Genomic DNA, 144,179 nt, shown 5'->3' with positions numbered 1-144,179 from the left:
ATCTTTTGTTTCTTCTAGGATGATTCTCTCTTTTTAGGTCCCTCCTTTCTCTTCGACCCCTTAGAATGAGAAGTGTTCTCTCTTGCACTCGCCTCCCTTCTTTCGTTCTTGTTTCTAAGATTAGTGTCATAGCTATGTTTTTTTCCTTCAACTTTTGATGTTGGACATCCACCCATCTGCGAGTACAACTCAAGATTGGATCCATAAATTCTCTCAAGTCTGCGACCTCTTGCCCATCCCAATCAGTCTTCACTTCTTTGTCTTCTTTCTCATAGGAAGATTGAAGATATTTGCCAGTCTTGTTCTTGATCTGCTACTCTATAAACTTTGCATCTCCTGATAAGATCCAAGGGCAATCGAGAGTGCATCCTCTTCTTTATTTCCAAATCATCTTGAGCATTTATCCAAAACTCTTCTACTTGGGACACATGCTTGTGTTTCTTCCCGACTGTTTCTTCAGTAGTATTACTCTATCTGTCGAATACCTTGGCAACATATAACGAGATGAAAGACATCCATGAATTCTGATGTAGGTGAATTTAGTAAATTGAATGAACCATGCACCATGTTTCTTCAAGAGCTCTTGTGCTTCTGGAGACAATCATTGGTGAATTCATCCTTGTAGTGTCCTGGTGAGATGCATTGTAAAAGTATCATTTACTAACTTGTAGTACTTCTTAGGTGGATGATGGAATTGGGCATAAGAATCACATACTCTTATCTCTTTGGGCCCTCTCACAAAAAATCCTATGTGTGGTAGTCTCACATACTCATAACATCTGGCTAGAGAATATATAACATATGAGCTCATGTGGAATGACTTAGTAGGGACTAACCTCCTCAACTGCACATCTAGGTTGTTACTAATAATCCTGGCCCAATTGAAACTCCCTTTCCCTTGAACGATCACTTGTATAAAGAAGAACATCCACCTTTTGAAAAAGAAGGCTTGAGAGGAACCTATAATTCAATTAAGCATGGTTATCAAGTCTCTGAATTCTTCTTGCAAATTATTTCTGTGAGGTGTATTGGGTATCTTATTTAGGTGAGGCCTACTTTTTAGAAACCAATTCTTATTATCGAAATTCAAACAAGTATCAGGATCATCTTCATAGATAGACTTGGCTCCTTCTAGGCTCTTGTATATCATATCTCTCTGCTCTGGAAGATGAAAAGCTTCACTTATAGCTCCCTCTAGGAGATAGGTGAGGTCAGTCCCATCCTTGGCTACAATTGTCCTTGAATGCGAATCATAATGCCTGGTACATTCGATCATTAGCTCCTAACACCTAACTATGGGAGGGAAACATGTTGCCTTGATGATTCCACTCTCAATTATCTTCTTGGCTATGGGTGATGGCTTGCCTATGTAGGATGCTTCTCGAAACTTCTTCACATTCAAGTTTCCTAAGTTGGTGTCTCCAACATAGCTCCACTTGGACGTGATCCTCGTCTCCAACTCGTCACTCCTTTGATCTTCCTTAATGAGGGCTTGTTGAGTAGAGGATCCGCTTGCCTTGGGGTTTGTCATTTATCACCTATATAGATACTTTTAGTTAGGGTTTTAAAGAGATAGGTCACAAAGATGATTAAATCAAGACATAAAAATAGCAGCTATGCATATACTATGAACTTCAATTTGAAAATGAAAATGATAAGCCTTTAAAATTACAAGTTTTCAAATTGACATCACATATGAATCGAGCTAAATCATGAAGACCTAACTACAAAAATAATTAATATTAAACTAAATCAGATCTTCATCCAAATTTAGACATTGAACATACCTTAAACTTGATCTTGAGCTTTGAAAGAAATGAACCTGAAAAGAGAGGTAAATAATGTCTTGATATTGAGTTTACCTCCTTCCTAAATGATGTTCAAAGAAGTTCACTCTCCTAAAAGATTTAGGTCTACACCTTAAGTAAATCAAATTCACCTTCAAAGGATTGTTGATCTTCAAGTTTGTCCTTTAGAGAGTGAGGCCTGAGATTAAAAGTGTTGAATCTCCTTGACCTGCCTTTATATGATCTGTCTTTTGCCTTCTGAATCACCAATCTGACCAATGAGATCTGTGTTTGAAATTTGTCTTGATGAGTTTAGCTAATGTTGTTTTCTCTCCCTTTTGATTTTGCCCTTTAGAGATTCTGGTTTTGCACTTGTCAAACCTGAAATTCGCCTTTAATAGCTGGAATTGGCTTCTTCAAATCTACTCTTATGTTCAATTTGGAAAAGGATTTGTTTAAATGAATGATGAATGCTTTAGGATCAACTCTCCTTTATAGGTGCCTTCACCCCTCCCTTGAAAAGATGACTTTGTTATACATCAAAAAAAAAAATTATACCTTCTCCAAGATGGCCGACTTTTCATTAAAATTTGAAAATTGTTTTTGGCACCAAAGGGTGAAACCGGTTTGTTAACTCATTAATGCTCCTTTAGCCAACTTGCATTGCCTTTTATCCATTTAATCTTGACCATACGCTTTTTCCCTTTTTCCTTAAGAGGTATAAGTGTTTGACAATAATATCACTTGTGTACCTTAGAGAGGGACATGAGCGAAATTCCCTTCTTCAATGCATTTCGCTCTGGACCCTTTGGAAGGGTCGGGAGCAAATTTGCTCCTTTAGGCTCAATTTTTCTTCTATTTCTCATGATTTCATCCTAGACTTGACCTTTCATCCTTTTCTTTCCATACTCAATCCAATTTGCTCTCACTATTGCTCAAAATGACAACCATTCAACTACTTCGGTGAAGAATTAGGTTTCCTAAAGGATTTCGCTCTAGACCCTTTGGAAGGGTCAGGAGCGAAATTGAGGCATTAGGCTTGGATGTCACTCAAATACTCATTCTTTCACCTCTATCCACATTTCCCTAGCTTTAGCTCATGCTAGGAAATCACTCTAAGGGGTTTTCTTGTTCAAATGCTAAGGTCAAACATCAAGTTTTACAAATTCACTTGTGTCCCTTAGAGAGGTACATGGCCTTCTAATGAAATTCGCTATGGACCCTTTAGAAGGATCAGGAGTGATTTTTGTTTTTAGTCTCAAATTTAAAATTTCCTTTGCTTCAAAAGACTTCTCAAGGCAAGTATACATCAATCTTCTCTCAACCATGCCTTAGGAACCAAGATTTTGACCCCAAACAAGGAGCAAATAGAGGTTTAGGAAATTTTGCTCTGGACCCTTTGAAAGGGTCAGGAGCTTAGATAAATTTCGCCCTGGACCCTTTGAGAGGGTCAGGAGAGAATTTGCTCCTTTAGACTCAAATGCTTCACGTTCTCACCCTTAAATTGCGTCCAAGGCATGATAACATCCTAGTTAAGGCTCAAAGCCATAAACTTAGTCCAAATTTGAAGCAAAAGGGAGGATCCTATGAAAATTCACTATGGACCGTTTGGAAGGGTCAGGAGAGAATTTTGTGATTTAGCCTCAAATTCATCATTTCCTTCACTTCAATTCGCTTCTTAAGGCAAGTATACATCAATCCTCCCTCAACCATGCCCTAGGAACAAAAATTTTGATTTAAACAAGGAACAAGTATATTGTTTAGGAGAATTCGCTCTGGACCCTTTTAGGAGCAAAATTCTTCCTAGGCTCAATTCATCTTCCATTCATCCTTTCTTTGCCTTGAATTTAACTTATCAAACATCCTCTTATCATGATCAAGTCAACTCACCATTAATTTAACTTAAACTAAGGTTATTTTAGTGCATTGGGCAAAATAGAGAGTCCATCTAAGGATTTCACTCTGGATCCTTTGAGAGGGTCAGGAGCTTAGGTGAATTTCGCCCTGCACCCTCTGAGAGGGTCAGGAGCAAATTTTGCTTTTCTAGAATCAATTCACAATCAACTTGCCTTGGACTTGTCTTTTTACCCTTACCTTATAAAGATCAGGTCATTTGTCTTCAAAAATGCTTGGGAGTGAGTTAGTTCAAAGGTTTGAGAAAGGCATAATGCTTCTTGAAGAAATTCGCTCTGGACCCTTTGGAAGGGTTAGGAGCGAAATCTAGGGATTAGTCTTGGACATCAATCAAACATTCAAACTTCATCCTCATTCACATTGTTCTCACCTTAGGACATGCTAACAAATTATCTCAAGGAGGTGCCCAGTTCAAAATGCTAGATTACAAGTATATCTTAACAATTTTGTCTAGGTACCTTTGGAATGTACATGACCTCAAAAGGAATTTCGCTCTGGATCCTTTGGAAGGGTCAGGAGTGAAATTTTCTTCTTAGCTCAAATTCCTAACATTTTGGTCTTCAAGTTTGTTTCTATTCATTTATAAGGCCTGGATAGATCCTTCTTCGTTCAATTAAAGCCTAGAAGCAAGGGTTGTAGCCCAAGTTAGGACCAAGAGAGGTTCTTAGGAGGATTCTCTCTAGACCCTTTGCAAGGGTCAAGAGCGAAATTCTACCTTACGCTCAAATTCTCAACTCTCTCTCAAATTTTCAAATCTATCTCTCACAATTACATTCCTCCAAACTTGCCCTTGCTAGCCTTCATCGTTTGTGCCTACATTTCAGTTACTTGCTTCATCACATCCACTCAAACTCCACAGAAGACATAACTTTGGCTTAACAACTTACAACTTTGCCCACACCCATAACTCATCAAGACTTAAACTCTCAAGACTTCCTCTACAAAATATACATTCTCCAACTTTCTAAGGCAAGGTCTTGTTAAAATTCACATCATGATTCTACGCATAGAACAATGACTTCCCCAAGCTGAGGCCAGACTTGGCCCTAAAAAGAACCCTAGGCAAGCTCTACGGAGGAAACCCCAACATACCTAACCCAGGCCATCACTAACTCACTCAAAACACCTAACAAGCAAAGAAAATCCAAGCAAAGAGAAAGAAAGACCCAAAAAACAGAGGGGTCCCCATTTTGAAGGGTCGATGTATGAGATGGTCACAACATCTGGTGACACCACTAAAAAATGCTTGTGAACATTTAAAATTCAATCCATCTTCCGGAACTTTCAGAGAATCTTCCATAGTAAATCAAGAAGTTAGAAAGCATTTACAAGAAGAGATTTTCAAATTGAGATAAAGTACTAAGTCCATGATTATCCATGTGTGTGCAATGCGTTAATTCCCCTCAACAAGATGATCATGACCTCCAGGTTCCCTTGTGATTAGCTACATAGATTATCTGAACTTCATAAGCATCCTAGATAGAGCCTCGCTACCAGTCAAACGTCTATAGTCTCGATGAGGTTATCACTGCAATCTCACAAGAATTGCTCCATTGTCAGTCGGGGGTCCATAGCCCCGATGGAATTACTCACATTTTCCCACCAGCCAATTTTTTGGTATTTCCTTTTCAGATTTTCTTTTTCTTCCTTTTTCTCATTTTTCTCTTTTTGATATTGCTTTCTTTGCTTTTCATATTCCATCAATTCCTTTGGATTGTAAGCAATGAAGCTTACTAGGGTTTGAGGATCACGGTGGCGTTGAAGCGTATATTCATATTTGCATATTTGCTTTTACCGGCAAATAGATCTAGGGTTACACCGGCAGGTTTATCTTTTCTATATCAGCATTGCACACTATGGAGATGATTAATTATTGTTGTAATGCATTAAGCCAACATGTTCAATTGATTATTGCATCGGATATTATATCGTTTGTAAAATGTTTTTTATTGTAATATCTTGTAGACCCAACCTACTAAAATTGGTCTTAGGTTATGGTATAAATGTAAGATCTTATTTGTAAGATCAAGTGTGGAATGCGAAAAATAATTGTGTGAAGGTATATGCGAGATTAAGCAGTGCAATACACGCAGACATCATTTGAAGGTGAAGCTAGGTTTTTGTGAAATCATATTAGCATTACACCGGTATTGAATCCAGCATATGAAGATTCTATTTTGTGCAGTACATTCTTATTGGATTTAACCATCCAATTGTAGTTAGTGTGACTCTCATTTTGTGATTGAGCAGTGAGCTCTAGGCTGTTGGCCTTTCTACATGTGCAAACCCCATTTATGTACACTTACTATCTGCAGTAGTATCATCTGATTATGGGTAAGGTTTCCCACAGTGGTTTTTCCCCTTACAGGGTTTCCATGTACAAATATTGGTGTTATGTATTGCGGATGACTTTGTGTTTATGTTTCATGCATTAATCTTTACCGGTATAGCAATTAACTATTCAAACTGTCTACCAGCATACTTAACTGGTTTACCGGTATTAAGCATTAAGTTGGTTAAGTTGTTTTTGGTTTGAATTTATTAGACAACTGATTCACCCCCCCCCCCCACCCTCTCAGTTGTCTCCGGGACCTAACAAATAAGTCCAAAAGGCATCCTTTTATATGCAAATGTTCCCCACTCGGTGGTGAAAGCAGTCTTCAATGTATCTTCTGGTCCTACTAGTACTTTATTATAACCTGAATATCCATCAAGAAATGACATCATTTGTGATCCATTAACAATTTGTAAAACCTCATCTAGTGATGGCAGTGGATAATTGTCCTTCTCTGATGCTCGATTGAGATTTTTGAAGTCAACACACAATCTGATTTCTCCATTCTTTTTCCTAACAAGGACCAGGTTAGCGACCCATGTTGAATGTCTTACTGGAAAGATGATTTTGGCTGAAAGCAGCTTCTTGGCTTCTTGGTATATCAAGGGTTCCAATAAGGGGTTGACCGGTCTTTTCCTTTGCCTAAATGGTTTAATTCCTAGTTTTAAAGGGATTGTATGAGTGATGATTGCAGTGTCATAAGTTTTGAGATCTTCATAGCTCCATACAATGACATCTAGGAAGTCTCTCATATTCTTCAATATACCTTCTCTTTCTTGTGAAGTACAAGTCTTTCTGATGAACACATTTTTAATTTCTTTGTCATCACCAACATTCATAGTGTCACATGTATTTCCCTCCATATTGTGGCTTTTAATCTCTCTCAATTTGTCGGGATCAAAGATTCTCTCCAATTCCACCATTCCCTTTGGAATAGTATTTGTCTTTAAATTTAGGATTCCTTCTGCATCCAGTTCTACTCCTTCCACTTCTTCTTCATCAATGTTTTGAGTCAAGAAGACATCTGTGTTGCTCAAGAAATCCAATATGTGCTTATCATCTTCGAAGACCTAGAAATTGGTAATATTGTCAGGAACTGATGGTACTAGGGTCAATTATACTGTGCACTTCTTCAATCCTTCCATGGCGAATGGAACCAAAGAGCTAGCGGCTTGAGCAAGAGAGTTAGTCACCTGACTCTGATGTCTGTATATCAACTTGATATTGAAGGCATTGAAACTTTCAATGAGATCCCAAACTTGGTTTCAGTATCTTGTCATCCTTTTGTCGTGGCACACATATTGCTTCTGGATTTGCCTTATTACTATTTTTGAATCTCCATATACATGTAAAATTTTGGCTTTCTTTCTGATGGCTAACAATAACCCATGAATTAAATATTCATATTCAGCAACATTATTGGTGCATGGGAATTGTAGTCTATGGGTGGAAAGGTAGGTTTCCCCTGATGGACTGATTAGCTCAAAGTTGGCTCCTGATCCTTGTTTGGATTAAGATCCATCAAATCTTAGTGTCCAAATTTGATTCTCCTGGTTTTGCGAGATAGGATGATTTGTGAATGAGGAAAATTTATAGGATAAGGTCAGTTTTGTTGGGATGGGTGTAAATTGTTCGTTTTTGTGTCTGCTATCATGGTTTTGATAGTTTGTCCAATATGAGTGCTGATATAACTTGGTTTGAGTTGTGATTTTTCAAGTTATTTATAGATATTAATGTGGAAATGATATGAACTTGATTTGATTTGCATTGTTTCAAGTTGATATATGTGGAGCTTGAATTGTGTTACAAGCTGATATGATTGTGGAATTTGATTTGTTTGACAAGTTGATATGGGTTGGAAACTTGAGTTGTGTTACAAGTTGATGTGATGTGGAAACTTGAGTTGTGTTACAAGTTTGATATGATTTTTGAAAACTTGAGTTGTGTTACAAGTTGATATGAATGAATATGATGTAGAACTTGAATAGATTTTCAAAGTTTTCAAGTTTTTGATGTGATTTTGATTTTGATATCTATGTTTTGATGAGGAAACTGATATTGGACTTGTTTTTCTTTTCGACAGGAGCGATTGGGAGTGGTTCAGTCATGTGAGCCATTCCCTAGACCATGGGCATTGATACCACGGTTGTCACAGGCTGATCTAGAGATTATTGATAGATGCGGCCTGTCTTCCCTACTAGATATGCCTCGATTTACTGTGAACCAAGGTTTACTTACAGCACTGGCAGAGAGATGGCATAGTGACACGAATACTTTCCACTTTGCCATAGGTGAGATTACGGTGACCCCAGAGGACTGTTACCGGATCCTACGTATATCTATAGTAGGTGCACTATTACCTTATGAGTAGTCAGAGAAGGGCGGGACAGAGGCACTTCGTCGGATAGTTCATGATGACACAGTTTGCGGATATGAGATCCCTTGGCAGGAGTTTTTGGATTTGGACTATGCGTCTCTTCCATCCGTACTGGCAGGCTTTATAGGTGGTTTCCTATGTCCCGACCGTAGGTCGAAGGGACTATCTATAGGATGGGGATTGGTGTTGGAGGAGATGGTGACACAGGGTAGCAGGTTCGCATGGGGATCAGCTATGCTAGCCCACTTGTACAGGGACTTGCATAAGGCAGTATACCTAGGTTACAGCAATTTGTCAGCTGGCGTGACACTTCTACAAGTATGGTGTTGGGAGCACATTCTCGCAGCTAGGCCACTGGTGAATAGAGATAGGCATGTTGGGTGTGCATACACATATGGATACAGGGGGTTAGTTGTCCAGCGGAAGCTGGGAAAACTTGAGCATTGGAGGAGGATATTGGATGACATTGATACGGTCATCTAGCGACCTTATACAGATTACGAGGTATGGGCTGGAGATGCCATATGTCTTCATGACCCAATTTTTGATAGGGTGGACCTCGTTTGTGATTGAGAGATTTTTGGTTACTAGAGTTATGCGGCAGTATGGTCGTCAGCAGGGGATACCATAGAGGACCTATTTGTATGCATGATGGAGGTAGGATATACCGGATTGGGGTCCGACTATTGATAGTGCGGCGGTCGTAGAAGATTTTCTGCAATTAGCGGGCTAGATATGGGACTACGCCCCTGAGATACTAGATGTTGGTATGACAAATGAGTTTACTCGATTGTTCGGAGTTTGTGTCATGGTGAGGATATCAGATCTAGCGGAGATGTGGCCCACTTTCGATGATGATGAGGATGAGGGAGGTGGAGATGGGGATGAGGGAGATGTTGGAGGAGGTGGAGGAGGACGACGAGGGAGAGGAGATCGAGGGAGGAGAGGAGATAGAGGTAGAGATGGTGGTGATAGAGGGGTGCGGGTGGAGAGAGCAGTTCGACGAGCTGTGATGGATAGAGGGAGAGGAGGTTTGGCGATTGGAGCAGGGGGTGAGGGAAGAGTAGGAGAGGTGATAGCAGCGATGGGAGGGACGGATGAGTTGAGATGACCAGCTCAGAGGAGGAGGACTGATGTGTTATCTCCACCAGCACTGAAGACAAGGGGAAGGACGTGGAGTGCATCTTCCCAGGTACCCCTTCAGATCCGGGTTCTGACTCTTCGAGAGGATGCTCAGATTAGGACCCTACAGTTGACAGTGCAGCAACTGCAGGCACAGTTATTGGCATAGTAGCGTCAAATTACACAGCTGACCACAGAGTGGGATACTGTTTTGGAGCAGGTAGGTCGAGCTGAGGAGCTGGCAGGGAGCTTGCAGAGAGTGGTAGCAGGTGGTCCGATGAGAGACACCTTGAGAGAGTTGGCCTTGAGAGCCAAGGAGGCAGAGTACTACCGGCACCATTATGAGGATGTGGTGCCCAGGGAGCACCGAGTGCAGAGTTTCATAGCGTCTAGATCCAGTAGATCCAAAGAGACTGGGTCGAGGATAGAGAGAAGAGGCGTGACAGGGCCTATTCGTCAGGATCCACCTGGGAATCCTGGTGCTGGTACATCTACGGCGAGACCATCACCCTCGGGAGATAGTCATACTTGAGAGACGTTGTCTCGATTATATTTTTAGCATTTTTGTTGTGGTGGGCACAGACATGACATATTTTGTACATTTTGATCATTTTTGATATATACGACACCATTTGCTTTGATCCTCATGTGATGTGTTATGGATAATGCTTTCTATATGATGTTAATGCTTCTATTGATGATGCAATGCTTAGATAGATTGATTCAGATGTGATGAACATGATTTATGATGTTTGATTTATGAGATGTATCTTGAAAATGAGATGTATGATATGATAATGATATGCAACTAATTGTAAATGATATGTAACTAATTGTAAAATGATATGCAACTAATTGTTTTTTAGCATTCTCATTCTGTATTTGTCATCCCGATATAGCCACATGTTTTTTCTTTCTTTTGTAGGTATCATCATTGAGCATTGGTTTGTTGGGATATGTTGAAAATTTATACAAGAATAATGGTATAATTGAACCATGATAACCTGAGAAAAATTTACATGATTTTTTATTTTGCAAGATAGCATAAGCGTCAAGGTATAATTGAACCAGGATGACCTGAATGGTACTTGTAGATTAACAGACAAGAGTAAACCATTTGTATGTGCAAAGTGGAATCATGTCTTCAGTGATATTCGTTGAATCACATCTCAAGACAAGTCTTCGTACAGTACAAGTGATCGCCTCACAGAGAGAAAACTAACAAAATATTGGAGTTTCTTGATGTATCTCTAGCTTTGAAGCATTGTGGAGAAAATATAGAGAATCCAATAATTCAAAAAGTTTAAATGCAAGAATGGTCAAAACTTTATGCAAAATGCAACATGTGATACTTCAGAAAATCATCCATTGTATTTCTTTTGTGAATCTTTGTTTAATCGATCAATGTTTTGCTTTGTGATTTAAGTGAGCCTTTGGTTGTTGGATATGAGTTTTGCAAATAGTTTTGACGGTTTGAACATGCTGCAAGTTTTAGACGGTTATTGCCCCTAGCTAAGTGTACCTCTTGATGCGGGTATGTACAGTGATTACCAAGCCATGGTGAGATGTGGTGAAAGGCTAGATGGATAAATCAGGATAGTGACTACGCTAAGTATGTCTTGAATAGATATTTGTGATAAAATGTCGGGCGATGGCCGATAGTGCTTTACTGCGGAGATAAGGATATAGATATAGATAGAGGAGTTGTTCTTTCACAATAGCGCCTGTTACCAGGTTTTCACCAGTTGCTTTTATTGTACCTTTTTATTTGCTTTTTCCTGATTTTTTGATTTTTTTGACTTTTTCCGTGTATTAGACTACTCAAGTGTAGTATTTCTTCAGATGGATATTGTTAGTTGGTTCGTCGAGCACATCTCCTTCTGAATTTGTTAGTTGATAAGCACCTGATCCATAGACTGATATGATGACATAGGGACCTAACTAGTTAGGTTCAAATTTCCCTTCTTTTCTTGATCTTGTTCATTTCTAGGATTTTCCTTGAGTACTAGGTCACCAACTTTAAAAATTCGGGGAATGACTTTGTGGTTGTAACTTCTGCACATGCGTTGCTGATATGTTTTGAGATGAGTATAAGCACACTAGCGTCTTTCATCTAGAAGTTTGAGTTCTTGCAGTCGGTTAACTCAATACTCTTCATCTGGGATTAAACCTTTCAAAGAGACTCTGAGAGATGGAATTTCTACCTCTAGGGGTAAAATTGCTTCTAATCCATATACCAATGAATATGGTGTAGCTCCTGTAGGTGTGCGGATGCTAGTTCGGTATGCCCAAAGTGCTGGATTGAGTTGCACATGCCAATCTTTGCCTGCATCATTCACTGTTTTCTTTAAGATTTTCAATATTGTCTTGTTGGATGCTTCTACCTGACCATTCCCCTGTGGGTAGTATGGTGTAGAGAAACGATGTTGGATTTTGAATTTTTCACATAGTTCACATACATCTTGGTTTTTGTAAGGTCGTCTATTATCTGTGATGATCGAACTTGGGATGCCATATCTGCAGATCAGATAGTTAAAGATAAAAGAGACAATTTGTTTCCCAGTTACTGTGGTCATGGGGACTGCTTCGATCCATTTGGTAAAGTATTCTCTTGCAGTGATAATGAACTTGTGTCCATTTGAAGATGAAAGATGAATTTTGCCAACTAAGTCTAGTCCCCACTGACAAAAGGGCCAGGATGTTGTAAATGGCTACAGTTCCTGTGCTGGTGCATGTATCAGATTGCCATGAATCTGGCATTTAGGACACTTTTTTGCAAAGTGATAAGAATCTTTTTCCATTGTAGGCCAGTAGTATCCTATCCTTAGAAGCTTTTTAGCAAGAGTAGTACCACTGGAATGTGTGCCACAAATACCTTCGTGAAGCTCATGTAAAGCGGAGTCAGATTCATTACAATCAAGGCAACGAAGAAGAGTACCATCTAGACCTCGATGGTACAAAGTATCGGCAGTAAGGGTATAACGGGCAGCTTGTCGGATAAAATTATGTTTTTGGTTTCGGGACAAGTCAATGGGTAGGATATTGGTCTTAAGATACTCATATATCGTTCCATATAAGGGGGAGTCTGAACCAGTTAAAGCGTAGATTACCTAGGATTCCGAGTGGTCATAGGCTGGGGAGAGCAGTTGCTCTACCAGAAACTCATAACGACTCTGTTGTTCTAGAATTTGTAGTAATGAAGCGATAGTAGCCATTGCATCGGTTGCTTTGTTGTTCAATCTTGGTATTTGCTCGAAGGTGATGTGTGCAAAATATTGCTTGAAGTCATCCACCATTCGCTTATAGGGTAGCAGCTTGTCATCCTTTGTTTGATAGTCGTTGTTGATTTGATTGACGACTAATTGTGAGTCTCCGTAGACCTTTAACTCTATGATTTTTCATTCTATGGCCATTTTGATGCCTATAACCAATGCCTCATATTCAGCCACATTATTTGTGCATGGGAACATAAGCCTATATGATCTTGGTATAGTGTGTCCTTTAGGAGTGATGAATAGAATGCCAGCACCTGAAAAATGTTGTGTGTAGGATCCATCAAAGTATAGGGTCCATTGTTTGGTACAGATAGAAAGAACATCCCTGTCTGGGAATTCAATCTCCATAGTTTGTTTTTCCGGTAGTGGTGCTTCTGCTAGTTGATCTGCTATTACTTGTCCCTTGATAGCTCTTTGCTCTGTATAGTGGATATCAAATTCACTGAGAATCGTGACCTATTTAGCCAATTGACTTGTAAGAGCTTCTTTGCTGAGTAAATATTTGAGAGGATCAATTTTTGTGACTAGCTTGATTGTGTGAGCTAGCATGTAATGTCGGAACTTTTGGGAGGCGAAGACTACAGCCAAGCAGGCTTTCTCAATAAATGTGTAATTGAGCTCATATCCATTCAAAGTCCTGCTGATGTAGTATATTGCTCATTCCTTGCCTTGTTGATCTTCTTGTGCCAATAGTGCCCCTAGTGATATATTTGTTGTGGACATGTAGAGAATAAGTGGCTTTCCTGCTATCGGTGGTACCAGAACTGGTGGGTTCATCAGATATTGCTTGATTTGATAGAAGGATTCGGCACACTTGGCTTCCCATCTGAATGGTACATTTTTATGTAACAAATGATTAAATGGGAGACTTTTATCTACTAATTGAGCGATGAATCGCCTGATTGATTCGAGTCGTCCTTGTAGCGACCTGAGCTGGCTGATGTTCTTTGGTGGTGGCATCTCCATAATGGCTTGTACCTTTGCTAGATCCACTTCAATTCCCTTTTCTGAGACTATGTAGCCCAACAATTTGTCTTATGTAACCTCAAAGACACACTTCTTAGGGTTGAGCCTGACTTGGAATTTTTTCAATCGTTCAAAAATCTTTTCTAAGATGCTTAGATGTTCTGCTCTGGTGAAGGATTTAGCTAGTAAATCATCCACATAGTCTTCCATGAAGGTATGAATCATATCATGAATGATTGTTGTCATTGCTCATTGATAAGTTGCCCCTGCATTCTTTAAGCCAAAAGGCATGACATTCCAACAGTACGTTCCCCACGGACAGGTAAATGTTGTTCTATCTTGATCCTCTGGAGCGATCTTGATTTGATTATAGCCTGAAAAACCGTCCATTAGTGATAGCATTGCATGGCCTACTGCGAGGTCTACAATTATGTCGATACTGGGAAAACGAAAGTCATCCTTTGGACAGGCGTTGTTGACATCTCTAAAATCTGTGCATATTCTGATACTGCCAATCTGGTTTTGAAACTGGTATGATGTTGGAAATCCATTTTGCATAGTCGATGGGTTGGATGAATCCGACATCTAATAGTTTCTTTAGTTCAGCTTTGACCATGAGTGCCACATGTGGATTCATCTTTCTTAGTTTTTGCTTAACCGGTTTAGCTCCTGGAGCCATAGACAAAGGATGCATGATTAATTGTGGATCAATCCCGGGCATATTTGCGTATGCCCAAGCAAAGTTGATTTGCTTTTCTTTAAAAAATTTGATAAATTCTGATCTTTCTGCTTCTGTCAAAGATTTTGCAAGGTGTATATTATTGGCTGCTTCTGTAGTACCAATGTTGATTGATTGAGTGGGCTCAATCAATATGGGTGATCGCTCATGAAAATGTTCAAGAAGAGTGTCAAGTCTCCCATCTTTAGGTGCCTTAAAAAGGTTTTCACCCTCAAATGCGTCCTTTATTTTTACTTTTTTGTGATCTAGAGCTGTCATTGACTGGTTTTCAGCATCAAATCCTTTATTTGGTTTATTTTTGCGCCTGAGAGACTTGGCACTCCCTTGGTTGCAGACATCGTTACTTTGTTCACTGGTAGAGCATGTTTCCGGATTAACGGTACATAGGTAGTGAATAATAGATTCATCGTTTGGGAAAATTGGTATATAATGTATTTCAGGTTCGTCCCAGTCGATGAGGTCAGGAAAGACAAGTGGTAAGGAATCATTTGGTGGATCAAATTCTGCTGCGGTAAGTGTCAGGATAGAGGTTTCATTGTGATTGGTTCAGGTGTTAAAGAAGTCCAAAATTCCGTCGAGGTCTTCGATGGTATCATCCTTCGTATAGACTCGTTCATAATGTTTCTGCTCGCTTTCCTTAGCGTCATAGATATTCGGTGGTCCAAATTCAAGTAGTCTAATTTCTGTGCTAAGTTCTTCTTGAGAAAGGGATATAGAACTAGTATTTTTAGTAGCATTTGAGCAGCTACCCCATTCATATTCATTGGAATTAGTCTCAGAGTTATCATCCCAGGTTTTTTCAGTGCTGTAAATAGGTATGTTGAATGGCGAAAAATAGATCTTTGATAATTGATACTATTCTGCTGGCTTTTTCTGATTCTGCGTCAGATCTTGCTTCTATTTTTTTGCATTTGTTTGTAGACTGTTTTTTCTCGAGGAGGAATGATGTTGCCCTGAGGTGATTCTGCTTTGTTGGATATTTGTTCATGAATATGAGCTACTGCTATAGATGTTGCCTTCTTGTGAATGATGGGCTTCTCCTGATGTTTCTTTTTTTCTTGATATTCACGTTCCTTACGGATTGTCTCTGCTGACTCAAATAGTGCTTCTTGCCAGGATTCTTCTTTGTACTTCTTCTTTGCTTTCCACTGAGGTTTTGATATTTCTGTGGTATTTTCTTTGGTAGTAGAGTGAATTCAAAGCCCAATCATTTTTTGTCTTTACTAAATTGTGAAGGAGGATCCAATGGTTCTGTGACACCTTCCTGACGCTTACCAATAGGTCCTTTGCCATTGTATCCCATTTGTTGCATGATTGAGTAGCCTTTTCCATATAGGTGTGTAGGTAGAGCTCCTTCCATAGTAGTTGCTCTGTCTTCTTCCTCATCTTTGTATAGCCAACTAAGGATATCATTTTCCTCGGATTCATGTGCTAAAGTGCCGAGTTGAATGAATGTACCATCGAACTTGGTGATGGGCTGAGTTGCTTGATGTGTTGATGTTGTAGGTAATCCATGAGATCTAGGTAATGTGGGTAAGCTGGTCAAACACATGGGTTCCAAAGAGTATTCCCCCATGCCTTGTTCTTTGATTTTCATTTTTTGCTTGAAATCTCCAGCTAATGATTTAGACTTCTCTTGTTGAAGATCTGATGCTAAGGGATTTTGTTTCTCTCTATTATGCGGAACCAAACTGTCCTAGGCTGCCCCCATTGCATTACAATGTTGAAATGGATTGTGATCAGTAGATATAGAAACCTCCTGCCCATTGTAGGGGAATTTGACACACTGATGATATGTACAAGGCACTGCTTGCATTTCATGTATCCAAGGTTGACCCAATAAGATATTGTATGTGAGGTCTATGTCTAAGACCTGGCACATAGTATCTCTTTGTATTGGTCTGACTTGAATCGGCAACACCACTGTTCCTTTAGAGGATCTTTCTTCATCATCATATGCCTTTATGGTAATCTTTTTGCGTGGATCAATAGACTCCTCTGAGAAGCCTAATGTACGGATAATTTTTAAGGTACATATATTAAGCCCAGCTCCTCCATCTATCAATACTCGTTTTACTATGTGTTTATAGACGATGACTGCAATATGGAGAGGAGTGTTATGTGGATGACTTAGTGAGATATTATCATGCTCCGAAAAAGTGAGATTATGAGGCCCTGTCATATGAGCGACCATGGCTTGGAATTTGTCAGCATCCAGATCTTGAGTTACATTTGTTTCTAATAAGGCTTGTTCCAATATGTCTTTGTGTTTTGGCGAAAGTTTTAGCAATTCCAGTATAGATATTTGAGCAGGAATTTTGCGCAGTTGGTTGGCTCGATCATATTGAATTTTGGCTATAGCATTTGTTGTTTACATATGTCCCTTCAAGACATTTTTGAGCTCTTGTTATTACGTTGACAAATTCATGATCACGTTGATCTCGGATTGTGATGGCATTGACTTGATTGTCTTCAGTTGATATATGATTGATGGTGTTATTGTAGATGTGATTGATACGAACTCCACGTGTATCGTTCGAGGTGGAAGCTCCATCCTTGTTGTAGTTTGGAAGAGGATTCTTAAAGGCTCCATGGTCACTGTTTGTCTTGAGACCATCCAATGTTAGATCGCCTCTATCAATCATGTCTTGAACAATGTTTTTCAATCTCATGCAATCATTTGTTTGATGACCTTTGTTACGATGAAAATCACAAAAGTATGAGTCATTTCACCAGGGTGGTTTGATTTGTGGTTCATAGTTGCTGATTGTTGGTAAAGAGATAATTTTGTTTGCCAGGAGTTTTCTGAATGCTGACTCCAGTGATTGTCCCAAAGGTGTGTAGACGCATTTTTGGAAATTGTTGGTGCTACCTCGTGAATTGTTATTAGGTCCTCGATTTGCGTGATTGTTTTGAGTATTGTTGGTGTTGTTTGTGTTGGGTTGACCTTGATTGGTATTTGGTGCATATGTGTTAGTATCTGGGTTAGCACCTTTGGGGTTCTTTGTAGCTTGAGGATTTCCTGATAAGGTAAGCACGAGTTGTTTAGATTTTGGATCATGTGGTTCATTGCCTCCTTCATTTCCATTGTTCTTATTTCTGGTCTAGAATCTAGATTTGTCTAAGTTGTTGTTGTTTTGGTTATAGTTTGATGAACCTGTTCCTGTATGTGGTAAAAATGGATTAATAAAACTAAATATGTGAAAAATTATGAGAAATACCAATCCACACACACACACAGGACTTCTTGATGCAAGCTATGGAGTAACGTAGTGTTACTCAGCTTCCCAAGGAGGGTCCCATGGTTCTCTATCTCACAATGTCCCTCAAACCAATGTTTTGCTCTCAGGTTACTGAGCAAAATGGTTTAGGGATGGCAAATATGAGAACGAGAGAGATTTTTAACTGATTTTAGTATGAGATGTGTTATAAGCTAGATGAGATGCTAGAAATGCAACAAACTAAATGGTAAGATGACGAGGTTAGTATGAATACTATCCTATCATACTATATTTAATCTATAATTGAACTAAAATGATAATGAACTTATTCTAAATATGCATATTCATGATTAATTCTTGATCTAAAAGAGGCTAAATGATGAGCATATATGAAATGAAAGCTTGAAAGAATTTGAGCATAAGTGTGATGCTACAAATTTGAAAGATGATTGTTAAAAATGGAGGAATGAGAGCTCTATTTATAGCACAAACAGGGCAATGGATGGTCAGGATTGAAAGGTTTAATCAAGGGCCAAGTTTGAAAGTTGAGGATCCATGTGCACAATTGGCACCAATGACATGGTGACAAATGTCCACACAGGATTGGGTTGAAAGAAGAGGTTGGAGGTATTAAAGGCCTGAGAAGACCTCATGGTTATCTAAAGGCTAAGGGTCAAGTCTAAGTTAGGTTTACCCAATGAATTAGGATCTAATCCAAAAATAAACCTATGTGCAAATGACTAAGAGATAATCATGGTCAAAGTATTAATGACCTGATGAGACCCTTGGGTTGGGTAGAGATTGAGTCAAAACAAATGTTTTAACCATTAATGGTTATTGGAGACTTTGGGGATTAAGTGGTTGAAGGTTGGAAGCCTTCAATGGTTTTCAAAGACTTTGGGGGTTTTGGTGGTTGAAGGTTGAAAACCTTCAATGGTTATCCAAGACTTTGGGCCATTTGAGAAGTGACCTCCCTTTGCTTAGGGATGTGACAAAATTTAGAGGAGGGTTAGGTTAATTAGAATCGATTAGAAGATTCTAGAAGGGATTAGGAAGGGGTTTGGGATTTTGCAAGTGGATGGAGGGATAATAGGATTTAATTGAATTATTTGATTTTCATTCAATTTGGTTGTAATTAAATAAATTTGATTTATTCAATTTAGGATAACTATTTAATTAAATTTGAATTTAATTAAAAGTGGCTAGGGGGATTTAATTGAATAAAATGATTTATTCATTAAATGGGTATAGTGAATTTAATTTAAATAAATTGAGTAACTTATTTAATTAAATAGAAGAATGTGGATAATTTAATTAAATTGGATTTAATTAAATAGAGAAATGAACATAAAATATTCATTTAGGAATGTGGTCGTTTTTATACGTCTACATTTTGCCCCTCTTTGAAGTGACGTGTGTGCACATGTTAATTCAAAGAAAATGATGTGTTTTTGTATTTTTATGATCAAATGCAATTTTTGTTGTGTCACTTTTTTGATTTGCCAATCGTGCCCCAGATTTGATGTGATGCCCCAGATTCGAGATTTGATGGTGATGCCCCCTCGGGAGATGAATCAATATTTTTTGTTTGGAAAATTTCTTATTTAAATTGATGACGTTCGTATGATGTGTAGGATTTCATGCATGTAGTAAGTGTGTAAATTGATTCATCTCCCGATAAATTACAAATGTTTTGGCATAAGGGAGACCGCGACCATATTACAGGCCCAGTTAGCTAACCCTAATTTCATTTTTCTCCTATAAAAGGGGAAAAGGGCTTGATTTAAAGTCATTTGTGCTTTGTTGACTTTGAAGAAAAGAGAATTTGCTCTGGAGAGAAAATGCCTATTCCCTATCACAGACATCGTTTCAAGCGCGTTCGGAGATACCGGAGACCAATAGCGCGTGGACCACCAGTAAGTCAACTCTTTTGACCTCTTTTTGATTTTTGGTTTGGTCGTTTTTAGCTGTTTTTTGAATTTCCAAGTTTGGACAAATCGTTTTAGCGCGTCTAGGATGTAGATTAGCGCATACGAAGTATACATTAGCGCATAGAAATCAATTTAGGGGTTGCGTCCGAAAGTATTTTGTTAGCGCATAGGAAACCTAGGTTAGCGCGTCCACGTAGAATAGCGCAGGTATCTCGTCTAGTAGCGCGTGGGAGGAACAGGGTAGCGCGTAGGCATAACCTAGCGCATAGGAGTCGCAGAAGGTCGCATGAAACAGGGAGTTTAGCGCGTAGGTATAACCTAGCGCATAGGGCAGAAAGGGTAGCGCCTAGGCAAAGGGGTTTAGCGCGTAGGATGAACCTAGCGCATAGGATGAAAAGAAGAGCGCTTAGGGAGGATAGACTAGCGCGTAGACAGAGTCTAGCACATAGGGCAGTTTGGGTAGCGCAAGGGAGGAAAAAATTAGCGCGTAGACAGAGTCTAGCGCATAGGCCATTTTAGATAGCGCATAGGTAGAAAAGGGTAGCGCATAGATCAAATCTAGCGCAGAAGGCAAATAGACTAGCGCGTAGGACAAGAAGCCTAGCGCGTGGGTCTGTTTTAGCGCATTTTAGGTCTGTTTTAGCGCATCCATAAAAAATTTGTGTTTTGGGCAGATTTTGAAAAGTTGTGTTTTTGCGTGCCTGTCGTGTTTTTGATGTATGTATCCAAGATGAGTATTTGTATAACTTGTTTTGATGTGCAATTTTCCAAGTTATGTATAGATATCAAGCTGTTTGTGGTGATCAGAACATGATTTATTTGTGTTATCTGTGTTTAAGTTCAAATGTGTATGAAAGCTTGAGTTGTTTTACAAGCTGATATGGGTTGGAAACTTGAGTTGTTTTACAAGTTTTGATATGGGTGGGAAACTTGAGTTGTTTTTCAAGTTTATGTGATTGTGGTACTTGAGTTGTTTTACAAGTTTTGATATGATTTTTGAGAACTTGAGTTGTTTTACAAGTTGATATGAAATGATAGGATGTTGAACTTGATGTAGAGGAGCAAATTTTTGTCATGTTTTTGATGTAAGTTTTATTTTGATATCTTTGTATTGATGTGGAAACTGATATTGGATATGTTTTGTTGGTTGACAGGAGCGATTGGGTATCGTGCAGTCGAGGGAGAGATTCCCGAGACCATAGACGCTGATACCACGTTTGTCACAGGCAGACTTGGACATTATTGAGCGATGCGGATTGACCTCACTTCTGGATATGCCGCGGTTCACTGTGAACCGGGGACTATTGACAGCTTTGGCGGAGAGGTGGCACAGCGATACGAACACCTTCCATTTTGCTACGGGAGAGATGACCGTGACACCAGAGGACTGCTATCGCATTCTGCGCATTTCTGTGGTAGGAGCCATATTGCCCTATGAGCAGACGGAGGAGGGCGGCACAGAGGCACTGCGCCGGATATTCCATGATGAGAGTGTCTGCAGCTATGAGATACCGTGGCAGGAGTTCCTAGATCTGGATTATGCACCGCTGCCATCTGTATTGGCAGGATTCATTGGAGGATTCATTTGTCCTGATCGCAGGTCAAAGGGATTTTCAGTGGGATGGGGGTTGGTTCTGGAGCAGATGGTCACACAGGGCCGGAGATTTGCATGGGGGTCAGCGATGTTGGCCCACCTTTACAGGAGCCTACACGAGGTAGTATACCTTGGATATGGGAGTTTATCAGCAGGGGTGACCCTATTATAGGTATGGTGCTGGGAGCACATTCCAGCAGCGAGGCCACTAGCAGACAGGGACAGGCCCGTAGGGGCGGCTTATGCTTATGGTTATAGAGGCCTAGTTGTCCAGCGTAAGCTGGGCAAACTAGAGCACTGGAGGAGGGTGTTCGACGATATAGATACGGTCACCTGGAGACCGTATACAGACTGTGAGGTGTGGGCAGAGGATGGGATGGAGATGCCTTTCATTTTTATGACGAGGTATCTGATCGGGAGGACTCCATTCGTTATTGAGCGGTTTCTGGTTACCCGAGTTTTGCGGCAGTTCGGGAGGCAGCAGGGGATTCCGCAGGGAGCGTGCTTGTAGCCACAGCGGCAGCAGGATGTGGTCGATTGGGGGCCGACCATTGATAGTGCCATTGCTATTGAGGAGTTTACAGGGTTGGCCGGACAGATCAGGAACTATGCCCCAGAGATACAGGATGCTGGCATGACTGACGAGTTCGCTCGTTTATTTGCTGCTCGGGCTGTGGCTAGGATCTCAGATCCAGAGGAGATGAGGCCAGCTTTTGATTCAAATGGAGAGGAGGGAGACGGGGGAGATGAGGGGGATGATGGGGATGATGGTGGAGATAGAGGGAGGAGGAGAGGCAGAGGTGTGCAGAGGGTGGTACGGCAGGGCCGGATTGAGAGGGGGAGAGGAGGATTGGCCATTGGGGCCGGGAGAGAGGGTAGAGTGACGGAGGTGCTGGCTGCAGTGGGAGGAGAGGAGGAGGTGGGGAGGCCAGTACAGAGGAGGAGGATAGATATACTCCCACCTCCTGTACCCAGGACAGGCCGAGTGGGGGGAGTGGCACCAGCACAGGTACCACTGCGGGTTCGTGTGCCGGGACACGTAGAGGATGCGCAGATCCGGACGCTACAGATCACTGTGCAGCAGCTGCAGGCACAGATTTTGACGTATCAGCGGCAGATATCTCAGTTGACCACTGAGAGAGATACCGAGATGGAGCGACGGGGTCGAGCAGAGGAGGCCCTAGCGACCGTACAGAGAGCAGCGGTGGGTGGTCCCTTGAGAGACACCCTGAGAGAGCTGACCTGGAGGGTACAGGAGGTCGAGTATTATCGGCGGCATTATGAGGATGCAGTACCCAGAGAGCGACGTGTAGCGAGTTTTGCACAGTCGAGATCGAGTCGATCTCGAACTGTCGGGACACAATCGGAGAGCCGAGGAGTGATAGGGCCAGTGAGACAGGACCCTCCTGCAGATCCGGGGGCGAGTGTATCTGGAGCCAGGCAGGATCCTCCTGGGGATCCAGGAGCAGGTGCCTCCGGAGCGAGACCATCTCCATCAGGGGATAGTCACACTTGAGAGACATGGTCTCCATTGTATTTTTGGATTTTTGCATTCTTTGTACTGGACATATGGCTGAGACACATTTTGTAGAGTTTGATCATTTTTTGAGAGATATATATATACGGAGCACCATTTTTGATCGATGTGATGTGTTTATGGATGCATTTTATGTGTGCTACTTCCTTTCATATGATGATGTAATGCTTGTGTTTATGCTATGAGATGTATCTTGAAAATGAGATGTATGATTTAATATGCTGTTACATGTAATATGAAATGATGTAATAATGATGTAATAATGATATGAGATAATAGTGTAAAATGATGTGCGACTAATTTGTAAAATGCAACTAATTGTAAAATGAAATGCAACTAATTGTAAAATGAAATGCAACTAATTGTTTTTGGAGCATCTCTCATTCTGTATTTGCCATCCGATATAACCATTTATTTGCTTTCTTTGTAAATATCATCATTGAGCATTGATTTGTTTAGGATATGTTGAAAATTTATACAAGCATAATGGTATAATTGAACCATAATGACCTGAGTAAAATTTACATGATTTTTAATTTTGCAAGATAGCACAAGCATCAAGGTATAATTGAACAAGGACGACCTGAGTGCGTATTGCGTAAACATACAAGATTAGATCATTTATATGCGTGAAATGGAATCAGGCCTTCAGTGATATGGATCACGTCTCGAGGCAAATATTCACACAATACAAGTGATCGTCTCCCAGACAGAAGACTAAGAAAATGTTGGAAGTTCTTCATTATCTCTGGCTGTTAAGCTTTTGATGAGATAAGGAAAAGATTCCAATTTTTAAAAAAAGTCCAAAATGCAAAATAATCAAGACTTTAATGTGATAATGCAACATTTAGTACTTCAGAAAATCATCCATCCTTAAGTTTCTTGCATATTGTTCGTGTTTTGGTTGTTGTGATGTAGTGTAGTTGTGTTTATCGGATGTCATATGTCTGAGTTTTGCAATAGTTGGCATGCCTTGAATGTTTGCAAGTTTTTGAACAGTCTAATGTCCCTAGATGAGTGTTCTTCTGGATATGAGTATGTACAGTGATTTCCAAGCCATGGTAAAATGTGGTAGATGAATAACCCAGGATAGTGACTACGCTAAGTATGTCCTGGATAGATATATGCTAAGTGTCAGGCGATGGCCGAGAGTGTTTTGACGGATAAAATGGCATGGATATAGATAAAGGAGCCGGTCTTTCACAAGGGCGCCTGTTTACCAGGTTTTCACCATTTATTTTTATTGTACTTTGTATTTTTGCTTTTTTTTGAATTTTTTGATTTGTTTGTTTGTTTTTGGCTTTTTCCGTGCACTAGGCTACCTTAAGTATAGTACTTCTTCAGATGAATGTTGTTAGTTGGATCATCGAGCACATCTCCTTCAGAATTTGTTAGCTGATAGGCACCTGATCCATAAACGGAAATGATGACATAGGGACCCAACCAGTTAGGTTCAAATTTCCCTTTCTTTTCTCTATCTTGCTGGTTTCTTGGATTTTCTTTGAGGACTAGATCACCAACCTTGAAGTTGCGAGGAATGACCTTATGATTGTAGCTCCTACACATGCGTTGCTGATATGCTTTGAGATGGGTATAAGCATGGTGGCGTCTTTCATCTAATAGTTCCAGTTCTTGCAATCGGTTGACTCGATACTCTTCATCTGGAATCAAACCTTTCAAAGAGACTCTAAGAGATGGAATTTCTACCTCCAAGGGTAAAATAGCCTCTAATCTATATACCAATGAATATGGTGTTGCCCCTGTAGGTGTGTGAATGCTGGTCCTGTAGGCCCAAAGTGCTGGATTGAGTTGTACGTGCCAATCTTTGCATGCATCATTTACTGTTTTCTTGAGGATTTTTAGGATCGTTTTGTTAGATGCTTCTGCCTGACCATTTCCCTGGGGATAGTATGGTGTAGAAAACCGATGTTGGATTTTGAATTTTTCACATAATTCCTGCACATCTTGGTTTTTAAACGGTCATCCATTATCTGTGACGATTGAACTTGGAATACCATATCTGCAGATCAGATAATTCAGGATAAAAGAGGCAATTTGTTTCCCAGTCACTGTGGTCATGGGAACTGCTTCAATCCATTTGGTAAAGTATTCTGTGGCAGTTATGATGAACTTGTGTCCATTTGAAGATGAAGGATGTATTTTGCCTACCAGGTCCAATCCCCACTGACAAAATGGCCAGGATGTGGTAAATGGTTGCAGTTCCTGTGCTGGTGCATGTATCAGATTGCCATGGATTTGGCATTTAGGACATTTCTTGGCGAAATGATATGAGTCTTTCTCCATTGTAGGCCAGTAGTATCCCATTCGTAGAAGCTTTTTGGCAAGAGTAGTGCCACTCGAATGTGTGCCACAAATACCTTCGTGAAGCTCGTGTAAAGCTGAATCAGAATCATTATGATCAAGACAACGAAGAAGAGTACCATCTAAACCTCGACGATATAAGGTATCAGCGGTAAGGATGTAACGGGCAGCTTGTCGGATAAAGTTACGTTTTTGGTTACGGGATTGGTCAATGGGTAAGATATTATGCTTGAGGTAGTCGTATATCGGTCCATATAGCGGAGAATCTGAACCGGTTAAGGCATATATAACATGGGATTCAGAGTGGTCATAGGCGGGGGAGAACAGTTGCTCTACCAGGAACTCATAACGACTATGTTGCTCAGGAATTTGTAGTAGTGAAGCGATTGTAGCCATTGCATCGGCTGCTTTGTTGTTTAACCTTGGTATTTGCTCAAAGGTGATGTGCACAAAATACTGTTTGAAGTCATCCACCATGCGTTCGTAAGGAAGTAGCTTGTCGTCCTTTGTCTGATAGTTGTTGTTGATTTGATTGATGACCAATTGTGAGTCTCCATAGACTTTTAATTCTGTGATTTTCCATTCGACGGCCATTTTGATGTCGATGACCAGTGCTTCATATTCAGCCACATTATTTGTGCATGGAAACATAAGTCTGTATGATTTTGGCATAGTGTGTCCTTCGGGAGTGATGAACAGAATGCCGGCACCTGAACCATGTTGAGTATAGGATCCGTCAAAGTATAGGGTCCATTGTTTGGAGGAAAGAGCAAAAACGTCCTTGTTTGGAAATTCAATGTCCATGGTTTGTTTTCTTGGTAGTGGTGCTTCAGCCAGCTGATCTGCAATTGCTTGCCCTTTGATGGCTCGTCTTTCTGTGTAGTGGATGTCGAATTCACTGAGAATCATAACCCATTTAGCCAATCGGCCTGTGAGAGCTGTCTTGCTGAGTAGATACTTGAGAGGATCAATTTTGGCTACTAGCTTGATAGTGTGTGCTAGCATATAATGTCGGAACTTTTGAGATGCAAAAACAACTGTTAGACAAGCCTTTTCAATGAATGTATAATTGAGCTCATAGCCATTCAACGTTCTACTGATGTAATATATGGCGCGTTCCTTTCCGTTGATCTTCTTGTGCCAATAATGCCCCCAGTGAAACATCTGTCGTTGATATATACAATATAAGAGGCTTTCCTGCAATTGGTGGTACTAGGACTGGTGGATTCATCAGGTACTGTTTAATTTGGTAAAAAGATTCTGCACATGTAGTCTCCCATTTGAATGGCACATTTTTGTGTAGCAAGTGGTTAAATGGCAGACTTTTATCTACTAGTTGAGCGATGAATCGCCTGATTGATTGAAGTCGTCCTTGGAGAGATCGAAGTTGACTGATATTCTTTGGTGGTGGCATATCCATGATGGCTTGTACCTTTGCTGGATCAACTTCAATACCTTTAGCTGAGACGATGTAACCTAGTAACTTGCCTGATGTAACCTCGAAGACACACTTCTTAGGGTTGAGTCGGACCTTGAATTTCTGCAACCGATCAAAGATTTTTGTTAGGATGCCAAGATGTTCATCTCTGGTAAAAGATTTTGCTAGTAAATCATCCACATAGTCTTCCATAAATGTGTGCATCATATCATGAAATATTGTTGTCATTGCCCTTTGATAAGTGGCTCCTGCATTCTTTAAGCCAAAAGGCATGACATTCCAACAGTACGTCCCCCAAGGACAGGTGAATGTTGTTTTATCTTGATCTTCTGGAGCTATCTTAATTTGGTTATAACCTGAGAAACCATCCATTATTGAGAGCATTGCATGGCCTGCTGTGAGATCTACAATTATATCAATACTTGGCAAAGGAAAGTCATCCTTTGGGCAAGCTTTATTAACATCTCTGAAGTCAGTACATATTCTTATACTACCATCTGGTTTTGAGACTGGAACAATGTTGGAAATCCATTCTGCATAGTCAATAGGTCGAATGAATCCGACATCTAATAATTTCTTTAATTCTGTTTTGACCATGAGTGCTATCTGTGGATTCATCTTTCGTAGTTTCTGCTTGACGGGCTTGACTCCTGCAGAGATGGACAAGTGATGCATGATTAAGTGTGGATCTACTCCGGGCATATCAGCATATGACCAAGCAAAGTTGATTTGTTGTTTTTTAAAGAAGATGATGAATGCCAATCTTTCTTCTTTTGTTAGAGATTCTGCAAGATGTATATTTCTGGCTGCTTCTGTAGTACCAATGTTGATTGATTGAGTGGGCTCAATCAATATGGGCGATCGCTCATGAAAGTGCTCAGGAAGAGTGTCAAGTCGCCCATCGTTAGATGCCTTAAAAAGGTTTTCACCCTCCGATACGTCCTTTATTTTTACTTTTTTATGATCTAGAGCTGCCATTGACTGGTTTTCAGCATTAGATCCATCATTTGATGTATTTTTGTGACTGAGAGACTTGACACTCCCTGATTGACAGATATCATTATTTCGTTCACTGGTAGAGCCTGTTTCCGGATTTACGGTACATAGGAAATGGACAATAGATGCATCATCTGGGAAAATAGGTATATCAATTGTTTCAGGTTCGTTCCAGTTGATTAGGTCAGGAAAGACAAGTGGTAAGGAATCATGGGGTGGGTCAAGTTCGGCTACTGTGAGTGTTAGGATAGAGTTATCATCGTGATGGGTCTTGTTTTTAAAGAAGTCTAAGGTTTTCTCGAGGTCTTCGATGGTATCATCTTCTACGTAGACTTGTTCGTAATATTTCTGTTCGCTTTCCTGAACGTCATAGATATGTTGTGGTCCAAATTCAAGAGGTCTATCTTCTGCGTTATGTTCTTCTTGAGAAACGGATATGAAATCAGCATCATCTGGGATATTTGTAGTAGTATCTGAGCAAGCACCCCATTCATATTCATTTGAATCTGTCTCATAGGCATCATCCCAGATTCTATCTGTGCTATAAACAGGGGTGTTGTATGGTGAAAACAAATCTTTGATGATGGATACTATTTTGATATTCTGTGTTGATTCGGTATCCGATCCATCTTCTATAGTCTGGATTTGCTCATAAATTGTGCTTCCTCGGGGAGGAATGATGGTTTCTTGTGATGATATGATTTGTTCTGGAGCCATTGGTGTGTGAATATGAGCCACTGCTGCAGATATGGCCTTTTTATGATTCAAAAGCTTTCCCTGATGTATCTTCTGATCTTGACGTTCTCTTGCCTTGCGGATTGTTTCTGCTGATTCAAAGAGAGCTTCCTGCCAGGATTCTTCCTTGTATTTCTTCTTTTCCTTCCATTGAGGTTTTGCATTTTTGTGTGGTGGCCTTTTTAATAGAAAAGTGAATTTAGAACCTAATCCTGCTTTATTTCTACTAGGTTGTGAAGGAAGATCTATAGGTTCCGTAACTCCTTCTTGGCGTTTTCCAATAGGTCCTTTGCCGCCATATCCCATTTGTTTCATGATCAAGTAGCCTTTTCCATATAGGTGTGTCGGTAGAACAATGTCTAGAGCGGCCGCTCTATTAGCTTCTTCTTCATCTTTGTATAGCCAGTTAAGAACATCCTTATCTTCTAATTCATGTGCTAGAGTCCCTAATTGGATGAAGGTACCATCAAATTTAGTTATGGGCTGAGTTGCCAGATGTGTTGATATAGTAGGTAAACCATGGGATCTAGGTGATGTTGGCAATCTAGTCAAACATAAAGGCTCCATAGAGTATTCGCCCATGCCTTGATCTTTGATTTGCATTTTCTGTTTGAAATCTCCCCATAAGGAGTTGGATTTTACTGTTGGTGGATCAGATGTTGAAGACCGCTGCTTTTCTCTGTTATAAGGAACCAAACTGTCTTGGGCTGCCTCCATTGCATTGCAATGTTGAAATGGATTGTGATCAGCTGATACGGAGATTTCCTGTCCATCATAAGGAAACTTGACACACTGGTGGTATGTAGAAGGTACTGCTTGCATTTCATGTATCTAGGGTCGGCCTAATAAGATATTGTAGGTGAGATCAATATCTAAAACTTGACATACAGTATCCTTTTGTACTAGTCCTACCTGAATGGGCAATATCATTGTTCCTTTAGAGGACCTTTCCTCATCATCATATGCTTTTATGGTAATCTTTTTACAAGGATCAATAGATTCTTCTGAGAAGCCTATTGCACGGATAAGTTTTAAAGTACATATATTAAGTCCGGCTCCTCCATCTATTAAGACTCTTTTGACATGGTGTTTGCAAACAATGACTTCAATATGTAGAGGAGTATTATGCGGATGACTCAATGAAGTATTATCATGCTCTGAGAAGGTGAGGTTATGAGATTCTGTCATGTGGGCAACCATAGCTTGGAATCTGTCTGTATCCAGATTTTGAGGTACATTTGTTTCTAATAGCGCTTGCCCCAAGATGTCTTTGTGTTTTGGAGATAGTTTCAACAATTCCAAGATAGATATCTGAGCCGGAGTTTTGCGTAGTTGATTAACTAAGTCGTATTGGATTTTTGGTGTAGTAGTTGGAGGTGCAGTATGTCCCTTCAAGACATATTTCTGAGTCCGGGTTGTTACATTGACAGATTCATGATCACGTTTATCTCGAATGGTTATAACATTGACTTGATGGTCTTCGGCTGATATGTGATTGATTGTGTTGTTGTAGATGTGATTAATACGAGCTCCGCGGGTATCATTTGAAGTTGATGCTCCATCTTTGTTATAATTTGGAAGAGGATCTTTGAAGGCTTCGTGATCATTGTTTGTTTTGAGACCATCCACTGTTAAGTCACCTCGATCAATTATGTCTTGGATTATGTGTTTCAATCTCATGCATTCGTTTGTTCTATGACCTTTGTTGCGATGAAAATCACAATAGTGTGAATCATTCCACCAAGGTGGTTTGATTGGGGGTTCATAATTGTTGATTGGAGGTAAAGAAAGAACCTTGTTTGCCAACAACTCTCTGAATGCGGACTCTAATGATTGGCCCAATGGTGTGAATATACGCTTATGGAAATTGTTGGTGTTGTTGCGTGAATTGTTGTTGAGCCCTGGATTCAGGTTTTTGTTTTGATTATCGTTGGAGTTGTTGGTATTGAGTTGTCCTTGAGCATTGTTTGGTGCATATGTGTTGGCACTGGGAGTAACATTTTTAGGATGTTTCGTATTTTGAGTATTTCCTGATAAGGCAAGCACTGGCTGTTTAGATTTAGGATCATATGATTCATTGTTGCCTTCGTTTTTGTTTCGAGTCCAAAATCGAGTTTTGTCTAGATTGGTATTGTTTTGGTTATTGTAGTTTGATGAGTTTGTTCCTTCTTTGTAGAACTTGAGTGTTCCCTTTTTGACACAAGCTTCCTCTACTTGGATGCCATTTTCGATCAATTTGTCAAAAGATGATATGCATTGAAGTTTGAGTCTGTAACTCATCTCACCATTCAAGTTATCAATGAAGATTTCCATTTTCTCTTTTTCAGGAATATCTCGAGGGTATCTTGATACCATGCGTCGCCAACGTTGAAGGAATATCATGAATGCTTCATTGTTCTTTTGTTTGGTGTTACAAATATCTAGCATGGTTATGGCATGTTGGATGTTGTAGGAATAATGGGTGATGAACTTGTTAACCAATTCGTCAAATGATCTAACAGGTGGTGTAATCTTGGATAACCATTCCATTGTTTGTCCTCCCAGGCTTCTTGGGAATAACCTCATCAGATAAGTGTCATTATGAGCAAATTCAAGACTCATAGTACAAAATTCTCGAACATGATCTCGAGGATCACCTTTTCCATCATATTTATCAAATTTGGGAATGTCTGAGTTTGGAGGAAAAGGTATCATGTTTAAGCTTCTGTCAAATGGATAAGGACAGATTTCGTTTATAGAATACCGCACTGTTGTCCCTTGTTGCATATCGTGTATTTGTCTTTGCAACATTTGCATTTGTTGAGTAAGAGCAACCAAGGGCGCATTATCTTGCCGAGGGAAGAGTTCTTCCCTCGTATTTGTTCTCAATTGAAAAGGTGTAGTAAATGGTATGTGTTGTTCGGGGGTTTCGAACACAGGTACTCGCATTTCTGGTATATGTTGTTCTGGAATATGTTGTTCAGGTATGCGAGTCTCTTCTTCCCTTTGTTGTTCTTGATATGTATATTGTTGAGATCCTGTTTGAAAGGCGTTTGCGTCAAAATCTTCAGGAAGTTTGACACCTTTGCTTGTAAGCATGAGTAAATATTTTTCCTTGTCATTTTCCATGAGTTTTTCGATGAGTTTTTGAAATGAAGGATTTTCTTGGCATTCCTGAAGAATTGCGTCAGTAATTTCATGATCTTCTGATGGCGGAACTTCAAAAGGATTTGATAATCGACGATTCATACTTGATTCCGCGGGTGTCTCGCTTTGTTTGTTTCGTTGAGAGCGAGTGATAGGCATTTTAATAGAAACTTTCAGTGATGAAGGGAACAAAGTCTTCGTTGATATTTTGTTCTGGCGTTGGTGGTTCTAGTCTAGATGTGTTATATGTGATGCAATCGTCGGGTAGGAATGCTGGATTGATCTTTCCTCCGCGGTTTATCTTTTGATTAAAAGCAGACTTTTGACAGTATGCTCTTGTTTTCAGGGGTTCTTTGTCAAATTCACTGGATTTGTTTTGGATATAACGTTTGACGTGATGAAGAAATACCCGATGGGATTTGAAGAGTTGACGATTGATGTATAAAAATTTATTTCTCTCGATGAATTTGGAAAAGCTAGGTTGTTGTTTCTTCAACGTGATGTTGCGATAGAGGTTCTTTCTTCTCAGAATGAGGGGATTAGTCATGCATGAGTGATCAATAATTTCCTTTGAGTTGTTTGGATTTAGTTGATTCTTGTTTTGAAAATTTCAAATTTTACTTTATCAGAGTGAAGGTTTAGCTGTCCCTTCACAATAAAGTGTGTCAAATGATATGGATAAGAGTTTCCCGATCTGGAAACTGGATTTGACAATTTGGAAATTTTTAGACAAGTGTTTTTGGAGATAAAATCCGTAAGATGTTTTAAGGATTGGATTGATACTGATGATGAAAAGTTTCCGGATTATGATAGGAAAGACGTCCTCTATTGCTTGATTCGTTTAGGATTCAGACAACTTTGTTTGACACAAATTTGGCTCGAGAAATAGTTTTAATGATTTGTTTTTGTCACTCTGGTTTGATAAAAGATGTGTTTTGATGAAAAACTGTTTTAAAATATTTTTGAGATTTTCAAAATTTTTGGTTTTTCAACTCTCTATTTTTCTCCTTTTTCTCACGCGCTAAAACAGACGTTCAATGCGCTACTGAATTTTATCTATGCGCTAAAATTATGTCTCCACGCGCTACTCTGCCCCGGGTTACGCGCTAAAAGATTGATGCTGGAAAAATTTTTGTTTTTGACTGTGAAATATGCACGCGCTAGACTGGGTTTTACACGTGCTAACTGATTTGGCTAATGCGCTAAAACATGATTTCGACGCGCTAAGCTGTTTGTTTTAAGCGCTAAAACAAGCTCTTTTGAAATTTGCTGTGAAGTTTTCTGGGAGAAGTACACGCCACACTGTGACTTCTACGCGCTATCTTTTTCTGTTAATGCGCTAACTTTTGATATCTACGTGCTAATGTTTTGCTTCCACGCGCTAGAATATGTGTTGTATACGCTAAAAGATGCCTCTCTGTTTTGTTTTGCAGTTGAAACGCTACTGTTTTTGTTTTACGCGCTATTTAGTTCTGTAGATGCGCTAAAATAACTGTTTTACGCGCTAAGATGTTGCTCTTACGCGCTAAACTGCCCTGATTTTTCCTTTTGTTGTTTTTGCAATGTTTTTGACTTTTGTTGAGTGAATTTTTTAAGTAGGATGTATGATTTTCGGAAATACCAAATGAAAGCACGGCACACAAAGTACAATCATTTCACTTAATCTAACAGAAAGTGTATGTTCTGTCGAGGATGTGTTCAAATCCCCAATGTTTTAACAGGTTGGATACAAGATAAACACTTCAGAAAGACTCTTTATTCAAGGGTCATAAGCAACATCATAGCCCACTAGTCTCGATACTCCATCAGCTCAAACAGCCGTGTCACCCTCTAGAGGGCGCCCGTTTTTTTGCCTTTTGCCAGAAGTTAACCCAAAGTGAATTGCTTCACAGTTGAGTAGTTATCTTGGAAGATATATGGTGAGCAATCTTGGGGGCGGATTCTTCCCCACCCTTGCACTATGATGTTACAAATGTTTGGATACTGACTCAGCTCAAAGTTTCTAATGCTAAGGTTCTTAATCAGGCTTCCCGTTCGGCCGTCAGTGATAAACTCCCTCAGGAGGCTTCCCAACCTTTAGAACAAAGGCTTTACGTATCTCAAGGATATTGGGGGAAGGCTAATCGCTGCTCGCAACCGTTGAAAAGGACTTTCGTCACTTTCCACATTTGATTATAGTGGGTTAGAATTCTTGGCGTCAAAGTCGTTCCCCACTTAGGCCGTTCCCTTCACACCGGCCATAAACGGCTTTAAGAGTTGATTGCAACTCCTCGGGAAGGCAGGCCTGCTAAATGATTTATTGCTTGAAATACTGAAAGCATAAGAGTGGTTTGGCTTTTTGGTCACCCAATTAAGGGGAGAGCATATACCTTCCACTTTCGAGACAAGGCAAACAAGTTTGTTCTTTTTAACCTCCAAGACAATAATTTGCTAACTTCTAATTGGAGATGTTGCTCCAACAAGCATGGTGTTCTTTTTAATCCTTCATAGCAATAATTATCTAATCTATTGAAAATAGATCGTCAACAAAGCAAATTTCGACTTTCGGAGGTCAACAAAAGAAATACGTTTTGCTTTAAAAGCAAACTTCTTCGCTTTACCTGCAAGAAACTTGTTAAAAATCTTGCAAAATAACAAGAAGGTTGTTAGTGTGTTTTCGGGGGACTTCCACAAGTCTAAATTTTTGGAATTCGGTTACAAAATCTTTTTGTTAGTTCTATCTGTGATGCACTACAGAAATAACTGCACGCGCTACAATATTCGGCGGATGCGCTACTTTTTCTTTTCTGTGCGCTATTCTGTTTTCCGAATGCGCTACTCTGTCGTTCAGACGCGCTAATCTATGGTTTGGTTTTCCCGCGGTCTATTGTTTAGGGGAATTTTGAATTTGATGCGCTAACTGTCTGTTGAAACGCGCTGGAATATGTAGTTTAAGCGCTAAAAGGTTTATTGGATGCGCTAATCTGTCCGGTACATGCGCTAATCTGTGTTTCGCCGGCGTCGACACCTACAGGAAAATGTGTCAAATACTTTTATGCGCTAGGGAACAGCTTCGACGCGCTAAGATAGTAAGCACACGCGCTAAACAGTAGGCTAGAAGCGCTAAACTGTTTGGCGGATGCGCTAAAATATATCTTAGACGCGCTAATCCTGGTTTCCCGCGTACCTGCAAAAGTCTTCAAATTCAAAAAACGATAGTTTATCGTGGGTTCGAGCCCACGGTGGGCGCCAGAAATGTATGTGGTAAAAATGGATTAATAAAACTAAATATGTGAAAAATTATGAGAAATACCAATCCACACACACACACAGGACTTCTTGATGCAAGCTATGGAGTAACGTAGTGTTACTCAGCTTCCCAAGGAGGGTCCCATGGTTCTCTATCTCACAATGTCCCTCAAACCAATGTTTTGCTCTCAGGTTACTGAGCAAAATGGTTTAGGGATGGCAAATATGAGAACGAGAGAGATTTTTAACTGATTTTAGTATGAGATGTGTTATAAGCTAGATGAGATGCTAGAAATGCAACAAACTAAATGGTAAGATGACGAGGTTAGTATGAATACTATCCTAGCATACTATATTTAATCTATAATTGAACTAAAATGATAATGAACTTATTCTAAACATGCATATTCATGATTAATTCTTGATCTAAAAGAGGCTAAATGATGAGCATATATGAAATGAAAGCTTGAAAGAATTTGAGCATAAGTGTGATGCTACAAATTTGAAAGATGATTGTTAAAAATGGAGGAATGAGAGCTCTATTTATAGCACAAACAGGGCAATGGATGGTCAGGATTGAAAGGTTTAATCAAGGGCCAAGTTTGAAAGTTGAGGATCCATGTGCACAATTGGCACCAATGACATGGTGACAAATGTCCACACAGGATTGGGTTGAAAGAAGAGGTTGGAGGTATTAAAGGCCTGAGAAGACCTCATGGTTATCTAAAGGCTAAGGGTCAAGTCTAAGTTAGGTTTACCCAATGAATTAGGATCTAATCCAAAAATAAACCTTTGTGCAAATGATTAAGAGATAATCATGGTCAAAGTATTAATGACCTGATGAGACCCTTGGGTTGGGTAGAGGTTGAGTCAAAACAAATGTTTTAACCATTAATGGTTATTGGAGACTTTGCGGATTAAGTGGTTGAAGGTTGGAAGCCTTCAATGGTTTTCAAAGACTTTGGGGGTTTTGGTGGTTGAAGGTTGAAAACCTTCAATGGTTATCCAAGACTTTGGGCCATTTGAGAAGTGACCTCCCTTTGCTTAGGGATGTGACAAAATTTAGAGGAGGGTTAGGTTAATTAGAATCGATTAGAAGATTCTAGAAGGGATTAGGAAGGGGTTTGGGATTTTGCAAGTGGATGGAGGGATAATAGGATTTAATTGAATTATTTGATTTTCATTCAATTTGGTTGTAATTAAATAAATTTGATTTATTCAATTTAGGATAACTATTTAATTAAATTTGAATTTAATTAAAAGTGGCTAGGGGGATTTAATTGAATAAAATGATTTATTCATTAAATGGGTATAGTGAATTTAATTTAAATAAATTGAGTAACTTATTTAATTAAATAGAAGAATGTGGATAATTTAATTAAATTGGATTTAATTAAATAGAGAAATGAACATAAAATATTCATTTAGGAATGTGGTCATTTTTATACATCTACAGTTCTTTCTTTGAAGAATTTGAGCGTTCCTTTCTTGACACATGCTTCTTCTACTTGAATGTTGTTTTCAATTAGTTTAGCGAAAGACGGTATGCATTGGAGCTTGAGCCTGTAACTCATCTCACTATTCAAGTTATCAATGAAAATTTCCATTTTCTCCTTTTCAAGAATATCTCGAGGATATCGTGAAACCATACGCCACCAACGTTGAAGGAATACCATGAATGTTTCATTGTTTTAATGTTTGGTGTTACAAACGTCTAGCATGGTGATAGCATGTTGAATTTTATAGGAATATTGAGTTATGAATTTGTTGACTAATTCATCAAATGATCTGACAGGAGGTGTGATTTTGGATAACCATTCCATTGTTTGTCCTCCCAAACTTCGTGGGAATAACCTCATCAGATAGGTGTCATCGTGAGCAAATTCAAGACTCATGGTGCAGAATTCTCGAACATGATCACGAGGATCGCTTTTCCCATCGTATTTGTCAAATTTTGGAACGTCTGAATTTGGAGGAAAAGGGACCATGTGCAATCTTCTATCAAAAGGATAAAGACAAATTTCATTTAGTGAATATCGTATTGTTGTCCCTTGTTGCATGTCTTGCATTTGTCTTTGTAACATTTGCATTTGTTGAGTAAGGGCAACCAAAGGCGCATTGTTTTGCCGAGGGAAGACTTCTTCCCTTGCATTAATCCTGGGTTGAAATGGTGTATGGAAGAGTATGTTTTGCTCGGGGATGCGTTGTTCAAGGATGTTTTGCCCTGGTGTATTTTGTTCTGGTATGTTTTGTTCAGGAATATCTTGCTCAGGGTCGTGTGCTTCCCCTTCTCGTTGTCGTTCTTGATACTCGTAATTTTGAGATCTTGTTCTAAACATGTCTGTGTCAAAGTCTTCAGGAAGTTTAACCCCTTTGCTTGTAAGCATGAGTAGGTATTTTTCCTTGTCATTTTCCATGAGTCTTTCCACAAGTTTTTTGAAATGAAGCACTCTCTTGACATTCTTGAAGAAGTTCCTCAGAAATTTCGGCATCCTCTAGACTCGGATGCTCGAAAGGATTTGATAATCTCTGATTCATGCTGGATTCTGATTGTATTTCGCTTTGTTTGTTTTGTTGAGAGCGAGTAACAACAGGCATCTAGTAGAAGTTTTATGTGATAAAGGGGATAAAATCCTCTTCGATGTGTTGCTCGGGGGTTGGCGGTTCAAATCGGGGTATGTTGTAAGTGATGCACTCAGGAAAGAATGCAGGATTGATCTTTCCTCCATGGTTTATGATTTGACTGAATGCGGATTTTTGACAATATGCTCTAGTCTTTAAAGGTTCCTTGTCAAACTCGTTTGATTTGTTCTGAATATAAAGTTTAACGTGACGAAGGAATGTACTATGAGATTTGAAGAGTTGACAATTGATGTATAAAAATTTATTTCTTTTGACAAATTTGGAAAAACTTGGTTGTTGTTTCTTCAACGTGGTGTTACGATAAATATTCTTTCTTCTCAGAATATGAGGATTAGTCATGCATAAGTGATTAATGGTTTCCTTTTGAATTGTTTTGGATTCAGATTATCTTGTTTTGAAGACTTCAAGTTTTACTTTATCAAAGTGAAGGTTTAGATGCCCCCTCACGACAAAGTGTGCCAAATGATATGGATAAAGTTTCCCGATATGGAAACTTGATTTGACAACTTGAGGCTTTGAACAAGTGTGTTTTGGATAAAATTTGTGAGATAATAAAGGACCTATTTGTCACTCGTGATGATGTTTCATGATTTTGATATGATAGATATGTTTATCGTGCAACCAGTTTTGGATACTGGACAACTTTTTTTTGACTAGAAATTTGTCTTAGAAATAGTTTTTAATGTTCTCTTTCTGATACTCTGTTTTGACGAAAATGAAGCTGATGAAAGGAGGTTTCCAAAAAAAATTTCAATTTTTTTCAAATTTATCTCTGTTCTACCCCCTGTTTTTCTGTTTTTTATTACGCGCTAAAGCAGAGACGGGATGCGCTACAGAAAGTTTTCAATGCGCTAAGGAAAAGACCACACGTGCTAGGCTGCCCCCGGCTACGCGCTAACTGGTTTAGACTGTTTATTTTTGCTTCCAATTTTACTCAAAAAGTCATGCGCTAGTATGAGCCTGCTAAGCGCTAACTGATCAACTCTATGTGCTAGTTTTTTACTCCTGCGCGCTAAGTTGATGCTTCCACGTGCTAGACTGTTCTTAAAATGCGCTAAGTTACGACTGTGGGTTTTGGATTCTTGGTAAAGCGTTACTGTTAAGACTTGACGCGCTAAAGTTCAGTTTTAATGCGCTAAAAGATAATTTATATGCGCTAAGAGGTTGTTCTTATGCGCTAGACTGCCCTGATGTATTGATTTGGTTGTTTTTTGCGATTTTTGGATCTTTGTTTTGAATTTTTCAGTGTTGACAGATGATTTTCTGAAGTAACAAATGAAAGCACGGTACCAAAGAGACAACCATTTTGCTTAATCTAACAATAAGTGTATGTTCTACGAGGATGTGTCAAATCCCCAATGTTTTAACAGGTTTGGATACAAATAATACACTAGTCTCGATACTCCGTCAACTCAAACAGTCGTGTCACCCCCTAGGGGGCACCCGTTTTTTTGTTTTTTGTCAGAAATTAACTCAAAGTGAATTGTTTCACAATTGAGTAGTTATCTTGGGAGATATATGGTGAGTGATCTTGGGGGCAGATTTTTTCCCACCCTTGCACTATGATATTACAAATGTTTGGTTACTGACTCGGCTCAAAGTTTCTATTTCTAAGGTTCGTAATCAGGCTTCATGTTCGGTCATCAGTGATAAACTCCCTCAGGAGGCTTCCCACCCTTTAGAACAAAGGTTTTACATATCTCAAGGATACTGGAGGAAGGCTAATCGCTGCGTGCAACCATTGAAAAGGACTTTTGTCACTTTCCACTTTTGATTATAGTGGGTTGGAACACTTGGCGTCAAAGTTGTTTCCCACTTAGGTCGTTCCCTTCACACCGGCCACGATTGGCTTTAAGAGTTTTTCAAACCCTCAGAAAGGCAGGCCTGCTAAAGGATGTAAAAGCTTTAAATGACTGAAAGCGTAATAGTATGGCTTTTTTATCACCCAGTTAAGGGGAGAGCATATATCTTCTACTTTCGAGACAAGGCAATCAAGTTGTTCCTTTTATCCTTTCAATTCAGTGATTTTTTTAAAAACTATATAGAGATGTTGCTCCACAAAAACATGGTGTTCTTTTTATTTCTTCAAAGCAGTGATTATCTAATCTAGAAAAGAACCTGGTCAACAAAGCAAAACTTTGATTGGGTCAACAAAAGAAAATCGGAAAAAGGGGAAGAACTTCCCTCTTTGATTGTAAACAAAACTTTTTAAGTGTGGTTCTTTTTCCTTGCGAAAATTTAAAATGGATCATTTTATGCACCAAAGGATGGTGAGGTTCTTTTTAAAGTTATTTTTGCAAAAAATAAAGGTTGTTTTGTTCTTTTTAGAGCCCAAAAAGGAAAGTTTTTCTCTTATGAAAGCAAGAAAGATTTTTTGATTGTGGTTCTTTTTACAACCCAAAATAAGGTGAGTTCAATTTTATCCAGCCAGAAGTAAAAGAATTCCAAATTTTAACTAACTTAACTAAGTTAGTAAAAAAAAAAAAAAATTCTTTGTAATTCTGTAAATAGAACTAAGCTCCCTCTGCAAGAAAATGTCAAAACCCTACAAAATGTCAACCAAACCGTTAGAAAATTTTTGGATCTTGTGGACTTCTATGAGTCTAAATTTAAGTTCGGTTACGATTTTTGGTTTTTGTATCAGTTTGTGATGCGCTACAGAACAAACTGCACGTGCTACAATATGACAGTGATGCACTAGGTTGTCTTTCGGACGCGCTAAGATGGTTTCTGGATGCGCTGCTTTGTTTTTCTCCCACGCTGAGACTTACAGAAAAATATTAGTGGGGTAATGCGTTATAGTAAAGACTGGACGCGCTACGAGATGGACCCAACGCGCTGAACAGTAAGCGGGATGCGCTAGACAATTAACCAGATGTGCTAGGGAATGTTTCCCACGCGTTGTTTCTTGTTTCCCGCCTACCTGCAAAAAGGGTTAAATGCAAAAACCGATTTGATATATGGGCGCCAGAAATGTATGCGAGAAAAGCGAGTTAATAAAACTTAAAATGTGAAAAATGAAGCCTAAGGAGCCTTGTCCACACATCCACAGGACTTCTTGGAGCAAGCTATGAAGTCACGAAGGATGACTCAGCTTCCCAAGGTTGGTTCCATGGTTCTCTATCTCACAAAATCCCTCAAGCCAATGTCTTTGCTCTCAGATCACTAAGCAAAGTGGTTTAGGGATGACAAATGCAAGAACGAGGGATGCTTTGGTTGATTTTATTATGAAATGCATCCTAAGCTATGCATGATCTTACAAATGCAATAAACTAGATTATAAGATGACAAGATTATAAGATGACAAGATTAGTAGGAAGACTATCCTAGCATGATATACTAGTCTATGATTAAGCTAAATGATAAGGAAAATACTCTAAACATGCATATTTAGATTAATTCCTATTTAAAAGAAAGGCTAAATGATGAGCATAAATGAGATGTTAAAGCTTGCATAGATTTGAGTATAAGTATGATGTTAAAGACTTGGATGATTAAAATGGAGGATGGAGAGCTCTATTTATAGCAAAAATAGGGCAATAGATGGTCAGGATTGAAAGAGTTAATCAAGGGTTGAGTTTGAAAGTTGTTCAATCCATGTTTGCAATTTGCACCAATAAAATGGTGACAATTGTTAACATAAGACTGGTTGAGAGAAGGGGTTGGAGACATTAAATGTCTGAGAAGACCTCATGGTTACCTTAGGGGGTAAGGGTTAAGATTAGGTTAAGATTATCCATTGGATAAAGCTTTTACCCAAAGGATAAACTCTTGTGCAAGGTTTAAGGGATAACCATGGTCAAATCAATGAATGCTTGATAAGACCCTTGGGTTAGATTGAGGGTTGAGTTTAGAAAAAGTCTCTAATCATACAAGAGGGTTGAGTTAACCATTAATGGTTTGGAAGAGAAAGTTGTTGGAGACTTGAAGCCTTTAATGGTTATCAAAGACTTTGAGGATTTGAGAAGTGACTTCCTCTTGCTTAGGGATGTGACAATATTTAGGAAATGGGTTAGGCTAATTTAGAAGTGATTAGAAGAATCTAGAAGAGGGTTTAGGATGCAAGTGGGAGATGTAAGAAAATGCAAGTGGGTGAGGGATAATAAGTTTAATTAAAATAAATTGTTTTATTTTAATTTGGTTGCAAATGGAGGTTTTTAAATAAATTAGATTTGTTTAATTGGGATTCCCTACTTAATTAAATGTAAATTTAATTAAAAGGTTTAGAAGAATAGATTTAATTAAATAAAATGATTTATTCAAGTAAATGACCTAAAAGGGGTTAATTGAATTTAATTAAATAAATTGAATAATTTACTTAATTAAATAGAGGAATGTGGATAATTTAATTAAATTAGATTTAATTAAATAGAAAAATGAACATAAAATATTCATTTAAGAATATCGTCATTTTTATATGTCTACATTCTCAACTCTCTCAAATTTTAAAATCTATCTCTCATAATTACATTCCTCCAAACTTGCCCTTGCTAGACTTCGTCGTTCGTGCTTGCACTTTGATTACTTGCTTCATCACATCAACTCAGACTCCACAAAAGACATAACTCTGGCTTAACAACTTACAACTTGGTCCACACCCCTAACTCATCTGGACTTAAACTCTCAAGGCTTCCTCTACAAAATATACATTCTCCGACTTTCTAAGGCAAGGTCTTGTTAAAATTCACATCAGGATTCTAGGCATAGAACAATGACTTCCGCAAGCTTAGGCCAGACTTGGCCCTAAAAAGAACCCTGGGCAAGCTCTACGGAGGAAACCCTAACATACCTAACCCAGGCCATCACTAACTCACTCAAAACACCTAACAAGCAGAGAAAAGTCAAGCAAAGAGAAAGCAAGACCCAAAAAAGAGAGGGGTCCTCATTTTGATGGGGCGATGTGTGAGATGGTCACAACACTTTGCTAGCTAGGTCGGTAAATAAAATATCATAGTACCTTACCAAAAAAGTACATAGTAAGTTCGCAACCTATGCCTTACAGATTTTTGAGTGCAATGTTGTCTTTAAATTCAATGGAACTTGTATTAAAACAAATTATTATATATTCCAAATATCTTGGACAAGACAAAGTTCTAATATTGCATTGAATTGATCACTACTTATTTCCTTGCTCTTCGTAAGAGAATGGGAGTTCCTATTTCCATTTCATGAACATAATGAGCTAAGAAACAATCATAAAAAAACAAATCGAACATAATCAGCTATTCCTAAAAGCACACACATAGAAATTCAGAAGTGCTCCTGTGCATTCCTAAAGTAGAAAGTAGTAGAGAACATATAAATTAAACAGCGAATAATAAGATTGACTTGAGAAAAAGTATAAATTTCAGTTAAATTGAGGAGAGCTGACCATCCTTCTCTATGCCATTCAAGCATAAAGAAAATATTGAATGACGTGAGATATGCCATCATTCAGTTTGTAGTTAAAAGATTCGCATAAATTTTCACTAACCGTAGTCATAATGATATACTCAGATCTCACATTTCAAAAAGTTTATAAAAGATCTAGATCCTGACAGTTCTACAACATAAAATTGCAAGGAAAAAGATGAAAAAGGGCCAATTTAGCACCACTCTCGTACATGTATAATGGTACAATATTTAGCTTCTATGCTTCAATCTACTTCTTTGCTCAAAATTTTGTCATGACTAGAAACAAGGACTTGAACTCTATAATGGCAAAGATTGAGTTCTTTAGATCATCTCAAGATGGAACACCTTTTGACTTCAAAACTATATGTAAAAATCTTTTTCACACGAATTCAGGCCTCAATTGCATTCTTCTGTTTGGTCTCAGCAGTTTTGTTGCGCATATCATTAATATATCTCCACACACGTTTGTTTACACCACTAATCTTCTGGGGGGCTTTTGGCTTTGGCATACCTGCTCAAAACAGAAATCTGTCCATGAAAAAAAAAAGATAGCTCTAACCATGGAAAAAGTTCAAAAGAAATTTTTAAAATGGTCAGTTAAGTCAAAATTGAGCCCTTACATTGTGGATTCGGATGAAATTTTTAAAGTTCAACAATCTGTTTAGATCACTGATACTTCAGTATAATTTTTTCATCATAAACTGCACTGTGCCTCAGGCAATTGAAATGAAAGATAAAGCCCAAAAACAAAAATAAGGGAACTACAGAGCACATTTCACAGACTAAATTTGCAAACAGGATAGGAAAAGGGCAAAGAGTATAAGTTGCGTTATTTCCCTGCCAGTCATTGCAAAAGTCAGCTGATGACACAGAAAAAGTTTAAACGAAGATACTAAGCATCAACCCAATATAGAGTATGTGAGATATTTTGCCAAGGTATGGATTGGTATCATCAAACACCATGACATAATTTACAATTTTAAACCTTACATTTTCAGTTCAAGCTGCAAGCTTCAAATCTGTCTAAACAAACAAAAAGACCATGTTACATATAGATATTTGTATCAAATACAAATCGTTGATTTTAGAGTGTCTCAGATACAGCAAAACAGGGATATGCACAAAAAAACTGCCATCAAACATTTCAGATTAATAATAATATTCATCATCTTTTTTTAAATTGAAATGCATTTATTACTCCACTGAATAAAAGGATTATATAATTCTAAAAAACGGGTTACAAGGAAAAAATCTCCCTATAAAAGCTGAAAAACTGACTGTGTGCAAAGCATTTTGATTTCCACAAGAATCCAATGGCAGTCAAACAACTTAAACCAAGTGAATCCATCAATTCTGAATACCTCGGCAAAGATGATACACATTACTATAAGACATGAAAATTAATTACAACATACAAAAGCGGTAGTTCATCACTCTGCTTCTTTAAAGTACAAAGCAGTTAAAAACTCCTGATTGCTCCACAAACAGCCAGCAGCTCAAAAGATAAAAAAATCTTCCAAATATCAGCTTACACATGAATTGTATGCATTGGAAGAGAAGAAGCATGTAATTTCTATTCTCTTCTTGCACGCTTTTAAATAAATATCAGTGTAATAGAAGTTTTATGTACCACCATCATTCTGCATACAAATGCGCCAGAAGAAGCAGCTAGTGTTTCCCCTGCTCCCAAGGCAAAATAGACAGATTGCTATACTACAACCAAAGTCTGACATGGCACCACCTTTTCAATTACTTGAAGAAGAAGAATCATCTCATCTTCAATGACATCTCCCAACACTATGTGGAATGACGAGGTACATATCCTATGTCTCTTTTCAGGAATTTGCCATGTACATATTTAATAAATTACTCTAATTCTGATTAAAATTATCAATAGCTATATTCTTCTCTGTGTCTACATGAAAATTTATGTTTCATCTACATTAAAATAATTGTTTAAATTTGCTTCTTTGGAGAAGTTTGCCCCCATGCTTGCTACTAGAATCCAAATAATACAGATGCACATGAAAATTGTGCTCAACACCTTGTCCATTTCAAACACATTTGAACCATCAAGAGAAAAAAGAGAACCCCAATTGCATGCCAAAATGTTCGAAACAAATTTGTCCCCAATAGATTGCTTTTTAAAAAGGTGGGTTTTGGGCCAACTGCCTTAAAGGCTGGTGTTTCTAATATCCCCAAAAGTTGTGTCCGTTCCCATAAAAAGCGTGTGATGGACACACTACCCAACAATGGCATTATTAGTATTGGGTACCCTCATCGAATTGTTTTGTCCCAGGGCAATAGGAGCACTGGATGTTGAACTGTCTAAGACCCTCTCAACAACAAGAAACTTCAGATCCTGGTGACATTACCTCTTGACAACAACCATCCAATAGATTTTTTAGAAAAAAGTGTAGTTATGAAAAAATTGTGTGAAGATCTGAGAGATATGAAATTTTCTATCCAAGTTCTTTTGCCACATAGATGAGAAGACAAAATTCTCAGACGTTGAACTCCCAAGGAAAGATATTACTACACTATCAACCATTGCAATTATGCATCATAATTTTTCTCCAATGGTACCCCATTACATACCTGCATTTGTAATCTAGGAGTTGAGTGTCATTTCATAAATTGTTGTTGGACTTGAAATGTCACTCAAGGATGTAGCCATAATTTCGAAACTGAAATCCATAATTGCATGTTTTCCCTCCTCGTCATGCAAATAAGATACTTGATCAGAGGCATTTGAGGCATTTATTTTGAGATTGCTCATAGCCTTCATATCCTTTTTCCCTTTCTTTGCAGAAGCCTCTTTCCCTAAGGTGTCTAGCAAAAGCAACTGTAAGAGGATTGGGACCGCAACAATTTAAGCAAACTTTCAGCCAGATGCTCATAGACTGGCCCAAGTCCAGACCTTCATTAAATACTTTCATGCACTCAGCAATTTTCGTCTTTTCCCATGGCCTACTACACAATTCTCCAAGTTCCACACACATTCACACCAACTTCTTTGATCTCTTTAAGAAGATTGGCTCTTCACTAAAACATAATGCTCATCAATGCTTGTAAACTGATGCTTTCTCATGCCATTTACATCATTCCTCCAGATACAACCATGTTTTGACCTCCAAATTGTATTGCATTACTGTTTAATGGGTAATAATACTTAGTAATGATTGTTGCTTCCATTACAGGAAGCTTTGAATGTATGCTTCAGACATTTTCAAATGTTCTTCCCATAATATTCCTGTCCACCCACAAGACCAAGAAAGTACCATGATACCACCATTATGATCCTAAATGTTCTGATAGATCCAATATGGAGCTTACTGTAGTTCTAAAAAATTATGAAACTTACTGTAAACCTAGCTCTGAAACTTCAATCCATACATAACAAAAATCTGAAAAAAGAGTTACTAAATTGAAATGTGAAACTACTAGAAAGTAAATCTGAAATTTCTGGAGAACAAATATTTTAACTGTTTGAAAGAAATTTAACTCTCTAAATTCTCACAAAACCTGAATGGCCCTTTCAAATAACTGGAAAAGAATACAATAAATGGCCAAATTTGATTAGAAATAGATGTAGATTACCTAAAGTAGAAGCAATTATTTAAAGTTCTAAGTTGCTGGGCTAGGGTTCTCATAGTGATGGCACAACAGTGACAGCAGCAGATTAAGAACTGTGCACAGCAGAAAGATCAGCACGAAGAGAAGATAGTTACATAAGAGAATAAGGCCCAGCTATTTAGGGAGTCTTCTTTGAGATTAGCACCCAGATAACTATTTCAGACTTGAGTGATTTGTGGATGCACCTGAGTCTTCATTACTTTGATTAGGAGCTATTTGTTGTTAGACTAGATTGATTAGTCAGACCAGTTGATTGATCAGTCAATCTAAATGCCACTCCAATAAGTTGTAAGCTTAACTTGGAGCTTTACTTGGCACCTTCTTTAGTTTCTCTTAGATTCCTACTGCACGTGCCAATTTAAAGGGCACATATTCTAATTTTAGTTATGATGCATACAGGGTCTCTTTTCCAAAATTCCATTCCAATCCATTCTATTTCTTTTCAGATTTAATAAGAAAATAGTTGCAGGTTTGAGAGTTCAATAGTGTGTGTTTTCTGTTCACATTTTCAGTACTGTGTATTTTTAGATTACCATAGGCAAAGATTATTGTTTTGATTGAAATTTGTGTGTTCTAAGTACCCAGTTTTAAGACTCAATTTCTGAGTGCAGAATCTGTTTACCTAAGTTTTAAGACTCAATTTCTGAGTGCAAAAAAGTAATATAGCATCAAAGCAGTAATCTGAAATCTTCCAAGGTTTGCATAGATGGAAAGGACAGCTACCTATGAGAGGGAGTTTGGGGTTGCAACAGGTATAATGCACTAGCGATAATGATTGAAGCAGAGCCATGGCATTAAGAGGCACAAGAACCTCTTATAAGTTGTTGGGTGTGATACCCAGAATCTTCCAGTGATTGGAGAGTTGATTTTAACCTAAGACAGGTGGCTCATTTTTGTCATTGGGTGTGAATCCAAAGGGTATTCAGTGATTGAAGAGATCCAGACCTCAGAGAGTGTTGTGACGTTTTCACACATCGCCCCATTGCAAATGGGGACCCCACTTTTTGCTTAGGCATAGATGTTTAGTTAGGTCGTCTTAGCTTGGTAAGTTTAGTGGTTGTTAGCCCTTGCTTACGAGAGGTGAATATGTCTAGTCAAGTCAGGATTGAGGTTGTGTTGCCAACCTTGCTAAGGTGGTTAATGTTGCTAAAAGTTGTCAATTTGCAAGAAAAGTCTTAGGGTTTGATGAATTGGGGTTTTGGATGGGCCCCCCACTTTTTGCTTAGGCATAGGTGTTTAGTTAGGTCGTCTTAGCTTGGTAAGTTTAGTGGTTGTTAGCCCTTGCTTACGAGAGGTGAATATGTCTTGTCAAGTCAGGATTGAGGTTGTGTTGCCAACCTTGCTAAGGTGGTTAATGTTGCTAAAAGTTGTCAATTTGCAAGAAAAGTCTTAGGGTTTGAAATTCTATGAATTGGGGTTTTGGATGGGCCCCCCACTTTTTGCTTAGGCATAGGTGTTTAGTTAGGTCGTCTTAGCTTGGTAAGTTTAGTGGTTGTTAGCCTTTGCTTACGAGAGGTGAATATGTCTTGTCAAGTCAGGATTGAGGTTGTGTTGCCAACCTTGCTAAGGTGGTTAATGTTGCTAAAAGTTGTCAATTTGCAAGAAAAGTCTTAGGGTTTGAAATTCTATGAATTAGGGTTTTGGATGGGCATAGATCAGAATAAGGGAGTCATCAAAATTTGCTTTCAAATATAGATAAATTGTGAAAGTCTCATGACCTAGGTTAAGTTTAGATTCCTGAGATGAAAATTTGACAAAGGCATGAGTTTACTCCATAGAGGTGACCTTGACAAGTGTTTGCTTAGCAAGTTCAAGTTTGTGCAAATGAGAACCTTGAAATCCCAAAACGAATTTGATACGAATGGAGATGAAATTTCCGCCCTTCAAGTCGGAGATTTCAAGACTTGGAAGAGGTACGAATGAAATGAGGTACAAAATTGGTACGAATGGAGATGAAATTGCCACCATTCAAGTTGGAAAGTTCGGGACTTGGACATGGTATGAACGGACCATGAAACGAATTTGGTACAAATGGATGTCAAAATGCCGCCTCACTCAAGTTTCAATGAAGAAAAGAGGTATGAACAAAGTGCGAAATGAAAGTGGTGCAAATGAAATATAAAACACCCAAGTACAAATGAAGTTCCAATCACCGATTTGAGAAAGGAGGTTTTCACCAAGTCCAAATGAAGCTTGAAAATCCGCCATGATGATCAAGTCCAAATGGAGAACAAAAAGTTGCTCCAACCATCAAGCCCAAATGAAGGGAGAAAAGCCACTCCAACCATGAAGTCCAAATGAAGGAGAAAAAGCCACCCAAGACAAGAAGTCCAAATGAAGCTTGAAAAGCCGCAAAGATGACCAAGTCCAAATGAAGTTTGAAAAGCCGCCAAGATGACTAAGTCCAAATGAACTCAAGAAAGCTGCTCATGTTGTCAAGTCAAAACGAAGTCAAAATTGCCGCCAAGGATGTTAAGCACAAACCAATGGTATTTTACCAATGCAAATGAAATTGAAAATGTCGATCAAGATTTGGTGATACAAAGGAAAAGGAAAAGGCCAATTGCTTTATTAAATTCACCATTATGGATTCATCAAACAAATGAAATTGCAAATATCAAAGTGCGAAGGAAAGTGAAAATGCTGCCCAAGGTGTTGATGTAAATGATTTGACATTCACCAATCAAGATCAACACAAATGCAAGGGAAAATTGCCAAATCATGTTAGCATCAAAGGAACATTTTATTAAAGAGTTACAAGTCGGCTGTCTCAAGGGTAAGAGCACCTAACAAATAGAAGTTTAAAAGGACATCTTATTTACATATTATGCAAGTCGGACTAGAAGAAATTGAAGTGAAAAGTGGTGACTCTAAGCCCTTAGTGCCTATATATATGGGGGCATTTGTAATTCATTTTGTCACACATCAAAGCATCATTCAAGCAAAATCAGATCTGCATTTCAAAACATCAGCAACTTTATCTTCAAGAAGGTGATTTGACAAAGGAGATCAGCGATTTGGACAAAGAATTTTGATCATTTCATTGATCAAAATATACTTTTGAGAGAGGTGATTTGCATTATAAAGGTTCTAAGTCCAAGCTGGAAAATTTTCAGTCCAAATTGAGGGCTACATAGACGAAATTTGGTGAAATTGTATGCATCATCAGACCTATAGAAAGCACAAAATCAAACATATGGAGTGAAAGGTAAGTGAAGTTAATATGTATTCTATGTTTTTGATCCCCTTTTGTTTGCTTTGCAGGTGACTAAAGGAGAAATCAAGGACAAGTCTGATTGTAGGAGGATCAAAATAATGCTCCAAAGGGGTAGTTCAACATCAAGATCAAGTTCGAGACATGCAATGCAAAGATCAAAGTCAAGACCTTGAAACATGAAGAAAGATAGCTTATTTGATGAAGAAATGTTTTACAATCTTGAATTCCCTTCGGGAATCCAAGAATCAAAGTCAGTACATTGAGGAGTCAAATCCAACCAAATGCACCATTCATCAAGTAGATCATGAATAAGAGAAGATCAACTATCATCATCACATTGAACAAACTGAATAATGTTAAGTATCAAGAGATATTACTCAATACTCATTCATGATGATGAATCAAGTCTGCAAGTGCAAGTTGAGAGGGCATCCTAGTCATCATCCCAACAATTAGAGGAGCTCCACATCAGCATGTCCAGATGCAATGCCCCCGATTCATCCTATGAAGACACAAACTTTGAGCTACCTGCCCCTATTTTCTATTGGTTCACATTCAATATTGGACCTAAAATGTAATTTTCTCATTGGTCAGAAGGCGTTGTTGTAACGAACCCTAATTAGGGTTTCCATCTTGTACTCCTGGCCATTGATTGGGAATCAACCTGAGCCATTCATTGTAAAGAGCTATCTATATAAGGCTCAGTTTTCTCATTTGTAAAGGGGTGTTAATAATAGCAAGAATAGAACAAGAGTAGAAGAATAGATAGAAGATAGTTAGCAATTAGAATAGAAATTAGATTAGGAGAAGGCAAAGATTGCTGCCAAAATCTTGTTGTAAAGAGCATATAATTTCATTGAAGCTATGGTGAATTAATGTGTCATTTCAACAAGTTGCGTGGTCTCTACTTCTCAATTCATTTGCTTTCATGTTGTTTAGATGAATGAAAGAACCTTGTGTATGATCAATGGCGAAAGTCATATATCCATACCACTAACAATTTGTTGATTGAAAGTTTGCCTTGTGTGGTCAACTGGAATCCTTAAATGAGCTTAACTTCAATTGCTATTAATACCTTGATATGCATCACCTTGATGGTATCCTTGTTGTTGATGGTGATTCGAACATCATTTTTGCTCTCCTTAGAAGATCACACTAAGCTTTGTGGAGTTGTTGCTTCGCATGTCGAAGCAAGGTTTAGTCGAGTTTCACCAAAGGTTGTTCATTGTTCTCAAATTCTAAAGATTAGAATAGACTCCTCGAACCCTATGTCTTTTGTTATTTTATTTTCCAAATCAAGTAGTTAGAATCTAAGTTCCAGCAACATCCAAACGTTCAACATTCAAGTATTCAATGTAAGTCCCCTTGGATTACCAACAATCACATCAACCATTGAGTTTATCCACGAATCAAGACTTGACAGTAGAAATCTTGGACTTGTCTCATTTGATCGCGAAACATAGCATTTGAGAAACTTTATTCAAGAGAGGATAAGATACCTTGGTATTTTATTTTATGATTGGCTGTGCCTAAAAAACACATCAACGGAGAGGTTGTAGGGTGGGATGCCCTTAGTGCTCCAATAATTGGAGTGTTGATCTGCACCTGTAATAGACTGCTGAACTAAGTCATTTCAGCTGATCTCTTAAGTTTATAGTGTTCCAAGAGCTCCAAGTTTGACTAGTCTCAGTCTCAAAGTGTGTGACCACCTAGAGTGGACTTCCAAATTCACATCTTGGAAGTTGGAAATGCAGATCACAGATGCTAGAGGAGGTTAATATTTGAAGTTCTATGGAGTTGAACACTGTAGCCTCTACCAAACCTGATCAATTGGTTGAGCATAACAAAATGTCAGCCAAGGTGAATTGAATCATCCTCAATTCAGTGAAAGACCATTTGATCCCTCATATTGCAGAGAAGAAGATAGCAAAGATGTACAATGCCTTAATCACCATGTACCAGAGTGTGAACGTTTCTCACAAGATGTTGATATAGGAGCAGACTTAGTTCCACACATATCAATAATATCGGCATGGTGCCCAGTTACCTTATGAATGGAGATCACTATGCTTCAAAATCAGCTCACTACTGTCGGGGGGGAGGTGGAGAATGATTGAGTTGTTGCCCATAGCTATAAATGGGTTCTCTCCATCTTAGGATCTGTTCGTTTGGGGTTTCTATGCCCATGAGAAGCTTCCCACTTTGAGAAACTTTGGGATGATTTTATCCAACAGGAGATCAGACTAGAGACTATTTCAGCCGAAGTGGAAGAAACTAAGAACCCATCACTTGTTAGGAAGATGAGAATAGATAGTAAGAAGGGAGGAAACAAGAAGGTTCACAAGGGCAAGTAATAAGATTCATATTCTATGAACTACAGGAAAAGAGACTTGAATCAGTTTAAGTGTTTCAAGTGCCACAAGATGGCCCTCTATGCATCTCAATCCTAAAGGAAAGAAAGCCACCAACAAGAAGATGGCATACAAGTGGAGTTGGGAAATGATGCGACTTGTTCAATTACTAGATCAAGCTGTCTCCTTCCACGTCTTCAAACAATGTTCTTGAGCTAGATGATGTCTTTTATGTTCTTGGTTTGATGAAACTCTTCTCTCAATTCTTTGCATGTCAAATCTACAATGAATTGTTGAGTTTGATGGTCAACAAGTGATCATTAGCAAATACAGCCCTGAACCTGGTCAAGTCTTGGCCAGAGAAGTTTGAGATGGTGACCATGACAAGCTACTTGTTGATCCAATCAGAGCATGGCAAGATGCCATGATGGAGGATTGTCCTAGCTATATGGAGACAGTTTCTAAACCTACCCTGAAATCATTGATTGATTCTATGCATACAACTACAAAGTGTATTGAAGAGTACCAAGACAAATTTATTGCCAAAGGATTCTCTCAGAAAAAGAGAGTTGGCCTGGATAAGACTCTTACTCCAATACCCAAAGGATTCTCTAAGAGGTAGTTAATTTTGTTGACGTTTTTGCTTCAGTTACCAGATGTTTGAGATGCTGATAGAGAGACACAGATTAGTGGGGAACACTGTCCTCACAAAGCAGGGGTGTTATTTTTACCTTCAGTTTCTCAATTAGCGTTCTCACAGAGATGGCATAACAGTGATAGCAGCAGATTCAGGATCTGTGCAGCAGAGAGATCAGCATGGCAAGGGCATAGATATATAGGAAAACAGGGACCAGCTATGTAGGGGATTTTCTTTCAGATTAGCACCAAGTTAATTATTCAAGCCTTAAATGATTTGTGAATGTAACTTAACTACTTTGATTAGGAGTTAATAGTTGTTGGACTAGATACATTGATTAGACATACTAACAGATTGATCGATCAATTTGAGTATCACTCTTATATGTTGTAAGCTTAACTCGGTGCCTTACATGATAACTCATCTAGTTTCTCTTAGCTAGATTCTTAGTGCACTTATATATTGAAAAAATACATATTTTAATTTTAATATGATACATATGAAGTCCCTTTTCTAAAATATATTTCAAATTCAGTATTTTTCTTTTCAAATTTAATGAGAAGACAGTTGCAGGTTCGAGAATTCAATACTATGTAATTGCTGTTCACATTTTCAGCAGTGTGTGTTTGTAGTTTAGCATAGTCAGAGATTATTGTTTTGATTGAAGTGTTCATGTTTAAGCCACTTAGTTTTAGGACAAAATTTTCTGACAGTAGACTCTGCTTATCATGGTCTGAAAATTATCACTAAACTTTACTAGAAAGATATGGATGCCAACTCAGGCGGAATAATCCAGATGGTGGGAGACTACCCATGGCCCAGCAACACAATTGCTGTAGGCTTGAGCACAACTTCCATCAAAAACACAATGACCTTCTAAGACCTGAGAGCTATTAATTATTTTCTCTTCATGAATTATTCATTGCATCCATGTGCTATAATTCCTTTTTATGCACATACAATTTCCTACCAAAAAGATATATTGAACACAAACAAATTGGCCAAATATGTGGATGGGAAGAATGCTGTAACCGAAGAGATGGATTGGCTCATTAAACCCAAAATGGTGTCCCAATTTGCATGAAAGGGTGGGTTAGGCTCACTAAATAATTATGTCATTATCGTTGGCATAGAATAACATAAGGTTCATAACAGTGTGATTGCTAGGAAGCTAGCTTTGAGTAGCAAGAGGCAATGACACCAAAGGTCTGACTTGTTAATAGGCTACAACCAGAACAAAAGTCATGTAATTGGGCATAAACCTTATGGTCCTTTGTCCTTTGAAACTAGAGGTTTCCCTAGCGCTAACTTGTTTTTGGCCTCATGCTCATATTCATATCATACGAAGGTGAAGTCACTTGATATCAACTTCTTAACAAGAAAAGAAATTTTGACCATAAATAGCATCAATGATCTGAACTCAATTGAATAATGAAAAGTTAGTTGGTTTGACTTACTAAGCCAACATTCTCACTTATAGTCAAAATGTCTAACTTGAAACAATCTTAAAACACTTCAAATTTTATTCTCAACAAGACCAGAATAAGGCAGCTTGTACAGAGGTCCACAGAAGTTGCAGATGGTTCTAAGGTAATCTGGGCTCTTTAGCATCAAACAATGCTGAAGTGGATCCTTAAGATATAACAGAACAAGGTACAATTTCGTAATTGAAAAAACCACTAGAAATCACAAGGTGGTGGTGTTAATTTTGTTGTAGCAATCTTACAAGTGCCACAGTAGTTTTGCATATGTGGTGGTTTTAGCCAGGTTCAAACAGGGTCCAGTTTTGTCAATAAGAAAACTGCCAAAAATAGCAAGGGGGATTTTCCCTCAGCTCAATCTGATTCTGCTTCTGTGGTGACAATCTTCAAGATGTCATGGCGGTTTTGCAATCAAGTGGCAGTTTTGCTTTGATATATGTGGCAATGTTTACCGTGTTAGAACAATTGGAAAAGGTATTGTTATCACAAAAGCTTGCACCCTTGCTGAGCTATCAACTCAACAACCTCATGAAACATGGAAACAACCCCGAAGTGTGGGACCTTGTGCAAGGGGGTTGAATCTCCGGAGAAGGCCGGCTTCCTTCTCAATCCAAGTGCAGGTATTGAACCAACTCAACACTTCAAATCTTACTTCTAAGCCTATCCTAACAACTTGCGGAGGAAAAGGGGAAGAGAGAGATGCTTAAAATGAAAGGAGGTGATGCGCCAAGATAAGAGATGTTTCTCTCTCCACCCAAAATGGCACAAAGAATCAACTGAAACACCCAGGAGACGAACAAACTTCAGCTGCATGAATGACCTCAACACATGTATGGAGGTTAGAACTTGTTGAATGTCAAGAGGGGAGAAGGTTTCCCACAAGTCACACCCAGAAATGGGTTAACACAACATATATGTGAAAGAAAGTCACAAACATACACTTATAATGAAGGTAAGAACACATACACAACATTCATATGTTGAAGTAAGGCAAGAATGGTAATTTCAATTCATTCAAAGGCCAATGGCCAAACTTACAGTTGCAGAAATGCAAAAATATACAAATCTTTAAGAGAAGTGAAAGAGCGTAGAATAGCTCAAGCCAGCAGGGAGAGAACACTTTACAATGAGGCATAACAGCCTTATATAGAAAACTAGTTGCAAGAGTTTTTGGAGCGTAAAAAACCCTGAGTGTTGATCACACCATCTAGAAATGTTGCAAGCCGGAAGGAAGTTGGAAAGACTTCAGAAGCACAGGTTTCCGAAGTTGGGAAGACTTAGGCTTGGGATCTCGAAACCTCGGCGTTCCAGAGTTCCGAGAACAGGAGAGGAGACTAAGGAAACGAACTTCGGAACCTCGGGGTTCCAGAGTTCCGGGGAACTGAAGAGAGAAGGCAAAGGAAAGGAACTTCGGAACCTCAGAGTTCCGGGGAACTGAAGAGAAGAGGAAAGAAAAGGAACTTCGGAACCTCTGGGTTTCGGAGTTCCAGGGAACTGGAAAAAGGCTAAGGAAAGGAAAGGAACTTCGGAACCTCAGGGTTCCGGAGTTCCTGGAAGAGAGAAGGAAAGCAAAGGAAAGGAACTTCGGAACCTCGGGGTTCCAAAGTTTCGGGGAAGAGAGAAGGAGGCTTAGCAACCTAGGAACTTCGGGGGTCCAGAGTTTTGGGGTTAAGGACTAAGGGACTTCCTCCGGACAAGACAACACTTCACACTTCATAATTCCATTGCTTTTCTCCTTTATCAACTGGGGTAGCGCTGGTCTATGGATCGTATCTCTGATCGGTTCTCACTGATGGACCAAGGATGTCATAAAATGACATTTTTGGCAACCTATGTGGGATGCTTGCCTGCTAAGCATGAAGTCCAGAAACCTTGAGCATCAATTGGGCACTGAGTCATTGAAAAGACCCGAAACATGTGTGCACCATCACTTGGAGGGAAACTAGAAACTAGAGCACACACCCTCTTACGGAGAATGCGGAAGGTGCACAAGCACTTATGAAAGCAAAACAACTTTTAGTCTAATATTTACATAGTCATCAACACCCTCTTTAGAAGCAGGGCTTGAGATGAATCCCATTCACTAGGATTGGAAGAACTTCGCCATCAAGCCTGGAGAGATGAAATGCATTGGCCTCCTTGCAACTAGTGATGACATATGGACCACTCCAAATAGCATCAAATTTGGAGTGTCACCCAACTTTGGCTTTGTCTGCATCCCACTTTAGAACTAGATCTCCCTCCTTGAAGACCCTATTAGTAGCCTTTTTGTCAAAAACTCTCTTGACCTGTTCTTGATGAGTCTCAAGCGTATGCATAGCCTGACCTCTAACCTCTTCCAGCTCCATTAGCTCAGCTAGCCTTACTATAATGGCATCATTCTCTATCAATTATAGCTGATGTGCTAGTTCAAGAGAGGGTAACACTAGGGAAGTTGGAAGTCTCGCTTCTTTCCCATATACCAACATGAAAGGGGAGTTACTGATCGCCCTCTTGGGTGTGATCCTGTCAGCCCAAAAGGTTGTCCTCAACTTAGTATGCCATGCCCTCTGGTTGTCTTCAATCGCCCTTTTGATTATCCTGATGAGGTTCTTGTTGGAAGATTCAGCTAAGACACTACCCTGAGGGTAATAATTGGATGACGTCTTCAAGTATACACCATGCTTAACTACCCAAGAACTGATTTGGGTTCCAACAAATGCCTTGGCATTATCTGATATGATGGTGGAGGGGACACCGAATATGTGAGTCATTGAATAAGGATGGCCAGTAATAACCAGTCCTCATTATTTTGATAGTTGTAATCCTTGCAGAGAAGTGGCCCCCTGAAGAGCCATCATGAAATTCTTCTAACAATCTGTTGGCTTGATTTTGCTCGATACATCTTAACAAGACTCCATAAGAGTCTTTACGAAAAAGGGTGCCATCCACTAAGACATAGGGGATGGACTGCAATCTGAAATGCCTTCTTTTGGTCTGTCCAGACCTTGGGCGTATCTACCTTCCATTAAGAAGGTGGTCATGTCACTTACCCAATTGAATTGAGTGTCGCTGCTAGTTGGTTGATCCTCTTGTAACACAAGGGCGGCCTCTGAAGTAGTCTCAGAAGATGAGACAAGCTGCTCACATAGGCCCCTGCCTCTTGCAAGCTTGGTGATCTTGATGTTGATGTCGTATTCCATGACCTCGGTTATCCACCCAGCCCACTTCTCGCTGATGTCCTTGTTTAGAAGGAAATCCTTGACACTTGCATGCGAAACTAAGAGTTGGATCCTGTTGTTAGACAACATGTGTCTGAACTTTTTTAATGCCCTTACAACAGTGAAGACCTGCTTCTCTACATAGCTATACTTAAGCTCATAGTCCTTTAACCCCTCACTAAAGAAAGCAATAGGTTGCTCCAAATTATAGTCGTTCAGCTATGTTAGGACAGCTGAGACACTGGATTCTCCTCCGAAGGTATAGAGGATAAAATCCCTTTCATAGTTAGGATTGACAAGAGTAGGGACCTGAGCAATTGCTTTTTTAATCTCTTCAAAACCAGCCCTTCCCTCCTTGGTCCAACTGAAAACCAAATTTTTCTTCAACATGGAGGTGAGGGGTTTTACCATGGTGGCAAGGTTGGGAATGAACCTCCTCACAAAGTTGATCCTACCAAGGAAACTTTGCAATCCTTTCTTGTGACTGGGGAGTGGGAGAGAAAGAATAGCCTCCACTCGCTCTGGATCAATGGTCAAGCCCTCCTTGGATACAATGTGTCCTAGCAGTCCTCCTTGATCAGTAGTAAATACACACTTGCTAGGATTCAAGGACACACCATACTCCCTGCATTTCATGAACACCTGCTCAAAATGACCAAGATGGTCAGTTGCATGCTTTGAATAAACAGTTATGTCGTGAAGGTATATAAGAACAAACTTTGCTAATACACCCCTGAAAGCCATGTTATGTCATGAAGGTATATAAGAACAAACTTTGCTAATACACCCCTGAAAGCCATGTCCATTGCTCTTTGAAACATGGCACCTACATTGATTAGCCCAGAAGGCATCTTAAAATAAGCATAGGTACTCAACTTAGTAGTAAATGCACTCTTGTATTTGTCTAATTCTCGGACTAAAATTTGATTGTAGCTAGAATACCCATCCAAGAATGAAAATCTTTCCGAGCCACTGACCTTTTGGAGAATCTGCTCCATGGAGGGAAGGGGATAATGATCCTTGAGGGAGGCTCTATTGAGGTCCCTAAAGTCTACACAGTCTGATTTCCCCATTCTTCTTCCTTACAGGGACAAGGTTGGCCACCCAGGAGGAATGCTTGATAGGGAAGATGATATTGGCTTCTATGAGCTTGGTCAACTCCTTCCTCATTAGTGACTCAATCTTGGGGTTTATTGGCCTTTGTTTTTGTCTAACTGGCTTTGCATCCGGGTTTAGTTCTATAGTATGTCGGGCTAAGCTAGGGTCAAAGCCCTTCAAATCTTCATAGGTCCAAGCAACTATGTCATCATATTTTTGACAAAGCTCCAAAAAGGCCTCTTGTTCGGTTGAGGAACATACCTGGCCCAAGTTTAGAGACCTACCCTCGGCGACAACAACTGGCTTGTAATCACACTTCTTTGCAGCCAAGTTCATCTTCTTCTTCGATTGGTCATCCGAGTTGAAAATGCCTTCCAAGGTAACTAGACCTTTAGGCAACTTGTTGGAGTTGAGCTGCATGATTTGATCTCCATACTAGTCTTGCAGCTTAGACTAATTTTTAGAAAATAATTATGCTTCATTTTGCAAGAAAATAACAATCTGTTGATCACTTTCGAATACTTGCCAATTTGCCTCTCACAACAAGCCCGATGTGTTGTTCCATCTCACTTGCAACATGCGCTGGTATGTCGAATTGAGCACCAACCGCTGCAAGCCTAACAACATGCTTGTTTTGACTTCTAGGAATACTCTGGATGTTGAAGGCCTTGAATCCTTCAATCAAATCCCAAACCAGGTATTTGTATGATTTGAGTAGGTTGTTCTTTGTTATACTTTGAGCTTGGATATGATCTTTGTATAATTTTCTATCTCCAAATACTTGCAAGGATCTGATCTTTCTGTTTTGTGCAAGTTGGAGGCCTTGGATCAAGGCTTCATACTCAACGACATTGTTGGTGCAACCAAACTAAAGCTCAAAAGAGAAGAAATATTTCTCTTGCTTAGGAGAAACAAGCATCACACCAGCACCTGCACCGTTCTTGTTTCTTGAACCATCAAAAAACATGCTCCATAACCCCTATGAATCTCCTTGTGTCTTGATGAGGTTGGGGATAGGAGTATCCTCCTCATGGATACAAAAGGTACCAAGCGCAATCTCTTCAGTCTCAGCTAATGGATCAAACTGAAAAGCATTGGCCCATTCGTCCAGCAAACAATTAGGGACCTCTTGCAAAAGAGTAGCAGGCTCACAGACAGTGCACTCCTCCCCCTCTTCGTGCATAGTGCAATTCATGTTTCTAGGGTTGGGGGTGTAGGGTTCAATGTGGTTTTGCGCAATGGGCTCTGCCCTTATGGTAACCTTGGTACCATACCTTGTTCAAAATAGCATGTGGGACCAATCAGAAGATAGGTATCCACCTATCTTGGTGATGAAGTCTCTAGACAAGCAAATGGCAAAGAAGGCAAGGAGGTCGATGATTGATACGTCTTGCAAGACAGTGCAACCAGGGCATGCATGCAAGGTTAACTTCAAATGTTTAACAACCCCTACTGTCTTAATAGAAGTGACATCCAATTGGACCACCCCTTTAGTCATAGGTTCATATTCTATGCCAAGAACATCAGCTACCTTCTTAGGCATGACTGAGCTACTAGCTCTTGAATCTATCATGCAATTGTGAACTAAGTTATCTCCTATGATTAAAGAGAGATAGAAGGGGGGAGGCTTGCTGATCTTGCTTGAATCTTCCTCCTCCATGGGTTGCACCAAACTGGTGGAGACTGCCTTTCAGCTGACTGCTACCTCATCACCTGACTGGTTGATGTCCTTCAGTGCCTCCTTGAGCAAATCCCTTTGAGATGGGATGGAAAGGGCCTCCCACATAGTGACATTGAGGTTGGCCTTCTTCATCTGATCTACTATATTGAAAGGAACATCAACTGATTTTGGAGGCCCTTGAAGCTACATGGTTTACCTTTGCTCTTTAGACGACTTGGGCCTCCTCCTACCTCTTGCTCCCTTGTATGGTATTTTGGCTTGTATCCTAGACAGCTACATTGGGCAATGGAGCATGGGCTGATGTTGAAGGTGAGGCAGCTTCCATGGCTCTCCTCTTTGAGCTTGTATATTGTAGCATAGACTCACCATTTGTTTGGTTCATACCACATAATTATGCCTCCTGCCAATTGACAAAGGTAGAATCACCTTGCAAGTAAGCTTGAGTGCCAACACTAGGCTGATTTGGGTCATATTGCTTGGCAGAGGTGGTTGGCTCATTTTGCACCACTAAAGCTTGGACAAACGCTTCATTTTGGCATGCACCTTGGTTGCGTGGCTGATTGCATAGTTGACACCAAGCTTGCCCCTGGGCGAGGTTGTTTTGCATTGGAACCATTGCTTTTGAGTTGCTTGCAGCTATGGGGTTCACACTATTCAAAGGCCTGGCATTGCTCAATTGGTTTTGCCCTTGAAAGGGTGGCCTATTCTACTGATAGTTCTGATTTTGAGCTTGATAAGGTCTGCTATGATGGGCTTGTTGCCTCTATAGTGTCACCAACTCATTGCCAAAGCTTTGCAATAGAGCCTTGACTTCATGGACCTCATTAGAGGATGTAGAGGATGTGGATGGTTGACCTGCGGGCGCCATGGGGATAGGGGCCAAGGTGGGTGGTTGAGTAGGAGCTTCTGGGAAGAGAGGCATTAGAGGCCTTGGAGCTATCTTCCCAGCCTATATCAAACAATTTTTTGCCCTTATGTCTATGTAATATGCACCCGGTAGAGAGGCTCCACCCATTGATTGTATCATGACAGCTATATTGCTGTTGAGAGCTCTCAAATAATACAAGGCATGATTTGGAGATGACTTCACTAGAGCAGGAATTCTATTCCATGTCTTTTGGAATCTGAAATTGAAATCTCCCATGAACTCATGAGGTGCCCTCTTAATTGTAGTCAACTGCTCCACAAGTGATAGATGATCACTTTTGTCCTCGAAATGGTTGCACAACCTCTCCCCCAACTCATCCCAATTGTGAATGGAGCTAGACAACAACCCTCTATACCATTGCAAAGCTTTTCCTTTCAAAGATGTGGCTAAGAGTCTGACAGCATCATCATCTTGAGTGACATTATGGACGGAGAAGATGTTCGCAATGTCTTGAATGTGCTCAATGGGGGTAGTAGCTATTTCACCAATGAAGTATGGTATACTCTTTAACGCAGCCACTGGTATATCATTCCATTGAGTCAAAATAAGAGGACTCCCCCCATTGAAGGTAACAAAAACTTGATTTCAAGCCATGTGAAACAGTGGTCTATTGATGAGTGGTGGGAGCCCTAGACAGTAATGGTCTTGTATATGGAGGGGTAGAACGAGACCTGGGAGATGGAGTGTTTACAACCTTGACCCCCCTTTCTAGTGACAATGAAGATCTACCTCTCTGCCTTCTAGAGCCTAAAGATGAGAGTTCTACAAATTGGAAACTACCTCTAGAAGACGCCCTTGTATAAATTTTGGGCATGCAATCCGGAGTTAAAACAAGTCATGAAAAAGGGTGGACTTGTGAGCAGAGACTTCGGAACCTTGGGGTTTCGGAGTTGAGGACTTAAGCACTTCAAAACCTGGGGATTTCGGGGTTCCGGACTTGGGAACTTCGGACTTGCGGAGTTGATGACTTGGGAACCTCGGGTTTCCGGGGTTCCAGAGTTACGAACTTGGCATGAACAATGGGACTTGTGAGCAAAGTCGCCAAGTGCTTGAAAGATGACTGCCTCTAAAGGCTGAGACACTAAGAACAGCACTGAATCCTAAGCATGTACATCGAAAATTTGTCCCACCAGGCGTGCCAAAAACTGTTATCACAAAAGCTTGCACCCTTGCTGAGCTATCAACTCAACAACCTCGTGAAACATGTAAACAACCCCGAAGTGTGGGACCTTGCACAAGGGGGTTTAATCTCCGGAGAAGGCCAGCTTCCTTCTCAATCCAAGTGCAAGTTTTGAACCAACTCGACACTTCAAATCTTACTTCTAAGCCTATCCTAACAGCTTGCAGAGGAAAAGAGAAGAGAGAGATGCTTAAAATGAAAGGAAGTGATGCACCAAGATAAGAGATGTTTCTCTCCCCACCCGAAATGGCACAAAGAATCAACTGAAACACCCAAGAGATACACAAACTTCAGCTGCATGAATGACCTCAACGCATGTATGGAGGTTAGAACTTGTTGAATGTCAAGAGGGAGAAGGTTTCCCACAAGTCACACCCAGAAATAGGTTAACACAGCATATATGTGAAAGAAAGTCACAAACATACACTTATAATGAAGGTAAGAACACATACACAACATTCATAAGTTGAAGTAAGGCAAGAATGGTAATTTCAATTCATTCAAAGGCCAATGGCCAAACTTACAGTTGCAGAAATGCAAAAATATAGAAATCTTTAAGAGAAGTGAAAGAGCATAGAATAGCTCAAGTCAGCAGGGAGAGAACCCTCTACAATGAGGCATAACAGCCTTATATAGAAAAGCAAGAGTTGTTGGAGCATTAAAAACCTTGAGTGTTGATCACACCATCTAGAAGTGTTGCAAGTCGGAAGGAAGTTGGAAAGACTTCAGAAGCACAGGTTTCCGAAGTTGGGAAGACTTAGGCTTGGGATCTTGGAACCTCGGGGTTCCGGAGTTCCGGGAACAGGAGAGGAGACTACGGAAAGGAACTTCAGAACCTCAAGGTTCCGGAGTTCTGGGGAACTGAAGAGAGAAGGCAAAGGAAAGGAACTTCGGAACCTCGGGGTTCCGAAGTTTCGGGGAACTGAAGAGAGAAGGCAAAGGAAAGGAACTTTGGAACCTCAAGGTTCCAGAATTCCGGGGAACAGAAGAGAGAAGACAAAGGAAAGGAACTTCGAGGAACTGAAGAGAGAAGGAGGAAAGGAAAGGAACTTCGGAACCAAAAGGCTAAGGAAAGGAACTTCGAAACCTCGAGGTTCCAGAGTTCCCGAGAAGAGAGAAGGAAAGCAAAGGAAAGGAACTTCAAAACCTCGAGGTTCCGGAGTTTCGAGGAAGAGAGGAGGCTTAGCAACTTGAGAACTTCGGGGGTCCGGAGTTCTGAGGTTGAGGACTAAGAGACTTCCTTCGAACAAGACAACACTTCACACTTCATAATTCCATTGCTTTTCTCCTTGATCAACTGGGGCAACGCCGGTCCATGGATCGTATCTCTGATCGGTTCTCACTGATGGACCAAGGGTGTCATAAAATGATAACAGGTACTTCGGAATCTTTCAAAATTTTCATTCAAGTCTCTTCTCTATATAGGTAATTGTAAAACATTCTTTGACAATTATTTATTTTTTGTTCTTTCATTCTGAAATAGAGTGATTCTTAGTAGAGAATGTATATTTGTACTAAATTGTAGAGCAACTGCAAGTGTAAGATACTATGAAAGTACTAAATGTATTTTTAAAGGACCTGTGAGGGCAGTGACCATGTAAGACTGCACAAAGATAGTTGTAAAATAAAACAAGTTGTCTTAACTCTTCTGGAGTTTCTTCACATGTTGCATTTTCCGGGTTGGACTCTATTAGAATAATTTATATTTCTTTAATGGTCATCTCAGTTAGTTTAGTTAATTTCTATTTTCGTCTTTAGTTAACAATTGTTTCTTTAAGAAACATAGTCTTTGTAAATTCTTTATATAGAGCTTTCGTCTCTATTGTTAATACAATCGAATATTGAATTATCTGAACATGGTATCAAAGCAAGACAAGAAATTTTTTTTGAAGAATTTGTAATCCTTAAATTTGTTCTGGTTTTCACGGTCTTCTATTTGTTTGTTGTGCAACTTTTTTGTCTGGGTGCTGTGTGTGGAGTTTTTTTTTTCAGCCATCTCGCGTTTGTTCGTAATTTGTTTTTCGGCTTGTAATGTCCCCAATTTTTCAGTGATCACTCAAGAATCTTAGATTTGCCTGTTAGCCGTCTCCGCAGGCTAATGATGGGATAAGGAGATGTTTGGTCCACCAAGAGAAGCTATACTTAGCCAATTTTGGAGCTTGGTGGGAAATTATTCAATAAAGCTTATAAAAGCTTACAAGAGGTTATAAGTTACTTTTTTCTATTAATAGAAAATTTTAATAAAAGTAACTTTATGAAGTTATAACTTTATTATTCAAAAGTTAATAAAAGTAACTTTATGAAGTTATAACTTTATTATTCAAAAGTTAATAAAAGTAACTTTATAAGTTACTTTATGACTTAATAAGTGACTTTATGATAAAAAGTTCCTTGCACACATTCCTAGGAGAGTTTAATAATTAAAAAGTGGTTAAATTTCATGATGATATAACCCTCTTGCTGGGTGTACCTTTTTAAGAAGAGAAGATTCTTTTGGAATCTTGAAAAGATGCTTTTAGGGGTTCGATTTGGGGTTTTGGAGAGAAAAGGAGTTGTACGTGCACATTTTGGGATTCATTGTGATTGTGGATTCTGAGAAGAAAAACTATTTTTGCAAGTCTTCAACATATTTTGCAGGTGTGTGGATTGGAATTGGGGACGTAGACCTCCATTTATGAAAGGATAAAAACTCTTTCATATTTTGTCAATTTGGAGTGCTAGGAATGCTTATATCTGTCCAACAAGGGTATTAATCAGAGGAATTTTGACACTTACAGCAGCAACTAAACATGAGAATCAGATCTGAGCAGTTAGAGGGCAGATTTTGGTGAATTATTGCAGTTTGTGGCCAGCCATACCTCTCCCAGCCTAGCCGTACACTCCTAGCTTGCCTAGGAATTCACAGAAAATAAATTGGAGGGTTTAAATCTGGTTTTTTTGTGCAAATTTCATTGTCAGCATTAGGAATCATTCTTTCAGGTTTATGATATCATTGGAGAGAGATATGAGCAAATCAGTGGGGAAAATTGACCAAATTCAGTGAAGTCTCTTGGGGGCTTGAAGGAAACAGCAGCAGTTCTATCTATTTGTGCAAGACTTGTTTTTGATAATTATTATTTAGGAAAATAAAACCTCAAGGAGTAGTAAGAACACCTTGGAAGCTCCTATAGCAGCAACTGGATTCATTTTAGTCAATAAAGAAGCCCTCCAGGCAAGTTGTTGGACTCCTAGTAGGCCAATTTTGGCATATCATTGTTGAATTCCACTATTTATTGGCATTTGTTAGTTGCTGTTAAAAAATCAGTCAATCTGAAATTTGTTTCCAGTCATTAGTTTATGTTTTATCATTGTTATTCAATTGCATTGTCAAATTCCCAAGGCATATATATACATTGCAAAAACACAAAAAAGGCATAAAACCTCAAAAACAAACATATAAAACCAAATTCTCCTACCGTTGGCCTAAGAAATCAGAATCAGAAAACTAAATCAGACTGCTTCAATCAGTACTTGGCATCTTTCACGGCCACATCGTGTCACATCTTTGTTTGCACATGACCTTCAATTCCACCCACGCACGTTTTTCCGTGAGTCCTCTATGTTTTTCACGATTTTTTCGTGACTTCTCCTGTCCTACACGCGATCTTTTCTACATTTTTTTTCGCAAACGATTATCGGCCCACGATCTTTTCTGCGTTTTTTTTTTGCAGATGATTTCTAGCCCATGATTTTTTTCCACATTGTTTTGGTAACACGATTTCTTATTTTTTTTCCTTTCGTGATTTCTTCTCTGCAGGAGTGTCGAGTGCTTCGTGGGTCATGTTTTCTGTGTTGGATCTGCTCGCGACTATTTTTTTATTTTTTTGGCGCCCAAGTTCTACTCTTACCCACGGCTAGGGTTTTGTGGGTGTTCATGGATGCTTTTGTGGTTTTTTGTAATTTTTCACCTCAAAAAAATTATTTATCGGTTCTAATAATTTGTCCTTTAAAAATTATTCCGTGGGTTTTTAAAATTTTGCCTTAAAAAATATTTGATGGGTTTTAATAATTTTGCCTCAAAAATTATTTGATGGGTTTTGATAATTTTTTCCTAAAAAAAATTAGTGTTGGGTTTTGTGCAATTTTTCTCCTCAAAAATTGTGTCTGGTCATCTGTAATCCGCAAAGTTACTTGTTCACGTGAGATTCTAAGTTTTGCATGATTTTGTCCTCAAAAATCATGGGTACAAGTGTTTCTGTCTGAGGATTTTTACCATTTTTCGAAAAAGACGATGCTTTGTAAACTTCGATTTCAAGGTTTGACAGTTTTTTCCTCAAAAATCGTGGCTTCTTACAGTCTATATTGGGGTGTCGTGCTCATCTGCAAAAGTTTCTAGCTGTTTTTCTTAAGCAGTGGAGAGTTTACCGATTTTTCCTCAAAATCATAGTTTCGGTTTATGCAGTTGTTCTCAGTGTCTCTAGCTCTAGGGAGGGACGGTTTTGGTTGTGGACGGTTTGTGGTTATCTTAGTCATTTCCAGAAGTTCTGCAGAACCAGAATTAGGGAGGATCTACACAACAGGTTCATTTTGCAGACCGTTCTATGTATTCATGACCAAAAAGGGTCGCCTTCTATGCATTCGTGGCCGAAAGACCTGCAGATGTCTTTTGTAGAATTGTTAGAACAATGACCATTAAAGGAGGGTATTAGAATAATGTAAATTTCTTTAATGGTCATCTTAGTTAGTTTCTATTTTCATCTTCACTTAACGATTGTTTCTTTAAGAAACATCGTCTTTGCAAATTCTTTGTATAGAACTTTTGTCTCTATTGGTAATACAATCGAATATTAAATTATCTGAACAAACTCTTGTAATATGCTTTACTCTTACAATATTTTCACTTATTGTTTGTTGCAATTCATGCATACGGTATTGTCTTTTATTTACAAAACTAATACAACTCATTTCCAAGCACAAAATTGTTTATGAAACAAGTTTGCAAGGGGCAGCCATAGGAAATGAGGAGATTTGTGTTGTTGAGTTAGTCATGAAATATCTTTACCATTTATGAATCAAAATGGCAGTTAAGCAGCTGTATTCTTTCATTTTTGTGGTGTGATAATTTTGCAGATTGAGTTCCATCACTAAAACAGCTAGCATAAGAGAAGGCAGTTTGTTTCCATTATAGCACACAATATCCACCTGCATGTGGAATAGAGAAGTGAGAAACATGCCCAAAGAACAGAGGATGTCTCAAGATGATCGAGCAAGATTCATTGAGTTGGAAGAAAATGTAGCAAAAATTTCTCAATCTATTGGGAAGCTTGTTGGAAAAGATTATTGTAGCTCTTGTGGCAAAAATAGGAGCTTCCATTGAGAGTCCTAACATGAATGAGGACTAAGTAAAGAGCTGCCCCAAACGCATGGGATGGATCAGCCTCATAGCAGCCTTGTTAGGTCCCAAAACCACTACTCCACTTCCTAGAATGAAATCTCACTCACGAGACCAGAGCTGTCATCAAGTGAGTAAAGTGGGTTCGTCAACAGAACAATTGAGGGTTCAAGGCCAACTTAATGAAAGTGGGTACTCTCTCCCACACTTCGAGCTTGTCTTAAACTTAGGAGGGTGTTCTTAAAGGCTTGTGCAAATAAACAATGATTAAGGGATGCTAACTGAACCCAGATTGTTGATACAATTAAAAAGATTTGTCACTAAGCATGAAAGCAACTAATTACCATACTACCTCTAGATAGCCGATTGATGCCTTTGCAGTGACTGCAGGGTGTAGCCAAGATGCACGGTTCACAAAATTTTGTAAAGGCTATTCCCTGTGAAGTAGTGAAACTGTGAATTGCACGAGCTAGAATAAAAATAAAAGATTGATTTAATGATTGGCTGAGCCAAACTACCAAGATTGTTAAAATACTCAATGTATTAAAAACTAAAGTGAGAGCTCTATATAAAGAATTTACAAGAAACGATGTTTCTTAGAAAAACAATCGTCAACTGAAGCTGAAAATAGAAACTACCTAAATAAACTAAAGACGACTAAGACGACCATTAAAGAAACATCACAATATTCTAATACCCTCCCTTAACGGTCATCGATCTAACTTCCCAGAGAAAAACAAAGAAGGCTGCCCCCTTCTCAGAACATTCTGCGACATGAGCCTGCCACTGACCCTCCCAGAATTTGGAGAACTTCTGGATAACACAAATCGTCCACAAACTTTTGCAAATGAGCACGACGCCCCAAAGCAAACTACAAGAAGCCAGGACTTTTGAGGAAAAAATCGCCAAACCTAGAAACTAAAGATTACAAAATATCTATCGTTTTTCGGAAAAAATGGTAAAAACCCTAAAACAAGAACACTTGTACCCATGATTTTTTAGGACAAAATCAGGCAAAACCCAGAATCCCATGTGAAGATCACAAATTGCAAATGACCAAACATGATTTTTGAGGAGAAAAATCGATCAAAACCAGACACGATTTTTGAGGTGAAAAATCGATCAAAACCCAAGACAAAATCCGAAACACGAATCAAAATACAAAACTTCATTTTTGATGAAAAACGATAAACCCTTTTTACAAAACAATTTTTAAGGCAAAATATTGCACAAAACCCACAATAATGTTTTATGGACAAAAATTATAAAACCCTCCCAAACAAATTTTAAGGGAAAAGAATTTATTAAAAACCCCACCAATGATTTTTAAGGGAAATATTTATAAACCCACAAATTAGTTTCTTTAAAGAGACAAAAATTTTAAAAAACCCATGATTTTTTTCGGCAAAAAATCTAAAAACCCTAGTACCACGAACAGAAAAATGTGCGGCGAACAACAACCAGTCTTCCCCACTGCCACGAAATTTGTGGATCTAACTGGCGCAAAACCCTCGCGTCGCGCACAAAGAGCCGACGAAAAGGGAACCCTCGCATAGGAAAACATCACACAGCAACGAAGTCACAAAGACGGCGAAACACAGAGATTGCATAACAAAGACAGGTTGCAAGGCACAAAAACATCGTGTTGCGTTGCTGCCACCCAAAAAAAAAATGCATGCATAAAAGACATGGATGGAAATCTACAAGATGTCGCATGAACACACAGAATGTGGGTAGGAAAAATGACGTGCAAATACAAATGCGACCTAGAAAAAATCTGCGCAAAACTCAGAAACCCTGCACACGAACCCCCTGAAACAAACACGATTTGCAGAAATCGTGACTCCAAAAAAACGCGAAAACCCTAATCCACGATTTTCCCTTTAAAAAACCCTAAAAATTGCAAGGTCGATTAAAAAATTTCTGGAATAAATTCCAGGGAGGCGGCTCATGAATTTTTATTAAAAAATTCGCCAAATCTTAAAGAACCCCATCAACCAGCTCTGATACCATGTTAAAATATTTGATGTATTAAAAACTAGAGTGAGAGCTCTATATAAAGAATTTACAAGAGACAATGTTTCTAAAAGAAACAATTGTAAACTCAAGCTGAAAATAGAAACTAACTAAATAACAAAAGACAACTAAGATGACCATTAGAGAAACATTACAATATTCTAATAAAGATTGGTGCCTATTTATAGGTAACAGAGTCAAGCTGACAGAAGGGACGCAAAGAAAGGAAAATACTGAACTATGATCTAAGCATAATGCATCAAATAAGAGTATTGTAGACAAAACATACTTAGTTATCCATAATCAAACTACACAAATTCGTGTGTAAACTATAGATGGCCATTACAATGGTGTAACACTATTAAAACATTGCCATGTTCTCAAACAAATTTTACATTCATAGCACTAAATGTGCTGAAGGGAATTTCTAAATGTTCGGAAATATCCTAAACATGTACCAATAATTCTGGAGACATTACATATGCAACACACTCTACCATGGTACTTTCAAATATTCTGCAACTCTCATTACTTGTTTGCAATTGACCTTCAATGATTAAAACCCTAGAAGACTCTACACTCCTACAAATTACTGCCCTCTCCTGAAATGAGTTCCAAAACACAGAATATACCTCTAGGTCAAAACCCTAATCTATGGCACTATATTGCCCACAAAATCTACAGTTGAGGAAGAATCTTGCTCAAAATGGACGCTTCATATCAATGGAAACATTTACATTTACCATTAGTAGCTGCACCAATCAATGCCACTAATGCAAGTTGATAGACGAGAAGCACACCAACAAGTCACAACCATGATAAAAATTATTGCCCTACAATTTATTGTACCCTTGTCAGAGCTCCAACAAAGAAAAATGAAAACCATTGAAGTATTGAGGAATCAGCTACCCACCAGACCATCAAACTTGGGAGAGAAGCGCAAAAGCCACCGACATACTCAAGAAAACCATTATAGCCTTGCATTATCGGATGGGGCCCTAGGTCTATTGCGTGTTGTGTACCATTAAATCTTGGAAGAAGATCATTAAAGCCCCCACGATGTCTTCATAGAAATCATTTGTTGAGCTTTGGGCTTCCATTGAAATGCTTGCCAATGAGAAATGGGAAGATGAAAGACGTTGAAAATTTGACCTCTAGTAATGGCGTCAACATAAGGTGAAAATGAAGGTGATGTCAACAAAGAATGACATCAACAAGACACCAACAGAGGAAGGATGGACAATCAAGGAATCAGGAATGGAAGGAATGGTAGGAAGGTAGAGGAAAGCCTGAAAGTCCAAATGGCTTAGAAGAATTTGAAAAGGGCCAAGTAAGATGTTAGAGATCAAGGGTTAGCGATACCGCTTGATGGGGGCCAAAAGTGGTAGAAGGGAATAGGAAACACCAACATCTCGAAACCCGACAAAATGACACTTAGAATTAGCTTTTGAGCTTCGAAGATGAGGAATTGGGAGTATGACATTATGCTTACCAAAAGGATGAAAAGATGAGCAGAAAAAATGGTATGAGGGGAAAGGAAACTCCGATAGCCTAAAGGTTTGAAGAAAATACACTTAGCCACTTTATAGACTCCGACATTAAGATCGGACATAGGGGATGCTCAAGAAAGACAAAAGATTAGGGGAACCCTAATGACCTAACAACTAGATAACTTCATACTTAGCCGATATGCATGGAAACAAGGGATAGTGTCGAGGCTAATAGGAAAAGCAAGACAAAATGAACTCCGAAATTCCAACAACCCGAAAAACTCATTCAAATTTGATTATTCAACTTCAGTATTTAACAAACATGAAAAAAGGGGAAAAGATGCAACATCCAGAGGCGCAATCAAGTAAGATGGCTCATTTAGAACTTCTTAGACAGGTTAGTAACTTGGGCCAAAAACCAGTATGACAAATAGGATGGAAAGGAATCAAACAAAAAGTATATTAAAGATTAAAGTGCCAAAAAGTAGAACACCCTCAACGCTCCCTTGACTCAAAGTGAATCCCAAGATTGATAACTTGTGCGGCCAAGGAGAATATGGATGAGTGATTAGACTTGCTAGATAGTTGGTCAGATAGGGTAGATCACATTTATGATGGTTTAATCCAATCATTGTTGCATGATTGAAGCTAGATTTGGTGCTTGATGCAACCATGTCATTGGTTCTTAGTTCATCTATGAATGTGGCACGTGATAATATTGGTTGAGAAACTTAAAATTTATGCCCCTCTCCCTCCAGGTCTAGTACATTCATGCCCCTCCTCAACCTCCAATTCTAGTCCATTCATGTCATTCCCCAAGTAATCAAAAACTCAATCATGAGGTCGAGGGAAATGAGCGATGAGAAACTTGACCATTGGTTGGCTCAACTTGACAAGTACATTTTAGTTTTTCATTATATTAATGAAGAACAACAAATTTCCCATGCAAAATTGAGATTGTCAAGTCAAGCACTCACTTGGTTTTAAACTTAAATGCATTCTTAGGCTATGATAAAACCACCATCAATCTGTAAACATGATAGAATTTGAAAGGCTAATTAAGAGGCAATTTATCCTATTTCAATGAAGACAAGATATATTACTAGCAACATTTTAGGCAAAAACAATATATTGCAAGAATATAAAGCGATTTTAACAAAAAGGCTTTCCAAATGTAAAACATGTTTCTTTTAATAAGCAAACTTGATTACAATAGTTCATAGAAAAAGCTTGAATTGTCCAGTAAATGTTGCTCTTGTCATGCCCCTCGTCATGTTTTCTATGATATGGTTGTCTCATGAATGTTTTTATGACTTGTGTATATGCATATGTCAGAGACCTTACCCAAGGCACCCGTGGCTTGGGAAGTCCTAAATGTGAATCATGCTATTTGAAGTTGTATAAGAAATAAGGATAAGAAAAAACAACAAAGGCCAATTAAAGGTTGATGCCTCAACATCAAGTTTTTTCGCACACTCTACTACCTGATAGTTGCCCAACAAATATTGGGCTGTTACCCACTTAAAATTTTGGCCTCTTTGTAGCCCTAAAGCGCATTTATGTGAATGCCCAGGTGCACCCCAATTTCTATGGCAACAATGTGCATGTGAAATGTTGATGTGAACATGAACGTCTATAAGAGTCTCTATTGGATCACTTATAGGGGTGTCTAAACTTTGTACATGTTAAGGACAAGTCGGTGTTCATGGCTGGTATATGTGGATTGGTTGAAGCCCATGGTTAAAATTGAAATTGAGTTGAAGCCCACAAATTGGTACATGGAATTGGGTTGGAATAGACATCAAGTTTGGAACAATAATGTGGTCACATGAAGCATTTGATTGTGATCCGTAATTAGAGACGGAACTCATACCCTTTGTGGAACTTGGTACCATGGCTTCAATATGATGAAGTATTATCTTGATTATATGTGTGATTGTGATTGTATTTGTAGCAAGGCTTTTGCCAAGATATGGTTTTGAGAATCTATTCTTGTTGGATGATCTACAAATTCTTGCAAATAACTGGTTTGGTAAAGGTTGGACTAGATGGACTCTTGTAGCATCTAGCTGATGGATATATTGTGTGTATGTTAATGTTAAATGGATGGGTTTATTGAAAGCTAATAGGAAATAATTGTAAAGAAATAGGATCTTAGAGCAAGACAAAAAGAAAGCAATGTGGCTAAACTCCAAGGAATGGAAATTGCAATATAGCCTGAATGCACATTTAATTAGAAGGATCTTCATGAAAAATGAAATGAGCCCTGAAGCTTTAATCCAATATTCTGTTTGTTGAATTCCATGTAAAAAAATATTTGGTATGTGAGCATTCTATTGTTATGCTAGATTAATCTGCATGCTATGCATATGCATGTATTAAGATTGAATGTGGGTTGTCTCTGTGAATGTTCCTTGGTAAGTGTGCAACAGCGTTGTGTATTGGGTCAACTCAGTTTAGAAAATTCTGATTCCATAGAACAATCATAAGTTCAGAACCTTATTGTATAAATTGTCGAGCATTGACTAGTCCTAGGATCTCTACTTCAAATAGAGGCTGTTAGAAACCAGGCCTGAAACCAAATAACTAGAAATAACAAGATCTTCATGCTCATGTGTTGGCCACAGATTATTGATTTGGACTCAAGCAAACAACCTTTTGATTGAGATGTGTAGAGCAAGCAGCATCGTGAATCTTTGTTGATGGAGGCCTATTTAAGACTAGAAATTTGTCCCCACAAATTCTTCAGCACTTGCCAAGTCAAAGCAGCTGAGTTTTGCCTAATTGGTAGTCATAAAGGACCAGGTTCATCACAAAAGTAGTGGCAAGGTCAGTTTGATACTTTCTCAAGCTCTTTGAGATCAACGTAATTAAGCTTTTATCCAAGGTTAAATGAAGAAGATTCATAGGCCTTAGTAAATTTTCTGATTGCCCAGGTTAGATAAATGACCATCACATTTTTCCCCTAGTTCAAGGTGGTGCAAGATCCTAACATGCGTCAAAATCAAGCATAATTCACTTTCAGACTTGTGTTTCAAAATAACCGAGGCATGATGGGAGCCATTGTTTGAATTTTTGTGGATGAGCATGTGCAAACACACCACATAGCTGGAATCCTAGTAGAATTGAGACACATTTATTTCTCTAGGCCGTTGGATGAATTAAATAACTGAGTTGGGTTTGAGATCACGTTAAAGAAAGTTCAAGAATCGCATTTTTTAATCCAATATTCTCCCTAGAGCTAAGAAAATCTTCACATGTACTTTAGTTTAATCGAATTGGAGTTCAAATTCATGCTTTCCTTCGAGTCCAATTGCCAAAGCACAAGTCACAAGATTCTACATGTCCATAGAGGTAGTGTGAGAAGTTGCCAAGTGTAACTCACTCACACCCTACAATATCAAAGGCCCTCACTGAGCTTCCAATCCATGATGACAAGTGTCACCGTCACACAAGCCTACAATACCACAAGTTGTTTGGTTTGTAGAAATCATGACGCTACAAGTAAACTAGAATGATCGAGATCATATTCATTCTATATCACACCCTTGGGACATTTTTCTCATCAAAGTGCTCTAATAAGTAAGAGGAACCAGTATTGAATTTTACACCAATTAAAGAGGATGGTCAAATCCGACATTGAGGAATCAACAAGAGCAATGCTCTTGCACCACATGTAAAGCCATGTGTTTGTGGTGAACCCTACCGATCCTTTATTGTCAAAGGATTGCAAAATCGTGGTCAAACGGCCTAAGGCTTAAGTTCCCACAATAATTATTGATCCAAACCATTACAATTGAGTAAGATCTCACCACATGGTCAATGAGCTCGAGCATAATCCCTATTGCATTCTCCACTTGGAAGACTATTTCTAGTTAGTGATAAAAATTACAACAACCTCTGACAACCATTAATCCATTTGCCCAAAAGTCGATTGACGTTGACATGTCTCATCATGGTCCACACCAAATCCCTCTAAGTAGTGTTTGAAGTGCAACCAATGTTTCCCAAACAATGGGATGTAGTTTAAATGGGATAGCAAGGTGTAATGTCACCACATGACTAAAAGTGGTTAGTTGTTGTGAAGCAAACATAGTTTCCCACTGCCAAGCTTGCAAGTCTACCAAAGGCCTTTAAACTCACCATGATTAAAGATTGTTGGGACATGATTCTAAAAATGATTAATTGAAAACAAGTTGTATCCGCTAACTAGGATGGATGATAAATACAATTGTACAAAAGCTTTCAAAAAAATAGCTAAAAATCTCCCTTGTCCATTGATGTTTAGTGACAAGTTGTCACAAATTGGTATCTAAGCATGCTTAAATATTGATTATCCTAGTGGATCATCATAGTTGAATGACCATGATTGCTTGATGGGTATGGTGAATTGACTAAATGAAGTAAGGAGTTGTTTGCACATTAATAGAGTCATGGGAACTTGTGATATGACCCTCTTGTGTGCTTCAAGGAGCTCACTGTGGCAAGAGGAAGGTCAAGGCACTGGCAAGTGAACCAAAAAGATGTGCATGTGGAGTTAGAGGAAAGGATTCCTTCAAATCAAGAGGGCCAACAAAGCAAGTAATGTCAAGTGGAGAGAATTGATAATAAAGATTGACTAACTATAGATATTATCAATTCTCTAGGAGCTCAAGGATAGATTGCCTCCAAAACCTAGAAAAAATGAGGAACTTGAGCACAAAGTTCATCGAAACCAAACACTTAGTCTTCATAACAATCAAGTAAATGTAGGACTCTAGGAAAATAAGTTTCCAAGGAAGGATGATTGTCCAACCAAAGAGCTCTAAAAGGTGAATCTACCAAGATTCAAGGGGAAGAGGTTTGCCACTAAGGCTAAGGCCTAATTGATCAAAATTAAGTCTAGGCTAAGAGAAATTGCAAGCAACAAGAAAGTTAGAGTAACCATATTTTAGTTGGCACATGAGGCTTCATTAAGGTGAGACCATCAAGAGATTACATTTAGTGCCGATATGAGCAAAGTTTACAAACTCGTCAAGTCATCAAGTACTTGCAAGTTTTTTTTCTCCACGAGTATTGACAAGGTTTACTAACTGAGTTCTTTTCGGGACTTTTTGGCAAGTACTTGCCAAGACTCACCAAAAACTCAAGCAGCCTTTCCAATTGACTCATCATCAAAATCACAAGGAAAAAGTGGGTTAAACAATCCAGAAATCTATTTTTTGGCTTTGTTTTCATTATGTTTTGTCTTTTCAAAAATTATGAAAGTGGTGTGTCTGTGTGCCATGAAGGTTTGTGTGGTTTTGAAGGTCTTTATTTGGGCTTGGGTGCCCCCAAAACCCCACAAGGAGCATTTCCCCAAACTTTTGTTGGGGGTGTTGCCCCTAGACCCCCACTAGACTCATCTGATACATTTTGTAAGTTGCATTTTGCATAAAATTTATGTTTTTCTTTAAATTATACAATTTTTCAAAATTTTAAAGGCTTTTTAAGTTGTCGAGTTTTTGCCTAGTCCTCTCCAAGTCATTAAAAATTGGCTTGCTGAGTAGTCTCTCCAAGTCTAAGTCAACGAACTACGGACATGAGTATAGTTACTTGTAAATTGTTTGAGGATCAGCTCAATAAATACTATTTGTCTATTACTACACTTCTAAGATGAATGAGCTCCATTCATTGCAACAGATAAATATAATGATAATGCAACATACATCTCAATTCATTATTCACTTGAAATATGTGGGGTACATTGATGATGAGCCAAAAAAAGTGAACTAATAACTCAATGGATTGAATCAAGTTGTTGGAAGTCAAATTCAAACTTCAAAGCTAACAACCCTGTATAACTCTACCAAGAAAGCTCAACTAGTAGAAGTTGCAGTGGTAGGACAAGACAGAAATAAGGAGCAAAACAAGCTAGTGTATACAAACATTTTCAAAGATAATGAGTTCCACCTCGCCCTCATTCTAGATTTTGGTTGCAAAATCAAAGCTAATGCAATAGATTAGGGAGAGATCAAGCCAAAGATGATTGGAGTAATGCAAGGCAATCCAACGCTCAAAATTATCAAAACCATGGAGGTTCAATTCAAATCAATTAACAAAAGAACCAAAAAATCCACAACCTAAAAGGCAAAATAGCAAAGGTGTGCTAGAGCACTGGAGAGAAGTGAATTGTGAAATTAATTGTAAGTAGCTTGTTGGAGGTGTGGAGGACCACAAAACGTTAATGTGGGGTACATTGATGATGAGCCAACAAAAGTAAACTAATACCTCAATGGATTGAATCAAGTCGTTGGAAGTCAAATTCAAACTTTAAAGCTAAAAACCCTATGTAAGACCAAGAAAGCTCAATTGGTAGAAGAAGTCGTATTGGTACCACAAGATAGAAATATGGAGCAAAAACAAGCTAGCATGCACAAACATTTTCAAAGATGACGAGTTCCACCTTGCCCTCATTGTAGATTTTGGATGTAAAATCAAAGCCAATGCAATGGATCAGGTAGAGATCAAACCAAAGATGGTTAGAGTAATGCAAGGCGACCCAAAGCTCAGAATTATCAAAACCATGGAGGTTCAATTTAAATCAGCTAACAAAAGAACCAAGTAATCCACAACCTAAAAGGCAAAATATTATAACAGCTCAAGCACTAGAGAGAAGTGAATTTTGAAATTCATTGTAAGTAGCTTGTTGGAGGTGTGGAGGACCACATTAGGAAAAAAAAATGTCCCTTTCATAGCCAGGGAAATCAACCTTTAACATGTGGACAGGTAGTGATTGAAGCTAGTACAAAACTGAATCATCAAAATTCATACAACTATGGAAAGTTGCTAGGGGGAACACCAAGCAACCATGCTGGAGATACTCAGTAAGATCAAGATTAACTTTGTATATATTTTGGTCGATCCAGGTGAAGCAATAGTTTTATAGCCCCTTCTTGAGCTACACAATGTGAATTAGTGATGCAACCACCTGGAATAAACTATGCTTGTTTACTTAGCATCTAGAATAATATAGATCATCACTGGAGTAATCAAAGGATACTTTGTTGATTTAAATAGTTTCACTCTAGCATTAAATTTGTATTGCACCAAATCAGAAACTTATGATATAGGGTTGGGGTGGACTAGCTAAAAATCCATAAAGAAATTTCTCATTGACATGTAAGAGGGTAGAATATGCCTTGATGATAGGTATAGTATAATAGTTGTGCAAGGAATTCTTAGACCAATTTCCTTGAGATATATATTGTCCTTGAGAGCAAAGGACTCGAGGAGGATGTTGGACGTATGTGGCCACTATAACCAAGGAAGAAAAGGGACTACCATTAAAAGATCAAGCAATTTTGCAGGAATATACAAATATATTGTCAAGATTACCACCAACTAGAAAGAGATTAATCATTGATGGGACCCACCCTAGAGAACCCTTGGGGGCTGATGGAAGATGATAATTTCTTTTCTCATTTGATCAGATGCCAAGAATAGAACCCCTTTGTAAAATTTCAATATCAGACGACATTGCTAGAGTTGGATGAATTGTAAATGCAGATGAAAGATTTGCTATATAAGAGACTCATCAAGCCAAGTGTGTCTCTTTAGAGAGCGTCAATTGTCTTTGTAAAGAAGAATAGATCACTAAGGTTATATGTTGCCTCCAAATTGTTGAATAAAGCTACCATTAAGAATTGATATCCCCTCCCCAAAATGGATGTTATATTTGATCAAATGAAAGGTGCAAGGGTATTTTCAAAAATAGACCTCAGATTGGGATACTATCAAATGAGAATTAGTACTCAGTTCGGCATTTAGAACAAGATGCATTGATTATGAGGTCATAGTTGTGCCCTTTGGTTTCACAAATGCACTAACAGTCTTCAAGAATCTAATGAATAATGTTTTTCAGAAGTACTCGAATAAATCTGTACTTGTTTTCTTAGATGACATTTTGATTATTTGTTTTCTTAGATGACATTGGATTCACAAATGCACCAACAGTCTTTGTGAATCTAATGAATAGTGTTTTTCAGAAGTACTTGGATAAATTTGTACTTGTTTTCTTAGATAACATTTTTATATATCCTAAGGATGAGACAGAGCACAAGCACTACTTGCAACTAGTTTCCAATGCTTGAGAGTGAATCAACTGTATGGAAAATTGGCCAAGTGTTCAATTTATAAGGAGATCAAATACATGGGGCATATGCCTATAACTAAGAAATGTAACAGAACTTCAGATTTTCATGGATCTGACAGGGTACAATTAGCAGTTTGTGGAGAACTTTACCACAATAGCAGCTCTTATTAAGGTCCTCAAGGAAAAGCTAACGACAACACCAACTCTGAAATGATATTGACAAAGATTTTCTAGTTTGCACAAAAGCATCCTTAGGCAAACTTCGAGGTGTATTAAAGCAGGCAGGGAGAGTAATTGTATACAAATCCAGGAAACTAAAGGACCATGAAAGAAACTATCCAACAAATGACCTGGAGTTTTCTGCGGTAGTGCAGCTGCATGCATTAAAGATGTGGAGGCATTATCTGAATGGTTAAAGATTTGAAATCAGAAATGATCACAGGGGCTTGTAGTATTTGCTTACTCAAACAGCACTTCATGTGTGGCAACACAAGTGGATGGAACTGCTTAGTGAGTATGACTAGGGAATAACATATGTTCAAGGGAAGGCAGATAATGTGGCATATAAGCTCAGATGATGAATGCACATAAATTCTGCAGTAGCAATAAGGAGCAGCATAATGATCATATACAAAATTGGCAAGAAAAGGATATGTGTGTGCAAGAGAAAATAGAAGCACTTAAAAATCAGGGTTGAGTGAATTGTCAAAATATCATGATATCTCTCATGTGAAGACAGGATTTTACGGTATAAAAGCTGAATTTTTGTCCTGGAAACTAAAAAAAAGAGGCTACAGATTCTGATGGAAGCTCATCATAAGGCATATTCAGCATACTGAAGAATAAATAAAATGCTTGTAGGAGTGAGAAAGGGATGCTATTGGCCCAGAATGAAGTGCAATGGGATCAAGTATGTTGCCAGATGCTTGAAGTGTCAGCAAGTAAAAGCATATGATAGTCACCCCATCAAATTGTTATATCCGCATAATTTTAGTTAGTGAAAATGGATGATGTGTTCTCAGATTTCCTTGTAAGATTGCCTATGACCCAACACCAATACAATGCTATTTTGGCTGTAGTTGACCCATTAATCAATTTTGAGCATTTTCTGCCTACATGTGACATAGATGCAGAAGGCATTGCTAGACTCTATGTAAGCCAAATTTGTCATTGCATGGAACACCACTCAAGCTTATTTCAGATCAGGGCTCACTGCTTGGACTACATATCAAGCAGCTCAGATTACCAGGCTGAATTTCAATATTGCTTACCATCCACAAACAAATGGGCAAACAAAACATGTGAATCACATTTTAGAAGATTTGCAGAGAATTTATGTCATAATTAAATCAAAATCAATGGGAAAACTACTAGTACTTGCCAATGGTGGAATTTGCATATAAAATAGCTATCACAGTTCCATTGGAAAGGCACTGTATGAAGCACTGTATACAGGAGACTTTGCAGAACTCCTTTAAGTTGGATCAGATAACAACCTAGTCTGATTTGGAAAATGCAAGAGCAAGTTTCTATGATCAGGCCACAGCTTAAGGAAGCTAATGATATAAATGCTCCATTGACACCCATGAGACCAACAAGATTTTTGCAATAGGTGGTTAGGTGGTTTTGTGAGTTAGGCCCTGCAATGTTTTAAGGCAGTTTTTAGGGAGATGAAATTTTCCCCAAGTTTTACAGGACCTTTTAAGATCCTAGAGCAAATCAGCCCCATAGCCGTATCAATTAGTCTTACCACCCAAATTGTCCTTGATGCATTATGTGTTCCATGTGTCCTTCCTGAGTTAGTATATTCCTAATTCTACTCATGTTATCAACTGATCTTCTTTGCGAATGAACAAAGGACTTCTTTAGGTGGCACTAATGCAAGTCATTGACAGTAGAACTATTCAACTTCACAATCAATTGATAGAAAAAGTAAAGGTTTGCAACCTGGGAAGACACTGATGTGATGAAAAGAGATTCCAGAATTGTTTTGATCTCCTTCATGGATGAAGAACCTTGACGTGGGAGTATGTCACATCCCATAATGCCTAGCACCAATTAGAGGAACCAGTAGGATAGCTAGAACTGAGATTTTGATTTGATTAAAAGACATTAATGTGGTTAAAATCCGATGCTTGAATCCACTTAAACATTTGTTTGGATTGGTTTGAGACAGGCATATGGACAATATAATGTTTTGAAAATGAATGTATGTTGAAAGTCTTGTCTTCAAGAAAATTTCAAATATAAATTATAATCTAAGCTTGATGAGCAAAGATTATGTTTGTCTAAGGGTACAATCTCAAAATTCTAATTAAAAAGCAAAATTTAATATTGAATGAAGACAATAAGTTGCTTTATTGCTGCCAACAATGTTTGAAGCTATGTTGAATAATCTGACTATGCTTGATGATTTAATATGTTCAACATGGTGTGGTGTGATCACATTGGTTTGCAAAGTCTGCAGATCACAAGTGGAATTCAAACAGGGTAGAAGGTACAATGTTCCACGGCATAATATATGAGTCAGCAGGAATGTCTCAAATGGAACCAAAACACGAACAATATGCAGTGAAAAGCACAAAAAATTGATGATTGGAAAGCACAAATTCTAATGGTATTAAATACCTGGAGGAAATTAACCCAGAATACCTTGCACTGACGTATTTTGCGAACCAACACCCAATAAAAAAGAATTTGTCTCAAAGGCTGCATATAATACAAATGCAAAAGCATATGGATTTCAAAGAATCAATGTTGTTCAATTAATCAAGGAGACAAAGCTCCTTTAAATAGAGTTACAAAGATGATGTTTCTAAAAGAAACAATCATTAACTAGAGGCAAAATTAGAAACAACTTAAATGACCATTAATAACACAAAGAGAAAGATATTATTCTAATACCCTCCCTTAATGGTCATCGTTCTAACTACCAAGAGAAATAACAGAGAAGGTTGCCCCCTTCTTCTCAGAACACGCTGCAACAGAAGACAAGAGCCTACCACTAACTCTGCCACTTGAGATGAGTCTGCCACCAACCCTCCCAGAAACTGCAGAACTTCTGGAGATACCCAAAACAACACCAACCGTCCAACCTGATGTTGGAGAACTGTTCCTCCATGTAACTAGAGACACACCAAGAACAGTTGTCACGATTTTGAGGAAACAATCGGCAAACCCTCCAAACTATTGCAAATGAGCAAGATGCCCGAAAATAGACTGCAAACAAGAGACTAGTGCAGATGTTCGCACAACAACTCCAGGTGTGACTAAAAACAGACTGCAGCAAAGTACAATTTTTGAGGAAAAACTCATAAACCCTCCCATGATTTTTTTTTTACAGGGACAAAAAATATTTAAAAACTTAAGACTTTTTTAAGGGAAAAAAATATTAAAACCCATCAGAATTTTTTTCAGGTAAAAAAATATTAAAAACCGAAACAAACATCAATGCCCATAAGCCATCTTCACGCTTTTCGAGGCACACAAAAAAGGTACTGAGAAGATGCTAAGTGCACAAAACCCGAGGTACGAGGTTCAATGCACTGAGACAAGTCCAGGCACAAATTTCAATGCAAAAAATAGAGGCAGATAAAGGTACAGACTTCAAAAAACAGATGAAGTACGGCTGACACAAATTTCGAGAAAATTTTACGACTGACCCCAAAAAATCCAAAGACAACCCAGAAATCCTTGCAAAAAACCCAAAAAGAATCTGAAATCAGAATTGAAATCTGCTGGCACGAAATGCGAGGCACAAAAAAACGATGCACCCACAAAATTCTGAAAACAACCCAGTTGAGCTCTCGAAAAACCCACCAAGAATCTGCAATCGGAAAAAAAAAATTGACTTGATCTGAAGGGTAAAAACCCTAATCGAAAATGCAAAATTCCATCCAAAAATGGCAGAAAAAAAATTTGCAGGTGGAAAAAATCACGTCACACGCAGAGGATTAATGGCGTCACGGGACGAAGGTCTGGTTAAAAAGAAATCCACCATAGAAAACACGAAGAACAGTAGAAAAAACCGACTGAAAGCAAACGCTTTAGAAAAAAAAATTGAATTTCAAATTCTGAAAAAATCACAGGCCCTAGATTTGTTTTTTTCAGTGATGAAAAATTTCTTTCAAAAATTTTTAGAAAAAACAATTTTTTTCTTTCTACTCTGATACCATAATACAAATGCAAAAGCATATGGATTTCAAAGAATCGATGTTGTTCAATTAATCAAGGAGACAAAGCTCCTTTAAATAGAGTTACAAAGATGATGTTTCTAAAAGAAACAATCATTAACTAGAGGCGAAATTAGAAACAACTTAAATGACCATTAATAACACAGAGAAAGATATTATTCTAATAGCAAACACCATTATAAGTAAGCAATTAAGTTGAAACAAATCTGAGAAGAATGAATGAACAGTGAAAAAAAGGGAAATCTAGTTGGAAACCAAATGAAAACAATGGATGATCCTAAGGTGGACATTTGTATTGCATAATTGGGAACATCAATCAAGAAATGACAACAGGATTCCAAAGTCTAACATAATCAGACAGAATCAAGAAAAGAGAATGATGGAGGCACTAGGAAGCAATCCAAGAAGGATTAAGCAAGTGATTAATGTGCCTCCAAATGGAGCACCACATGCCTACAAATGGCAATGAAGAGAACGTTATAAAATGAAGAGAATGTTATAAAATGAAGAGAACCAAAAGAAAAAGGCATTAACCAAAAGTACAAACCATACATTAGCTAAACTGCATAAACTAGCAAAAAGGGCATGCTGCAATCGCAGAAGAAAATTCTCTAGAATTGATGTGAAGTTTTTTAAAAGATGAATTGTCCTCTAAATGTTGCTATTGTTGTTTCTCAGTCATGTTTTCCATGATGTGGTTGTCTCATGAATGTTTTTGTGACTTCTTGTGCTTATGTGTATATCAAAGGCTTACCCAAGGCGCCAATAGTATGGGAAGTTCTTCCAAATATGAATTTTGAAATGTGAATCTTCATAAGAAAGGAGGATGTAAGAAAATGTTGTCACCCCAAATCAACTAAAATTTATTGCATTAGCTCAATTTAAGTGGGGTTGTTGCTTCAACATTAGGTTACTTCCCCATTCCATTGCCTAGTTGTTGCCCAATTGATGAAGCCACTTTGGATTATTGCTTTGAGGATACCAAGTTCTTGCCTCATTGATGAAGCCACTTTGGATTATTGCTTTGAGGATACCAAGTTGTTGCCTGCTTATCCTTTAGTCTCTTGGGTCACAGTCCATAATTTTGGGATTGTAGCCCTGGAATACATTTATGCAAAAGCTTGGTTGTAGCCAGAAGGCACCCCTTTTCTATGGCAACAATGTGCATCTGACATATAAGAATTTTTGTTCGATTACTTATATGTATGCATGAATTATGTAAATCTTGTTGAGTACCGATTGATGCCCATGGTTCGTAAGTGCGGATTGGTTGGAGACCATGGTTAGAACTAAAATCAAGTTGAAGCCTGCAAACTAATAGATGAAGTTGGGTTGGAATAGACACCAAGTCCAGAAATATAATGTGGTTGAATGAAGCATCTAATTGTGATCAGTAACCATGGAAAGTACTTTTCATCCCATGTAGAACATGGTACCCACCATGAGTGTGGTCAGATAAAATAGCAAACCCAATACCTTCATTTGGACAAGGAAGGAAGTCATGGTCAAAAGTGTTGAGGATATTGGATGACATTCTCTTAACCTATCTTCAAAATGAAGAAGTACTAACTTGATTGCTTGTGTGATTGTGAATGCATTTGAGGTTGACTTCAAATGAATCTCTAAATTGATTGATTCTCAATTTTAAAATAACTTAATTTGCCCATCATTATTGCTGGAAGGGTAAGACATAGCAGCAAGGCTTTTGCCACGAGATGGTCTTGAGAATCAATAGTCATTTATGTGGATGATCTTCAAATTCTTTTAATGAATAAATTGTTCCAACAAATGTTCTATTGGATTGGATCCTATAGTCTCTAGCCAATGAGTATGTATTATGTATGTTAATATTAAGTGAAGGGACTTATTGAGCTAATAGTGAAGTAGTTATAAGGAAATAGGCTCTTAGAGAAAAGCCAAAAAGAAAACCATGTGGCTAACTCTAAGGAATGAGAACTACAATATTGCCTGAATGCATCTTTGATCAAAAGGATTTTTCATGTAATATGAAATAGATCCTAAAGCTTTAATCTTATATTATCTCTAATAAATTCCAAGTCAAAATAATATTTGGTAGTTGATCATTCTCTTCTTATGCTAGATTAGTTTGTGTCATTGTAAGCACTATGCATGCATCATGATTGAATGTGGCTCATCTTTGTGAATATTCCTGGGTAAATGTGCAACAATGTCATGTGGAAGCAACTAAATGTTAAGAATCCTACTACCATTGTATGGTGAAATTCCCATGCTAGTTCCAATTTCCATTTGGTTTTTGGCCCATTTTGAGAGAATATCTTAATATGATTGCATAGAGAAATGTGACACTCTTGTGACAAGTTTCCTTTCCGGATCCCTATTCATTCTCTTTCTATGATCACCCTCACACATTCCAATACACTCAACTTACCCCCTACATTATCAGCACCTATTCTAACTCATTCCCCTAATTATTAGCCCATATTTCCATATATCCATTCATGGTCCCAATACCTCATTTTCCTCATCCTGGATTATTTTCACAAACATGTGGAAGCAATCTTGCACAACACGAATCTGATCTGAAACTCAAAATTTGTCAATTCCTGCCCTTTTCCACTAGGATTTGGGAGCCGACTTAGGACACATTTGTGTGACAATCAGCTATTTCTTGGTATCTAAAGACATACATTTAAGCATTCATTCATGAATCATATTTGATTACCATTCGCATATCCTAAGCGTTAAGGAGTGTTTGAAGGAATGCTTCAACTTGGAGCAATAAAACAAATAATACTTGCATCAAAATATGCATGTAGATCACTTACATGCTTGCTTGTTGTTTGTCAACATTTGACAAGGTTGAAAAGCCAGCTGCCAGCTGTTCAAGGGGGTCAACTGAGGAGAATGTAAGAACCCACACAACTCAACAATCTCCCCCAAGGTATTTTTCTACCATCAATCCTTAAGTATCAAAAAACAACACAAACAGTAGTGAACTAATATGCAGTACACATTTTTCTAAATAAGATCCACAGATTACTGAGTGTATCTACATCACACAAAATTGATCAAGCTGCACGATTGTCCTTGAAGAAATTCTTAGCCTATATAGAGTTTGAAAACAGGTTGCACTTAATTTTCTATATTGTGGCAAACCAAGTCTACTAGTCACTAGTAATCAAAGCCCATCTTCAGTTCAGAAGCTAAGTACACCCTTTCTTCACATTTAATTTCCTAAAAATAGAATTGGCATACATACTTTATCATTCCTAGTTGTCATTACTTTAATCTAGGCTAATTCGTACCCTATTTGTGTGCTTTCATTTAATTAGCCTGATTTTAATTTGGAAATACGTTTTTCCATTACAACCATAAATCAATCCTAAGTTCAAGACCTTGATGAATGAATTGTTGCGAATTGACTATTACTAGGATCAATAGTTTGAACGGAAGTCATTAGAAACCACATCTAGAACCAAATATAACAAGATATTTAGAAGGCCCAAAGCTCACACTTGGCTGCAGATTATTGATTTAGACTCGAGCAAAGTTCTCTCCAAAATCCAACCTTCTAACTAAGACATATGAAACAATCCACATCCTAAATCTTTGATGTTGAAGGTGTTAGATAATTGTCATTGATGTCAAAGCTTGATGCATAAACCAGTTTTGACAGCTGCCAAGAAAGGAAAGTAAATCACAAAGCTGGCTGCCACTTTTAGAAGGAAACAAGAAAAGAATGTTTGAGGATATGAGCTGCCAAGAAAGGAAAGCAAATCACATAAAGATGGCTGCCACTTTTAGAAGGAAACAAGAAAAGAATGTTTGAGGATAGGATAGATTAAAACTAAATCTGTTTTATGTCATAAAAAGAAAGATTTAATGCAGATTTAAAAACAAATTTGATAAGGTTTCTAATCAGATTTGGGCGCCCAAAATATTTTAGAAATTTTCTATTTTTGAGAATCCAAATAGCAGTGCCATTTTCAGTAGGTTTTATTTTTTAAGAGTTTTATGGATATTAATGAAACAAAAAAAAATACTAAGAAGTATTGGCACCTAATGCATTGAGTGTTTTTGGTTGTTGAGTGAAGCGTTTTCTAAAAACAGAAAAAGAGAATGTACAGCTAGAGTACAGATAAAAATTTCAAATTGAGTTTATTCGAGATCAATGCCTCATACTGAATCAGTGCTTAGAGGGAGTTGGTGCTTCTAGTGAGTTGGAGCTCACGTTTGTAAGATCAATGTCTTCTGTGAGTTGCTGCCTACAGTTTGTAAGAAGTTAATAAAAGCAATATTTTGCCATGGATTTTTAGGGGTTTTCCACATAAATTTTGCGTTCTTGCATGTGTTGTTTGCTTGATGGTTTTGAAGTTATATTTGCAGCTTTGAAATGAGTGTTGAAATTTGTCCTAAAACTGATTCACCACCAACCTCTCAGTATTAGCATGTACTCTTCAATTGATATCATAGCACAATTCCTTCAGAAAAGAGCCTTACAAGCTTGAAGGTAGATCTTGAGAAGCACACAATGGCTGGTATTGGACAAATTTTCCACTAATTGGGCTCCTTTATTTGATGGAACAAATGGAGACGTATTTAAGTGCACTTGGATTTGACATCTAGCAATCAATGATTGATGCTTACACAGCTCCAGCAACTGCTCCAACTAATGCTACTGGTAAAAAGGCTAGTGAATGTAATGCTAAGTCCAAGAATGCCATTCTTTGCGGGCTGTCCAAACCTGAACTTGTTAAAGTAATGCATTGTAAATCTGCAAAAGAGATGTAGGAAATTGAAAAATATTTGTAGCTGAGATTATAAAGCTTAAGAAGAGAAATTCTAAATTGCAGGTGCAGCTTCAAGACAAAAAAGAATCATTAGATAAAACATCACAAGCTGTCATGTCCCCATAACAAATGTACAGAATACAAACATTTTTTGTAATATAATCTCTGTCCAAAATTACAGATTTTTAAATTAGTCCCTTATTGAATTAATTTAATGGTGGCAAAGTTAATTTAATTAATTGTTATTCTTAATTTAATAACTAAATAATTATTAATGTTTATTATATAAGATGATTAATAATTTAGGCCAAAATGCATCGGCTACTTAACAATGGTGTCTTAGGACAAGACGCGACTGAAGGAAGTCACGCGTCCTTCTGAAGAGTCGTGACCCGGTAGCACGATTTAAGAAGTATTAGATATATATTGGGTCTGGTGGATTTTCACGGGGGAGCGGACAGGGAACAAGGAAGTTTATGATTGCGTGAAAGAAACAATCCGTATCATTGGGTTTTCCAGACTGCAAGGCGATATCCCAGGTATGTCGCATACTCAGAAAGTATGAGGATTGGTATTAACGGTTTGATTAGACTTGTAACCTGCAACGTTATTAGATTCATGGTTATAATATTCAACAGTAATCTGCATCAAATTCCAAATTTATATGTTCTGGTATTAAACCCGTAAATTACAACAACTCAACTTAAATGATACATTAAACTGCAACCATTTATATGATACGATAGAACTGTGAATCACTACTAATTAAGATTAATATAATACGAGTATCTATGGTTACAATCAAACGCATTATGAAACAAATGAACACTTTACACCAGTAATAAATCTGAATAATGTTATGCTAAGAACAATATATAGTATTACACAGTACGTATAGATATAAATAGATTACTAATGAAGTTAAATCATAAAATGGCACAGCAAGTTCCCTAATGTTTTCGTATTCTGTTTAAATGGCAAAATAATCATAAAATTATATACATTGGATAGAATGAACTGGTAAAACACTAATAGGTGGTTTATACAAATCTGAACTAAACATATTGCACAGTTCTATATCAGTAGAGGTTAAAAGTAATAATAAATCTGCATTTACAAGGAACTCACTAAGCTTCACCAAATTCCAGGGAGGCAAAGGGATTGGCAGAGGGGGATACTGACCATCCAAGTAGGCCACCTACTGGTCCATGTAAGATCAGTAGGCCAGTAGGGCATGTGACTGCTACTGGGCTTGGGACTTGCAAAAATGAAGCCCTTCTACAATCTGCTACCTCCTTGGCCTAATTAATAAACTAAAGGGTGGGACAAGGGATGATTAAGGGGATAAGACCCATGTCACTATTAGTAAGCCAAAAGGACATAATGACTGCTTTTGGATCCAGAGTGGGACGGATGGGCTAACCGGATCATACCCTGTGTTTCCCCATTCAAGTTATTAAAGGAATAATGTTTATAAACTATTTGAGATGCAATTGAATAAATTTATGTTTCCGCTGCATATGTATAATCTATAAGAAAGTAATCTCTGTACGTATTAGTGTGATTTTCTTTTGAAGGTGAGCAATGTTTCTATTTCTGATTTACCTTTTCCATCTGTTATTCAGGCAAACATATTTGTGCTTATATATCGAGTAAGGGACATTACACGAGCTTTTGATGAAGCCGAAAAGAAGATTATCGATCTGAAAATTTAGATAAGAAAATTGAAGTGAAAAATCACTTGAAGATAAAAGAAGAAAACTGCAAAAAATAAGAGGCTGAAATTGTTTCTTTGAGGAAGCAATTCAATAAAGCTATAGTACAAGCAAATATAAATTTGAAGGGTGAAAAGAGTTCTAAAATTTTACATGAGATCATCAATGCACAAAAGCCTACTTTTGATAAAAGAGGTCTTGGATTTGTAGAAGGTCAAAATTCTAAAGCACCTAGAGTGTTCAAGAAATCAAATGAAGAAAAACAAACAAGCTATGCTAAAGTCTTAAAGGTGGTGGATATAAAGAAAAAGACAAACAAAAGGGAAGTACAAATTCTGGAGTTAGAAATGAAGGCTTTAGAAAACCTCTTCCATCCACAAAAGCACTACTAACCAAGTTTAATAACTCCTTTTATGGTTATTGTTTTTCATGCAATATGTTTGGTCATAGGACCATGAATTGCAGAGTACATGCAAGAAATAATTTCAGTCATAGAGCTAGGACTTATGGAGCATATCCTAGAAATGATCATGCATGGAATATGAACTGAAGTCAAGGTTTGATGAGTAGGAATTCTTTTTCTCCTTCAATGAATTTCAATGTCATGTGCTACAAGTGCAATAATTTTGGTCATATTGCAGAAGTTTGTAGAAGTGATTTTGCAGAACCCCCTACACAAAGTGAGAAGGAAGAGAAAAAGGTTTGGAGAAAGAAGAATGCAGCAAAAAAATAAAACTCCATGATTGTTCAAACAGCCTTGCATGCATGATATGAAGGCGATACATGGTATATTAACTGTGGCTGCTCAAGACATATGACAAGTGACAAAAGTAAGTTTCTTACTTTGAAGAAAACAAATAGTAGTACAGTAAGATTTGGTGATAATGCTTCAGAAATTTCAGGAAAAGGCACTCTATTTCTTGATGATGGAAGAACAAAAATAGAAACTGTATTATTTTTTGAAAGTTTGAAACACAATCTTCTGAGTGTGAGTCAGACGTGTGACCAAGGACACACTCTTGCTTTCAATTCTAAAGGGTGTGATATAAGCAAAGTAGGAAAATTTATTGTTGAGGCTAGTAGAGCAAGCAATAATCTCTACATTCTTAATAACATCAAAAGTGAAAAGTGTTGCATGTCACAAAAAGATGAAAGCTGGTTGTGGCATAAGAGGTTGGGGCACCTAAATTTTGACAATCTTGTCAAAATCAGCCGCAAAGAAGCAGTGAGAGATATTCCAAAGCTCTCAAACCTTCAAACATAATTTGTAAAGAATGTCAGTTGGGAAAGCAAACTAGAGGAAGCTTCAAATCTAAGGAGTATTCTACTACAAAGCCTCTAGAGCTGATTCATACAAATCTATGTGGGCCAACGAGAACAAGGAGCAAGCAAGGTGAAAGATATTTTATGCTTTTAATTGTTGATTTTAAAAGAATGACATGGGTTGCTTTTTTAAAGGAAAAATCAGAAGCTCTTGACAAATTTAAGGCATTTAAAGCCTTAGTGGAGAATGAGACTGGAAAGAAGATTAAATGTCTTCAAATGGACAAAGGATGAGAATTCACTTCAAGGGAATTCCAAGATTTCTGCGAAAACCATGGAATAAAAAGACAATTTTCAGCTGCAAGAGCACCACAACAAAATGGTGTTGTGGAAAGGAAAAATAGGACGGTTCAAGGGATGGCTCGGAGCATGCTAAATGAGTCCAAAGTCCCTAATTCTTTCTGGAAAGAAGCAGTTTGTACAACTTTTTACATTCAAAATCGTAGATTAATCCAAGTCAATAGCAACAAGACTCCTTATGAGTTATGGACAGGTAGGCTAGCAACTATAAAGTACTTCACAGTGTTTGGTAGCCCATGTTATATTAGAAAAGATGAAGACAATCTGGGTAAATCTGATTCACGAACAGATGAGGGAATTTTTCTTGGATTCTTCCAAGAGTAAAGAATACAAATGCTACAATAAACGGTTGCAAAATTGTTGAAAGTGCAAATGTTAAAGTTGAGATGAAGAAAGAAGTCTTCCAAAACAAATACAAGAAAGCTTCCACAAATACACCACCTAAATTTAAACAAAGAAATCATACAAAAGATCTAATAATAAGAGGTGATAGGCCAAGAGCAACAAGAAGATTGATAGATTATTCAGAAAATGAAGATACATCTTTGCTGTCCAAAATTGAACAAAAGTGTGTTCAAGAAGCAAGTAAAGACAAAAATTGGATAGAAGAAATGGGCAACAAGGTCAATCCAATTGAGGAGAATAGAACTTGAGAGCTTGTTCCAAAACCCATAGATAAAAACATCATTGGAACTAAATGGGTCTTCAATCTTTGGAACTAAATGGTCTTCAAGAAATAATTAAATGAAGTTGGCCAAATTGCAAGAAATAAAGCAAGACTTGTGTGCAAGAGATTCGCACAAGTTGAGGGTGTTGACTTTGAAGAAACATTTGCACCTGTTGATAGGTTAGAAGCAACAAGAACATTTCTAGATTTTGCAAGCTTCAAGAATTTCAAATTCTTTCAAATGGATGTAAATCAGCCTTTCTGAATGGAAATTTGGAGGAAGAAGTTTACATGGAACAGCCTAATGGATTTATTATTTCAAAAAATCAAGACTATGTATGCAAACTATAGAAAGCACTGTATGGGTGGAAACAAGCACCCAAAGCTTGGTATTCTAAACTAGACAAATACTTGCAGCAGCAAGACTACAAAAGAGGTTTTGCGGATAGCAACCTCTATGTCAAAAATGAAGGTAATAACATCTTAATTGTTGTTGTTTATGTAGATTATATCATCTTTGGAGGCAACGGTGAAAATATGAGCAAAGAATTCGCTACTACCATGTAGAATGAGTTTGTTATGTCAATGCTTGGTGAGCTGTCTTATTTCTTGGTTTGCAAATATTACAATCAGCTAATTGAATAATTCTTTCTCAAACCAAGTATATTAAGGAAATGCTGAAGAAGTTCAAGGTAGAAGACTGTGATTCTGTGAGTACCCCCATGGTTATAAGATGCAAGTTGAGCAAGGACCACGAATCCCCTGAATCTAATCAAACTTTGTACAGGTCAATGATTGGGAGTTTATTGTATGTCATAGCTACATGCCCAGATATTATGCAAGTTGTTGGTTATGTAAGTGCAGTAAAGAGGATATTCAAATATTTGAAAGGTACTATGGATTTCGGTTTATGGCGTCCAAGAGGTGAAGATTTCACCCTCACAGCATACACAAATGCAGATTGGGCCTGCAGTGTTGATGATAGAAAGAGCACGAGTGGAGGTGCATTCTTTCTAAGAAATTATCTTTTTTTGTGGTTGAGTAAAAAACAAGAGTCAATTTCTTTGTCTACAGCTGAAGCTGAATACATTGCAGCAGTTTCTTGTTGCACACAGCTTCTATGGATGAAGCCAATGTTGAAGGACATCAAGGTAGAATTTGATTATCCCATCTCTGTTTTTTGTGACAATGCGAGTGCAATTGATATATCCAAGAATCCAGTTATGCACTCCATGACTAAACGTATTCCGATTAAGTATCGTTTTTTAAAAGAGCAAGTTGCCAACTATCAGGTAAAGTTAGAATATGCTGCCACCAAACAACAGGTTGTAGATATTTTCATCAAGCCTCTTCCAAAGGAAACTTTTGAAGTTGGGAGTGATGTCACTCATCTTTTCAATAAGAGTGTTGATTAAGGAGGAGCTTATAATTGTCACATCCTCTAGCTTCACATGAAGAAGTTGCAGAGTTATTATCTCCTTTGCCATTGATGTCGAAAGGGGAGAATCAGAGATAGGGAGAGTACGAGCAGGTTGCATTTTTAGATTTGTAAGCTTGAAGTTGTCATCAATGCAAAGGGGGAGATTGTTAGATAATTGTCATTGATGTCAAAGTTTGATGCATAAATCAGATTTTACAACTGACAAGAAAGGAAAGCAAATCACAAAGTTGGCCGCCACTTTTAGAAGGAAACAAGAAAAGAATGTTTGAGGATATGTGCTAACAAGAAAGAAAAGCAAATCACATAAAGATGGCCACCACTTTTAGAAGGATACAAGAAAAGAATTGTAATGTCCCCTACTAGGTTTAGGCCTATTTTAACCATAAATAATCTATTTCAATATACTAAAATTGATTGAGAGACTAACCATGAAGCCATTCATTGATATTCTTCAAATTATTATTTATTAACAAGTGCTTACTTATTTTCCTCGTTAGATGATTAATTTCATTATTCATAGTTCTTAATATAGATATCAAACTCTTCTACTACTTCAGTTTTAAGGGAAAAGGGTCTATGTATATTACCAAAGGGCTTAGAGACCAAATACAATAGGTTCCCTCAGAGTTTACATATCCAAGCCCTTACCTATCTTGGGTCTATGCCCTCAAGGATCAAGCCCTTACCTATCTTCTGTCTATACCCTCAAGGATCGAGCCCTTACCTATCTTGGGTCTGAAGGGCACACAGGCAATACTGAAAGGGGGGGATGAATCAGTATTGCAATTTTAAACCGACTAATAGCAATTGAAAACAAAATGAAGCAAAGATTTGAAAATGCAAACAAATCTTAGAGACATCAACACATGAATTCTTGTGGAAAACCCTTTCGGGTGAAAAACCACGACATTAAAATACTTTCATTAACTTGAATGGGCACTGTTATCACAAAAGCTTGCACCCTTGCTGAGCTATCAACTCAGCAACCTTGCGAAACATGGAAACAACCCCGAAGTGTGGGACCTTGCACGAGGGGGTTGAATCTCCGGAGAAGGTCGGCTTCCTTCTCAATCCAGGTGCAGGTGTTGAACCGACCCAACACTTCAAAACTTACTCCTAAGCCTATCCTAACAACTTACAGAGGAAAAGGGAAGAGAGAAAAGCTTAAAATAAAAGGAGGTGATGCACCAAGAAGAGATTGTTTCTCTCCCTACCCGAAATGACACAAAGACTCAATTGAAATACCCAGGAGATGCACAAACTTCAATTGTATGAGTGACCCCAATACATGTATGGAGGTTAGAATTCATTGAATGTCAAGAGGGGAGAAGGTTTCCCACAAGTCACACTCAGAAATAAATTAACAAGGCATATATGAGAGAAGAGCCACAAAACATACACCTATGATGAAGGTAAGTAAACATACACAGCATACATAAGTTGAAGGAAGGCAAGAATGGTAATTTCAATTCATTATAAGGCCAATGGCCAAACTTACAGTTGCAAAAATGCAAGATAAATACAAGAGAAGTGAAAGCGCGTAGAATAGCTCAAGCCAGCAGGGAGAGAACCCTTTACAATGAGGCTTAATAGCCTTTATATAGAAAATTGGTTACAAGAGTGATCATGACCCTTGTGTGTGCAGGGAAATGTCAGTGTGGTTGTGCAGGGAAGTGGATGCATCTAACTTTCTATACATGCAAGCAACCTAGCCATACCCTGAAAATGCAACCCTGAGAAGGGTGGATTAACTAACCTTCCAAAGTAAGAGCATGCAGACATGACAAGTTACCACAACAAGCATGGCCCTGTACCCCTCTTGATGGAAATCCTGCCAAAATCATTAAATGCACCCCTGTGGCTCCACAAAAGAAGGTGCATAAGTCACAAAAGTCATTAGAGAATTTAAATCTTTGAGTGTCGATCACGCCATCCGGAAGTGTTGCAAGCCGGAAAGAAGTCTGAGGACTTTGAAAACTCGAGTTCCCGAAGTGGGGAAGACAAGGAAGGAACTTCAGAACCTCAGGGTTACGGAGTTCCGGGAAAGGGAAGAAAAGACTACGCAAAAGGAAAAGGGGAGACCTAGCAAAGGAACTTCGGAACCTCGGGGTTCCAGATTTCCAGAGAAGAGGGAAAAGCAGCAAGGAAGGGACTTCAGAACCTTAGGGTTCCAGAGTTCCAGAGAATAGAGAAAAGGCAAGGAGGGAAGGAACTTCGGAACCTTAGGGTTCCAGAGTTGCGGAGAACAAAGAAAAGGCAAGAAGGGAAGGAACTTCGGAACTTGGGGTTCCGGAGTTCCGGGAAAAGAAAGGGGCTAAGGAAAAGGAGCTTCGAAACCTCAAGGTTCCAGAGTTCCGCGAAGGAGAAAGGAGAGGCAGCAAAGGGAAGGAACTTCGAAACCTCGAGGTCCCGAAGTTCCGAAGAAGAAGAGAAGAGAAGGCAAAGAGAAGGAACTTCAGAACCTCGAGGTTCTAGAGTTTTGGGGAAAATGAAAGAAAAGGAAGCAAAGGGAAGGGACTTCCTCCAAACAAGACCTTCTCACCTCATAATTCTTCTACTTTTTCTCCTTGATCAACTGGGGCAACACTGGTCCATGGATCGTATCTCTGATCGGTTCAGACTGATGGACCAACAGTGTCATAATATGACAACATTTTTGGCGATTTCTACGGGATGCTTGCCTGCTAAGCATGAAGTCCAGAAGCCTTTAGCATCCATTAGGCACACATTCATTGATAAGACCCAAAACAAGTGTGCGCCATCACTTGGAGGGAAACTGGAAACTAGAGCGCACACCCTCTTAAGGAGAATGCGGCAGGTGCACAAGCACTTATGAAAGCAAAACAACTTGTAGTCTAATATTTAAATAGTCATCAACACCCTCTTTAGAAGCAGGGCTTGAGACGAATCCCATTCACTGGGATTGAGAGAACTTCGCCATCAAGCTTGGAGAGATGAAATGCATTGGCCTCTTTGCAACTAGTGATGACATATGGACCACTCCAGATAGCATCAAATTTGGAGTGTCGCCCAGCTTTGGCTCTGCATGCATCCCACTTGAGAACTAGATCTCCCTCTTTGAAGACCCTATTAGTTGCCTTTTTGTCAAAAACTTTCTTGACCTATTCTTGATGAGTCTCAAGTGTATGCATAGCCTGACTTCTAACCTCCTCCAGCTCCATCAACTCAAACGGTCTTACTGTCATGGCATCATTCTCTGTCAATTCCAGCTGATGTGCTAGTTCAAGAGAGGGTAACTCTAGTGAAGTTGGGAGTCTTGCTTCCTTCCCATATACTAGCATGAAAGGGGAGTTATTGATCGCCCTCTTCGTTTGATCCTGTCAGCCCATAAGGCTGTCCTCAACTTAGTATGCCATGCCCTTTGATTGTCTTCAATCGTCCTTTTAATTATCCTCATGAGGTTCTTGTTGGAAGATTCAACTAAGCCATTACCCTGAGGGTAATAGTTGGATGACGTCTTCAAGTATACACCATGCTTAACTACCCAAGAGCTAATTTGGGTTCCAACGAATGCCCTAGCATTGTCTGATATGATGGTGGAGGGGACACCGAATCTTGTCACAATTCCATCAAGGAATTCCAACATTGAGGCCTCAATGGCATCCCTCAATGCGACTGCCTCTGTCCACCTAGTGAAGTAATCTGTTGCGGCCAAGATCCACTTGTGGCCAGCACTAGAAGGTGGATTTATCATGCCAATGAAGTCTAAACCCCATTGTGCGAATGGTTGATCTGCTTGGATGGGGTGAAGAGGTAGGGCAGCTAGTCTTTGATTTCCAGAGAAGAGAGCACATTTCTTGCAGTTCTTCACCCATCTATGTGAGTCACTGAATAAGGATGGCCAGTAATAACCAGCCCTCATTATTTTCATAGTCGTAGTCCTTGCAGAGAAGTGGCCCCCTGAAGAGCCATCATGAAATTCTTCTAACATTCTGCTGACTTGATTTTGCTCGATACATCTTAACAAGACTCCATAAGAGTCTTTTCGAAAAAGGGTGCCATCCGCTAAGACATAGGAGATGGACTGCAACCTAAAATGCCTTCTTTTGGTATGTCCAGACCTTGGGGGTATCTACCTTCCATTAAGAAGGTGGTCATGTCACTTACCCAACTAAATTGAGTGTAGTTGCTAGTTGGTTGATCCTCTTGTAACACAAAGGTGACCTCTGAAGTAGTCTCAAAAGATGAGACATGTTGTTCAGATAGGCCCCTGCCTCTTACAAGCTCGATTATCTTGATGTTGATGTCATACTCCATGACCTTGGTTATCCACCCAACCCTCTTCTCGTTGATGTCCTTGTTTAGAAGGAAATCCTTGACACTTGCATCTGGAACTAAGAGCTGGATCCTGTTGTTAGACAACATGTGTTTGAACTTTTTTAATGCCCTTACAACAGTGAGGACTTCCTTCTCTACATAGCTATACTTAAGCTCATAGTCCTTTAGCCCCTCACTAAAGAAAGCAATAGGTTGCTCCAAACTATCATCGTTCAACTATGTTAGGACAGCTGAGATGCTGGATTCTCCTTCTAAGGTATAGAGGATAAAATATCTTTCATGGTTAAGATTGACAAGGGTAGGGGCCTAAGCAATTGCTTGTTTGATCTCTTCAAAACCGGCCCTCCCCTCCTTGGTCCAACTAAAAACCAAGTTTTTCTTCTAAATGGAAGTGAGGGGTTTTACCATGGTGGCAAGGTTGGGAATGAACCTCCTCACAAATTTGATCCTACCAAGGAAACTTTGCAATCCTTTCTTGTGACTAGGGAGTGGAAGAGAAAGAATAACCTCCACTCGCTCTGGATCAATGGTCAATCCCTCCTTGGATACAATGTGTCCTAGCAACCTTCCTTGATCAGTAGCAAATACACACTTGCTAGGGTTCAAGGACACACCATACTCCTTGCATTTCATGAGCACCTGCTCAAGATGACCAAGATCGTCAGCTGCATGCTTTGAATAAATAATTATGTCGTCAAGGTATACACGCACAAATTTTGCTAATAAACCCTTGAAAGCCATGTCCATTGCTCTTTGAAACGTGGCACCTACATAGGTTAGCCCAAAAGGGATTTTACAATAAGCATAGGTACCCCACTTAGTAGTAAATGCAGTCTGGTATTGGTCTGATTCTTGGACTAAAATTTGATTGTAGCTACAATACCCATCCAAGAATGAAAATCTCTCTAAGCCACTGACCTTTTAGAGAATCTACTCCATAGAGGGAAGGGGATAGTGATCCTTGAGGGAAGCTCTATTGAGATCCCTAAAGTCTACACATAGTCTGATTTCCACATTCTTCTTCCTTACGGGGACAAGGTTGGCCACCCAGGAGGAGTGCTTGATAGGAAAGATGATATTGGCTTCTATGAGCTTGGTCAACTCCTTTCTCATTAGTGGCTCAATCTTGGGGTTTATTGCCCTTTTCTTTTGTCTAACTGGCTTTGCATTCGGGTTTAGCTCTATGGTATGCTGGGCTAAGCTAGGGTCGAAACCCTTCAAATGTTCATAGGTCCAAGCAACTATGTCATCATATTTTTGACAAAGCTCAACAAAGGCCTCTTGCTCGGTTGAGGAACACACCTTGCCCAAGTTTAGAGACCTACCTTCCGCGACAACAACTGGCTTGTAATCCCCCCTCTTTGCAGCCAGGTTCATCTTCTTCTTCAACTGATCATCCGAGTTGAAAATGCCTTCCAAGGTAACTAGACCTTTAGGTAACTTGTTAGAGTTGAGCTGCATGATTTGATCTCTATACAGGTCTTGCAACTTAGACTGATTTTTAGCAAAAAATTTTGCTTCACTATGCAAGACGTTGACAATTTGTTGATCACTTTCGAACACTTGCCAATTTACCTAATTGTCTGGGACAACAAGCCTGATGTGTTGTTCCCTCCTGCTTGCGCTTGCAACATACATTGGTATGTCAAATTGAGCACCAACCGTTGCAAGCCTATCAACATGCTTGTTCTGACTTCTAGGAATACTTTGGATATTGAAGGCCTCAAATCCTTCAATCAAATCCCAAACCTTGTGTTTGTATGATTTGAGCAGGTTGTTCTTTTTTATACTTTGAGCTCGGATGTGATTAACAACCAACTCACTATCTCCAAATACTTGCAAAGATCTGATCTTTTTGCTTTGTGCAAGTTTGAGACCTTGGATCAAGACTTCATACTCAACGACATTGTTGGTGTAACCAAATTTAAGCCTTAAAGAGAAAAAATACTTCTCTTGCTCAGGAGAAACAAGCATCACACCGGCACCTGCACCATTCTTGTTTCTTGAACCATCAAAAAACATGCTCCATAACCCCTCTGAGTCTCCTTGTGCCTCGATGAGGTTAGGGATAGGAGTATCCTAATGGATACAGTAGGTGCCAAGCCCAGTCTCTTCAATCTTAGCTAATGGATCAAACTGAAAAGCATTAGCCCATTCGTCCAGCAAACAATCAGGGACCTCTTGCAAAAGAGTAGCAGGCTCACGGACAGTAGACTCCTCCCCCTCTTCATACAAAGTGCAATTCATGTTTATAGGGCTGGGGTGTAGGGCTCTGTTGTGATGTTTTCACACATCGACCCATTGCAAATGGGGACCCCCTTCTTTTTAGGCCCTCCAGGTTTTTTTGGCTTGCGTTTTTGTGGTCTTTTCGCAGCAGTCTCATCAATCTCTCTGCTTTGCAAATGTTTGGGGGTCATATTGGTCAAGTATGCCTTTCGTTTGAGCAAATTCGGCTAAGCCTAGGGCTTGTTTTGTCTCGTTTTTGGGTTTATGCCTTTTATCCTAGATTTTAGGGGTTTCTGTTAGGGTTTTGGGAAAACTGAACATACGACTGGAATCAGGACCCTTCAAGGGACCTCCCAGTAAAATTTGAGCCCAAACGGAGCAACTTTCTATTTTTAGAAAGTCCCTATTTTTTAGGGATTTTTCCAAGTCCCTGAATGTCACCATTTTGCCAAAAATCAAACTTACTATTTTTAGTAATTTCTATTTTTAGTAAGTTTCTATTTATAGTAAGTCATTCTTGCGTCCTGTTTTAGGCTCTAACTCTGACATTTTGGAAAGTTTCTATTTCGGGAAAGTCTATTTGTGGCAGGATCAGGCTAGCAGACAGCGAAGAATCAACATGCACAATCACTTCTAAATCTGGAAAGTTGAAAGCAGACAAGCAGGGGTCTAAAATGGCTAAGTATGAGAATCATCCCAAAAGTGGAAGGCACAAAATTGTTCTAAGTCTGGAAAATCCACCTTCAAAATCCCAAAGTGGCATCTCAGCACAGACAGTGGTCAAAATTTGGCTAAGTTTGGATCTCCTATTCTAGAAGAGGAAAGCAAGCATGATCATCCAAGTCCAGAAATTCACATCAATCCACCAATGTCATCCTGATCCGAAAATGGCCTGATATTCGACTAAGTCTGGAAATTTGGAAGATCTTCCAAAATCCAGAATTTGCATTATGATTCCTATGGACCTGAAACCACTCTCAAACATCCTGACAATATATATGAAATATAACTTAAAGTATAAGCTTATACTTAAATGTTATATTTCATATATATATCCTGACGAAGAGCCTGAAATGATGGAAAAATCCATGAATCCATGAACGTGGTGAAAATGGGCCCAAGACTAGACTGGGGCGCTGAATTGAAGATGCCATTCACGAGTGCAATAATCCACCTCTCCATGGACAGAGCCAAAATGCGCCCAAGTCAAGGTTGAGGCGCTAAAACCAAGAATGAATTCACAAGTGCAATAATCCACCTCTCCATGGACAGAGCCAAAATGCGCCCAAGTCAGGGCTGGGGTGCTAAAACCAAGAATGAATTCACAAGTGCAATAATCCACATCTCCATGGATAGAGCCAAAATGCGCCCAGGTCTGGGTTGGGGCGCTAAATCCAAGAAGTCATTCACAGAGAGAAAATTCATGAATCCTTGGCATGGTAAAAAAAATTTCGTCCAAGCAAAGAATTTAAAATTTTGCTTGAGGCACGGAATCCAAGGAGTCAAGGAGGAATAAAAAGAAGAATTCCCCTCGGGCGAATTTTCAGTTATGCTATTTTTAGACATCAAATCCTGGCCAAATATGGAAATTTTTATAGATTCAGAATCGGGGTGAAATTCTTCATCCAATGAACCTGGCTCCTAAATTTTGGGAGGATCCCTAAAAATAGGGATGTTGAAAAGGAGACGTGAAAATTTGGCTAAGTGATGGACATTCCTTCCTTCAAGACATAATTCCAGGAAAGGTGAAAATTTGGCTAAGTGTTGGAAATTCCTTCCTTCAGGACATAATTCCAAGAAAGGTAAAAAATTGACTAAGTGTTGGAAATTCCTTCCTTCATGATAGAGTTCCTGAAAAAGATGAAAATTTGGCTAAGTATTGGAAATTCCTTCCTTCGGGACAAAATTCCAAGCAAGGAAGAAATACACCCAGGGATGAATTGAACATAAAATTTCTAAGGCAAGGAAGGAATCAAGGATGAACTGAACAAGAAATTTCCCCTCCAAGGAAAAATTTGAAAAATCTATTCTCAGGCATCAAATCACATCCAAATTTCAAAAGTTTTACAGATTTGGATTCGTAGGAGAATTTTCTCTCTCCTAGACCATGGAACCCTAATTTGGAAATTTTCCTAAAAAATAGGAAATGTGCAAAATTGATGAAAAACCTTCTTCAAGCAAGGAAAGTTGAGGAGACTTCAAGAAAATTCTTCCTAAATCGAATTTTCCCTCTCCAGCAATTCCAAATGTGCTGGAGCGGATATACGACGGCAGAGTCCATTTGCATGGCGAGGATCTATTGAACGCATGGCAGTATGGTGGCGCATTCATTGCCGGAATATTTGACCAAATGGCAACCTGGTCATTGCATGTTGAATTTATGGCAGATTCCTTTTGCATGCAGCCGCCGCATGTGGAAATGATGGAGCATTTATGACATAATGGGGTGATTTTTGCATGGATGAATATTCAACGCATGTTGGGCGAATTTGAAGGAGGTGGTGCATTTAATGCGCAATGGATGCTATTTTGGGTACTTTTCAATTAATTGTATATGGGCATGATGGGTTATTAATTGGAGATTCCCACCTTGTTGCATCTTGAGTGGAGAATCTTTTAGGGAAAACCCTAATTAGGGTTTGCATGTAATCAGGGCTTGAAGCCTATATAAGGGGTGACCCCCCTCATTTGTAAAGGAGGGAGCTTTGTATGAAATTGTTGGGATAAGTTTTTGAGAAAATAATAGTGAAACATTGTTCTCTGATGGTGTCCACTTCAATTATTTTTTCAAAGCTTGCATGGTTTCACCTTCCTCACTTAGATTAGAATTAGTTTAGTGTTTTGATTCCAATGGAGAATGTAATGGTGTTTGATGAATTTCCATGGTTCATACTTTTTGCATCTTGTTGATTGTAAGTTGCAATGTCAAGTTAGCCTGAACCCCCAAATTTGTGCTAAGTTCAATTGTGAATAGTCGTTTGGATTGCGCCGTGTTGGGTATTCAGATGCACTTTTCTCAATATGAAAATCCTCCAACATCCTCAGAAGATTGCACCGGTTCCTGCGGAGTTGTAGTTTATCTTGGCGAAGCAGAGCTTGGTTTATTTGGAATCTGTCCACCAAAGCACTATCCATTGTTATCATTGCCCCTAGGAGTAGATTTAGATCCTTTTAAACCCTTTCCCTTTTACTTTCAGTTCATTTTAGTCCGTTCGAAGTAGCAACATCGCAAAATTGTTATATCCGATGATGGAGTTCCAGCCACAACAAAGAAGTGAAAGAATGATGCAAACGTAAGGCCCCTTGGATTACCAGCAAACACATCAGCAAACTGAGTCACGTCCACGCATTGAAGGAACCTTGGAGTCGATTGTTTGAACTTCTTGCAATCTTAGCATGCAATCGTACTTTGATCAAGAGAGAGTGAAGTGACCGTTAGGCAACTTATTCTGTGTTCGACGATGTCATAAAAAACACGTCAACAAGCTCAATGTGGTTTTGCGCAATGGGCTCTGCCCTTATGGTAACCTTGGTACCATACCTTGTTCGAAATAGCATGTGGGACCAATCAGAAGACAGGTACCCACCTATCTTGGCGGTGAAGTCTCTAGATAGACAGATGGCAAAGAAGGCAGGGAGGTCAATGATCGATATGTCTTGCAAGACAGTGCAACCAGGACATGCATGCAAGGTTAACTTCAAATTTTTTAATGTATTAATCCAGAGAAGTGGGAAAGGCAGCAAGGAAGGGACTTCAGAACCTCGAGGTTCTGGAGTTCCAAAGAATAGAGAAAAGGCAAGAAGGGAAGGAACTTCGGAACCTCGGGGTTCCAGAGTTCCGGGAAAAGGGGCTGAGTAAAAGGAACTTCGGAAACTCAGGGTTCCGGAGTTATGCGAAGGAGAAAGGAGAGGCAGCAAAGGGAAGGAACTTCGGAACCTCGGGGTTCCGGAGTTCCAAGGAAAGGAAGAAGACGAGGAGGGAACTTCGGAACCTCGGGGTCCTGAAGTTCCAGAGAAGAAGAGAAGAGAAGGCAAAGAGAAGGAACTCCAGAACCTCGGAGTTCCGAGGAACATGAAAGAAAAGGGAAGCAAAGGGAAGGGACTTCCTCCAAACAAGACAACACTTCTCACCTCATAATTCTTCTGCTTTTTCTCCTTGATCAACTGGGGCAGCGCTTGTCCATGGATCGTATCTCTGATCGATTCTTACTGATGGACCAAGAATGTCATAAAATGACAACAGGCACCAACCCAGATTACAAAGCACTAATAGAGAGCTCTGACTCTCCTCTCAGCACCAACTGAGAAACAACAAAGGCACCAACCCTTATACTAAGAGCACCAACTCCAACATCTATTTCCAAAGATTTCAAGACAAGCCAACACATTCAGGTCATTACAAATGTTCCTCTCTTATATACAGTCTGCATGTTTACACTCAGATTTTTAAAAAGAACTTCCAGACTACTCCAGAACACCTCTCGCTGCAGAGAAGATGTTTAAATAACACTTTTCAGTCCCCAACTCAGATCAACAACAATCTGAAACAAATCACAGTTTTCTCAGTACAGAAGATTTTGATACAAGGCAATCTCCAGCACTTCAATGGTCACAGCAAAACCATCCCTCTAAAGAATACGAAATTTGCCCAGCAATCTCTATACCATCTCCTTTAAAGAAACATCAACTATACGCACCAATACACAGGCACACTACTTCCACCCAGCACTATATTTTTTTTAGTGGCACCCAAGTTGTATATAACCACACAGCATCTATACAAAAAAGCTTATTTTAAATCATCTATACCAGCATACTGCTATCCACACAAATTCTTTTTCTGTTCGTGTATTAAAATCCCTCCATATTATATCGTACACCTACAAAACCGATTCTTGTATGCTACAAACACATTAAAATAACACGACTTTGAGACTGCACTTTTCATCATTCCACACCTATTTTTAACCACGATTCTTTTAATTAACACATCACCATAAAGAGAAGCACGATGTGAAGCAGCCCCACCAAAACTGATATGGAAATCCATTCAGTAGAAAATAATAAAGAGAATCAAAATTTTTGCAGACACGTCTACAGTCAAAAGCATGCACACCAATAAACTTAAGCAGCTCCCGAAAAATAAATCCGTAATCATCAACCTCCCAAAATGATGCCATCCACAATTAAAAAATCTGAAACCGCAGCCCATAATAAAGTATATGAATTTAATTAGGCTCCACAAACTTTATAACGGCAGCCTTTAATAAAATCTCCTTGCCCGCGATATGAAAAAGGAAAATTATATCTGAAGTCATCAGTCCTAAACATAGCATGTGTAAAGGAGTCTCACGGAGATGGTAAAGAATTAAAGTGTCAGCTGTAGCTAACAATCGAATCTAGAAGAAAAGTCAGCCTCTTCACATAACACCCAAAAGCTTTAGACATACTTTGATTGGAAAAAGATATTAAACACCTTTTTAACTATTCAAAGGATGACATGGCACATGCTATGACTAAGCAGCTGATAAAAAGACAAATAAGCATCCAACTAGCTGAAGCTGACAGCCAGACACCTCAAGCAGACAACCAGGCACCTCAAGCAGCTCAAGCAGCTCAACCAAAATCAAGAAAATTTAATGAATAAACAGTAGCTCAAAAACACTTCAAACTTAGTCCAATAGAATTATGAGCAAACCTCTAGCTTGAAAGACATAGGCTTGACAAAAGCCACTTGACATCAATGACAAAATGTCTAACAGGGTCTAAACCCTCAAGGCTTATGGGTCGCTGATCCCCACCCTATCTTGGGACTTACCTATTGCTTGGATTTAGACTGCCCCTCTTTGGAACATCTCAATCCCCAACTTCTTAAATACTGACAGTAGTAACAAGCATTATATATAAACACATTCTTCTCAATGTTATTAACTTGAGGTTTCTTTCTGATTTACGTTCTAATATTATTATTTGTCCGATCTCTCTCTCTCTCTATACATATTGCAGTCTATATTAATATTACTATTAAATTCTGCATAAGAACATTATCAGGCTTCATATATTAAGCATACATATTAAACACATCCCCATGCATACCACCAAGAACAAAGATGTTACTGCCTGTAACTTAATAATGGTTCTGATCTGATCTAATCTGTGGTGATGTCCACTAGATGCTTTTGATTTCCTTCCCTTTATATCTCTCAATGTGAGAGAGAGGTCACACCTCTTCATAATGTATACCCTTTGGCAAGAGGCACACCCTTTCACCATTAGCACCCTTTGATAGAGTGCAAGTCTTCATTATTTCTGCCCTTTGAAAGGGATACAACCTTTTATAATCAAATCTACACTTCTTATTTAGATCAGATCTGCATTTATGATTTCCAAATTATTCCCCCTCTCAAATGAGGTTCTCTTCTCCCTTTTATATCTTGTTGTTGAGGGGGTCACAACTTTTCCTTCCATATCTTTTGACTTTTCATTAACTTAATTATTTTTTAATTAATTATATTATTTAATATTTTTATTTAATTTTAGATATTTTAATTTTATTATTATTATTTATTATTAAATTCTATTTCAAAGTGGGGACATTACAAGAATGTTTGAGGATATGATAGATCAAAACCAAATCTGTTTTATAAAAAGAAAGATTTACTGTGACATAAAAAGAAAGATTTAATGCAGATTTAAAAGCAGATTTGATAAGGTTTCATAATCAAATTTGGGCACCCAGAATATTTTAGAAATCTTTCATTTTTGAGAATCCAAACAGCGGTGCCATTTTTAGTAGGTTTTATTCTTTAAGAGTTTTATGGATATTAATGAAACAAAGAAAAATATTAAGAAGTATTAACACCTCATGCGTGGAGTGTTTTAACTTTTTGGTTGTTGAGTGAAGCATTTTCTAATAACAGAATTAGAGAACGTACAGCTGCATGTACATTTTGAATTTGACTAAGAGAAAGAGGGTGATGTGCAGAGAAGAAAGTATAGATTTATGAAGATTGAGCAGAGTACAGAAAAGTTTTTCAAATTGAGTTTATTGGAGGATAGTGCTTCATACTAGTTTGGAAGATCAATGTCTTATGTGGGTTGCTACCTACTGTTTGTCAGAAGTTAATAAAAGCAATATTTTGCCATGGTTGTTTCCCCTAGGGGTTTTCCACGTAATTTCTACATTTTTGCTTGTGTTGTTGGCTTGATGGTTTTGAAGTTATATTTACAGATTTGAAATAAGTATTAAAATTTGTCCTAATATTAATTCACCCAACCCCCTCTCAGTATTAGCATGTGCTCTTCAGAAGGCCTATTTAAGGAAAGGAAAATCTATCCCTAGCACCTACAAATGCTTGTGCCCTTGCAAAGTCAAAGTTGCTAAATTATGCCTAATCAAGTTCATCAAATTTAATGGCAAAGCTTGTTTAGACCTTCCTCGGACTCATAAAAGTCAAAGTAATCATGCTTTTATTCATGGTTGAACAAATAAGGTCTGTAGGCCTCAATAAATTTACTTGGGTGGGGTAGATGATCATCAAGTTTTACCCGAGTCATGATGGTGTAAGATCCTAACATGTGTGAAAAGCTCATATGATTCATGTCCAAACTTGTGTTTCCTGAAGAACCACATTAAGTCAAGGTGGAACTCATTATTTGTCAATTGCCAAGGTGAAATGGGCAAGATCATGGCATATAGCCAAAATCCCAATAGTAAGATTAAGACATTTCTCTCTCTTGAGATCATCAAAGTAGAAGCACAATAAAAGGAATTAAACAATCAGATTGGCTATAAATCACACCAAAGGAAATTAGGGAATCCACAAGCAGTTTTGATCCAATGCACTCCCTAGAGTTGATCTTCCCATATACTTTAGTTTAATCCAATCAGAATCTGAATTCCCAATTGCCTAAGAATCTAATTGCCTAAGTTGGCACAAAGCACTAGTTGCAACGTTCTAGCACGTTTGTTGAGGCGATGCAAGAAGTTGCCAATGGTTAGTCACTCACAACCCCATTAGGTTAGGTTAGGTCCAACTTTGGAGAATCAACAACCACAATGCTCTTATGCCACATGAATGTGGTGGACCTTGCCAATCTTTTATGCTATTGTCAGATATTGTGAAATTGTAATCAAAGGGCCCAAGGCCAAAGTTCAAACTTCAAACACACAACCACCATTGATCCACACCATTACAACCAAACAAGATCTTGCCATGTGGCCAATGGATCAAGTGTAATCCCTATTGTATTCTCCCCTTTGAAGATTGTTTCCAGTTAGTGATAGAGATACTTAGAACCTTTGTTGATAATCAATATGTTTGCCCAAAAACTAATGGGATGATGGAATGTGTCTTATAGTGATCCCCATCAAATCCCTCTAAAGATATAAAAATTGTAGTGAGTGAAATTGGTGTTTTCTAACAAAGCACAAAATGTAGATTGAGCGGAACAGAAAGATGCAATGTTGCCACATGTCTAAGAGTGGTCAGTCCCTACAAAACAAACTTTATTGTTGATCCACCAAGCTTGCAAGTCTACCAAAGGCTTTTAAACCCACCATGATTAAAGATAGTTGGGATCTGATTCTAAAGAGGATTTATCAGTAGCATGTCGCCATCTTCTAACTAGGATGAATGATAAAAATAATTTCTGGAAAGATTTCAAAGTAAAAAATTGCCATAGATTCCCTATGTCATCAAGGTTTAGTGACATGTCATCACAAGGTTGACAAAAATGTTTCTCTTGCTATGTGTAGCATAGTTATGGGAAGGCAATACATGTATGTTAGAGATGTTCTCTTCAAGCAGAGAACTAACAAATACTGTGTAACATTGTAAATTGCACCATGTGCAATTCCACACTACATAAGCCTTCGCTTTATGCCAATTGGAGAACTCCTTCACCTTTTCATCCGCTTTGCCCACTTGACTTGCCATGTCAACCTCACTGTAGTTGGCATAAAATGCCTATGGTTATATTTGATAATATTTGTCATCCGGCAATGTATTAATTAATTGTATTAAGCAGGTTGTCACTCTCGGGTAGTTAGGTGTCAGTTGGTTGACGGTTGTGTACCTCTCGGCAACCGTCGGGTCCTTTTAAATATGTTGCATATCGCCAAGTAAAGTGGTACGGTATAGTCGGATCTATAGTCATCCTTGGCCGACCATCTCTGGTCTTCTTCTCTGTAATAATTGCATGTGTGAATAAAGATATAATTTATTGTCGTGTCTGGTATGCATTGTCATGTACATTATTATTTTCTATATTTAATTTACAGGTTGTAGCGGTAAACATTTTGGCGCCATTGCCTTAAAAAATATCGGGTCAGCCTTGAGTGATTCATGCTCGTAGACCCCATTAAAAGTGAGAAGAGGCCACAAGGTGGTCAAGACCAAGCGATTAGGTGATCTGTCGACCCTCGGCCAGAGGGAGCACAGAGACGAGTCAGAGCCTAGAGGTACCTAGAGGTGGACATGTAGAGGACGCGTACGTGGCCGAGAGTGCAAGGAAAGCACCGGAACATAGCGATCGGAACAGTCCACCCAAATTCGGCACACCTGGAAGTACCCAAGTGTTGGGGACGTTGAAGGTGGACGTGTAGAGGACGCCCACGTGGCCGAGAGTGTAGGAAAAGCACCAGAACGTAGCAGTCGAAACAATCCACCCAAGTCTGACACACAAGGCGAATACACACGGTACCTTCTGAGTGAAAACAATGGTGAACACCCAGAGGAAGCAGCAATTGTTGAAGTTCACGGGGGATGGGTCGGAGGACCCCGTAGGACATTACAAAACATGTATAACCATTTGGGAGGCAAATGCCCAAGATGACCAGGATTACTGGTTGAAGGCGTTTCTAGTCACCCTTCGAGGGATGGCAATTGATTGGTATACCGACCTCGACGCCCACTACAAAACAAGATGGAACAATCTGAAGAAGGCCTTCAAGGAGGAATTCAAACTCCTAAGGAATGATAATGAGATCGTGGCCGAAATCTATAATACCAAGCAAGGGAAAAATAAGAGTGTACGCACTTACAACCGTGGGCTCAAAGAATTGTTGAACAAGATGGAGAACCAACCAACCGACGGGTTGAAGAAGAGGTGGTTCACGGAGGGATTGATACCCTCATTGCGCAAGAAGATGAAAGTAGTGCCTTTGTCCTCGTACGCTGATGCTTACAATCGGGCGATGGACATCGAGAGTGAAAACAAAACCTCCTCCTGAGAGAAGAGGAAGACCGACGATGATGAGAGCACCGAAGGTAGCAGTGACGAAGAAACCAAAACCGTACAAGCCCTTCAACGGGATATATTGAGAATGATGAAAGAATTGAAGGTAGAGAAAGGAACTGGCAAAGAAGGTAATGAACTATGGTGTACTAAGTGCAAAAAGGAGGGGCACACGAAAGCTAATTGTCCTAGAAATATGTTTTGTGAGATTTGCCAACTGTTGGGGCATTCAATCAAGGAGTGCCCATACAATTTGAAGATGAGAAGTACACAAGTACTCTTCACACAGGGAGAGTCCAGCCCATCAAAATCACAGAATGTATCGCCAAGTGGTTATGGAAATCAACGAGGGCGAAACCAAATGCAGTACGACTCCAAAGGACGTACTATCATACAGTGTCGACAATGTAGTGAATGGGGACACTTTGCGAGAGATTGCCAGAACAAGAAAGACAACGTACAAATTATTGTGCAAATGGTGTGGACCAAGTGACCATGAGGGCACTGACTGCCCAAAACAGAAAGGGGTGAATATGTTGGACATCAAGGAGTTAGACGAGGAGGTACTGGCAATTACAAGATTGCAGAGCAAAAAGGTTGTGTACCCTAATCCCCCTACGGAGAAAGAAAGGCTCTGAGAGGCAAAGGTTGATGTTGAACGGGCGATGGCAGAGGAACGACGGGCCTCACATAACGTTGCCAGTACTCCACTTCGATCAGGGTCTGAAAAAACAATGATCAAATAGATGTTGCAAGCCACCGTACCTGTACAAGCATCTGATCTTCTACAAACAATGCCACAATTGAGGATGGCTCTTACAAATGTGGTTGGTGACAACATTGTTGACCAAGAATAGCCTCAGATGGCAACAAAACCATATGGCATGGACCCCATGACAGAACCACTTGGCACGTCTGCCACGGACCCTATGTTGCTCACTGTGAGTATCAGTCGAAAGCCGACCGTGGTGGAAATGGAGATAATGGGACAGAAGTTGATGAACACAATTGTGGATGGCGGCTCCGAGGTGAACGTACTACCAGAGGAGACATGGAGGGGTCTGGGCAAACCAACCCTCTGGCCACCAACATTCCACTTTGTTGGTGCAGACCAGCACAGCATCAAGCCCCTTGGAACACTCATGGCACAAAAGGTTGTGGTTGGCACACAACATTTCTTTCTTGACTTCGTGGTCATCCAATTGGAGAGGAAAGCGTACGACGCTCTCCTTGGAAGGGGTTGGTTGATTATGGCCAAAGCAAATCACAACTGGAAGAGAAATACACTCTCCATCGAGAACGAAGGCCGCAAGTATGTGATTGACTTGAGGAAGCAAGAGATGAGTGAAGAACTGGCATCCTCCGACTCAAGGTCTGAGGGTGTAGAGCTTGGTATGGACAAAGGGAGGAAAGACATGGAACCCAATGACAAAGGGGTGCTTGAACTGGAAGATTGCTCTAAAGATGAGACGAGTTCTTTGAATGGATTATTTCACTAGCAAATGGAGGATTATGAAGTCTTCCAACCCGACTGTAACATGCTACAAATTGGCAGAACTGAGGAAGTGCAAAGTTCGTACACAAGCCAAGTTCGAACATTATGTCCAAGGGAATTGTATGGGGTTAGGCTGTATGAGAAGGAGAAGAGAAGTTGGAGGCTAAAAATTGTAGAAGGTGGTTGCAGGAATGAGGAAGGGACCGAAGGAATCCGTACGGAAAGAGACACGAGGACAAGAGGAGACCAAAATCTGTATGTGGGGGATATTTTGTACGCTAGCAACCAAGACAGCAACCAACGCATCATCGTACGGACAGGAGATATTCCGTACACCAGCAACCTAGACGTCATCACACCAAACTGCCAGGGGGATATTTCGTATGGAAGCAGTAGCCGCCAAGAAGCCATCGTACATACACCAAACTGTCAAGGGGAAATCCCGTATGGAAACATCAGTTACCAAGACGCTACCATAACATTTCCGCATAGTCATCACTCAGACAAGTTGGCCGAAGGAAAAATATCGTACAGACAGGTTCAAAGGGATTCACTAGTTGAAGCAAAAATTTCGTACGGAGATAATCAAAAGGATTAGCTAGCCGAAGAAAAAATTTCTTACGGAGAGAATCAAAGGGAATGCTTGGCGGGTTGCCTAGCGGATTACTTGGTGAGTTGCCTGGCAGATTGCTTGACGGAAACTGATTGGTACAGTCGAAGGGATTGCTCGGTGGATTGCTTGGCCGAAATCAATCTGCACTATCGAAGGGATTGCCTCACAGAAAGAGAAAATTTGTACCATCGAAGGGAGTGCCTAGCGAAAAGGGGAATACCATACGAATCTATATAGAAAGAGAAGGGCATTGGCAGAGGGACGTTATCGTACGAACCCGTACGGTGGAAGCCCAGCGCACGCGAGGTAAAGTTGTCATACAAGTCTGTACAGGAGGAGAAAGACACTGGTTAGGAGTCATCGTACGAATCTGTACGGAGGAAGCAAATGGCAAACAAGGAGTTGTCGTATAGATCCGTACGGAATCATCAGTTCACTAAGGAAGCCTTGTAGATAGAAATCCGTATTGAAGAAGAGGTAGTCCACATGAAAGCGAAAAAAATCCATACAAAGGCAGAGGAAATTCTCCGTACGAGAAGAGAAGGAATCCATACGAGAGGGAGAGAAATCCGTACAAAGAGAAAAGGCATTCAAAATCCGTATGAGTAGAGAAATTCGTACAGCTACGCCAGGGAAGAGATTCTGTACGGACTGGGTTGGACGGAGAATTAGCAGGACCAAGTAAATCCGTACGCACAAGGAGGAAAAGGATTTCCATATGGGAGGACTCCAGACCCTCGAGAATTCCTGGCAATCACGAGAACCCTGTTAGCCAGATGGAGGAGGTGCCACCGTCGAGGGTAGAGGGGACACAAGAGGTTCCACAACGACTAATTGTGGATGTAGTTGATGTAGAGGCATTGTCGCCATCCAAGACAGCACCCAGGATAGGAGCCACCTTGACGCGGTTCAGCCCCATGAGCGGTACAAATGGGCAGGAAGAAACAATTGATTCATGGCTACTGGAGACATTGGGTGTTCGGGTGGAGAACATTCCAGAGCTATCATCGCCTAGCGGACATGACGTAGTTGGCGGGCCTGGCGGACATGGCGGAGTTGACCTGCCATCTGGCGGTCGTGGCGAAGCTAGCGGTCCTGGTGGGCATGGCGGAGTGGACCTACCATTTGGTGGTCCTGGCGGAGTTGGCGGAATGGAACTGCCATATGGCGGTTCTTGAGGAGTTGAACTTCTGTCTAGTGATATGAAGCTCCATGGCAGGATGGAAATTCCATCTAACAGATAGGACTCAAGGAGGGCATTGCAATTTGCAAGTACAACACGAGCCACAACAGGGTGGTGAGCGCGCAACCTGGTAGAGTAGCACTGCCATCGTTTGGCCACACGAAACTCCGGTACCCCGCGAGGGGCACTGCCCCTTGACCCCATGGGGGGCATTGGCCCCAAACCCCCATTTTATTTGGCAAATTCACTACAAGTTGGGGTTGACCAGTACAAGTCATTGCCTACACTCTTGTCATTAGTCTTTCCAGATATTACTTGATGGTTATTTGTCGTCTGGAAGACGACTTTTTCTTTTGGGGGGGATAATGTAGTTGGCATAAAATGCCTATGGTTATATTTGATAATATTTGTCATCCGGCAATGTATTAATTAATTGTATTAAGCGGGTTGTCACTCTCAGGTAGTTAGGTGTCAGTTGGTTGACGGTTGTGTACCTCTCGACAACCGTCGGGTCCTTTTAAATATGTTGTGTACTGCCAAGTAAAGTGGTACGGTATAGTCGGATCTATTGTAATCCTTGGTCGACCATCTCTGGTCTTCTTCTCTGTAATAATTGCATGTGCGAATAAAGATATATTTTACCGCCATGTATGGTATGCATTGTCATGTACATTATTATTTTTTGTATTTAATTTACCGGTTGTAGCTGTAAACACTCACCTCTATCTTTGATGCAGCCATAACCGGTAAAAACCCTCAAAGGAGTCAACTAGCTTATGCAGCAAGAGAGACACAACAAAAGCAGCAAGAAAACATAACAAGTTTACATAAACAGATCATATTAAAGCCTTAGAACTTTCGGCAATCATCCGATAATTAACCGGTTACATGCAGGCTTCAAGCCTGATACAATCCAATCGGGACCCTAAGAATCAACTAGATCACAATATGCGAATCTCTATCCTTATTCTCAGTTCTACTTCCTCTGCCTCTACAAATGATTACATAACATCATATTTATACCCACGAAACACATCCGAGTCGGCCTCATAAGATTACATTCACCAATGCAGGAAAATGAAAACGTGTAATAAGGTCGGCCCTAAGAATTAGATAAATCTTTCCGAAAAATAACAACCAATTGATGCGGTTCAGCAAGAAGGTCGGCCACACGCCAAAGAACATCGGACAAGACCCAAGATGGATCCACACGCCAAGAATCGCACTGGTAATGAAGGAAAACCAACCGGCAAGCACAAGAACTGTCTCGGAACCCAGAAACAGTCAACCGGAAGCGTTAACTGACCGGAAAAGAACCCAAATGAACTAAAAATCTGGAATCAAGCACATGAAACCGTTTGGAAACCGACAATAAGATCTGCCACGAAGAACAGGCAACTACCGGTAAGAACACAAAAAACTGCACAAAGAACTAAACAAGAACAAAACCGAAAAGAAATATTTTTTGGTTGATACAAGATTGCTCATCGACTAGGTATGCTCCTACATCAGACAACCCAGGTAGAAAAAGATGTTCCATGAGAGGCAACTCATGAACATCTAAAAAGATTTGGAATGAAGATCCCATGCTCATTTCTAATCCAAACATCTTCCTTATCTGCCAACCTCTGCTTTAGCTCGTTCGATGCCTCAACCGACTTCTCTAACCTTTGATTCCCTTTGTTTCTCTTTCTTTGCTTCAAATCTGCACACTGTCTCTGTTTCTGCAACTCTGATTTGGTTCTGCCACAAGACTTCATTCGATTTGTCACCATAAGCTCTTTGTCGACCTGTTCCACCTGACCATCAGGTTCAATTGTCAAATCCTTCTGCAAACTCATGTCACCCTCCGGTATAACCTCTGCAACTGGTTCTATCGAATCTTTCTTCAAAACCTCCGGTACGACCTCTGCAACGGTTTCTATCAAACCTTCCGGTATAACCTCTGCCACTGGTTTTTCAGTACTGCAACTTTTCTTAGGACTCAGATCTTCACCTCCTTCTCTTTCTCCTTCAAAGAAATCAATGTGAACCTTTGCCCATCCTTTTCAATAGTAACAAGGTTTCTTCTACAGTCATAAATAGCTCCTCTATCATACTGCCAAGGTTTTCCCAACAAGACATGACAAACACTCATAGATACAACATCACACAAAACTTCATCTCTAAAAGGCCCAATGTTGAAACTTACCAAACACAGCTCCTTTATCTCTATCTTTTGATCATCTTGTAACCAACTTACCTCATAAGGACAAGGATGCTTAAGCCTCTTCAACCCAAGCTTCACAACCATCTCCTCAGATACTAAATTATCCGTACTTCCACTATCTACAATGACCTTGCAACACTTACCACCTGATTTACACACAATCCGGAAAAGACTCTTCCTCTTAGTAGATCCGGTATACTTTCTTCCGAACATAAGGGATTCTCCTTGCTCCGATGCACAATCAGATCTGGTACCATCACCTTCCGGTTCCTCACTTGCCACACAACTTCTTGCCATCCCTTGCTCACACTCATAGAATCTATGTCCGGTTTCTCCACACTTGAAACATTTGCCAGGAAATTCTCTACCGGTACTGCTGCTACCTTTCCTCGATGTCTTTTGTTTCGGTTCTTTACTCCACTTAGGTTTTGACTCCTCTTCTTCAACCAGTTTCTTCATACTGTCATTCATCTTGAATTTCTCCTTTCCCTTATTCAGTTGTCTTCTTCTCACCTTCTCCTCAACCTTCAAAGCATACTGGTAAGCTTCTTCAACTATGGAAACCTTCAACATACTCATCTCATCTTGAATGTTAAAAGCAAGTCCATTGATGTACCTTGCCACCTTTTCTCTGTCCATCTCTCTATGTCAAGATCTAATCACCACCTTGTAGAATTCCTCCGTATATTCCTTCACAGTCATGTTTCTCTATTTCAGCCTTCAGGTTCTGCAACTTCTTGAACAATTCTAGTTCATAGTCTCCTGGTATGAACTTGGCCTTCAATCTTGCAATCATCTGTCTCCACCGAGTGATCTTCAATTCACCATTCTTCACTCTGTCTTTCTCTAATTCTTTCCACCACAAGGCAGCGTGCTCTTTCAATTTGGTTTGTGCCAACAGGACTCTCTGCGGGTCCTTGACATCCTCAAACTCAAAGTAGTCCTCCAACTCTCCGATCCAATCGATCAGATCCTCCGAGTTCAGCGTTCCGGAAAAGTTGGAAACCTCAACTTTATGAACTTTACTCGCTTGCGCCACTGCTCTCACGAATATTTCCTCTCTTTCATCTTTTGGTCCTTCAGCTTCCTCAAGCTCTTCACCGGCTTCCTCATACTCATCCTTAGAATCAAGGTTTCTCCACAAACCAACAAAAGCATTATGGATTTCATTCCTCACTTCATTCTTGAAGTCTTCCATCATCTGCTCTACCCTTCAGGGGTTTGTCCTCCTCAGCGGCATCTCTTCTTCCACTCCGGTGAACTGCCTCAACTCGGCGATCTGACTACCGGTTTCAATTGCCTCCCCTCGGCGATCTATTGAACACAAGCATAGCCTACCTCCAATCGACGATCTGTCCACCCCAAGGAATGCCTCAATGTTCGCAAACGATTCTTCCACCAGCCAGTCCATAACCAGCTCTAATAACACTTGATGCAGCCATAACCAGTAAAAACCCTCAAAGGAGTCAGCCGGCTTATGCAGCAAGAGAGACACAACGAAAGCAGCAAGAAAACATAACAAATTTACATAAACAGATCATATTAAAGCCTTAGAACTTTCGGCAATCATCCGGCAATCATCAAAGAACATCCGGTAATTAACCGGTTACATGCAAGCTTCAAGCCAGATACAATCCAACCGGGACTCTAAGAATCAACTGGATCACAATATGCGAATCTCTATCCTTATTCTCAGTTCTACTTCCTCTGCCTCTACAAATGATTACATAACATTATATTTATACCCACCGGAACACATCCGAATTGGCCTCATAAGATTACATTCACCAATGCAGGAAATGAAAACGTGTAATTAGGTCGGCCCTAAGAATTAGATAAATCTTTCCGGAAAATAACAACCAAATGATGCGGTCCAGCAGGAAGGTCGGCCACACGCCAAAGAACATCGGACAAGACCCAAGATGGATCCACACGCCAAGAATCGCGTTGATAATGAAGGAAAACCAACCGATAAGCAAAAGAACTGTCTCGGAACTTAGAAATAGTCAACCGGAAGCATTAACTGACCGGAAAAGAACCCAAATGAACTGAAAATCTGGAATCAAGCACATGAAACCGTCTGGAAACTGACAATAAGATCTGCCGCAAAGAACAAGCAACTACTGGTACCAACCGGTAAGAACACAAAAAACTGCACAAAGAACTAAACAAGAACAAAACCGAAAGGAAATATTTTTTGGTTGATGCAAGATTGCTCATCGACCGGGGATGCTCCTGCATCAATCTTTTTCCCGACTCTATTGATTGTTTGACCAATGGACACTTGTGCGTCGCAGAGACATCCACGCACTGCACTAGCATCCCATGAATATGCAATCTGAAGGTGGCCATTGGAGCATTACGCTTGCAACTAGCAAAAGTTGTGACACCTCTTGCAGCGCACACTGACGTCGGTTTTGCTCGCCTTTCCTAGCTTCAAATTTTGCTTTCTAGAACCTAAGACCACTTGCGTACAACTTTCCAATCACTCACTCTTGCATTCTTGGGCTCTCTTGCTCTCTTGGCTCTCCTTGTTTTTCTAGTTACACTTTGTGCTTTGAGAGGACTTGGTGTTTCTTCTTCTATCCAGTGAGCTCTTCACTTTTGGGTGTGGAAGGGGAGTCTCTTTCCTCTTGCATTCAACATTTTATCTCCATAGCATATCTATTGTCTCTTTTACTTTGTATCCAGTTTTATGATTTATCTATCTATCTATCTTGGTTGTCTGTGGAGGTGGAAACACCAAAACAGGGGGCTGACTGTGGCAAACCTCTAAAGCACAGCCCCAACATTTTAGTCTTTCTGGTTTGTGTGCAAGATAATATTGAGAAAGAGGTAACCTTGCTGGAAGCTTCATTCATGGACCCGTTGTGAACATTTCCTTTCCTTTCCTTGTCTTTCTGTTATTTTTGTCTCTGTTATTTATTTAGTATCTTTAAAACGCATTAAAAAACATATCCGGTCGCTCTATATCTTTTGATACAATACTCCATACTCTATTCATACAGGACGCTAGCACTCTGCACTGTTATCCACGACCCACGTGTGCGTCCTTGGGCAGAGAGTTGGCGGAGGTCACCAGAAGATCTCTGTGATGTATCTGGTGTTACCTACTGGCACTTGACAACCTCTATGCTTTGTGCTTATCCTAAGTGGAGAGATTGATTAAGTCCCTGAGAGGTTATCTAACACCTTACAAAGTGGTTTGCTTTCTCCCCCTCTAAATTTTGGTGAACCCGACATGAATGATTGGCCTGTGCTTGTGTAGTTTGTTTTAAAACACTTTAACATCTTTAACCATTGTCTCAATACTTGTGTCGGGTTCCTTGCACCTTTAAGGAGTTGTTGAAGCATTGTAAGGCTCATCTATGACCTTTACGACCCAAACTACCTCTGGCGTTGTTGTGAAGAGAACTTCTAGACCAAGTATCCCTCTGAATCGTTATAGTCCTACTCAGTCGGGCCAAATGTTCATAGGTATGGTAGATCTGAGTGATCCTTTTGCTTCTTGTCCGCTTAAGAGTATTATTACTAGGGACTCTTCTACAAATAGTTCACAAAATAATTCTTGAAACAATACCTCAACGAATACTCCCTCGAGGTCCTCTCCTGTCATCGATCATGAATCTGCTCTTGCAATACCGTTCGACCAGATTCATTCTTTAGAAGAGAACCTGAAGAACTTTGAGGGCTTTCTTGATCGAGAAAATGTTCCCCCTCAAGTCAGCTCCGTCATTCATAATCTGAGAAACATGCTTATCTCGGATAAGAGAGGCCTAGAAGTGTTAAGGGCTATTTCTATAATTGTTAAAAATCATGTGTTTCTTTTTGAGACTCGCACCTAGGACGATCAATCCAGTACCACTTGCACACAAGATAGGTGTCGATATCCCTGGAGCGTCAGTCCACGTGGTAGATATTGGGCCTACTATTGATCCGTTTACCAGTGGTACCATACATAGCATCGATGTTTTGCAGGTCCCTTGGGATATACTAGCATGTCTACTACTTCTACGACCTCTAAATCTGCTACACGGGGTGCTTCTGTCAGTGTTGGTGGTGGTACTGGCACTGCTACTAGTGGTGGTACTAGAGGTAGTATTGGCCCTTGTGGCTCTACTGCTCCGCCTCCACCTCCACCTCCTCCACCTTACAACCTTGTTTTGAATACTATTTTGCAGAATATGGGACAATCAGAGCAACATCTTACTACCCTTGCATCTGCTACTAATCAATCTTCGCTTCCTGCTTACTATCATTGCAATTCACTCGATCTAAGTATCTTAAACGCCATCACCCCTCAAGGGGCGAAATCAATGAAATTTGATCGATATAATGGAGAAGCAGATCCTAACATCCATATTAATTATTTCATGACTGTCTGCAATGATTATCATAATTTGGACTTTGTACTGTTGAAGCTATTCTCTCGATCCCTTAAGAGAACTGCACTAGAATGATACTGTTTATTGCCCGATTACTCTATCAAATCATTTGATCAACTTATGGATGCCTTTTGCACACAATTTCAGGCGAACATTGGAAGCAAGGTCACTATAGTAGACCTTCTTCACTGCAAGCAAAATCCTATCGAGAGGAATACAAAGTTTATCTCTTGGTATCAATCAATTTCTACAAAAATCCCCTTTGCCCTCCCAAACAGTGATTTATAGAGAATGTTTATTAGAAATCTGCAATCGGCACTAGGGGAAAAGTTGGCTCTTAATCATTATTCTAACTTTACCAACCTAAGTTCCGTGCTCACTGATTATCAGCACACGTTGGCTCAATTTGGAGAATCTTCTTCGAACTCTCGTACTGATACTTTCGGAGGTGTGTCCTTTACAGAAGGGTCTAAAAAGAACAAAGTTGTGGTGAATGTCATAACTGTACCTCAAGCAGCTGAGAGATCTACACAGGAACCACAACGGAAGCGGATCTTTACCAAATTGTCTGATTCTTATCTAAGTATAATGCATAAGCTTTTAAAGGATAATCTTATAACCCTTCCTAAAATTAGACCACTGCCTAACAATAAACCATATCTCCAGTGGTATGATGGTTCCAAATTCTGTCAATATCATCGTGTGCCTGGACACAACATCAAGCATTGTATCTGTCTTAGATATATAGTTCAGGATCATATAGACAGCGTTGTAATTTGAGTCGATGAACATAAACAGAAATCTAACAAGTCTATTGTCAAAACCAACAGCGAGCTCTAGATCTACACTGATCATTTCCCGCCTCATTCATCAAACTTTATCTCTACATCATCCGACCCTAAGCTGAGTGGTGGCCCATATGTTAACATGGGCACTATCACTCTGATCTCGCCCCCTAGCCAAAGGACAAAAAGTAATGACATCTTTTACACCTCAGAATGCTCCTTACAATGGGGAGCCTACTCTGTTATGCATCCCGGCTAAGGTAAACGATCACATCATTATAGGTGTGATGGTCGATCCCTCCAATCCTTGACTTTTGATCCTTTAGACTAGGTTATTTTTCAAAGTTGGAATTTCCGCTGTCCCTTTACCTAGGTACCTTTTTCTTTGGTATCCCTTGACTTATGATGTTCTCTTCTATATAGTTTTTTGGAGCCAAAGATGTGAAAAATGCTTCTAATGTGGTAGAAGGTATGACATATCTCAAACCCCAAACCCCCACACTTCCTTTATGTTATCTAATTGGGATCACAAGTTTCAATATGTCCTTGTTTGGGTACTTCATAAGAGGTATCCCCAACATTGGTATTAGTTATGAGCCAACATAGATCCCCAACATTTCATATTGTTCACTTTTTTGGATCATGAATTCAAACTTACCCTTGGTAACTTTGATCCCCAGCTCCAATAACTTTATTCATATGCCTTTAAGAGTTGGAGATGCAAAGACACTCTTATTCATTTGCTTTAAGCATGAAGCAAGGCTTGCTCCCAATCCCTAATCCCCAATACCCAACAATGAATGGCAAGGGTTATGAGGTATCCCCAACACCCAATTCTTGAAACTCCCACATCTTGCACTATTCACTCCCACATACCTCCTAGCACATACCAAAGCGCCATTAAAGACCAATTTTGATGCCACAACTACTCCAAAAAAATCTTTCCTACCAAAAAATAGTTCTATATCTTAATGGTGCAATTTCAAATGTACTTTCAATGGTGGAGGATGAAGAACACAATGCCACTTTTAAGGCAATGGTTGTGTTTATGACATGAGTGATTTTCATGCAAACTCCAAGGCACCATTTTGGCAGAATCTATGGGATCTTAGTTTGTTTACATATAGCACTAATGATATCCAATCCTAACTAGATTGCCACACAGATTCATGCAGCCAAACGAAGTGCTATAAATACAAGTTCTTTCAACATTAAAAGGGTTGATCTCTACCATGTTTTCAGGCAAGCTCTGGAATGATGTAGCTAATCCAAGTCATGTTGTAGACTTGCATTGTATTTGATGTCTGATTAATGTAGAATAGTATTTGTGTCAAACTTTGTGATGGCTTTGTGATTATTTTCAGTAAATCAATATAAGACATTACTTCTGTTGCCATTTTACATTTTGTCCCCACTTCTGTTTGAATACCTTAGGAGATTCAAAATATTCCTAAATTCACATTTGTTGTTCTTTTGCATTAAAGAGGTGCAGTAAAATTATTCCACGTGTGCATTATATGCCAAAGTAGGAATTCTTTTAGGACTGATACATGGGACTTTTAAATTTGTAGTGGATTACTAAGAGTGGGTGTAATTTTGGGATGGGGGTCAATTGAGGGCCTAAGCTCTGCAAGACAAGGCCAAATACATTGAGGCTCAGCTGATTGTTATGTTTTACTCTATGATCATGGTTTTTTCTCCAAATCTAACTCTGTTGCTATAGGAATTGGCATCGGTCAGATAGTTGAAGTCAATCTTGCGCATCTTTAAAATGAAAAATCATGTATTTCTAGTGCTAATAAATTATTTATAATTTAATGTCCTACCATTATGCACAATCTAGTGTTATACATATTTGTAAAACCCTTTGTGAACCTGCAGCTAATGAAAACCACTAGAGGATTTGTGTATAATGTGTTTTCTCGGGTTAATGATGTTGTAAATGACAACTAATGAATTTATTTACAGGAATTATTAACTAGTTTTTCATCTTGTGATGCATCATATAACACAACTGCCATAAATAGAGATCTTGAATTGTAAGTGTACGAAACCTCCATACAGAAATATTGTCATGACTAGTTCCAGGGATGTCTTTATGAATAGATTCATATTTTTTGTGTAGCCTATTAACTGGTGATATCTTTCAAAGATCTCTGGATACACCTTGTCATGACTAATTCTAGGGATGTCGTTATGAATAGATTCATGTTTTTGGTGTAGTCTAATAACTTGTGATATCTTTCAAAGATCTCTGGATACACCCTCCCAATCTTGGCAGGGCTCAGAGTGCAAAAATACTTATCCACCTTTTTTTCATTGGCCTTTTCTGACCCTTGATTTGAGCATAGGTTTCTCCCTTTGTCTGGACTAATTTGGTTCCTGTGGATATTTTGATAAATGCCTTAGAATTGGGGTTATTGCAGAAAAGAACACCATCACTTGCCATCAGCATCTTGTGTCTAACCCTATAGCATTTATGGATGCGAATGCAATTAGAGTATGTTTGGGAGCATCCACACAAGAAGTACAATAGGTTGACCCAAAAGTGCCTCAATGGCCTCATTCTTGTGTATACAACCTTCATCTTGACATCAAAAAGGTGGAAGGGAAAGAAAGTTATGATGGATTGACTTAGATGACATCAATCAATATTCGTATTGGATTACTAAGAATGTAAAGTTAATATTTATTGGGAAGAATATCACTGATTTTAAGAGGGATGCAGCTTCATTCGATGATGATCATGATATGCTATAGGATGATATCGTTCCTCAAGAGAAATATTTACCATACAGTTCAAGAGCACTGCTACTTAGAAGCAAAAGTTGGAGGAATAAATTGAAAAGAAAAAAAATAATGGATTTGTAATTTTCTAAGATGGTGATAGCTAAGAAATCATCATAATCATATATGACAACACTATGATGCATTGTATTCCTTTTTTTGGTTTAAAACTAATAGAAAAAGTTAAAAAACTACCTGTGAAATTTTTTAATTCGGATTTTGCATAGATTTAATAATCATATATGACAACACTATGATGCATTGTACTCCTTTTTTGGTTTAAAACTAACAGAAAAATTACCTGTGAAATTTTTTAATTCAGTATTTTAAATGAATTTAAATCATTTTTTTTAAATGTAAATTTTTGCAGGTTCATTTCCACAGTAGAAAAATGAACCAGGTAAAGGAATGGATAAATTGCATGCCAGGACCAATCCCTGGGGAAGTGTAAAGGTAGGATTGATTGAGATTCAAGTTACCTGTCAGCTTTTACAAATAAACATGCAACTTGTACACTAGTCGTTATATTAAGAAAAATATGGTCAACATGAATCCAAGATAACGGGGAAAAGTGCAAGATATGCAACTTTCTCCTTTACATTGTTAAGTCCCAAGCCTAAGTCAAAATTTTGGCCTGCTTAGTTTTTGCTAAATCCGTTTTTTAACTACAATTCAATCAATTTAAGGAATTCACACCAAGCAAGGAATAGCACAATTCAGAACTTCCAAGGTGGAAACGAATACATTCCTTAGAACATATAAAATTTATAATAAATAGCAGACAACAATGATATAAACAGTTTTCCAGTATATTCGTAAATTCTTGTTTGAGATATCCAATACATTGCATATTAGTTTACTAAAACTAAAGCGAGCCTCATGGACTCGTGCTTTGAAAGTAGACACCACGAATTTCTCATTTTGGGCCTTAGGGTTTACGAGTAGCTCACCATTCTTGTGAAAAATCCCCCACGCCTTACCATGAATGCCGTCCTGAAGTGCAAGAGAAACCATATTTTCATTGACAATTAGACAAATTCCATGTTATTTGAACTTGGCGGAGGGAAAGTGAAGTACCTTATAGAGGTTGATGCGAGTGAGCTCGTAGTAAACATTGGGGTCCCAGTGGGTTTTAAAGAATTTATAGCCAATTCCCCAATCGGGCAGAAACTTGGTAACTTCAAACAATGTCTTCTTCTTCCTCTTCGTTTTAACCTTGGCCACTTCACTTGCGTCAGCAGCGGCGGAGCATAAACTCCTTCTCATGACACTGAATACCCGCATCAGTGGCCCCCTGATTTCCATGACTGCAATCACTCAAAACCTACACAATTCTTTTCCTTTGAATGTGTACCTGAATTTCTCGATCAAAGCTTGTAATTAAGTTCTAGTCTGTTAATTTTTGTGTTTTGTATAACCAGTGATTTAATGGATTGTGTTTCGTCTAACCAGTGATCTAATGGATTGCGGCTACAAAGGTTGAGGTCTGATGGAGGGTTGAGGTCTGATGGAGGGGGCTTATATTTTAGAGTGGCTTATATTTTAGAGTGGGGGGTTTTGTGAAAAATCTTCAGTAGTTAGAATAGAAAAATATCATTTGTTACGAGTAGAATATATTTTTTCTATTTAAAATATAATTTATAAAACTTAAATGGATAAAATACATATTAATAATCATAGATGTTTGTTATTTCTAATTTTCCTATTTAATATAAAAGAATTAATAGATAAATACAAATAAAAAAATTGTTTTACAAAAACAATATATTATTATATAAAATATAACTTATATCCAACACATATTGATCAATAGTTGAATACTAAAACCTTTTGACAATCATACAAGATATTTATTGTGCTCACCTTTTATATTTGTGATAAGATAAATTATTAATATGAAATACTTCAATCCATATACATTGTTATTGTTGGATGTTGCTGGTAGGATGTGTTGTCATTGACCTCAACATATTCTTCGGTGTATTCCAGTGTTGTAGCTTGGTTGATAAGTTGGTTTTGCAGATGAGTTGATGCAGATTAAAGGGTTTCTGGTATGTTGTTTTTGATGTGATCGAGTTATGAGATCCGGTATTGAGGATGTTATTCAGTTGTTCATGTTATTCGGTATTCTCTGTATTGCTCTGGAATTGCTATATCTTTAGTTGTGGATGTGTGGGATGTATTCTGAATGTTGATGTGTGTCCTCAGTTCGAGTGGTTCATAATTTTGAAATCCACAAGCGAATCTTTCAGGTTGACAATCAATTATGCTGGTGTTCTTAAGCTCCTATAGAGAGATGATGATGATTCTAGTGATCTGATTTATTGTGGTTGTTGTGGTGTAATTCATGTTGCTTGTGAATATCTCTAGATCATGTTCTATGCATATCGGTGGTCTGCATTGATTATTGTGTGCATTATTGAAGATTTTCTTTGTCTAGTGACGTTCTTCGTGTTTATGCGACATTCTTGATATTGTAGCGTGTTGCGGATGATCGAGGCGTAATTGTTGGAGGTGTTGTGTGTTTACGGTATTGATTTGAGTCCAAACTATGTCTTAGCCGACATCGTTTTGGTTCGCACTTATTTTTGTAGTGTGTGAGGTTATTATTTTGTTATTTGTATTGAGGGTTTAGCCGACCTTGAAATATAGGTTGATGACTTGTATAAATAAATGTAATAATCATGTAAGATGTATGTGTCTATGATCTTTGAGAGTGTGTATGATCGAGTTGTATGTCCGAACAACTGATTTGATCTTTCAGAAGTGTGAAGGAGAGAAGAGATGTGTTGCAGAGCAGATAGTGAGATTAACCGGAACTGTACTCAAGCATATGGAGATGTTATTTTCACAGTTCATGTAATTTGGATTGTTGTCCGAATAATTTTGTAAGTCGATGAGACTTCCTGTAAGACAGTGAGTCTTCCTTAATGGTTGTATCATTTTTGGGTTTCTTATTTGAGCAGTGAGTTCTAGGCAGTTTGCCTAAATGCATGTGCATTCCCCATTGTAATATTTACATTTACTCCTAACAGGGTATTATCTCATTGTGGGTAGGTTCCCATCATGGTTTTTCCCTGAACCACGTTTTCCATGTCAAAAATCTTGGTGTTATATGTGTTATTGATGTGGTGTTGATTCATGCTTTAACTGTTAATTATCATATTTGATTTGTGGTTTAAGTTGTTGTAAGTTTTTTAGAAAACTGATTCACCCCCCCGCTCTTAGTTTGTTGCATTGTTGCCAACAATTGGTATCAAAGCTAGATCCTCCGGAATAAGCTTGACCACTTGAGGAGATCTGAGATGGCAACCTTTGCTTTCAAGAAGGATAGTATGATATTTGATGGAACAAACTACACTCTCTGAAAAAGCCGAATGCAATGTCATCTGAGATGCATTGGAGAAGAGTACTAAGAATGTATATAATGTTCCTCAGAATGGTCCTACTACTTCGGAATAAATAAAGGAAGCACAATTCAATATTAGAGATAAGAAAGCATTGTTGAGTGTTTTGTCAGATTATGAGATGACTAATGTGATGGACTTAGAGACTACTCATGAGATCTAGATAAAATTGGAGACCTTGCATGAAGGTGATAGTCATGTGAAGATTGCTAAGTTGCAGAGCTTGAAGGGTAAATATGAGGACTTTAAGATGAGTGAAGATGAGGACATTACTTCTTTTTATGCAAAAAGTGAATGAGCTTGTGTGTGGAATTAGATGTCTCAGTGGAGTATTAGAAGAATCTGAGTTGTTGCTAAATTGCTTACAAACATAGAGCTCCTACTATTAATGAGATCTGAACTATGACAAATGTGACAAGAGACATGTTGATCGGTAAACTTGTTGCTTTTGAGATGAGTGAGTTTGGAGACTCTCTTCCTAAGACTAAATTTGCATTCAAAGTTACAGTTTCCGGGAACCAGAGATATGATTCGGGAGAAGTTTCTACAAGAGTATTCAAATATGAGAAAGAGTTGAAAGATGAAGAAAGAGAGCTTGAAGAGCTTGAAGCACTTATTGCTAGAAGATTGCCTAAAGGTGCTAGTAAGTATGAAGGAAAGTTACCTCTTAAATGATTTTTATGTAAGAAGATAGGACATTTTGCATCAAGGTGTCCATAAAGAGATAGAAATTCTAAGAAGCCATTTAAGCCATATAAGCCTAAATATCAGAAGAATTGTTATTATATTGTTGATGAAGGTGTGACAGATGATGAGTCGGATAAGGGGAATTCAAGAGATGAGTTTGTGTTCATTGCTATCAAGGAAGATGATCATGTAACTACACATTCTACAAGTTGCATTAATGAAGAGAAAGCTTTAGCTGTTAAAGTTGAGGAGAAAGATGAATGGGTAATTGATAGTGGTTTCTCTCATCATATGACAGGTGATAAGAGTAAAATGGTAAACTTTGAAAAGTATGATGGTGGTATAGTAAGATTTGGTGATAACAAAGCTTGTGTAATCCATGGTAGAGGTTTTGTTTCTCTTGATTTTAAGCACAATACTGATGATGTGTTGTATGTTGAAGGATTAAAGCATAATCTTTTGATTGTTGGTCAAATGGTTGATAAGGGATAAAACTTGCAATTCAATAATGGAAAATGTGAGATCTTGAGTAGCTCAAGAACTAAGATTGCATCAAGGACAAAGACTAAAGGTAATATCTTTCACTTGAATGTTGGTGGTAAAAGTTGTTTGATTTCTAAGATTGATGAAAGCTAGTTATAGCATAGAAGGATGTGTCATGTAAATTTTGATTGCATGGTTAAGATAAGTTATACTCAAGCAATGAGAGATCTACCAAAGCTAATAAAACCTTCTAATCTGGTATGTAATGTCAATTAGGGAAGCAGACAAGAGTTACCTATAAGGGCAAACCATGTAATTCTAATGGATTGTTGGATCTTGTGCATATTGATCTGTGTGGTCTTTCTAGAGTGATAAGCTTGCAGAGTGACATGTATTTCATGTTGTTGATTGATGATTATTCAAGAATGATGTGGGTTACCTTCTTAAGAGAGAAGTCTGAAGTGTTGGATAAGTTCAATATTTTCAAAGCTAGAGTTGAAATTGAGACTGGATTGAAGTTGAAGTGTCTGAGATCTGACAAAGGAGGAGGATTCACTTCCGGTGAGTTTAACGCATACTGTGAAAAGCATGGAGTTAAGAGACAATTATTTTCTCTTAGGACACCACAGTAGAATGGTGTTGTAGAGAGGAAGAATAGAACAATTCAAGAAGCTGCTAGAACCATGATGATTGAAGGAAATGTTTCATGTTGTTGATTGATGACAGGTATTTCATGTTGTTGATTTATGATCATTCAAGAATGATGTGGGTTACCTTCTTAAGAGAGAAGTCTGAAGTGTTGGAGAAGTTCAAAATTTTCAAAACCAAAGTTGAAACTGAGACCATATTGAAGTTGAAGTGTTTGAGATCTGACAAAGGAGGAGGATTCACTTCCAGTGAGTTTAATGCATATTGTGAAGAGCATGGAGTTAAGAGACAATTATCTGCTCCTAGGACACCACAACAAAATGGTGTTGTAGAGAGGAAGAATGGAACAGTTCGAGAAGTTGCTAGAACCATGATGATTTAAGGAAATGTTTCACATGTGTTTTGGAAAGAAGTTGTGAGTACTACAATATACACTCTTAACTGAGTAAATGTCAAAGGTGAAACTAGTAAGACTCCTTATGAGTTATGGTTTGGTCATGCCCCTATTGTTAGATATTTCAAATTTTTTTATATAAAAAGAGATGAAGATCTTGGAAAGTTTGATGCTAGACATGATGAAGGAATCTTTCTTGGTTATTCTACTAGAAGTAAGGCATACCGGTGTTATAATAAAAGATTAAGGAATATCATTGAGAGTGCTAATGTGAAGGTTGATGAAGGTAATACAAAATAGATTAGATCTTATGGATATGATCTTGATGATCGAGATGCTAGTTTAGATAAAGGAAAACAAGTGCAGACCCAAAGTCAAGTTCAGATTGCTCTGAAAAAGCCAGAGAATGAAGGTGTTGATACTAATGCAGAAGAAAGAGATCAAGAGTCTGAAGTTCAAGAAAACCCTAAAACTCTCAGGTATGTATGGTTGAATCATTCAAAAAATTAGATTATTGGTGATAAGAATAAATGTGTGATGACTAGGAGAAGACTTGCATAAGAAATTTGTTTGATTTCTAAGATTGAGCCTAAAAAATGTTGATGAATTGTGTAAAGATGAAATTTAGATTAAAGTTATGGAAGAAGAATTGAATCAGATTGAGAAAAATGATATATGGATTCTTGTTCCTAGATCTAAGAATAAAAATGTAATTGGAACTAAATGGGTATTTCAGAATAAGTTCAATGCACAAGGTGAAGAAGTTTGAAATAAAGCTAGAATTGTTTGTAAATGTTATTCACTGATGGAAGGAATTGACTATGAGGAGACCTTTGCTTTGGTAGCTAGAATTGAAGCTGTTAGGTTATTTCTTGCCTATGTTGCTCACAAAGATTTCAAGGTTTTTTAGATGGATGTCAAATCAACCTTTCTTAATGGTGAGTTGGAAGAAGAAGTCTACATTGAGCAACCAAATGGATTTCAGCTGGCAGATGAAAAGGACATTGTTTGTTGGTTGAAGAAAGCATTGTGTGGATTGAAGCAATCCCCTAGAGCCCGATATGCCAGATTGGATAAGTATTTGATGAAGCTTGATTCAATAAAGGTACTGCTGATAGTAATTTTTATTTCAAGATTAATCAGAATAACATTTTGATTGTTGAAGTTTTTGTTGATGACATTATCTTTGGAGGAAATGATTGCCTATGTAAGAAATTTGTTGAAGAGATGCAAAATGAGTTTGAGATGTCGATGATTAGTGAAATGAAATTCTTTCTGGGATTGCAAATTACTTAGTTGGATAAAAGTATTTTCATATCTTGGTCTAAGTATGTGAAGGAATTGTCGAAGAAATTTGATTTTAAGGACTTTAAACCAGTTGGTACACCTATGGTAACTAGATGTAAGTTGAAAAAGGATGATGATTCTTTGTAAGCTAATCAAACCAGATATAGATCTATGATTGGTGGATTGTTGTATTTGACTCAAACTAGACTCGATATAATGAATGTTGTGTGTCATTTTTCTAGATTTCAAGCTGATCCTAAGGAATCTCATGTTACTGCTATAAAAAGGATATTCAGATATTTGAAAGGGCTAGTTGCTTTTGGTTTGTGGTATCCTAAGAATGATGATTTCACTTTGAGTGCTTTTATAGAACCTGATTGGGTAGGTGATGTTGATGACTGAAAGAGTACTACTAGTGGTGCATTCTTTTTGGGTAAGAAGTTGGTCTCTTGGGCAAGTAAGAAGCATAATGCTATTTCTTTATCTACTACATAAGCTAAATACATTGCTGCTGCTAGCAATTGTACTCAAGTAATTTGGATGAAGCATATTCTGAAAGATATAGGAGTTATTTATGATGAGCCTATTTCTATATACTCTAATAATTCAAGTGTTATCAATATTTCAAATAATCTGGTGTTTCATTCCAAAACAAAGCATATATCAATCGAGTTTCATTTATTGAGAGAGAAGGTGAATGAGAAAGAAGTCAGACTGGAGTATGTATCTACAAAGGAACATATTGCAAATATCTTTACGAAGCCTTTGCTTAAAGATACTTTTGAGTATCTTAGAGAGAAGTTAGGGGTAATTTCCCCTCCTGATTAGAACTAAGATGCATGGATTTGCATCAATCCAGTGATCTTCGCAGAGATATTATTTGATCCAGATTAATGAGTGAGGCTGCTACTCAAGGGGAGTAGTCAGTGTTGGTGTTCAATTGTTTAGATGTACAGACTTGTGGGGGGAGACTCCTGATTCCTGAGCCTTTTTCATTGATGTCAAAGGGGGAGAGAAGCATGTGAAAAACCCTATGGGAGAGAAGAGGATTTTGAGACTTGGTATTTGAGTTGTTTGTCTAAGGGGGAGTTGATCCTTATGATTTTGAGGGAGATTGTTGAGAGTTAATTTCTTTGCATTGATTATTTTTCACATTCATATGTTGCCATTAATTCCAAAGGGGGAGATTGTTGGACATTGGTTTATGTGTTGTCATTGATGTCAACATATTCTTCCGTGTATTCCAGTGTTGTAGTTTAGTTGAATGAGTTGGTTTGGCCTATGTATTGCAGATGAGATGATACAAATTAAAGGGTTTCTGGTATATTGTTTGTAGATGGTTTGTTCCCATTTGCAGAGGTCTGCATGATGTTTTGATCAAGTTATGCAGTATGGTATTGAGGATGTTATTCAGTTATTCATGTTATTCGATATTCTGGTTTGTGCTTTGTATTGCTCTGGAATTGCTATATCTTTAGTTGTGGATGTATGGGATGTGTTCTCGATGTTGATGTGTGTCCTCAGTATGAGTGGTTTGTAATTTGGAAATCCACAAGCGACTCTTTCATGTTGGCAGTCGATTATGATGGTGTTCTTGAGCTCCGGTAGAGAGATGATGATGATTCTTGTAATTTGAGTCATTGCAGTTGTTGTGGTGTAATTCATGTTGCTTGTGAATATCCCTAGATCGTGTTCTATGCGTATTTGTGGTCCACGTTGATTATTGTGTGCATTATTGAAGATTTTATTTATCCAGTGATGTTCTTTGTGTTATGTGACATTCTTGGTGGTTGTAGCATGTTGCAGATGATCGAGACATAATTCTTGGAGGTGTTGTGTGTTTGTGGTATTGATTTGGGTCCAGACCATGTCTTAGTCGACATTGTTTTGGTCTGCATGTATTGTTGTAGCGTGTGAAGCTATTATCTTGAAATTTGTATTGACAGTTTGGCCAACCTTGAAATATAGGTTGATAACTTGTATAAATGAATGTAATAATCATTGACAGATATGATGCTATGTGTGAATATTGTATCAACCATTCAATAACAGGGAAGTTTTGCAAAGAAGTGTGTTGCAAAGAAGATTTGATAGTGCAGGCATATGGTGATGTTATTTTCACAATTCACGTAATCTAGATTGTTGTTTGAATGCTTTTGTAAGTTGGTGAGACTTCATGTAAGGTAGTGAGCCTTCCCTAAAGGTTGTAGCCTTTCTAGGTTTCATATTTGAGCAGTGAGCTCCAGGCAATGTGTCTGAATGCATGCGTGTTCCCCATTATAATATTTCATTTACTCCTAATAGGGTATTATCTCATTATAGGTAGGTTCCTACCATGGTTTTTCCCTTAACCGGGTTTTCCAAGTCAAAAATCTTGGTGTTATGTGTGATATTGATGTGGTGTTGTTTCATGCTTTAACTGTTAATTATCAGATCTGATTTGTTATTTAAGTTGCAGTAAGTTTTTGTGCAAGCATATTCACCCCCCCCCTCTTAGTTTATTGCATTGTTGCCAACAAAAACCTCGATGGTACAATGAAAATGAATATTGTGACTCTCATAGAGTCCAGGGTCATGCCACTAGAAAATGCATGAGGCTAAAAAATTACATTCAAGACCTCATTAACAAGGGTGATATTAAAATTGCAACCAAAAACACTAACACCAATGACAAGCTAAAAATGTACCTAGATCCTTTCCCTAAACGTGGAAAAGACAAAGGTTCATAATCTCATACGGTTTCTTATGACTACACCAACAACATCATGGGATTTGACTCCCTCGTAGGTGATATTGAACCCTCCAAACACCATGTTACACCATCACCATTCAGGGAGCCGATTCCACACCTACACCCCAATGAGGAAGGATCACTATTCAGGGTGCACCTACCTCTTCTTTGCCTCCCAGGAAGATAGTTATTCAAGAAGCATCTCCTTCAAATCCACCCCCTTTGAACAACTATAATGTAACCACTAGAAAACCAAGAGTAACTATCCAAGGTGCTTCGCCTCCATCTTCATCCTTTGCACCATCCACTTCATGATACAATGTTCTTGATCGCCGCAATAAGATGCTTCCACAAATATCCATCTTAGAGCTCTTGAAAATGTCACCCGACCACAAGGAAGTCCTTGAATAGGAATTATTGGCCTCGCGTGTACCAGATAATATCAATGTCGCACAGTTTCAAGCCTTAATCAGTAATCTTGCACCACAAACATCACCTTGTCTTTGCCTCAAAATATTTTCCATCTGATGACCCCTCACACAACAAACCTCTCCACATTGAGGCCATCGTCCAAAAACACAAAATCATGAGGGTCCTTATAGATGGTGGATCCAATTTGAATCTATGTACATACAAGTCAATTAAACAATTGGGACTCTCTAAAGACCTTATTGATCCTATAGACAAAATTACTATCAAGGCATACAATAATGTTGAAAGAGTTTCTAAAGGCACCATTACACTTCCACTTCAGGTTGGCCCAATAATAGTGGATACAAGATGTCAAGTATTGGACCTTGATCACCCATACAACATCCTTCTTGGCCATCCACGTAAATATCTCATTCAAGTCACCCCCTCCGCATACCACCAATGCTTAAAGTTTCCCTACAATGGCTGAGAGGTCACCATCCTTGCAGATTCCCAACCTTTCCAATATTGCAAGCTGCTAGAGGGGAAACACATCCACCATTGCCCACTAAATTACCATGCTTCCACATCATCCACCACTCCCCCCGCTGATCCTTCCACCTCAAATCCTACTCCACTCAAGATCAAGGCCCAAATAATTAACAAAGGTTGTGGCTAGTATAGTCTACAAAACACACTCTATGTGGGGCATCTCCCTACATCTCCTAAATCATATGGTAGACCTAAAGAAATTGAACTTCCAAAGAAACCTACCATGCAGTGCAAAAGGAAAACTTTCTAGAAGTGGGGTATGTTAGAAGAAGAGAACATGGAAACCGATGTAACCTTTTGGTTATACTGAGAAGAAGATGATGATCGAGTAGAGATTCCTAGAGACAAGTATCCTAAAGCTTTTGCAATGGCAGACAAGATGATCTATAAAGGACATGGCCTTGGATGTTAAGATCAAGTCATAAAATAACCCATTGCACTCATTTCATACAAAAACAAAAGATTCTTGGGTTGCTCTCACATACCTAAGATTACTATCGCTAGTGCTCTGATCACTCAACCTTCTAATGTTGATGAGTCTGAGGAAGATGAGTTCTACAAAGTGCCTTACAAATACCTTGATGACTTTTTCACTAAACTTTGTATCATGATCGTAACCCCATCCATCCCTGATGACTTCCCTCTTGTTTACCCCGAACTAATTGATTGGGACCAACGAGGACCTTCGGCTATTGACCTATATGCAGATGATAATACCATCTTAGCACTTTTAGAGATGCAAAAGCTGAAATATCACACTAGGGTTTGTGACATACACCTACATCCAAATGTGTACTTCGGCAGTCAAGTCAACTCCCTTGGTCGTAAAAGTGGCAATCAAGAGTCCCTTGCTAAAAACTTTCACGAGGCACCTTTGGACCACAAAAAAAGTAATAAGAAAAGGTGTATCCTCTAGTGAAAACCTGCAAAAGGCACTAGAGGGTGAGGGAATCAACTTACCGCTCATGGTACTTCCTCCTGACACATCATCCATGTTGATAGAAAACACTTAAGAAGTCAACCTTGGCACTCCTAAAAATACCAAGAACACATTCATGGCAAAAAAACTGAATGAGCAAGAGTGACAAAACACCATAGCCTTTCTTCAAAACACAAAGCAAAACTTCACCTAGTCCTATGCAAACATGACAGGATTGGATCTAGAGCTAGTAGTTCATCACCTTGTCGTTCATTTAGATGCTAAGATTATTAAGCACAAATTATAAAAGATACATCCTCAAATCGCTCTATTGGTTAAAGTAGAGCTAAATAAAATGCTCGATGTAGGATTCATACGCCCTATTGATTATCCACAATGGGTCTCAAACATAGTACCAGTTGGAAAAAAAATTGGGGGCATTCGCATATGCAATTATTTCAGAGACCTCAATAAGGTATGTCCTAAAGATGACTTTCCTCTGCCAAACATCGACATGATAGTTGATCTCACAGTAGGATATGAGATGCTCTCCTTAATGGATGGCTTTTCAGGATACAACCAGATCAAGATCGCAGCTAAAGATCAGCATAAAACTGCCTTTAATTCTCCATGGGGTACCTTCTGTTACCAAGTAATGCCTTTTAGATTGAAGAATGCCAACCCAACTTATCAAAGGGCTATGACAACAATTTTTCATGACCTCCTGCACGACATTATGGAGGACTATGTGGATGATCTTCTTAGCAAATACAAAACAAGAGAAGAACACAATGTAGTATTGACACAAATATTTTAACACCTTGAAAAGTACAAACTTAGATTAAACCCTAAGAAATGTATCTTTGGGGTCACTTCCAGAAAGCTCCTTGGTTTCATCATGTCTAGACACGACATCAAAGTGGATCTTGCAAAGGTGAAGACCATCATGGAAATGCCTCCCCCTGAGACTATCAAGAAGCTACATAGTCTACAAGGTAGACTTCAATCCATTCGATGATTCATTGCCCAACTTGTTGACAAATACCACCCATTTGCTCACTTACTTCACAAGGACACAAGATTTCAATGGGACTGTTTATGCCAAAAATGATTCTATATACTCAAAGAATATATTGCTTCTCCACCAGTCATCATGCCTCTCGTTCCAGATAAATTGCTCCTCCTGTACATCTCAACAACCACAATTGCACTAGGGGCACTCATGGCACAAGTTGGCGATCAAGGTAAAGAACATGTTATCTACTACATAAGTCGCACCTTAGTGGGTTATGAGCTGAACTACACATAAATTGAATGAGCTTACCTCGTCGTAGTCTTTATCACACAAAAGCTTAGACACTATATGCTTAATCAAAATACCAATCTCATTTGTAAAATCAACCGCTTGAAGTACCTACTATCAAAAGAAGCTCTTACAAACGGAATGACAAAATGGGTTATGATACTCAATGAGTTTGACATTAAGTGGGTAGACAAAAAAGCAATCAAGGGACAAATCATCACAGATCAGCTAGAAGAAGCACCCATTAAAGCAGACCATCCCCTCATTACAAACTTCCTCGATGATGTCATAATGGCAGTTGCATAGACCACCCCCTGAAAGTTGTACTTTGAGGGTTCCTACATGTAACAAGGATCAGGGGCAGGCATCATATCTCTCACCCTGCATAAAGACTGCATTCCTAAGTCCTCTGCATTGTTTTTCTCATGCATCAATAATATCTATGAGTACGGGGCCCTCATCACATGATTATCACATGGAAAATCATGGACTTATTTGTCTATGGATATTTTCAATTAGTAATGATGCAAGTCACTGATGAGTATTAGGCGAAAGATGACAAGTTGCTCCCATATCTTCGCATGGTTGAAGACCTCAAGACGAAATTTACTTCAATCAATTTTGAGCAGATTCCTCAAGCACCAAATAGAATTGTAGATGGCATGGCTACCATTAGATCCTTGTTGCAAATGCTAGAGAATAATACCAAATGTGAATTCCTAGTTGAACATCTCTTAGTGCCCACATACGATATGCCAAAATAAAAAATGGTCTATGAACTTGTTGGTCCCAACTCTCCCTAGTATCAAGACACATACACCTAATCAAGCAACCAAACCATCCCCCCCCCATCTCACTAAAATCCAACAACAAACATTCATCTGCTGATCCTCTTGCTACACTATCCTTGGAGAAACCCTATTTTGAAGGCACTTCGATGGAACCCTCCTAAGGTGTTTAGACAATGAAGAAGTTGAAGGAGCACTGTGAGAAGTACACGAAGGTATATGCGGATCGAACTCAAGTGACCTCATGTTGGCTAAAAAGCTCCTTTGAATGGGTTATTATTGACGTACTATGGAGCAAGAGGCCTATCATTATGTAAAGAAATGTATACCCTGTTAGAAGTATGGTGACAAGATACATGTGCCATCTCAAGCATTACAACCATTTGTCATACCTTGTCCCTTTTCACAGTGGGGACTCAATCTCATTGGAAAAATCTAGCCCACTTCCACCAACGGCCACAAGTTCATCATTATTGCAACCGAATATTATACTAAGTGGGTGGAAGAAATTCCACTTATACCACTGGCACCCAAATAGCAAAGTTTATATTGAACTACATCATCTGCCATTATGGAATTCCAAAGGCCATCATCATAGACAATGGAAGACCTTTCAAGAATCAAGATGTCAAAGAGATGTGTCACAAATTTGGTATCCAACATCACTTCTCCACCCCATATTACCCACAAGGCAGCCGTCAAGATGAGGCTTCAAATAAAACCCTTATCAAAATCTTGAAAAAGACAGTCAATGAAGCTGATCGTGATTGGCACTTGCAGATCAAGAACTAGAACTGTTGGATGAATGACACCTTAATGCTTTGAATCACCTCGGGGTGTATCTGAACCACCTTCGTCTTAGTTACAACAAGAAATTCAAGGCGCAAGAGTTTGAAGTTGGTGATCTTGTCCTTAATAAAAATCATTAAAAATTCCAAGATCAAGAAAAGAAAGGCAAGTTTGAGCCAAATTGGCTTGGACCCTATATTATCACTGCCAAATATGGCTTTGGAGCCTATCAGTTGGCTACAACTGAAGGAGAACCATTGGATGAACCAATGAACATCATCTTGTTGGCAATTGACACTCAATTGGTTGGTTTCACTATGTTTTCATTGATGGAAACATGGTATTTTGTTCTGACTTCATGTTTTGGTTCAGTTGTGTACCGACAGGCACTTCACAGACACTACACCAGCATCGGCACCAACAGGACATAAGGATTTATTTGGTTCTTGGCAATGTAGGCTGACATGGTTTAGAATATGGTTATCAGTATTGGAGGACAACATCTCTTGGATCCGGCATCAACAATTGTTTTTGATATTCATGTATTTATATTATCTAGCCGACATGTAATTTGATATTGTAATTATCTTTGTAAGCTGACATAAGGTATGATAAGTTGTATAAGGTATATAGGTCAATTGGACTAGATCATTTTGATATCGACATGGATATAGACATGATGATGGATATGCGAATGTGATGTGATGTGAAATATAGCAGAGAGATTATGTATGTGAGGATATTTATGTAAGGGTTATTCCGGTAAAAGGGTTTAGGGTTTTATACCGGAACAAACAAAGTTTAAATCGGAACTGTATTCTAGCATAGAAGATGCTATCTTAACAGTTCAACACTTCTCTGGATTGTATTCTGGATTTATATGTAGTTAGTGAGGCTCCTTTTATGATTGAGCAGTGTGCTATAGGCAGTAAGCCTTCCTGCAAGTGCAGGCCCCTTATATTTTGTAATATCTATTCATATGGCCAGTGGATTGATATTATGGGTCACAAATCCCACCGTGGTTTTTTATATTTGAGGTTTTCCACATATAATTTTGTGTTATGATTCTCATTTATGTGATTGGCTTATTGGTTGCTTTACTTCTTTCAATTTTGTATGTATCGGTATACCGGTTGGTGTATGCATGTTTTAATAAGGCTAAAATTAATCATTTTGGTATAACACTGATTCACCCCCCCCCTCCCAGTGTTATTGGATTCCAACAATTGGTATCAGAGCCTTGTGCCTCAGAGGAAGTTTAACAGCTTGAGGAAGATCTTGAATCCGGAATCCATGGACATGGGTTTGGAGAAACAACTTGAGATGGCACTTGAAGATTATGATACTGAAAGGTTGAAAAACTTAAAGCTACAAGATAAATTGAATTCTGCTAAGGAATTCATTCTTGTCCTACAAGAGAGGCTATCATTTGTTCAAGCTAGGAGGAAGGAACTTTTGCAAAGTCAGGATGATGAAAAGAAAGATGCACTTAAGGAACAATGTCAGAAATTGAGTCAGGAGAACATGGTTATGATAAATGAAATGCAAGCTATAACTATGAGAATGTCTAAGGAGATTGAGGACCGAAAGAAAAAGGAAGAAAATCTTGTTGTATCCCTGAAGAACAAATTTGAAGAATGTGGTTAGTTGGTTCATGAGAATGATATGTTGACAACTGATTTAGTACAATCCTAGAGTAATAAACAAGAGCTTGAGTGGCAAATGATAATTTTGAGAGAAGATCTAACTACTGCAAGTGAGTATAAAGAAAAAAATCAAGATTAACTCAGCACAACTAGATGAGTTGTTGAAGAGACAAAGGTAGATTGGAGATTCCAGTAGACTTGGATTTGAAAAAGGACATGTTGGCATATGTGCAAGAGTATGATGACATGATGATTTTGTATGTTGTCATTGATGCCAATATGCTAAAAAGTGAACCGGTATAGTGAAGTTAAGCAACTGGCAAAGAGAACCGGTATGGTGGTGTAAACCGGTATATGTGCAATAAGTGAAGCGGTATGCTTGTCCAAGTGAACCGGTATGATGTTGTGAATCGAAACCGGTATGTCGGAACGAGAACCGGTACATGGAATGTAGTAGGACTACCGGTTGGTAGTCTTAGCTTCAGGGTTTCCAGTTGAAGTGTTCCAAGTCTGTGTGATTCAACCAATGACATTGTGTGATGAGTTAGCATTATAATGGAGATCAGATCATGTTGCCACGTCAGTCTCGTGCACATGAAGGATCTTGCATGAAGGAGATTGATCCTATCTACCTCGGGAATGTGTGAAGTCTTTGCAAACGGTGGAGAACGTGTGATGGGTTATCGCCTCCATGAAGCGGTGAAGAACGAATGATGGAGAATGTCTTGAGATCTGTTCAACACCATTGTATTCAAATGCAAAGTGTTCAATGGTCAAGATTGAACCGATCAATTGCTCAACCTAAGTGTTTAGGGTTTAGGGTTTATGCTGCCGACCTATCTATGTTCTATAAGGTCGATGTTGTGTTTCATGTTGAGGTTGTTGGAAAATGGTGTGTGTGTATCTAAGTGCAGGGATATGTGATTCTTGCTAGACCAGATGAGATAAGAGGATTGATTCCTACATAGTGTGTGTGCAGAAGGAAGGAACTTAAGCGGATCTGCATTAGGCCTTGAGTGCTATTATCAGATTATTGTAATACCTGTTGATCTTTAACCACTTCAACAGTTGGAAAATCCCTTAACCAGGTAGCTTTAACTAGCTTGCTGTAAATCCTTTAACAGGGTGACTCAAACTCATTGAGTTCTTGAAATCCTCTAACAAGGTAACCTCTAACAGGGTTTAACCCTTAACCGGGTATTTAGCCATCCCTTAACCGGGTGATCTCTAATAGGATCGGTTCCTAGCAGAACCTGTTGTAACAGTCTTTAATCGGACTAGGCTCCTAACAGAGCGGACTTCTAAAGAGTTCAAAATCAGCTTATGGGTATTCATCCCCACCGTGGTTTTTCCCAGTTGGGTTTCCATGTGAAAAATTTGTGTGTCATGTGTAGCATTTTTCATGTGATGATTTAAGTGATTTGTGTCTGAAGGTAAATCATTCTAAGCTAGCTGTTATTATATTTCTGATGATAGATTACCTAATCATGCATAAGGGTGAAGTGGAAGTGTAGTATTAAGTTGAGTGGAAAGCTAAGTGATTAACTGGTTAATGCTTGTCACAGTCATTCTTAGCTTTACTGGTTGCACTCTGTTTCAGACCGGTGTTACCTGTCAGACATTTGCAGTGTTTGCAGTCAAACCGGTTCGGAAAAAGTTTTTCTTACTGTACTGATTCACCCCCCCCCCCCCCTCTCAATACCGGTTTGCTACTTATTGTTCATCATTGAGTTATCAATTGGTATCAGAGCATCCTCCAGGTCCTCTGTGTTGTAAGCTTAACCGCTTGAGGAAAAGATCCTATTGTAATGATGAAGAGGGAAGGTCCAAAGTTCAACAAAGATAACTTCAAAATATGGAAGGACAAAATGAAGATTTACATCAGAAGCATGGGTGCTCAACACTGGAGCTATGTTGAGAATGATTTTGTTATTCCTACCGGTACTCTCACCGATGATCAAAAGAGAGAAATACAGGAGAATGGGAAATTCATGGAAGCCCTAATCAGCAGCTTATCTGACATTGAGTTTATTGATGTCTAGGATAAAGATAATCCCAAAGAAGTATGGGACACTCTTGAGAATATCTATGGCGGTGATGAGCATGTAAAACAAGTTAAGGAAGAAAGCCTTAGAGGGAAGTTTGAAGACATGCAGATGGTTGAAGGTGAGACCATTCAACAGTATGGAATAAGAATCAAAACTGTTGTTGGAGATATCAAGAGTGTAGGTGGTAAAATGGAAGATTCCACTGTGGTAAGAAAAGTTCTAAGATCCTTATTACCAGTCTATGCAATAAGGGTTGTTGTTATTCAAGAGTTGAGATCAATAGACAAGACTAAGGTATCCCTAGACTCCATCATTGCAAAGTTGACAGCCTATGAGCTAAATATTTTTGATGGCAGTGTTTAAAAGACTGAATCAACTTTTAGAGCTTCTGTTGTACCATCCAGAAAAGGAAAAGAAGCAAGCACCAGTGGTGAACCAAGATAGAGTAGAGAAATGGATGATGAGGAGATCCTGACAGAATTTGAAGCTCTTCTTGCCAGGAAACTTCCCAAAGGAACCAGTAAATACAGAGGTAAGCTCCCTTTGAAATGTTTTTCTTGTAACTGGATAGGACATATTGCTATAAACTGTCCTAATGGTGACAACAAGGACAAACCGGAGAGGTTTAAGAAATTCAAAGGAGGAAACCAGAGAAACTGTTTTGTTGCAGTTGATGAAGGTGTCACAGATGAGGAATCACAAGATGAAGAGAATGAAGATATTGTGTTTGTTGCAATAAAGGAAGATGTGTCAGACAAGAAGGCTCTTGTCTCCCACTTTGATAATTCCAATGAGTGGATTATTGACAATGGCTACTCTCATCATATGATTGGTGACCGGAGCAAGTTTCTATCTTTGGAAGAATATGATGGTGGTGTGGTTCGCTTTGGTAATGATGCACCATGTATGGTCAGAGGAAGAGGGTCCATCTCTCTTAATGGAAAGAGAAGTGCTGACAATGTGTATTGGGTGGAAGGTCTCAGACACAATCTATTGAGTGTTGTCCAGCTGAATGACAGTGGACTCACTCTGGAATTCAAAAATGGAGTGTGCAAAATCAAAGGAAAGAATGGTGATTTGATGGCCACCGGTATGTAGACCAAAGGTAACTTATTTCAGCTAAATGCAAATATAAGTACATGTCTTATGGCTAAGTTTGATGATAGATGGATATGGCATAGGAAACTCTGCCATGTAAACTTTGATAACATTGTGAAGGCCATTAAGATCAAGGCAGTTAGAGGACTGCCGATGCTGAGCAAACTGGAAAATCCTTTGTGCAGAGAATGTCAACTGGGGAAAATGTCTTCCTCAACCTTCAAAGGTAAATCTTTCACATCTGACAACTTACTTGATCTTGTGCATACTGATTTGTGTGGTCCTATGAAAACTAGGAGTGTGCAGGGAGATAGGTATTTTATGATTCTTATAGATGATTGCTCAAGAATGATGTGGGTCACATTCTTGAAGGACAAGTCTGAAGCCTTTGGAAAGTTTAAAGCTTTCAGAGCATTGGTAGAAAAGGAAAGTGGTAGAAGAATCAAATGCCTTAGAACTGATCAAGGAGGGGAATTCACTTCCGGTGAATTCAACAAATATTGTGAAGAGAATGGCATCAAGAAGCAACTGTCTACCCCCCGGACTCCACAACACAATGGCTTAGCGGAGAGAAACAACCAGACTGTGGTTGAAGCGGCTAGAACTATGTTGATCCAAGGAAAAGTTGCTCACACCTTTTGGAGAGAAGCGATGAGCACTGCAGTCTACACAATGAACCAGGTCCTCATAAAAAAGGGAAAGGATAAGACTCCTTATGAGTACTGGACCGGTGAGACACCAATGGTAAGCTACTTTAGAATGTTTGGTAGCAATTGTTATATCAATAGGAGTGAACATCAAAGCAAGTTTGATGTAAAATGTGATGAAGGAATATTCCTAGGATATTCCACCAAGAGTAAAACTCTCAAATGTTTCAACAATAGGGCTCAGAGAATTGTTGAAAGCATCAATGTTAGGGTCGATGAAAACTTTAGGAAACCTGAGGAAACTGACAGTGAGCAAGTAGGAGATGAACTGGTAGTAACCTTCTGGGAATTGGTTGCAAATCAGCCCAGTACCAGTAATTGTGTTCCTACACCGGTGGATGCTGATGCTGATGAAGATGAGGATGAAGAAGAAAAGCAAGAAGAATCTATTAAGAACATACCTAAGTATGTCAAACTCAATCATGATCCAAAGCAAATAATAGGAGACAAAGATGCAGGAATTCTTACAAGAAGAAAGGTCAGAGAAAGCTCATGTATGATCTCTGAATTTGAGCCTAAATCATTCAAAGAGGCACATAAAGATGAAGACTGGATCAAGGCAATGGAGGA

The 144,179-nt window shown here is 38.8% G+C and overlaps 1 protein-coding gene across 3 annotated transcripts; it reads right to left on the bottom strand.

The window, feature by feature from the left end:
- Positions 1–42,585: 42,585 nt before the first annotated feature.
- Positions 42,586–125,290, bottom strand: LOC131064677 (uncharacterized). Of its 3 annotated transcripts, none has more exons than XM_057998904.2 (3): positions 124,789–125,290; positions 124,662–124,704; positions 42,586–43,191 (listed from the first exon to the last, which is right to left on the bottom strand). In XM_057998904.2, exons 1-3 carry the CDS (start codon positions 125,014–125,016, stop codon positions 43,070–43,072), a joined length of 393 nt encoding a protein of 130 aa, XP_057854887.1. In that variant the 5' UTR covers positions 125,017–125,290; the 3' UTR covers positions 42,586–43,069. The 3 variants fall into 3 exon arrangements, with proteins under 3 accessions (XP_057854887.1, XP_057854888.1, XP_059065925.1); XM_057998905.2 differs by lacking the exon at positions 42,586–43,191 and adding an exon at positions 43,671–43,703 and having other exon boundaries at positions 124,789–125,278; XM_059209942.1 differs by lacking the exon at positions 42,586–43,191 and adding an exon at positions 87,883–88,028 and having other exon boundaries at positions 124,789–125,282.
- Positions 125,291–144,179: the final 18,889 nt, after the last annotated feature.

The sequence above is a fragment of the Cryptomeria japonica genome, chromosome 8 (assembly GCF_030272615.1).
Source record: "Cryptomeria japonica chromosome 8, Sugi_1.0, whole genome shotgun sequence".
Classification (NCBI taxonomy): domain Eukaryota; kingdom Viridiplantae; phylum Streptophyta; class Pinopsida; order Cupressales; family Cupressaceae; genus Cryptomeria; species Cryptomeria japonica.
Note: the sequence above shows the minus strand (reverse complement) of the source record. Positions and strands in the feature narration are given on the sequence as shown.

What these genes read in the sequence shown, in the direction of transcription:
- LOC131064677 (XM_059209942.1), bottom strand. Translation starts at nt 125,016, where the DNA reads ATGGAAATCAGGGGGCCACTGATGCGGGTATTCAGTGTCATGAGAAGG. An exon ending in CTCGCATCAACCTCTATAAG is followed by an intron (nt 124,705 to 124,788) that starts GTACTTCACTTT and finishes CTTGCACTTCAG; the next exon opens with GACGGCATTCATGGTAAGGC. An exon ending in GGGGATTTTTCACAAGAATG is followed by an intron (nt 88,029 to 124,661) that starts GTGAGCTACTCG and finishes TCTCTTTTGCAG; the next exon opens with ATTTACAATGCATTACTTTA.